We start from the raw sequence: 144179 nt of genomic DNA, 5'->3' as shown, positions 1-144179 counted from the left end.
AGTTTCTACTTGAAATCACCCATAATATATCACCCCTGCTATTTAAATTATTTTGCTATTTTCATAAATCATGTCCATAATTATTAAGAAAGCATCATTTCGTAACAATTATTTCCATGTGCCATTTCTTTCTTATTAGCATCTCGGCTTCTTTCCATTTGTACTGGGTTTTGAATGTGTATGCATATTGTATCAATTACATTCTGTTCTTTATTTATATAATATCTTTGGGTTTCAAATTAAAAAATAACAGGTTGAAATGTAATTTTCCTATCCTGGAAGCAGAGGTAATGGCAACTTAGGTAATATTTAGACAATTTTGACTGAATTAGTTAATTACTTTATTCATACATAGCATATATTTTATACGAGGCTTGACTTGAAGATGATTATTGTACTCACTTTCAGATAAGATTACTTACATTACTTCACAGCATTTATTAGAACATATAATAAGGCTAGTTAGATGGCTTAGCCTACAGAATGTGTTCCTGTACAAGACTGACGACTGAGGATCTTTGAGCTGAGACTTTAGCATGTAACTAAGAACGACTGATGAAGTTAGTGATGCCCACAGGTAATGCCAATATTTTTCATATTAACAGGAGAATCATAGACAAGAACATTTCCCAGGAGTCTGACTCACTACTGACCAGAACTATTTATCCATTCAAAGTAATAGAAAACTTCCACCTGAATCAGAAAGAAGGTGAGAATACACTAACAAAAGCCATAACACATCACATTCACAGAAACACACACACACACACACACACAAACACACACACACACACACTCACACACACACTCATTCACTTAATTTGTAAAGTTTTTAAAAGAGTATTCACTTACAAACAAATAATGTTAGAACATATTTTGTTTTAAATTTAACAGACATTTGTTAGGCAGATTTTTTAAAGAACCATGAGCTGCTAATGCAGTACAAATTTTATTTTAGAATGACCATCTTTAGGATTAGAAGTAAGGCACAGTGGTATGGTAATTATATAAAATGTGAGGTATTATATTCAGTTCTAGATCCATGCAAAACAAAAAAATTAATAAATGGCTCACTGCTATATTTAATTGAATATAAAATTGCACAATAACTTGCTACTCTAATTTTGATACATAACTTTTAGTTAATGCATAATTCATGAACATTAAATTTGTTTTCACTTACTGGGCACTATAATATGTGTTACTTCAGCAAGTACATAGAGATTTTATTTTTCTAAAGTCCAATTGACTTTTAATAAAATTTTTTGATGATTGTAGTTACTTTATCTTAGAAAGAATTTAATGGTAATGTTATTTTTAAAATAGTAAAAATATTTGAAAGTCTATTCCACCTTTTGGAAATGAGATTATAAGAATGAAAAGCAATGCACTAAAATGTTATTTTTTAATAATTCATAATTTTTTAAACATTCACATCGATCACATCAGTTTAAAAAACAGTCTTTCCCTAAAGCTCTACTGGAAACATGTTTATTGGTTTAGACAGATGGGCATGCCCCGCGGATCATTCTCAAGCTTAAATTCAAAATTGGCTTTATGCTTCTAAGAAACAGATGATGGTAAAGAATGGTCCACTCAACAGCTTGTTTCTGTTCTTCAACAATGGGAAATCAGGGGAACATGTCATTTAACAATCCTAACATTTCAAAATCAATTAAGTTCTAAGAACACATTATTTATGAACATTATGCAATTATAAGTAAAGTAACTTTTATCATCAATACCAAAACTCAAGTTTTGTCTGTCATGACAATAAATTACTTATACAACATCATCTATAACTAGAAGGTAATGATAAATTTTTCGGTCTAATATAATTGATATAATTGTTCATAACCATAGTAAATTATCTTATGCTAAGAATTTTTCTAATTACTTTGCCCATTTTTTAATGAAAAGTGTTATTGTCAAATTTAATTTTTGTATTTGAATGAATTTTATTATTAAAAAGTGATATATATTCTGGAAGTAAATAACACTAAAATTTAAAAGAGGTCTCTGGAACTGGTTTCTTTTAAAATATGTGAACATATTCTATATCTATTAGTTTATTAGTATATCAGAGGGAGCATTAAAAAAATCTCATATTTATACAAGTACTTTTAAAAGTGCTGGGTAAGACTCTACAAATATAAAACTTCCAAGGATGGGTAGTCTAATAACACAGAATATTTATATCTACACTAAAATTACTAAATTACCCTAAAGCCACCAATGGAAAGAGAAAACTTCTGTGAAAGACGCAACATTATGTACAAGGGAGACATAAATTCTTATCACAGATTAGTAAACATGAATACTTCTGCTGTGTACATTGCAAAACTAGTGGGTAGTGATTCAAGTTTCCTATATTCTTCAATACTAGGTTCTATTTTCATTTAAGCTTTCATTATTGTTTCTCATAGCAATCCTGATATCAACCTCCCAGTCCTTCTTTCATTCCTCTCTGTTTCTCCATTACCTCGTATCTTCCCCAGATTCTGTGCTTCTGTTTCCTTTTCTAATAGAACAGGACTCCTAGGCATAGCATCCAAACTCTGTACAACAGCACGCAGTAAGGATAAGCCCAAACCTCATATCAGGGCTGATGAGGAAAAGATCGCAAGAGCTGAGGAAGTGCCACCCCACTTTGACTTTTATAAGTGTTTTTTTATGGAAACCCTTTAATGACTGACTGACCATCCTGACTTAATCTTTGTTCTAATAACAATTTGAAAGGCAGATACCCAGGATGATTTAATCAGTACAGTCATACTATTATTTTATCAGTATTTTTCCTTTCCTTTCAATTTGACATTAAATACCAAATTTTAAATTGTATTTCTTTTCCTGTAAGTTTGATAAGGTTGAAGATATGAACTTCAAATTGTAACTCAACCAAATTGAAATGTTTTAAAGATATCAGAAAGCTATTCTGTCATCATCATCTTACCACTATTACTTTGGTCAGATTTCTATTCTAAAACTTCATTGAAAGAATACAGAATGAGTTGTAGTAAGGGTTATATGTTACAAAAGGACCATGTCTGACTTTTTGAAAATTCTGAAAGTAACTAAAATTTATATTTATTTGCATCATAATGTTAGGGAAATTCTTCATCATATTCTCATTTTCCTTAGAATTTCTGGTGATTTATTTTATACATTTAATACTCTAAAGCTTTATGCCAGTTATTTATCACACACAATTGATAATGCACAGAACTCCAGTACATTAAAATGGTTGACAATACAACATCTTCATCCCAGGTGAGTTTAACTCACTGTAGGCATTGTTATTATCTAAACTGTCATGGGGGAGGGGTGTGATCACCTTCAGAGTTTTTTCATTGTTATTGATATTAACTTTTCCATTCTTCAAAATTTCTGATTACTAATCTGACTTCTTACAGGAATGTAAGCAGGAAGGAATTCCATGAGGACAACCAGGAATATAGATTCACACAACTTTGGCTCTCTAATTAGAGGTATCCAAGGTCATTTGATAGTTTACAGCTCAAGCATAATGTAGCATATCATGATTCACATTTCATTTTATTGGCAGTAGTCATGTTTATCAAATTAAATAATAATTTCTTCCTTTTTTGGAACTTTATTGGACCTAGTATTTCTAGTTGTATAAAATTGCAAAACTTCTGTAAGGCAAAGGACAGTGTCAAAAATATAAAAGGGCAACCAATAGATTGGGAGAAGATCTTTACCAATCCTACATCTGATAAACAGTTAGTATCCAGTATATACAAAGAACTCAAGAAGTTAGACTCTAGAGAATCAAATAAATCTATTAAAAATGGGGTATAGAGCTAAACAAAGAATTCTCAATAGGAATATTGAATGTCTGAGAAGATCTTAAAGAAATGCTCAACATTCCTTGTCATCAGGGAAATGCAAATCACAACAACCCTGAGATTCCACCTTAAACCAGTCAGAATGGCAAAGATCAAAAACTCAGGTGACAGCAGATGCTGGTGAGGATGTGGAGAAAGGAACACTCCTCCACTGTTGTAAGCTGGTACATCCACTCAGGAAATCAGTCGGGCAGTTCTTCAGAAAATTGAACATAGTACTACCTGAAGACCCAGCTATACCACTCTTGGACATATACCCAAAAGAAGCTCCGACATCTAAAGAAACACAAGTGCCACCATGTTCATAGCAGACTTATTTATAACAGCCAGAAGCTGAAAAATCTCAGGTTTCCTTCAATAAATGAATGGATAAAGAAATTGTGGTACATTTACACAATGCAGTACTATTCAGTTATTAAAAACAATGACTTTATGGAATTCCTAGGCAAATGGACGGAACCTGAAGCTATCATCCTGAGTGAGGTAATCCAGTCAAAAAGAACACTCATGGTATATACTCGCTGATAAGTGGATACTAGCCCAAAGGGCTCAGAATACACAAAAAACCATTCACAGAAATTATGAAGCTCAAAAAAGAAGGAAGAGCAGAAGGTGGATGCCTTGGTTCTTCTTAGAAGGAGGAACAAGGATTGGAGAAAAATGATCCAAGTAACTGCCTCATCTGGGGATTTATCCCATATGCAACCACTAAACCCAGGCACTGTTGCTGATGCCAAGTAGTGCGAATTGGGAGAAATCAGATAAGATGCCTCCTCAGAGGCTTTGCCATAGTCATAATGATACAGAGGAGGATGCTTGCAACTAACATTCAGACTGAACAAGGGAATCCCAATGAAGAAGCTAGAGAAAGGACCGAAGGAGCTGAAAGAGTCTGCAGCCCCATGGGAAGTTGCAACCAAACCCACTAAAGCTCCCAGGGACTAAAATACCAACCAATGAGTTCACGTGGTGTCTCTTGTGGCTCCAGCTGCATATGCAACAGAGGATATCATACTCTGGCATCAATGGGAATAGAGTCCCTTGGTTCAGCAAAGGCTCTTTTTCCTTTTGTAGAGAATTATCGAGGTGCTGAGGAGGTAAAAAGTAGTTGAGAGAGGGAGCACCTGCATTGAGTCAATGAGAAGGGGCAGGTAACGGGATTATCAGAAAAGGGATAACATCTGAAATGTAAATAGAGTGAATATATATATATATATATATATATATATATATATATATATATGTACATATATATCGTACATAATGTATACATATAGCATATTTCATATATTGCATAGATTGTATATATGTATATGTGTGCATGTTATCTATAGTATATATACTGTGTATATACATCATCCTAGGACTAGAGTTGGAAATTTAAAGATCATCAGCTCTGTCTAACTAGTTGCCAAATTTTACAGCTCATGAACTTGATAACCATTATAATTCAAAGTTTCTTAGCAACAAAGTAATGCTAGACTTCTGCTTTGTCAAAACACTGGACTCCATTGCCACATAACTTCCGATTCTAAACTTGCCATTGTGGTAAGAACACTAATCTATGAGAAACCATGAACTGACTTACTTTCTATCACTCAGCCCTTGTGCTTGTGATCCATTGTTGCAGGTTTCCCAGAGCCGCTGATGCCGAGAGAATGGAGAGAAGGAGAGAAAGGTGATTTGAATGAAATTACATGTGACAAAGAAAGCATATGAACTAGCAAACAAGTATACTTTTGGTAATCTGTACTTGAAAATAGCTAATTAGAAATTACCTCAAATTCAAAGCTTTTAAAGTGTTTTATTAATCTAGTTCCATGTTTGATAAGTAAAATCTAGATGTGCTCATAGAGATAATGTATATAGTTAAAATAAACCATAAAAATGAAGTATTGCCTAGTAAGTTTTGAAAAACAACAAACAAGAAAGTCTACTTAGAGTCAAACTAACATTAACCAATCAGCAATTTAGCAAAGGAAAAGGGAAATGGTAAGACAAGTTTCAGGAGAAATACAATAGCTGAGCAACTTTCGAATATATATTCTTCTATGGTTATATATACGCTGAGTACAAAGCATCACGTTTTATTTTCATGCTAGTCTTCAAGAATGGTGTTTAATATTATCCGATTGTTCAAGTATCACAAGGAGATTTTGTGTCTATATCCTAAATAGGCCTTTATTGAAGAAATGGTTTCTATGTACAGCTAGATCTTAAGAAATAATAACTATCCCCAAATTACTTTCTTTTAAAAGAGTGACACATGTTAATGATAAAGTATTTAATTAATATTTCAGAAGAATCTACCATAACTAGATGCTTCTCTCATTAAGGATACAAAGGATTCAAGATGGTCCTCAGCTGTTAGATCACTCAGACTGGTAAGCAATTTCATAATATAAACATAAGGTTGCACACAGCAGTAAAAACCCAAAAATCAAGAGAATGAAGTAAACATTCAGGTGAGGTCTTCTCTTCTCACAGGTATGCTTAATTTATGAGCAAAATTTAGGTGATTTTCTTGTCTCCAAATGGTTAGGATTTTCTCATGTTTGAAAGTGAAGTCATCACATAGACACCAATGTGAAAGAAAATATATGCTAAAAGTGAAATAAATCAAATGCAGAAATATAAATACTACAAAAAATCAAAAGTTACAATTTAAATGAAACTTTCGATATTTCACTGAATACCAAGCACAAGAAACTTTTGATAGTCTTTATAATTCAACATATTTACTATCTGGCCTGGCCTTGCTGCAACATAAATAAAATGTTGTGGAACACCATTCTACAAAGTAATATCATATTCATGCATGAGCTTTTAAAGGTGAATTCATAGTATATTTTATTTAATGCTGTATTACAAAAAATATAAAAGACACAAATGAGATTTCTAAGTTTTTCTTATCCAATTAAATGAAGAAAAACCCTCATTCCAGCATTCCTACCAGAGAAATACATTGATTACAATCAATGAACATATATAATACATCCAGTATCAGATACCAACATTTCATTCATGTTTTTATTAATTTCGGAGGCCTGATACAAGTTATTGTTATATCTATTTCTCCTTTTGGTTGGAGGCAATATTTCATGTCTCAAAGAATCTGCTCTGCTCTAAAATTCTGTGGTTCTCCAGCCATAATTACTGACGTTAAATTTTTGCCCTTTATTGACAGTGTCTAACTTTTCAAGATTGGCATCTTTAACTCAGATGCATGAACTTATACCATCCTCTACTCTTTCAGCAGTTAACACATGATTTACTTTACCACTGCTATAATTTTATAGAGCTTAGATTTACTATGGCTTATTTACTTATTGCAAGACTGGTGGTAGCTTCCAGAATTTGGCAATTATGAATAAAGCTGCTTTAAACATGTGTCTAATATTTTATGTATATATAAGTTTTATTTATTTGGCAAAATGAGGAGGCATGGATGAGATGTTATAATAAAACTTTACTTTTATAACAAAAATAAGTCACTTATATGTATTGTTTCCCCAATACTAATTTAATTGCTGTTAACTTTATGCTTTTTTATTGATTTAGAAATAAAATATGCTACAAAATGCTCTTCATTTTCTATTGAACATATATAGTCTAAAGAACATTAGAACTGAATCATTTCTATTTTCTCTATTTTAAGATAATTTGAGTAGTGCAATTGCAGTCATACTTAAAGTTTCTATAAGCAAATTTTATCAAAACAATGAGATTCTTCTTTTATTACTATAATTATCTCTACGCAATCACCAGTTTTACAATTTAGAAATAGAATATCAAAGAAATCTCCTTTAAAACTGACACTAATTTTCAGTGTTTCACTGAATACCTTTGATACACTAGTATCATAGGTTAATCTCTGACTGCAGTTGAGTTGCTGGCTCTGCATTATAAACCATCACAAATGCAGAATCTTGATCTCCTTTATTCTAAATGATTTTACCAGATGATTAGAGCTATTGAGTGAGGTTTTGAAAATCAGTTTGAATGAATTGAATTTATCCTTCAAAACTTTCTTACAAGTATCATAGGCTTACATTTTTAAACAGCAATCAGTGTAAAGTTTGGTAAAAAATATTAAACATTGAATCTTTCAAACAGATATTAAAAATGGTGAATTCAAAACAAATGGAAGAATAAGTCAAGATTATATTACAATGGGATATTTGCTGACATCTTTGGACATGAGTCTTATGGCTTATAATAATGACAAATCTTCAAGAAACTGAAATCACATGTAGCTAGATATGACTTTTTATATAAGTTCTTCTGCTTAGTGTATCTAGGAAAGGAACTATGAGACCAAGATATGATAGCAAATTTTGTTAGAAATTAGGTTTAGAAACAATCTATCTGAAGTGCTTCATGGACTGAATAACAGAACATATTGAACCATGTGATTCAGGGTATCAGAAATCAATCAACATATTCCGAAGACTCCTTGTTGGAAGAGAAGTGGTCCCTGAGAGTTGGTGAGGATGTGCCAGAAGGCTAGTTATTTCGTTATCCAATTTAGCATTTTGGAGGATGTAACCAGATTCTCACAAAGAGAAAAGCACATAAAAACATCAAGAGTCATTAGCAGCCCACACTCTGTATATAGTCAAGCTAAGAAGGGGGAGAATATAACACAACTTACATTATAGTCCATTCCCTCATCTGTCACATGGTATTCCTTAAACAATGATTTCAACCTACTTGGAAACTTTGAAGTCTAGTGGTTTTGTTGTTGTTTCCCCAACAAGGAATGATAGGGTAGGAGATATATTCAAAACTACAGCTACGATTATCTATAGCACAGTATTTATTTTCTTCTGTTCCCACCGATGTTACTCGTGCCTTAAATGTGGTCAGAGTATTGGTAAATTTACAGTACTTACCTGGTGAGATGATATAGACTCTCATTACAGTGAGGTGAATACCATCATTCAATGTGGATCATTGTGATGGTAAGGAATCTAGCCCAGATGCTAACAAACTTCACTGATTTTCAGATTAGTGCTGGTCCTTGGATGTTCATCATTGGTGAGATTTTCAATATACTTGAGAGAAAAATCTCTAATAGACATGGTAAGTTTGAATGAGTTCCCAGTTATTTTTTAGGGAGACCAATTTTATATGTTTTATTGAGAAAAATACATTGCTGGTAAACTTCTGAGAATCTCTACCATTTTCTAAATGTAGAATTTAGTTGTATACATATACATACACATATATACACACATATATACACATATATACATATATCATAAAATAACATGTGCAGAAAATAAAACAACAAAACCTATGTGGAATAGAAAAAGAAGAAACATATTTGCTTGGCCCTTTTACTCTCTACAGGATAAAGTTGATTATTAATAGAAAGCAAATTCTTGTGCACTAAAAGTGTAAGCTATAAAGGAGATAAAATATTGGTCATCAGGTACAAATATTTATTACCAAGCCTGAGAACCTGAATTTAATCTTCAGTGTCTACGTGGTGGGAGGTCAGAAATAATCTCTGTGAGGTATATCCTATTACATCTATTTCTCTCTGTGTCTGTCTCTGTGTCTGTCTCTGTCTCTCTCTCTCTGTCTCTCTCTCTCTTACACACACACACACACACACACACACACACACACACACACAAACACACACAACACACACATACACACACATAAGTAAATGCATGTAATGAAATTTGAATAAAATCTATGCGTAATTCATAGGACACTGTGAAGCAAAATGAAACAGAAAAAACACATCAAAATTTGAATTTATACAAAAGTATGTATCAATTCTTAGAAATTTAGTTAGGTTCTAGAAGCCTTAAAATATCATCAGCCACACTGATTAACACTAAAATAGCACTATGGAGGCCAAATAATACGACACATTTTCTATTGTGCATGTAGCATTCATTGTTGGTGGAACATCTGAGAACATCACTTTTTTTGTACATTTCGAAGGATTCATATCTCTTCTCTTGGCAAATCTTTAAGTGGCTTTATGACAATTATGTCTCCATAGTATTCTTTACTTTAATCTCTGTTACAATCCCACAACAGTGGTAAAAATAAAGTAATAAGACAAAAGAATCAATATGGAGGGGAAACATAATTATGAGAAAAATGAGCCTAGTGCTGTGGATGTACTTGGTAGTTTCACCATTCCTGGAATCTGAAGAAGGAAATAATAGGTTTAAGACCTATATAGGGTAAAGAGTGACCTCACAGATAGCTGAACAACTTGGAAAGACTGGCTTTCAAAATCTAAAAACAAAGGACTGAGGATATAGATCAGTAGTAGAAAGTGGAAGACCTAGATTCAATATCCAGTACATTTCCTAACAAAAGATATAGGAAAATATGAAGATAATTGATTACTATATTATTTTTTTCATAGATACAAAATGATAACAATAGTCAATAGCTAAGAATTTCATCTCAAGGGTAATGTATGTCAATCAAGACCAATATAGATACTTCAGAAACGACTAGCACTGGAAATAAGATCTTTTGGCATCATTGTTTATCCTTATCTTATTAATCCTGGACTGTATACATTTAGTTTTTATAAAATAACTAAGATAAATCTTTAAACTTCTTGATAAAAAACTATCAAAATTACATTTTATTAGAAAACAATTGCAAATTGTTTGGTTTGTCTTATACATCATTCCAGACTTATTGAATGCATCACAAAATCATAATTTAATCATCTACTTCCAAACCCTTTATAAAGACATTGGAATATAAAGTCAATAATGTAGCAAGTACAAATTATTGAGAATGCTGTACTGGCAAAATGATTGGAAAACCATCAAAATTGCAATTCATCATATCTCTGGTACAAAACACACTTTAGAGAATAGAAACATTAAAGAGCTAAGAAAGTGTATTATTATAAGCCATTGCTGGTGAATAAGGGAAAAAACATACACTGAAACTTATAAATATGGATAGCTTAATTCCTAACCAGGCAAATGAATCATGCATTATAAATGAAAATACTTTAGAACAAAATGAAATCATAAACTAGGCTAATTATGAGTACTAAGAAAGGTAAGACTTGTTTTCAGTTTAGCTAACTGCTCTGTATTATATCAATTTTCTACTATATAAACCATGTGCTTGGAATCAAAATTCATGATTGAGAACTACTAGAGCATAGGCACATTTTACTGATAGACTTGAACATCCATATGGACATTTACTTACTGATGTCAGTTGCATAATTTCAACTTGTGTTGAACGTTTTTTTTGTTTTTTTTTTTTTTTTTTTTTTTTTTTTTGTAATAGTTTCTTAATATTTTACAACCCAAGTGCAGAAAACATATGTCAGCTATACTTAATATACAAAAATAATATTTTCCAGTGACTATAGATTTTTAAAATTGTGATGATATATCTGTGAAAGCCTTGCCAGTTTCCCAAAAATGGCCTGTTCAGGCTCAGTATCCTCCTTGACTAGGAGTCATCCTTACAATCACCATCATAGGTTTCCTGGAAAGAGTCCCAACGGTGGGACCAGGACACCAACACAACAGCAAATTATTCATCCAATAACTTCCCTGACCTCAAGGTATGCTTAGGTAATTGATAATCTCAGAGCTTGTGGGAATGGATAAGCAATGACTGTTCTGTGGAATCCCATCCACATACTGCCTGGATGTCCAGGAACAGGATGCCCAGTAAAAAAGGCTCAGACACCCTTCCCCTCCAAAACAAGTCAGAGAAACCATTAAATTATTTCTAATGATACTTTGCTCTTCTCAGATAAGTGCCTAGCACTACCATCATTAGAAAGGCTTCCTCTAGTTAGAAAAAAGACTGAAAGGGCTAAAGGGGTTTGCAATCCCATAGGAAGAACAACAATATCAATCAACCATATCCCTCAGAGTTCCCAGGGACTAAACCACCAACCAAAGAATACACATAGAGGGACCCATGACTCCAGCTGTATATATAGCAGAGGATGGCCTTATGAGGCATCAATGGGAAAAGAGGTCCTTGGTCCTGTGAAGGCTTGATGCTCCTGTGTAGGAGAACGCCAGGGTGGTGAGGTGGGAGTGGGCAGATAGGTGGTGAGCACCCTCAAAGAAACTGGGTCACAGAAGATAGGATACAGGATATGCTGTGGGGAAACCAGGAAGGGGTATAACATTTGAAATGTAAATAAATAAATTATCCAATAATAAAAGAAAGGACTGTAGACAGCATTGGCAGGAAGCCAGTAAACACATACACACACACACACACACACACACACACACACACACACACACACACGAGCTGACAGGAGCAGATGCAGAGATCCCAAAGATTAGGGAGAGCTCAGGAAACACTAAGGAAGAGAGGGGGAAGGGAGTTTGTGAGCCAGAATGGGTAAGGATACCGGAGAAACACAGCTGTTTTCTGAAGTGAAATGGAAGAGCAGTGGATCTAGGAAGAGTGCAGGCAGAGCCAAGGAGTTGGACAATTGGAAAGAAGAGGCAGGCATCAGGTTGTATTATATGAGAGACAGGAAAACAAAACAAAACAAAACAAAACAAAAAAAGCTAACAAAAACCAAAACACAAAAAACAAACAAAATCAAAACAAAAAACTAGAATGACCCAAATAGGTTTCTAGGTATGTTTTTTTAAGAAAATAATTAGCAGAGGTATCTCATCAGTCTATTTCATGGTTTAAAAATAAAATTTATAAAATTTTGTGAAAGATGTCACTGAAGTATAAATTTACTTTAGTCAAGAGATGGTTTTCTGTGGCACCAGATACAACTAATACTTGTGTGGCTCTGGCTTCTGGTTGTTTGTTATCTTAAAAGGTACTTCTACATCTTTTGGGTTATTGGTAGAATTAAATTGCAGAACAAAAACAAAAAAAAAGGCATTATGCTTATAAAATGTACATAGCTTTAAACAACTTTAAAGGAAATTAAGAGGCAACTTTATGGAAAAGTCAGAGCGAGATTTAGCCCTCAAAACTGGGTAATTCCATGTGATTAAGCTAGTCTTTTAACCTGCTATTGGGTAGAATCTTCACAGTAGTTTATTAGCCATCTAAATATGACTAGAGAAAGTTAAAGAGAAAACAGCTAATGGTGATAGGAGGTTTCTACAATAATGCTGTGAAGTTACTGTTACCATACTTTGGACAAAGAAATCACACCAAATATAATTTCATTTTGATCTCATAACTTCTTTTTAATACACATAGATACCATCCACAAAAGAGAAAATATCTCATCCTACAAATAATGGTTTGATTTATGCACCTTTGATCTATTCTTACTATACAACTTTGAGAAGAAATATTTGAAATTGTTTTACAAGATACACTCTCTCAGGGTGGTATTTGACTTAATAATGTAACTGAGGGTTATGTTTAAATTATCCTTGATATATTTGGAACATATCAAAATTTACTTCAAAGAGTTAGCACAAACGATTTATAGAATTTATTTTATGTTTTGAAAATAGAAACCGAAAGGTAAATTTATAGTAACTGATGATCAAAGACTGCACCAGCACCTCACTATGTGCTGTTTATAGAACAGAGGTTACATGCTCCCACTTTGAGTATGAGCCATCTTTCCAAGGTCTATTTATGAGAGGATTTGATCAATATAAAAGAAAGCTGACTTATGTTTAGTCACAAATGCAAGGACATCTCAGTTTTAGAGCTAAATAGATGTGAATTGTTCTATCTGTGAAAAGCTGTTTTTCAAATAAAATGGGAAAAGCCCGAATCAGACCACCTATGACCATTATCCATATGTAGCACAAATAGCCCTGGTGAGCAAACAAAATCAGTTCATTTCTCTTAAGAACATGCTGTATCTGACAAAGGTGTGTTGTTTTTGTTCACTCACTGTTTTACAGAAATAATAAGTGAGATTTTTCCCCAATTTTAAACTCACTCACCTGATAGTCAAGTTGGGTACCATAATAACGTGAGCCTGTTTTTCCATGAACTTACTTTATGAACATCCATACCCAAAGAAAGTCATAAAAACTCAGAAAAAATGATGAAATGTTCTTATTTTTAGTGGGTGTTTATATAGTTGTAATACATATTCATGTGTAGATCATATTTAGAATAGTTGTATATATAATATATGAAGATAAGATTTGTACATGTGTTTATTTGCTATTTAGCTATTTACACTCACATTTAACTGTGTAATTAATTTTTTTTTGCATTTGAGGGCAGGATAATGCCTCTGTCAATAAAGTGCTTCTTGCACAAGTTTAAGAAGATGAGTTTGGATCCCCTGAAACCGTATAGTTGCTGTGATATCTTTGATACCAACCCAAGTGGCATGGAGAAATGGGGACTCTGGAGGGTAGTGGACAGAATATTCCATTCATTAAGTTATTATTCCTCAATGAGCCACTATTGCAATATCAAAAGTGGAGAGAGATGAGAGCAGAGAATTCAAACAAAGACACACACACATTCACCTTTCACCTGCACATACAGATACATATATGAAAGTGGAGTTGTACTTCACTATCTATCTATCTATCTATCTATCTATCTATCTATCTATCTATCTATCATCTATCTATCTATTTATCTATCTATCTATCTATCTATGTATCTAGCTACCTCTCTATCTATCATCTATCTCTCTATCTATATCTATCTATCTATCCTATGTCTATGTATTTATCTATCTATCATCTATCTATCATTTATCTATCTATATCATCTATCTATCTATCATCTATCTATGCATTTATCTATCTATCATCTATCTATTTATCTATCATCTCTCTCTCTATCTATCTATCTATTTATCTATCTATCATCTATCTCCATCCATCCATTCACCAATCAATCTCTCTAATTTTTCATCCATGTTATTAACATAGGATAGTGAATTCTACTGTGATTTTTTATGGTTATACTTTTTATATTTAATATTTCTTTTAACACTCCAGATTTTGTTCCCCTCCAGGTCCACCATCTGATTATTCCCCATCCCATCTTCCTACCTACACCCATCTCCACAAGGATGTCCTCACCCTTGAACCTCTCACTCCACCAATCCTCTAAACACCCTGGGGCCTCCAGTCTCTTGAGGGATAGGTGCATCTTCTTTGACTGAACCCAAATCAGAGTCCTCTGCTGTATATGTGTTGGGAGCCTCATATACACTGGCACATGCTGCCTGGCTGGTGGTCCACTGTCTGGGAGATCTCAGGGATCCAGGTTAAATGAGACTTCTGGTCCTTTACAATGTCACCCTTCTGCTCAGCTTCTTCCAGCTTTTCCATAATTCAACCACAGGAGTCAGCAGCTTCTTTTCATTGGTTGGGTGCAAATATCTGTATCTGATTCTTTCATTTGCTTGTTGGTTCTCTAAAAGGACAGTCATGATAGGTCTCTTTTTGTGAGTGCTCCATAGCCTCAGTAGTAATGCCAAGCCTTGGGGCCACCCCTTGACCTGGATTTCATTTTATACCTGTTGCTGGACCTCCCTTTCCTCAGGCCCTTTTCCATTTCCATCCCTACAGTTCTTTCAGACAAGAGCAATTATGGGCCAGAATCTTGACTGTGGGGTCACCATTCCTCATTTTATATCCCGTCTTTTCTGTTGGAGGTAGGATCTACAAGTTCTTTCTACCCACTGTAGAGCATTTTATCTAAGGCCCCACCCTATGAGTCCTGAGAGTCTCTTAGCTCCAAGGTTTCTGGTACATTCTGAAGGGTCACAACAACCTCTTACCTCCTTAAGATGCAGTTTCCATTCTCTGTACTGGCCCTCAGGACTTAAGTCCTTTTATCCTGCCCAATACCTGATCATGTTGAAGTATCACAGGGTTCTTCCTTGTCAAATAGATATGGTATTCACTGAAAAATAGTTATTCTAAAATTTTAATTATTTGTTTTATTCACTACATCATTGAGTGTGAGCAACTAAATTTTAAAGCATACACCTGGATTGACAACTTGTGAAAGTGATTCTATTTTTCCAATATGTAGATTCCAGACATGGAACCTTAAGTCATTAACTTGAGCTGACAATGTCTTCCCTCTCTAAGACATATTATCTATCATCTATCTATCTATCTATCTATCTATCTATCTATCTATCTATCTATCTATCTATCATCTATCTATCTACCTATCTATATTTGTATGTGTATATATAGACATATGAAACTAATTAAAATTACAGAGTAAATTTATATACTATCAAATATTGTTATGAAGAATCTTATTCATGATCAAATTAATGTATCTGAATATTTCAAATAACTTTTATGCTCTAGGAGAATAGGTTCAAAACCATATTAGAAGACTACTTAAAAGCTTTGTTTGATATGACAATAATATATGTAAATACATTAAGTTATATACATATATGTGTGTGTAACTGTGATAATTATGGATGACATGTTTATGAAATATTCATAGGTGTTTGGGGTCAGAGTTGCAGAAAGAACTATGATGGGTAGAAGTTATATAATTAGTAGTTAGCATATATATATATATATATATATATATATATATATATATATATATATATATATTTAACACACCACACACACACACACACACACACACACACACACACACACACATATATATATATATATATATATATATATATGGCCTATCTATACATTATAATATACATTTAGATGCCATGCTATGTGATGTAGGAAACAAAATTAACTCTTTAAAATTTCAGAGTAAATATACATATGCAATATCAGACATTGTTATAAAGAATTTTTATTTATTATCAAATCAATTTATCTGGAATGTTTCAAATAAGTTTTATCCTCTAGGATAATAAGTTCACAGAAAATAAATTGGATGGCCACTCTAAAGCTTTATTTGATACGATACTAAAAAAAATATGAAAGCAGTTCTGAGTTTTTTTCTTAATAGAATCCTGTTTTTAAATAATTCCAGCTACAAAAATGTTGTTTAATCACTTGTAGAAAAATAGTACACATCAGTATTTTCCTCTCAGAAAGAGAACTTTCAGACTATCAAACTTGAAATTTGTTTTTATAAAAATTGAATAGTATTTATATATAATGTATAATCTTATTGGTTTCCTGCAATTTTATATCATCTCTAGCTTATATACATTAACTAATAGGGTGTAAATAATACAAAAATTATTTGCACAGTGTTTAAAGAATAAAACCTAGGAAAATAATTTTGAATGCAGCACAGAATTTTATTCATTAATTCTGATTATTCAATTTCATAACTTCCTTTTAGGATAAGATATTTTAAGATAAATAAAAAAAATCATGTTCAGAATTTATCACTGTGCTTAATATACTGATATTAATCCTGTTTTTGTTTATATATTATACTGAAATTACATACAATAACATTAAAAATATGCAAAGAAAAATTAAAGATTTAGCTCTAGAGGAGTACAGAAGTATGAGAGGATATCTAAAAAACTTAGATCCTTAGAAACACTGAAAAATGATATTATTAGTGTCAAATGTCCTTCTCTATATACTGAAACATATGCACTTCAAAGAAACTAAAAATGTCTCACAAAACATAATTTTCTACACACATTTATAGTGGTTAAATTTATTATGCAAATATGGCCATGAGATATAAAATAACTCAGTTTTTTTTTCTGAGACTTATCACTACCAATTAGTGACTAGAGTAATTAAATGTGAAATGAGAGTGATATACAACATTCTTTCATAAGTATTTTTGTGCCAAATGATGGGGTCTCAAGTTTCACATCATTGAATTTATACCATAACATAAATGTTGGTTGTTGTGTATCCAATCACCTTCAACCTTTACAAAACAGCCACTAAGACGCTGGAATAAAGTAGTTTTCAAAAATTGAACAATTTTTTGTCATAATAAACTAAATTTTATTGAGAATTGCATACAACCATATGTTTTTATATCAAGTCCTCCGATATTTTCTTCCCTTCAATAATGTACTTTTGCTCTTATTTTTTTTAATGTAATGAGACCATTTAGTGCCAACTATATATGAATGGATGTAAAATTTTATACTGGAACATGGGTAGCTTTTCAGGAGACAGATTCCTAGAGAAAACTACCTTACCTCTTCACACAGCCCTTAGTTGCCAGTATCTTTGACATAGAGCTGGATCTTTATGTCTGCATGCAGAGGGCATCTTTGACTACCTTGATCATGTGCAGGGTGTATGCATAAAGTAAGAGCCCTTATGGATTTCTGTGTACAATTTTTGCCACGTCTAATTAAGATTTATGGAAAATAACCTTTGTAATATTTTGTTTTTATTAGAAACTCCCTGCAATTACATTTAAAATGTTATCCCTTCCCCATCATGCTCTATTCCTGCCTCCCCTTCAACTTGTCTTCATGAAGGTGTACTTGAGCCTGAATACCCTCTTCAACTCAGTTCCTTGGCATTCCCCTACAACAGGAAAACATGCCCTATATGGACCAAGGGCCTCTTCTCACATTGATGCCAAACACTGATGTCTTTAGCTACATAGGCAACTATAGCCATAGGACTCTCAATGTGTGAGTAATGGTTGGTGTTTTAGTTCACAGAAGTTGTGGGGGGGTTGCTTGGTTGAAAATGTTGTTCTTCCCATGAAGTTGAAAACCCTTTAAACTCCTTCAGCCCTTTCTTTAGCACCTTCATTGGGGTCCCTGTCTTCAGTGGTTAGCTGCATGCAGCTCTGCTGTATCTGTATGACTCTGGCAGGACCCCTGAGGAGGAATCTCTATCTCGTTCCTGCCAGTAAGTACTTCTTGGCATCAGCAATAGTGCCTGAGTTGGAGGTAGTATATGGGGTGGATCCTCAGGTATGGCAGACTCTTAATGATCTTTTCTTCAACACCTGTTCCCCTATTTGACCTTGCATTTCCTTGCATGAGTGTTTTGTTCTCCCATTTAAAAAGGACAGAGCCATTCCCATTTTGGCTTTCCATCTTTTTGAGCTTCATAATGTCTGGCAATTGTTTCTTGGATATTCTGAGCTTTCTGAGGCTAGTATCTACTTATCTGTGAGTGCATACCATGTGTGTTCTTTTGTGACTGGGATACCTCACACAGAATGATATTCTCTAGTTTCTTTCATTTGTTTACGAATTTCATAAAGTCATTGTTTCAAATAGCTGAGTAGTACTCCATTGTGTAAATGTACCACATTTTATGTATCCATTTCTCAGTTGAAGTACATCTGGGTTCTTTCCAGCTTCTGGCTATTACAGATAAAGCTGCTATGAATACGGTGGATCATGTATCCTTGTTATATGTTGTAGCATCTTTAGGGTATATGCCCAGGAGTAAAATATCTGGATTTCCAGGTAGGACTATGTCCAGTTTTCTGAGGAACCACCAGACTGATTTGCAGAGTAGTTGTACCAGTTTACAAACCCACCAACAGTGGAGGAGTGTTCCTCTTTCTCTACATCCTCGCCAGCATCAGAGGGTTTTTTTATTTTAGCCACTCTGACTGCTGTGAGGGTTGTTTGGATTCGCATTTCCCTGATGACTAGGGATGTTGAGCATTTCTTTAGGTGCTTCTCAGCCATTCTATATTCCTCAATAGAGAATTTTTTGTTTAGCCCTGTACCTCATTTTAAAAATAGGATTGTTTGATTCTCTGGAGTCTAATTTCTTGAGTTCTTTGTATATACTGAATACTTGCCCAGTAAAAGATATAGGATTGGTAAAGTTATTTTTCCAATCTGTTGGCTGCCATTTTGTCCTCTTGACAGTGTTCTTAACCTTACAGAAACTTTGCAATTTCATGAGGTCGAATTTGTTGATTTTTGGTCTTAGACCATAAGCCACTGGCGTTCTGTTCAGGAAATTTTCTGCTGTGCCTATGTGTTCTAAGCTCTTTCCCACTTTCTGTTCTAGTAATTTCAGTGTACTGGGTTTTATGTGGAGGACCTTGATCCACTTGCACTTGAGCTTTGTACAAGGAGATAAGAATCAATTTGCATTCTTCTGCATGCTGACTGTCAGTTGGTTATATTTTTATAGAGAATTTTAGAATTAGCAAAGTAGTGTCCGAACTGTTCACAAGCATTGTTAATGGTCGATAGTTTGTTGTTTTGTAATGTAGAGTCTAGCCTCTAATTTTGAAAAAGCACCTACTTCCTGAAAGTAAAATTTCAAAATTAGGTTATTTACTGAATCCAATTTTACTGAATAAAAGTCCATCTAACACAGGTCTTGATTAGCATTTGCACAATTTCTAATCTGCAGTCTGATTACCTCAGGACAGACATCTGTTTGGATATCTTGGATGTGCTTTCATGCAGCCATCTGTCCTTGGAAGAGCAGAATCCTCTTCAGTATTGTTTGGAACCCTGGATGAGTGGTAGTCAGACTGCATTATTATTTTTTTTTTTTTTACTTTTACTGCATTCTCTTTTTATGTTGCAATGAAACAGCGGCATCATCTAAAAGGTCATTGACTCATTGATGAATAGCTAAAGTAGTTTAAGTAGTGTAAAAAAGCTTTCCTTTGGTACACATAAATGTTAAAATAAATACAGAAATATAACCTAATATTTAGAATTAGAATAACTATCTCAAAATAACACTAAAAATGTTAAGGAATTAAGAAAATTTCTGCATATAAAATCATGTCCATAATTTATTATATTTTTTAAATGGATAATGAAACCATTTCTAGAACAAATGTAGCACACTGATGCAGATTTATGTGTATGTGTTATTTTATATACAATATATCATGGACATATCATATATGTATATATGTATATATCATATAACAAATAATCATCAAATATCAAATACTCATCAAGTTGATTAAAATCATGAATAATTTAAGTTTCTTAAAAGCAATGAAGGTTCCTTTTCAAAGCAACCTGTATAATATCCTGGGTGGGTATTTGTATTCTCTTAGGGTCTGAATGACTTTAGTCCAGGCTCTTCTGGATTTTAGGGACTCTCTTGTGAAGTCTGGTGTGATTCTGATAGGTATGCTTTTATATGTTACTTGGCCATTTTCTCATACAGCTTTTAACATTCTTTCTTAGTTCTGTGCATTTAATGTTTTGATTATTATGCAACAATATGATTTTCTGTTCTGGTCCAACCTATTTGGTGTTCTGAAGGTCTCCTGGACATTTATGGCCATCTCCTTATGTAGGTAAAATTTTCTTTTTATGATTTTGTTGAACATTTTTCAAGCAACTTGTATATGCTGTGGCTGAGAGAAACAAAAGCTTGATTGTCAAGGTGATTAATTTTATGCAAACAATGCTTAAAATCTGTACATTTATCTTTGTTTTGTAAAATAAAGTTGTTAAAAAAGAAATCATGAATAGTTTATGATTTCTGGAGAGCCAGGATGATTATAATAGTTAACTAAATCTTGTAACTTGAGAATTATTTTTGTCACATATATTCTATTCTTTAAGTTCATGAATCTACAACATCATTGTGTAATGATGTAACAGAGATGTGGGTTTTCTTTTTGTTTCCTGCAATTTATTGCATTTAAGGGAGGATGAACACGAAAGTTCATTATAATTACATGTCTATCTGCATATAATATTTGCATCTTAACCTAAACAACCATACTGCAAAGTTTAGTTTTGTTTATTTGTCAGCATGTTGTTCATTTGTATTCATACTTTTGCAGTTTGCCTTTGCTGATGGAAAAATCACTTCTGGTCCAGGTTGTCAAGGAAGCATTTTCATGTTGTGGTTCCATAGACATGGAAGAACCATAAGCTTTAACAAGATCACCACAGGTGAAAACATTCTCTTAAATCACTGAATATGTCTTCCAATTGATTGCCTTGTATAATCTAGCTAAACAATGGCATAGAAGAGAATAAAAAATAGACCATATGTACGTATGAGTATATTCATTACCTTACAATTTACATAGACATTACACAGGAAACTCATTGCTGAACAAATTTGCTATACTCATACACATATATGTATATATGCATAATAATTATGTACATATATATACATGTAAGCATATATTAAATTTTATTCTTTTATATCTGCTATTGCCATTCCTTAAAAGTCATATAATGCCATGAAAACATTAAATCTAAATATTATTTATATCAGAACATTTCCCATATGTATTTTTCACTTTTAAAAGGAGCAGATAATTAAGACTAAATTCTTTTCTTTTTTTTTTTTTTTTGTAGAATTACATTTTTTAGACAGAGCCTTTATTTAAGGTGATTTAATTCTGTTGTTCCAAACAAAAAAAAAGTTATTACTTTGAATTGTATCAAAATATCATTCTTGAGACTTCCTAAGCTACAAGTCCCATATGCAAGGAAGAAGTTATAAGCATGCAGCTGTACTATGTTTAATGTCTTCCTCATCTTTGTGTATATAGATTGTGGTTTGTTAATATTCACATCATTGTTTTAGTAGAATGGAATTTTAAAAAATTAGGTTTTCATTAGCTTTACTCCCAGTATTTAAAGCTACATATTTTTGATAAAATCAGCTCAAAGCCAGAATATATATATCATGAACATGATAATAATACTAAAAATGCAATATACACATAAATAAAATTATTTAAAAAATAAAGATTCATGCATTCATTCTTTTTCTCATATAAATGGATACAATTTTATTCTTTAGTAATTATTAGAGTATAAATACAAAGTTTAGGTGCAATAATATATATCCTACAATATAATATAAATCAAAGTAATTGTTCTTTGGTATTTCAGTCAGAATATTTTTTACATTCTATTCTTAAGTGTGTAATTCTAGCAGAATTAATCTTTGGAAAAAATTCATGCAGCCTCTGCTTTGACTTTATTATTCAATAGGGTGAAAAAGAACAGTCCAAGCAACTCATGTTTATAGACTAGCCCTGGGTTTCAGCTTGATGGGGAAGGGCCGTTATTCAATGACACATGAATACCAACAACTGGATTAAAATCCATTCCTTATTCACATAGCCTCTCCCATTTCAAGTACCTTTTACAGGATTACTACTTGAAATAATCCTTTTGTCACTGGATTTACAAACAGAACTCTTTATCTGTTGCAGTCTCTGTCATTTATAATCACGGTTCATTTTTTAGTCCATGTTTATTTAAGTATTGGGTAAATAAGAGATAATACTGCTCTAGTTGCTTTAATGATAGTGGGAGAAATCTGTGCTTTTGTCTATACTTCAGATTTTTGACTTTCCTTTTTTGAATGATTCACTATCAGATTTCTCCAGTCTTCCTAGTGGGTAGGTAAAACTGTTGGAGAAAAATCACACGCTGAGAAGATTGTTAGCAATATAAATTCATAGTCACTGACCTCAGCTGGACCTCAATACTGCCTCAAAATTTTATTATTATATTTGTTTTGAACAGCGTCAAGACCCAAATGTTTTCATGTTTACTTTTCTACCTGAACAACTATTAGCATATAAACTTGCCTCCCAATTTGTAGAGCTAATACAGTGTGCTAGAAGGGTCCTTCCAAACCCTACCTCTGGGCTTTCTTACAGTTGCAGCTATTCATTAATTATGAATTTATGTACATCATATTATGTTTTAGAATTTTTTTTCTATATATAATCACAAAAGAACTATTTTTAAATCCTGATTAATGTTTGAATAAATGTATGCCTGCTGAATGTTGGTTATTTTAGGTTATATAGTAACAATAAGGATATCAACATAATTTTATAATTTTATTTCTCTAGTGATATATTTCTGAATGGCTGCAACATATATTTAACTAAATAATTATGTGATAAACCAATTCCAAGACAAAAATATTTGAAACAAAATTTGACTTTGATATGCATAAATGAAGTTGTATCTGTTCATTCTGATTTAGCAATTTAATTTGAATGGGTTAATGTCTAAAGTAAGAAGTCAAACTTATGCTAATAATTTCATTTAAAATTTTATTTGTTTCCTTAGACTCATATTTAATAGATGTTTTTAATCTGATTCAAAATAATTTCACCACATTGTAAATACAAAAATTTTTCATTTATTTTCAAGAGAATACATTTTGCAAAATAAGTTTACTTTGTGTAATTTTATAACTATAAGTGTAATATATTATGAATGATTTTTTCTTTTTAATTAAATATTCTCTGTATTTGCATTTCAGATGTTATCCTCATTCTCCCAATCCCATCCCCTGTCCTCCTCTCATTGATTCAATAAAGGTGCTCCCTCTCCCAACCAACTACTCCTACCTGAGCACATTGACATTACCCTACATTGGGAAAATGAGGCTTCGCTGGACCAAAGGCCTTTTCTCTCATTGATACCAGATATGCTGTCTTCTGCTGCATATGCTCCTGGAGCCATGGTTCTCTTTATGCAAACTCATTGGTTGGTAATTTAGTTCCTGGGAGCTGTGGTGGGTTTGGTTAGTCAAAAATTGTGTTCTTCCAATGGGGTAGAAGACCCTTTCAGCTCCTTCAAACCTTTCTCTAGCTCCTTCATTGGGGTCCCCTTATTCAGTTTGATGGTTAGCTGTGAGCATCCTCCTCTGTATCAGTATGGCTCTAGCAGAGCCTCTGAGGAGGCATCCATATCCAATTGCTGCAAATAAGAAGTACTTGTAATCAGCAATAGTGCTTAGGTTTGGTGACTGCATATGAGATGGATCCCCAGTTAAAGCCATCTGTGGATGATCATTTCTCCATTTCCTGCACCTTTATTTGTAGATTCTTGATCTTAGAGCATAAGCCATTGGTGTTCTGTTCAGAAAAATTTCCCTTGTTCATATATGTTCTACGCTCTTCCCCACTTTCTGTTCTATTAGTTTCAGTGTACTTGGTTTTTGCAAAGGTCTTTGATATACTTGGATTTGCATTTTCTGCATGCTGTTTGCCTGTTGAACAAAAACCATTTGTTGAAGAGGCTGTCCTTTTTCCATTGAATGTTTTTAGCTCCATTGTCAAAGATCAAATGACCATACATGTGTGGATTGATTTTTGTGTCTTCGATTCTATACCATTGAGCTACCTGCCCGCAACTGATCTGTAACACAGCTTGAGATCTGGGATGGTAATTTCCCCTGAATTGATTTTATTGTATAAAATAGTTTTTGCTATTCTGGCTTTTTTGTTATTCCAAATGAATTTGCTAACTGCCTTTTCTAACTCTGAAGAATTGAGTTGGAATTTTGATGGGGATTGCATTGAACCTGTAGATTGCTTTGGGCAAAATGCACATTTTTACTATGTTGATTCTTCCAATCCATGAGCATGGTAGATCTTTCCATTTTCTGAGATCTTCCTCGACTTTCTTCTTTAGAAGTTTGAAGTTCTTGTTATACAGGTCCTTCACTTGCTTAGTTAGAGTCACACCAAGGCATTTTATAGTTTTTGTGACTATTGTGAAGGGTATATTTTCCCTAATTTCTTTCTCCACATGTTTGTCCTTTGAGGAGAGAAAGGCTAATGATTTGTTTAAGTTAATTTTATATTCAAACACATTGCTGAAGTTGTTTATCAGCTGTAGAAGTTCCCTGGTAGAATTTTTGAGGTGACTTAACTATACTATCATATCACCTGCAAATAGTGTGTATGACTTTTTTTCTTTTAGATTTGTACTCTTTTGACATCGTTTTGCTGTCTGATTGCTCTGGCTAGTACTTCCAGGACTATATTGAATACATAGGTAGAGAGGACAGCCTAGTCTATTCCTTGATTTTAGTAGGATTGCTTCAAGTTTCTCAACATTTAGATTGATATTGGCCACTGGTTTGCTGTATATTGCTTTTACTGTGTCTAAGTATGAGCCTTGAATTCCTGATTTTTCAAAGACCTTTAACACAAAGGGGTATTGAATTTTATCAAATGGTTTCTCAGCATCTGTATAGATGTTCATTTTTGAGCTTGTGTGTATAGCGGCTTATGTTGATAGATTTCTGTATATTTAACAATCTTTAGATCCTCTGGAATTAAACCTGTTTAATCATGGTGGATGGTCGTTTTGATGTGTTCTTGGATTCAGTTTGCAAGAATTTTAATGCAACAAAATATTGGGTATTTTTGCATCAATGTTCTTGAGTCAAACTGGTCTGAAGTTCTTTTTTTGTAGGGTGTTTGTGTGGTTTAGGAATAAACATAATTGTGGCTTTGAAGAATGAGTTGGTTAGTATTCCATCTGACTCTATTTTGTGAAATAATTTAGAGAGAATTGGATTTAGATCTTCTAAGAAGTTCTGATAAAATTCAGAACTCAACCCATGTACTCCTGGGCTCTTTTTGATTGGAAGGCTTTTGATGATTGCTTCTATTGCTTAAGGCATTATGTGTATATTTAGATGATTTATCTGATCCTGATTTTACTTTGATAACAGTTATCAGTCTAAAAAATTGTTGATTTCGTCTATATTGTCCAGTTTTTTTAAGTATAGGCTTTTTGTAGGATCTGATGACTTCTTGGATTTCTTTAGTTTCTGTTTGTCTCCTCTTTCATTTCTGATTTTGCTAATTTGGATACTCTCTCTGTGACCTCTAGTTAATTTGTCTAGGGGTTTATAAATTTTGTTGATTTTCTCAAAGAATCAGCCCCTGGTTTTGTTGATTCTTTGTATAGTTCTTTATTATTTTATTTGATTGATTTCAGATATGAATTTGATTATGTTCTGTTGTTTATGCCTCTTGGTTGTATCAGCTTATTTGTGTTCTAGAACTTTCAAGTGTGCTATTAAGCTGTTAGTGTATGCTCTCTCCAGTTTCTTTTTGGAGGTGTCCAGAGCTGAGCTTTTCTCTTAACATTGTTTACATTGTAATCTATAAGTTTGGGTTTGTTGTGCTTTAATTATCGTTGAATTCTAAAAAGTTTTAAAATTATTTATTTATTTCTTCCTTGACCAAGCTATCATTGAGTACGGTATTGTTTGGCTTCCATGTGTATGTTGGGTTTTTGTTGCTTTTCTTGTTATTTAAGACAAGCCTTAGCCCTTGGTGATCTGATTGGATGCATGGGATTATTTTGATGTGCTTGTGTCTAGCCATCTTACCTTGATCTAGTAGAACTTATTGTCTCTGAATGGAGCTTGTCTTTCCTGAGGGTCTGTGGACTATAGGCTCCAGAGGGAGACTGGTCCTGCATGTTCAGCTCTCTATTGCCAGGCTGTGAGTTCTGCTGGCAATGGGCCTTGCTCTAGCTCTGTGTGCAGTTGGAGACCTGAAGGGCACAGACACAAGAAGTAATGTGATCCTGTGCCCTGAGAACTCTTGGAGGTCTCTTCCCCAGTGAATCTCTCCCCACTGAAGGGAGAGTGTGGGCTTTCCAGTGGGCTCAGTAAGAAGAGCACTCATGTCTATCCTCTGGGTGCTCAGTTCTCTAGGGGCAGGCCTTGAGACCTGATGGCAGTATGCTGGCTCTCTCTGTGCCTCTGGACACAGGTAATTATAAATGTTTTTACATGTATGTGTGCGTATTTAGGCACATGGGTGACACAGTGTGTGTGTGTGTGTGTGTGTGTGTGTGTGTGTGTGTGTGTGTGTGTAAAAAGGTCAAATAACACCATCTGGGTGTTGGATCTCATATTACAACAAGGTTTCCAGAATCAAATTTAGGTTTGCCATGTATATGCTTTTCCTATTTAGCCATCAGGTTGGCTCTTTTTCTTTGAATTTAATTATAATTTTTTAAATTTCATTTTGTTCTACATTTAAAGAGTCATTTTTGTAATGTAATTAGCATTATTTTTTATATATAATGTTACTCAAATTACATTTGTGATCCCCTTACCCACCTTTCCTCTCAGAGATTAAAATGGTGAAGACAACAAATATGTATGTGTATGTATATATTTTTATCTTTAAAATTCCATTGGCTTTACTATTTGATTGCTTTCATAATTCACACATTCATATCTCACACTATAAATGCACTTAGCAAAGTGTCTATCCAATATGAAATTAAACATTGCTTTCAGCTTTATTTGGTTTTGAATGCTTATTTTATAACATAATTCCAGGCACATATGCCTTCAGGTGTTTAATACTTGTGTAGAATATAGATAATATGTATATTTTTGCATACTTTTGTAGAGGACAATGAGAAAATTAAGTGTCTTTATTTATTACACTGACCATCATCTCTAGGGTGAGGATTTCTCACTGAAACTATTGGTTACCCTTTGGGATAGTTGGCTATGTATTGATCTGCCAAGATCAACCTGACCCAGTGCTGAGATTATAGCTAACTATATTCATCATCAGTTTTTCCAAGGTGGCTAAATATTCTGGTCACTTCTGATGCTTATAGAACAAATATTCATACCCATTCTCGGTACCTTTTTATTATTTTTATTTTTTATTTTTTCTGATATTATACTCATATGGGTTCTTGATTTTTCTGATGAAATTATGTGTTGTCAATATTATACATATGTCTTAAAAATATCTTTAAAAATTATAAATACATCTACATAGAAATAATTTAATGAAAACCTGCCAGGTAGACAGGAATGCTTGTAATTTCTCTCATAAATATTTTAGACTATTGAGGTATCTACTGGGAGTTGATTTATACTAGCAGTAATTTCATGAGTAGATTATCTTGGCATTTTTGAAACAGAGACTATCCTTTGTTCTACATGATTTTGGAGACATTTTAGGTGTTCATAACTATTTTATTATTCTATTACAAATTATACCTGGACTCTATCATGTTCAATTTTTAATTCTATGAACACTATTTCCTTATCAAGTTTTTATAAGCTGCAATTAGTCTGATTTCCATTACTCAACAAATGTCTAGTTTCTTTTTTTCTTTCTCTCGTTTTTCCTTAAAGACAAGTTTAAAATATTAGTTCAGTATCTTGGCTGTTAAAACTTCATCATTAATTTTACTCCCACCTTAATTTATAGCAGGCTATTACCCTTTCTGCCTCACTCCATTCTGCTATGCTCCTTGCCTGTAGTTTTCATTTTGTGTCCTCACTACCCTTGCTTTTCAAGTATCAATTAAATTAGTTTATGCATACATGCGACACATCCTTTAATTCTTTTTTTTTCTATTATTGACTTAGTAGGCTTTGACAATTTTATGATTAATACTTTTGTGCTGTATTTTTATTCTAGAGATGACTGTATCTCAAGGTTTGAAATATACACATTACAAAGAGTGAAAAAAAAAAGAATAAATCTTGAATCATGAGATACTAAAAACCAATCAGAAATATCTAGATTTTGTTTGTTCATTTGCTTCTGTCCTTTGCAAACAATATATTCTGCAACAATTTCTTATTCATTAATAAAAGCAACTTAATTTCAAAGATAATATAAATGTAATATAATGGCAGAAATAATGTAGAGAGAAAAATGTGGCAGTTACAAGACACATAGAAAACTTCCAAACTCTTAAATCCCTGCATAGGTAAAATAGACAATCTTTCACATAACACAAGAGACTTTTTTTTGTATGCCATTACCTAATCTTAACCATTAATTTAAAATTAATGTTAGTTGCTTTGTAATTCCTGTACAGAAGATAGAAAATTTATTCACATTTTGCCTGACCATTTTGATACTTGTTAGGTTTTTGCCTAAATTACAAACAAGTGAAAGGAATTGTAAAATGTTTGTTCTAATTGTTAGGAAGAGTGTTCTTTATATAAAAAAGGAAACTATCTATCAAATTTGTTTTATTTGAGATCACAATTTTTGAAATATCTTTAAAGAAAATTTTTCAAAACTCTATCAATATTATTGAATTGAATGAAATATTTTAGCAAATTAGACATTCAGATCCAGACTGAAGTTGAATATAATGTGATTATGTTAGTTGATAAGCAATGATAAATGTATTTCGCCCTGTCACTTTTTGATTTTGCAGAAAAGCACAAGCTTTTTTCGTATTAATTATGTATAATTTGCCCACAAAAAAAGATAGGTATTCAAACAGATGTCTGAAAATAGGAAAAAGCCTATTGGCTCTCCTGTGAAAGAGGTGAGAAGAATAGGGAAAATCATGGAAATATAAAAACACTTGAGTGCCACATTGACTTAAAATTGCCAAGCTGAAAGAGGTGATTAAAATCTGTGAAATCTTCCAATAAATATGTGGTGTTAATAAAAATTGTGTTTTCCAATTAGGAAATTATGCTGAGTTCAAGCGAACTTAGTTGTGTTTTGCTGCTATTCTCTTTGTACAGTGTTTCCATTACCTTGTTTAGCAACCCTAAAAACTTTCTTTTCTAAGATTTTTTTTTTCCAATCAAACACTGGAAACTGAAAATTCATCTAAAGCAAATATAAATCCCGTGGAATTGAGTGGTGGATATTCAGGAAGACACATCTGTTTAGCCAAGATCATATTTTGGAAACAAACTGACAACACAACTCTGCCCTTATGAAATCATTTCTCTGGCATAATATTCATGGCACACAGCTGCAAGTGTCAGGTCCAGATAAGCGGAAGGCAAGATGGCTGAAAGGCACATTTGCTCATCAACTTCCTGAATTACATTTGACTCCTGGTATGGCTTCACATATGACCCAATTATGAAGCATAACATGCCAATATTTTCATAACAAAAACCAAGAAAATGAGTCTTTTAATTCATTGGAATTGGTTGTTGATGTTATCCCTGCTGTGGTACTTCAGTGAATTTCAGATATAGTCTTCTTTAATACATCTCCTGCTTTGAAGGTGGCAGACACCAATTTTTGGTGACATCACTTTCATACAGTGCTCTCCTATGTATGTCTTGCAAATTCATTAAATTCTATATTAGAGTGAATTGTGTGATTTTTTTTTTCCTAAAGTGGGAGTTGACTAAAGTCTTTGTAAATGCATTTATCTGGAACTAGCCCAGTAGATTACTTCCTTAATAATGAAAGGCAAGGCATGAAAACAACTGAAAAATAACGTGCCGCATGCTTAGGTGTATTTAGTACAAATAAGACAGGAAAACGTGGCTTTTATTGTATTTGTTTGATACAAAAGACTGAAAAATTTTTACTTTAGCATTAATCTTTCTTTTGGGTCGTTTTTCTCTTGTTCAACCTTCAGATGCTTAAGTATATGTATCTACTTGTGGAAGATATAGTTATTAGTGAAAGAATGGCACATTTGGATCTAACATATTGGAAAGTAACAGACTTTGCTTCTGAAGCAGAAATTAGTTTGCTTCGCAACTTAATGACTATAAGATGAATGAAAATATGGAAGGCTTTGCATATTATTTTAAAAGGATAAAAATAACAATACTACACACACACACACACACACATACACACACACACACACACACACACACACACACACTAAAACTTCTATATGAAAGAAAGAGAGATAATCTTCCTGTTTTGAATTTTTTAGCATCAGGATACCAAAGATAGAACAATGACTAAGTAAGACAATATTGATTTAACTTCTTTATGCTTTGATCCTAAGCAGTAAATATTGTTTCTATCTGAGAAAGTTCTAGAGAAAGTATTCTTCACTGATCAATAGGCAACATGTCTTATTTTTCTTTTTTAATTGGGTATTTTATGTATTTATATTTCAAATGTTATCTCATTTCATCCACTTCCACGTCCCTTCATTTCCCCATGCTTCTATGATGGATACAATTCCACAACCCAGGGGATTTTCCAGAAACACACGTACAAAAGGATGTAAATCAGTGCAACCTTAACCTTGTTCTAACCATGATAGCTGTGGCTAAAACAAAACCAAACCAAGAAAGATTTAGTCCACATAAAGATACTGTTTTAAATTTGTATCAATATTGTTTTCTATTATTATATAAAATATTAAAACACTTAAATAAAAATGTGATAAGAAAAAGTAGATATCATGTGCATGGTTTGATTTCCTTTACAATCAAATTGCTTTTCTTTTTATCTAATTTGACAGGGCACTTCATTTGTGTGCAGTAGTGGTGTTGCTACAATTCTGCAGGAAGTTTTTTAATATTGCTTTATACATCTTGTATCATATAATCTGTATTATATATCCTTTATCACAAGTCCTATATCATTAATTGTATATTATAACTTATTAAATATAGCATATGTACTATATATCATATATAGCTATATACTATATATTGTATTTCATGTACTGTCACTTTTTCTTTCATTTTAACTTGCAATTAATTGATCTTTGTTACTTACAGTAAAGCCATGCTCTTGATAATCACTTTAAATAGAATTAATTCTAAAAGTTGACAGAGGACTAACATATAAGTAAGTGCCCTTATGCCTTTTCATCTGTGAACAAAGGATAAACAATAAATCTGCCTATTTTCCAAATTAATCCCTTGGTATTCCTTAAGGCCTTTTGTGTTTACACAGGAGACTTGTCCTTTCTTAAACAGAAATCCCTCTGCTCAAAATATCTGCTCAACCAAGTCACCAGTTTGTTTGTTTTAATATATTTATTAATTCTAAGGCACATTTATATTCTTTTATTTCTGCAAGCAAAAGTACTTAGTAGATTTAGGAGAAAATACAGAAACACGCAGTCAGACATACAGAGAGTGAGAGAGCATTTAACACCAGGTCTTAATGGAAATCCCTCTGCAAAGGACTCAGCAATCCAAGTAGAAGAGGAGGCAGAAAAAGTGTAAGGTAAGAAGATAACACAACACATATCCCTCTAAATTAACCTGATCTACACACATATGGATTTATAGAGAGTAAGGCAGCAGGCACAGACCTACATGGCTGTGCACCAGGTCCCACTTCAAGTCAGTGATTTTAAGGGATTCTGAAGTGTAGAAAAAAGTGAGTCTCTATTTCCTATGTTGTCTCTTGGGCTCTTTTTGTCTGTTTGTTTTGTCTACTTTGAGTGTGTAAGTTTTTCTTTATCTTATATTTTGTTATTATCACAAATAAATTTGCTTATTTTCTAGGATTCAGAAATTCAGTAGATATAATGTGTCTTAGTCAGGGTTTCTATTCCTGCACAAGGATCATGACCAAGAGGCAACTTGGAGAGGAAAAGGTGTATTCAGCTTATATTTCCACATTGTTGTTGATCATGAAAGAAAGTCAGGACTGGAACTCAAGCAGGTCAAGAAGCTGGAGCTGATGCAGAGGCCTTGGGAGGGATTTTGCTTACTGGCTTGCTTCCCCGAGGCTTACTCAGTGTGCTTTCTCATAGAACCCAGGTCTACCAGCCCAGGGATGGCACCACGCAAAATGGGCTGGGCCTCCCCCCTTGATCACTAGTTGAGAAAATGCTTCATAGCTGGATCTTATGGAGGCATTTCCTCAACTGAGGATCCTTCTCTGTGAAAACTCCAGCTTGTGTCAAGTTGACACACAACTAGCCAGTACATAAGGCAAAGTAGGAGGAACTGAGAGGAAGAGAATAAGATGAACTCATATTCAAGATATATTAAAAAAGTTTATTTTTAATAAACCAAAAAAAATTTTATAGTGGATATAAACTAAAGATGGCTTTTATTTGGCCCAGTCCTCATCATCACAACAAACTAGGAAGCAATATCAGGTTGTCTCTAAAATTAGAGATTTCTTCCATTTAAATACAAAGTAAGATACAGTCTTTAAGCAAGTAGTATTTTTAAATGTAGCTATGCTAGTGGAACATGCAGACAGAAAGATAAAAAATATTTTAGAGAGAGGCTTTTACTACAGGGGAAAATTCTTGCTTCCTGTCTGGGAAGAAGTACATGAACATGATTCGGGCACATTCTTTTAAGGAAGGAATACATACTTGTGGGAGAACCAGGAGCAGTACAGAACAGCCAGTCTCTGAGAGCCTGTAGGCATATACATGTCTGCTGTGCACTCCTAATCATTTGATATTTTAAAATTAATATATCTTTACTGGATGTCTTATTTATTTACATTTTGATCTTTATCCCCTTTTTTGGTTTCCCCTCTGGAAACCCCATATCCTATCCTCCATCCCCTGTTTTCTATGAGGATGCTCCCCCCAACTCAATCTTGCCTCCCCTTTCTGATAATTATCTACAGTGGGGTATCTAACCTTCACATGACCAATAGCCTCTCCTTCCATTGATATCCAACAAAGACATCTTGTACTACATATGCACCTGGAGCCATGGCTCCAGTTATTTGTACCCTACGGTTGCTTGTTTAGTCCCTGGGTGCTCTGGGATGTCTTGTTGGTTGATATTGTTGCTCTTCCTATGGGTTTACAAGCCCCTTCAGCTCATTCAGTCCTTTACTTCCTCCCTTAGGGATCCCATGCTTAATCCAATGATTGGCTTCAAGCATCTGCCTCTATATTTAAAAACAACAACAACAACAAACAACAGTACATTTTAAATAGATATATAAATTATGCTTCAGGTAAGATGATCTTTTTACAAGCAAAGTTTTGTTCTCAAGTCACTAAAGATTTTCTTTCTTTCTTTCTCTTTCTTTCTTTCCTTCTTTCTTTCATTTCTTCTTTTCTTTCTCTTTCTTTCTTTCTTTTCTTTTTTTCTTTCTCTTTCTTTCTTTCTTTCTTTCTTTCTTTCTTTCTTTCATTCTTTCTTTCTTTCTTTCTTGCTGTCTTTCCTTCTTTCTTTCTTTTTGTTAACGTCCTCAGTGGTTTAATTTACTGAGTATAAAGCCTCTGAGTTTCTCTCATATGGGAACTAATATGAGCACTTTTCATCTTTCATTACTAGATATTATTTGTGTATATACAATTGTTTCTTACGACCTTATTTTAAAAAACAGAGATACATGTACAGATTATCAAAAGCATTTTAGCATAAAAATGTATGCATATATTTTATCAGTACTTGATTTTTTAAAAATTTGGTAGTATGCATTGAAATCTCACTATTTACAATGATCATAAAGTATATATAAAACAAAACACAACATAGTAAAAGTTTTCTTGGTGTATAAAGGTTAATGACTGGGTTTTTTCCATGCGTTAGTTTAAAAAATATAAATAATCAATATATTAAATATATTAAATTATATATTATATATTTATATTAATAATTAAATCTATAGTATATTACAAATTATATAACATGTATATTGAAATATATATTTAATATATTTCTTTATAAGTATATATAAATATATAGTTTTATTGGATATTTTCTGTTTTTACATTTTAAATGTTATCCCCTTTCCTTTCTCCCCCATGGCCCCTCCCATTCACCCCTGCTTCTATGAAGATACTCCCAGTCCCTCCAACCCATTCCTACCTCATAGTTCCTGGCATTCCCCTATACTAGGTGAAAAAAGCAACATATGTGGCTGGAGTCAAGGGTCCTTCTATGTGTATTCATTGGCTTGTGGTTTAGCCCCTAGGAGCTCTAAGGTGGAGGCTGGTTGCTTGATAGTGTTTTTTCTATTGGGTTGCAAACCCCTTATGCCCCTTCAGTCCTTTCTATAGCTCCTCTATTTGGGTCTCTGTTATTTCTTTCATTATTTAAAAACTACTTAAAATATTTAATTAAAAAAGAATTGTATTACTTTCCCTTTTTTTTTCTCCACTCTGACCCTCTGAAGTATGAATCTACTCCCTTTTATGACATTCCTTTCAATATGATAGCCTCCTTTTTTATTATTGTTACCCCATACATACATTTCTGTATGTTCACAAAAGTATAATTATATCCTATTGAGTTTATTTTCATAGTATGTGTGCATATGGTTTCTTCCATGAGAGTTGGTATTACATAAGTTATAATGGGCATATATGTGGAAGAGTCTAATCCTCTAATCAATGGTCATAGTTGTCAAGCGTTCTCTCTTTATGTATATTTGATATGAAATCACCATTTTTCCATGTTAGCATGTCTATTGATATTACCATTGTGTAGTTTTGTTTATACAGGCATTTCTAGGATACATTATATCATAGCACTTAATTGTATTCTGGTTGCTACAATCAGTTTCTATAAAACATTACCTGAGACAAAGATGTTATATACATGTGTGGTCACTGGGATGGGCCTGTTCATAATCCTCTTTTCTCTGAATTGTATCGGGGTGTAGGTGTCTGAGATTCAGTAAATGAAGACACTTTGATGAGGAGTAGTGGCTACAATTGTTGGAAGACATAAGAATCAGATTTAAATGTAGTACAAAACTTTAATTATCTAACCAATTGTAAATACTACATTAGACTTAGATATTTAATTACTTTCTGAGGGCCATGACCATAATAGAGACAGAAAGGTTTTAAGACCATGAATGTTCCACATCCTTTTGTATATAACTCAAGTACAATTGCACAGCCTGTTTCCTCTAAACATATGGATGCTACCTTTCACACTTTTATGTATTTCTTGCCATGCTCATCATTGCTGTACTTCAGAGGTGTTAAAGCAAGGTGATTATATTAAATACTCACTTCTTTTGGCAAAGTATATTTGGAACTATGGAAGTAGGACCATAGGAAAGAAATAACCAGATTAGACCCATCTTGAAAAAGGCAAGTCCTCTGTCTTACATTTGTAGTATTTCAACCTCTGAGAAGAAAACAAAGAAAAATCCAATATTTCACATCATATTGGAAACTACTTGGTTAAGTCAGAACAGCCATTTCTAAGAGAGGTTTCTAGTTCCAAATGCTAGCATTAATGATCAAAATTAACACTACTCTCTCTCTCTCTCTCTCTCTCTCTCTCTCTCTCTCTTTCCCTCACATACTGTGTTGGTACATACATATAATTTATGAACCATGTATAATGTTTGTCAAATATAAAATGATATGATTCTTCAAAGCTTTACCAAGTAATACTTATGTTATTTCTTCTTCATCATTCTCCATATAATATTGACTTCTTTGCACTTCCTCTATTATTATTATTATTATTATTATTATTATTATTATTATTATTATTATTATTATTTAATCTTTTATTAAAGTCCACTCATTATACATGGGCCTCCTGGTCCACCCTCTGTCAGGTCCTCGCCCCATACCACCTACCCCATTTTTCAAGATGTTGCCCACCCCAAAACACCAGAGCTATCTACTCCTTGGGGCCTCAAGTTTCTTGAAGGTTGGGTGCATCTTCTCTCATAGAGGACAGACTAGGCAGTCCTCTGCTGCATATGTGTCGGGAGTCTCATGTCAGCTGGTGTATGCTGCCTAGTTGGTGACTCAGTGTTTAAGAAATATTGAGTGTCCAGGTCAGTTGAGACTGCTGGTCTTTCTATGGGGTTACCCTCCTTCACAGCTTCTTTCAGCTTTTCTCTAATTCAAAGTTAGGGGTTTCTCATTTCTGTACATTAGTTGGATGTTACTGCATCTGACTCTTTCAGCTGCTTGTTAGGCCTCTCAGAGAGCATCCATGCTAAGCTCCTGTCTGTAAGCACGCCACAGCATCAATAATAGTGCCTGGTCTTGGAGCCTCCCCTTGAGATGGATCTCAATTTGGGTCTGTCACTGGACCTCCTTTCCATTAGGCTCTTCTCCAGTTTTTCTCATAGTTTTCTCAGACAGGAACAATTTTGGGTTAATAAATGGTGCTGGTCTAACTGGCAGTTTGCATGTAGAAAAATAAAAATAGATCAAAATTTGTCACCTTGCACAAAGTGCAAGTCCTCGTGGATGAACACCTCACATAAAAGAAGATACACTGAATCAAATAGAAGAAAAAGTGGGAAAGAACCTTAAACTCATTAGCATGGGTGGAAATTTCCTAAATAGAACTCCAGTGCTTCTGGCTCTAACATCAAGAATGGATGAATGGGACCTTATAAAACTGAAAACATTTTGTATGGCAATGGGACAAATTGGTAACTTACAGGTTGGGTAAAAATCTTTACTAATCCCACATCCAATAGAAGGATTATCCAAAATATATAAATAACAGAAGATGTTAGCCACTCAAAATCCTAACAAAACAATCAAAAAATGAAGTATAGAAATAAACAGATAATTCATAAGAGTGGATTCTTGATTTTCAAAGTCCTTAGTGATCAAAAAAAAAAAATGTGAATCAAAACAACCTTGATATTCTACCTTACACCAATTAGAATGGCTAAGATAAAAAAAAAAAAAAAAAAAAAAAAAAAAACTCAGGTGACAGCAGGTGTTGTCAATAATGTGGCAAAAGAGAAACATCTCCATTGCTGGTGAGATTGCAAACGGGTACAACCATTCTGGAAATCAATCTGGAGGTTTCTCAGAAAATTGAAAATAGGTCTACCTGAAGACTGAGCTATACCACTCTTGCACATATAGCCACAAGATGCTCCACCATGCCACAAAGACACATGCTGCCCTATGTTCTTAGCAGTCTTATCTGTAATAGCCAGAAGCTGAAAATAACCCAGATTTCCCTCAATAGAAAATAGATACAAAACATGTGGTTCAGTTACACAGTGGATACTAATTAGCAATTAAGAATGAGGACAACTTGAGTTTTGCAGGCAGAAGGATAGAACTGTAGGATATTATCTTCACTGAGGTAACTTGAACCCAAAAGGACATTCATGGTATATGTTAACCAATAAGTGGATATTGGTCAAAAAAGTACTTAATACCCAGCATTACAATCTACAAAACTCAAGAAAGTAAACAAGCAAAGAGCCCAAGCAAGGATGTTTTGATCCTGCCTGTGAGAGAGAAGAAAGCAATCAGAGGAGGCAGAGGGAGGGAAGGACCTGTGTGGGAAAGGGGACAAGGCAGCAGGGAAGATGGGCACATGATTAGATATTGGGGAGTGGAGCAACAGTACTGAAGCAGTAAGGGCCATCAGAAAGACGAAACAGGAAACAGGCAACCTTAGAAGTTAAGAGGTGTGGGACCCCTCTGGAATGTGCCAGAGACCTTGGCAAACCTTCGATAAAATGCCCTACATTGGGAAGAGTGTACTTCTGAAGGCATTGCACCACTTTTCATTGTTGTTGTTGTTCTTTGTTTGTTTGTGTTTTTGTTTCAGCACACTCTGTATTTTTTTCCTTTCTCCTAAATAGCAAACATTCCTTTAATATGAATCTGTACACCAATATATGACAATAGTATGAGCTCTTCATACTTAAAATTATTTCAAAAGGTTTCAGATCTATTAGAATTTCCATTGGCTTTTCTTTCTCAGGTTAAAAACTATTAGTCTTTCAAAAATAATTTTAATAATTTTGGATAGCATTATATTGTTATAATCTCTTCAATATTTATTACGTACTTTAATCTTTTGGGAAATTTTGTTTCATGTATACAATAATAAGAAAGCAAAGTATAGCCCCTGTGGAATTCATCTAAAATAAAACCATTTTTCATTCAAAGTGCCATCTATATTTATGCATCCTATAGCCTTAGTCATTTTAGATAATACATTATTTAGTTTGCATTATGACTTGCACATACTGAATGTAATGATTTGTTTCTTATGGCTTGATTTTGGAGTTTCAGAGTAATGATACATACCAAGGCTCAGCTTTGGGAAGAGTAGTAGACAGTAATAGTAGAACATCATAAATGAACAAGATATAGGAGAAAAATGGTAACATCTGTATTCAAAATGAGAGATATATGACCAGTGTGTTTCCATTGTTAGTCTCCTTTAAAATTGTTCATTAGCCCCTCATTCCTATTTTTTTTATTAACTTTCAGAGAACCACCTTGGGTATCAAGTTTCTAAGATGTGAGCTTTTTGTGAGATATCATAGCTGGTGAGTAATCCAACTAAATCAATCTAATTATGGTCTTAAAGTTGTTTTATATTTGCTGTTAAGAAGGTGAATTCTGTAAAATAAGACCCCCTAAGAACCTTCATTTGTTAAGTAGTGATAACTCTGAACCAGTAATCATTTTTGATATGTCTGCTTAATATTTGTCAACAAGTGAGGATTTATTTGAAGTGATCTTGAATCTTATCTTTTCTTTGGTAATTTCAAAGGAATAGTTCTTCCACCTCCTCCTTAGTTTAAAATTAGACCATTTCATCTTTCTTTCATGTTTCATTTCCTTCCCTCTAATTCCTCTCATATAACCCTCTCTGCTCTTTCAAATTGAATGTTTTTAGCTGCTTTTTCAAAGATCAAGTGAGCATAGGTATGAGGGTTCGTTTTTTAGGTCTTCACTTCTATACCATTGATCTACATGCCTATCTCTGTACCAATACTATGCGGTTCTTTTTTTTTTTAATGACTTTATTTTAAAAAACAAAGATAAATGTACAGATTTTAAACATATTTGCTTAAAATTATACATTTTTGTCAGTACTGTTTTTTCAGATATTAAAATAATTTTTACATAAAACTCTGTGAATATATTTTTAGTCAGTACTTAATTTTTTCAAGGGCTTGACAGTATACATTGAAAACCTAATAGTTACAATGAGCATAAAGTACATGCAAAACAAAACGCAACATGGAAAAATTCAAAGTCTTCTTGTTTTGTAAATATATATATTTTTTTGTCTTCTTTATTTCTTGGAATTCATACAGTCTGTGAGTTGTTTTTGGGGGAGTGCCAGCCTCTGGGGTTAGCATCCCAATATCTGTGACTGCATATTATGTCTGTTCTTTTGTGACTGGGTTATCTAACTCAGGATGATATTCTCTAGATGCAGCCATTTTCTTAAGAATTTGGTTAAGTCATTGTTTCTGGTGGCTGAGTAGTATTTCATTGTGTAAATGTACCACAATTTTTGTATCCATTCATCTTCTGAAGGACATCTGGGTTCTTTCCAGCTTCTGGTTATTATAAATAGAGCTGCTATGAACATTGCGATGCATATATCTTTGTTGTGTATTAAAGTGTCTCTGGGCTATATGCCCAGAAGTGGAATAGCCGGGTTTTCAGGTAGTAGTATATCCAATTTTCTGAGGTATCGCCAGACTGATTTCCAGAGTGGTTGTATTAGCTTGCAACCCCACCAACAGTGGAGAAGTGTTCCTCTTTCTCCGCAGCCTTGCCAGCATCTGCTGTCATCTGAGATTTGGATCTTGGCCAATCTGATTGGTGTGAGGTGGAATCTCAGGGTTGTTTTGATTTGCATTTCTCTGATGGCTAAGGATGTCCAGCACCTCCTCAGACTTTTCTCGACCATTCCGGGTTCCTCACCTGAGAACGTTTTGTTTAGCACTGTACCCCATTTTTTTTAATAGGGTTATTTGATTCTCTGGTGTCTAGCTTTTTGAGTTTCTTGTATACCTTGGATATTAGGCCTCTATCTGATGTGGTGTTGGTAAAGATCTTTTCCCATTTTGTTGGTTGCCTTTTTGTTTTCTTGACAATTTCCTTAGTCTTACAGAAACTTTGCAATCTCATTAAGTCCCATTTGTTAATCTTTGACCTTACAGCTTGAGTCATTGGTGTTTTGTTCAGGAAATTTTCTCCTGTGCCTATGTGTTCTAAGGTTTTCCCTACTTTCTCATCTAATAATTTCAGTGTATCTAGTTTAATGTGGAGATCTTTGTTCCACTTACTCATGAGCTTTGTACAAGGAGATAAGAAAGGGTCTATTTCCATTCTTTTGCATGCTGAGTGCCAGTTGGACCAGCACCATTTGTTGAATAGGCTGTCCTTTTTCCATTGAATGTTTACTGCTTCTTTGTCAAAAATCAGGTGACCATATACATGAGGGCTCATTTCTGGATCTTCTATTCTATTCCATTGATCCACATGCCTATTTCTGTACCAGTACCATGCAGTTTTCAGCACAATTGCCTTGTAATATAGCTTGAGGTCAGAAATAGTGATTTCCACAGATGTTTTTTTGTTGTTGAGAATGGATTTAGCTATTCTAGGTCTTTTGTTATTCCATATGAAATTGCACATTGATCTTTCCAATTCCTTAAAGAACTGGGTTGGAATTTTGATGGGGATTGCATTGAATCTGTAGATTGCTTTTGGTAGGATGGCCATTTTTAAGATGTTGATATTTCCAATCCATGAGCATGGGAGATTGTTCCATTTTCTGAGATCCTTCTCAATTTCTTTCTTTAGCGGTTTGAAGTTCTTGTCATACAGGTCCTTCACTTGCTTAGTTAGAGTTACACCAAGGTATTTCATAGTTTTTGTGACGATTGTGAAGGATACCTTTTCCCTAATTTCTTTCTCCACATGTTTGTCCTTTGAGTATAGGAAGGCTACTGATTTTTTTGAGTTAATTTTGTATACAGCCACTAAGCTGAACTTGTTAATCAGCTGTAGGAGTTCTCTGGTGGAATTTTTGGGGTCACTCAAGTACACTATCATGTCATCGGCAAAGAGTGATATTTTTATCTCTTCCTTTCCTATTTGTATCCCCTTGATCTCCTTTTGCTGTCTAATTGATCCAGCCAGGATTTCCAGTACTATGTTGAATAGGTAGGGGGAGAGTGGGCAGCCTTTTTGAGTCCCTGATTTTAGTGGGATTGCTTCAAGTTTCTCGCCATTAAGTTTGATGTTGGCTGTTAGTTTGCTGTATATTGCTTTTATTATGTTTAGGTATGCACCTTTGATTCCTGTTCTTTCCAGGACTTTTAACATGAAGTGGTGTTGGATTTTGTCAAATGCTTTCTCAGCATCAAGTGAGATGACCATGTGATTTTGATCTTTGAGTTTTTTTATATGGTGGATTACATTGATGGATTTCCTTATATTAAACCATCCCTGCATCCCAGGGATGAAGCCTAATTGGTCATGATGAATGATCGTTTTAATGTGTTCTTGGCTTCAGTTTGCAAGGATTTTTTGAGTATTTTTGCATCAATGTTCATAAGTGAGATTGGTCTAAAGTTCTCTTTCCTTGTAGGGTCTTTGTGTGGTTTAGGTATGAGTTTTATTGTAGCCTCAAAAAAATGAGTTAGGTAGTATTCCATCTGATTCTATCTTTTGGAATAGTTTGGAGAGTATTGTCGTTATATCCCCAATAAATGTCTGGTAAAATTCTACACTGAACCCGTCTGGACCTGGGCTTTTTGTTTGGGAGACATTTGATGACTTCTTCTATTTTTTTAGGTGTTATAGGGTTATTTAGATGGTTTACTTGGTTCTGGTTTAACTTTGGGATCTTGTATCTGTCTAGGAATTCATCCATTTCCTCCAGATTTTCCCATTTTGTGGAGTATAAGTTTTTGTAGTAGGATCTGATGATTTCTTGAATTTCCTCAGTTTCAGTTGTTATGTCCCCACTTTCATTTCTGATTTTGTTAGTTTGTATACTCTCTTTGCCCTCTAGTTAATCTTGCTAGGGGTTTATCAATCTTGTTGATTTTCTCAAAGAACAAACTTTGTTTTGTTGATTTTTCAATGGTTCTTTTTGATTCTATTTGGTCTATTTCTGCCCTAAATTTGATTATTTCTTGCCGTCTACTCTTTTTCGGTATATCTGTTTCCTTCTGTTCTAGGGCTTTTAGCTGTGCTGTCAGGTTGCTGATGTAAGCTCTCTCCATTTTATTTTTGGAAGCACTTTGGGCTATGAGTTTTCCTCTCAGTACTGCTTTCATTGCATCCTATAGGTTTGGGTATGTTGTGTTTTCATTTTCATTGAATTCTAGAAAATCCTTAATTTCTTTTTTTATTTCTTCTTTGACCCTGCTATCGTTTCACAGAGCGTTGTTTACTTTCCATGTGTATGTGGGCTTATAGTTGTTTTAAGAATTTCTTAAAATCATTTCCAGGTCACAGTTGCTCAGCCTCTATGAGCCAGCCGCCGTTCCGGGTGGTAGATGGGCCAGGCTCCACTCTGAGTCCTGAAGTCGCCTCCGGGTGGGAACAGAAGTTCCAAAGTTCTATTACTGGTCACTGGATCAGACAAGGCAGGGCAGGTCAAGGCAGGGGGTGCTCTTTCCATGTGCACTCCACAGAGATCCCTCTGCTCTCCAGCAGCCTAGGTCTCCCACTCACCAGTTGCTCAGCCTGTTCGAGCCGGTGGCAGGTGGGCCAGGCTCCGCTCTGTGTCCTAATACTATGAGGTTCTTATCACAATGGCTTTGTAATACAGTTTGAGGTCAGGGATGATGATTTCCCTGGAATTTCTTTTATTGTTGAGAATAGATCTTACTACCCCAGGTTTTTTGTTATTCTAGATGAATTTGAAGATTGTTATTTCCAACTCTATGAAGAATTGTGTTGAGATTTTGATAGGGTTTGCATTGATTCTGTAGGTTGCTTTTGGCAAGATGACCATTATTACAATGTTTATCCTTCCAATACAGGAGCATGGGAGATTCCTTTGTGGCTCCACTAGAGGGCAGGGTGACTGCCATCAAGACTCAGGACCTGCCTGCACACAGATGGTCCCCAGAGAATTCTTGCAAGAGCTCTTCCACCAGAGCCCACAGAGACAGAACAGACCCACTGTGATTAGAACTCACTACCTGCCCTCAAAGAGACAAACATCTCGAAGCAATTTCCAGCCTGAGCCTATACACCTTCAGATTCACACAAGAGACAGGCTCTAGTCAGAGACAACAGTATGGCAGGAGGAAAGGGAAAAGACCTAAGCAATGGAAACAAAGAAAACTTGGTATTGTCAGAACCCAGCTCTCCCAACACAGCAAGTAGTGGATTGCCAAAATGCCAGATAAATACAACTTAAACTTGAAATCAAACCTCATGATGATTATGGAGATCTTGGAGAAGCACATAAATAACTCCCTTAAAAAATTACAGGAGAACCAGAAATAATCACTCAAATAACTACAGAAAAAATACAACAAAACTAAGAAATGAATTGAAAATGGAAATAGTAAAAATAAAGAAAATTAAAAAAGAGAGCCCAAGGAGATGGAAAACCAAATAAAGAAAAAAAATTCAGGAGTCACAGATGCAAGCATCACCAACAGTTTAAAAGAGATGGAAAAGAGGATCTCAGGGGACAAAGCAAAAAAAAAAAAAAAAAAAAAAAACATAGGCAAAACAGTCAGAGAAGATGCAAAACCCAAAAAGTTCCTAGCCCAAAATGTCCAAGAGATCCAGAAAAACAATAAGAAGACAAAACCTAAGGATAATAAGTGTAGAAGAAGGCTATTAATACCAACCAAAATGCACAGTAAATATCTTCAACAAAATCATAGAAGTAAAATTTCCTGCTCTTAAAAGTGAGTTGACTTTTGAACATACAAGAAGCATACAGAACTCCAAATTGCACCAGAAAAGAAACTCCTCTTGACACATCAATTATTTGAAACAAAGAAAGAATCCAAAAAATTATAAGGGAAAAAGGACAAGGAATATATAAAGGCAGAACAATCAGAGTTACATCAAACTTCTCAACAGAGACTATGAGAGCTACAAGATCCTGGAAAGACATCATACAAACCCTAAGAGAACAAAACTATCAGCCCATGTTAGTATATCTATCAAAAATCTCAATGACCATACATGGAGAAACCAAGATTTTCAAGAACAAAACTAAATTTACACAATATCTGTTCACAAATCAAGCACTACAAAAAATGATAAATGGAAAAATCCAACACAAGGAAGGAAGCTACAATCAAACAAAAGTAATAATAATAATAATAATAATAATAATAATAATAATAATAATAATAATAAATAATTATGCAAGAAAACCAAAATAAGAAAAGCACACAAACATAAGTCTACCTCCATAAACAAAAATAACAAGAAAGAAAAAACACTATTCCATTATTTTTATTAACATCAATAGACTCAATTCCCCAACAAAAGGACATAGTCTATTAGACTGGATATATAAACAGGATCCAGCATTTTGGTGCACACAGAAAACACATCTAAGAAACAAAGAAAGACACTACCTCAGAGTAAAAGGCTGGGAAAAAAACTTCTAAGCAAATGAGCCCGGGGGGGGGGAAACTTGAGTAGCTATTTTAATATCAAATAAAATAGATTTTGAACCAAAAGTTATCAAAAAATAATGAAGGATACTTTTTATTCATCACAGGAAAAATCTATCAAAATGAACTCTCAATCTTGAACATCTATGCTCTAAATACAAGGGTAACAACATTTAAATAAGAGATCCTACTAAAGTTCAAAACATATTACACTACACACAATAATAGTGGAAGGCTTCAACTCCTGTTTTCTCATCAATGGACAGATCATGGAGACAAAAAAAATGAACTGAGACACAGAAAAACTAGCAGAGTTTATGAACGAACTAAAATTAACAGACATCTAAGGACATTTTATCCAAACACAAAAGAATACACTTTCTTCTCAGCACATCATAGTACCTTCTCCATAACTGAGCATATAGTCATTGACAAAACAGTCCTCAACAATACAAGGAGATTGAAATAATACTATGTATCCTATCAAATCACCATGGACTAAGGCTTGTCTCTAACAACAACAAAAAGAATAAAAAGCCTACATCCACATGGAAGCTAAACAATGCTCTGATCAATGATGACATGGTCAAGGAAAAAATAGAGAAAGAAATCAAGAATTTTTTTTTTTTTAGAATTTAATGAAAATTACACCACTGCATGCTCAAACTTATGGGATGCATTGAAATGAGTACTGAGAGGAAAAGTCATAGCTCTGAGTGCCTCCAGAAAGAAACCAGAGAGAGCATACAGTAGCATCTTGACAGCACAGCTGAAAGCTCTAGAACAAAAAGAAGCAGATACACCCACGAGGAGTAGATGGCAAGAAATAATCAAACTCAAATCAGAAACTGACCAAATAAAATAAATAAATATATATATATATATATATATATATATATATATAATATTATATATTAATAAATAAAAAATATATATATATAAAGAATCAACAAAATCAAGAGCTGGGTTTTTTTTTGAGAATATCAATAATATCAATAAACCCTTAGCCAGACTAACTAGAGAACAAAGAGAGAGTATCCAAATTAACAAAATTAGAAACGAAAGTGGAGACATGACGACAGAAACTGAGGAAATTCAAAAAAATCATCAGATCCTATTACAAGACTATACTCAACAAAACTGAAAAAATTGGAGGAAATAGATGAATTTCTAGACAGATACCAGATACTAATGTTAAATAAGGATAATACAAACCATCTAAACAATCCCATAACACTTAAAGAAATAGAAGCAGTTATCAAAAAGCTCCCAAACCAAAAAAAAAAAAAAAAAAAAAAAAAAAGGACCAGATGGGTTTAGTGGAAAATTCTGTCAGACTATTATAGAATACCTAATACCTATGCTATCCAAACTATTCTACAAATTAGAAATAGAAGAAATACTTTCCAACTTGTTCTTCAAAGCCACAACTACACTCTTAACTAAACCACAGAAAGACACTATAAAGAAAAAGAACTTCAGACCATTTTCTCTCATGAACATCGATGCAAAAATGCTCAATAAAAGTCTTGCAAACAGAATCCAAGAACACATCAAAACGATCATCCCCAATGACCAAATAGGCTTTATCTAATGGATGCATATATTGTTCAATATATAGAAATGCATCAATGTAATCCACCATATAAACAAACTCAAAGAAAAAAATCCACATGATCTCACTAGATGCTGAGAAAGCATTTGAAAATATTCAACACCCCTCATGATGAAAAAACTTAAATAGATCAGAAATGCAAGGCCTATAATTTCACTTAGTAAAAGCAATATACAGCAAACCAGTAGCCAACATCAGATTAAATCTAGAGAAATTTTAAGCTATCCCATTAAAATCAGAAACTCGACAAGGCTGCCAACTCTCCCCCTATCTATTCAATATAGTACTGGATTTTCTGGCTATAGAATTAGACAACAACAACAACAACAAAAACAACAACAACAGCAACAAAATTTAAAAGGATTCACATTGGAAAGGAAGAAATCAAAATATCACTATTTGCAGATGATATGACATTATACTTAAATGACCCTAAATATTGTACCAGAGAACTTTTACAATTAATAAACAACTTCAGCAATGTGGCTTGATATAAAATTAACTCAAAACAAATCAACCACATTCATCTACACAATATATAAACAGGATGAGAAAGAAAATAGGGAAACAACACCCTTCACAATAGTAACAAAGACTATAAAATACTTTTTGGTGACCCTAACCAAGCAAGTGAAGGATCTGTATGACAAGACCTTCAAGACTAAGACAGATCTCCCATACTCATTGATTGGTTGGATCAACATCATAAAAATGGCCAGCTTGCCAAAACCAATCTACAGATTCAGTGTGATACCCATCAAAATTTCAACTCAATTCTTCATAGAATTGGAAAAAGCAATTTCAAATTTATCTGGATAAACATTAACCTAGAAGAATGTAAGATATTCTCAATAATCAAAATCCTTCTGCAGGAATCATCATCCTTGATCTCAAGGTATATTATAAAGCAACTGTGATAAAAACTGCATGGTATTGTTACAGAGATGGGCAGGTAGATCAATGGAACAGAATTTAGAATCCAGAAATGAACTTATTCACATATTGTCACTTGGTCTTAGAAATAGGTGCTAAAAACATTCAATAGAAAAGTGACAGCCTCTTCAACCAATGGTTTTCAGCCTCTTCAACCAACTGGCAGTCAGCATGTAGAAGAATCCAAATTGTTCTTTTCCTATCATTTTGTAAAAGCTCAAGTCCAAGTGGATCAAAGATCTCCACATACAATAAGGTACACTGAAACTTTTAGAACAGAAATTGGGGAAGAGCTTAGAAGACATAGGCATAGGAGAAAAAATTACTGTCAGAACACCAATAGCTTATGCTCTAAGATCAAGAATCAACAAATGGGACCTCATGAATTTGTAAAGCTTCTGTAAGGCTAAGGACACTGTTGAGAAGACAAAACAATTCTACCAATTCTACATGTGATAGAAAGCTAGTATCTAATATATAAAAAGAACTCAGGAAGCTAGGCAATAGAGAATCAAATAAGCCTATTTAAATGGGGAACAGAGGTAAACAAAGAATTCTCACCTCAGTAACATCAAATGACTCAGAAGCACCTAAAGAACTGCTCACCATCCCTAGTCATCAGAGAAATGCAAAACAAAACAACTCTCAGATTAAACCTCACACCAGTCAGAATGGCTAAGATAAAAAAGTCAGGTGACAGCAGATGCTTGTGAGGATGTGGAGAAAGAGGAGCACTCCTCCACTGTTGGTGAAGTTGTAAGCTGGTACTACCACTCTGAAAATTATCCTTTTGGTACCTCAGATAATTGGACATAGTATTATGGGAAAAACCAGATATATCATTCCTGGGCATATACCCCAAGTATGGTCCAACATATAACAAGAACACATGCTCCGCCATGTTAGCCTTATTTATAATAGCCAGAAGGTGGAAATAACCCAGATGTCCTTCAACAGAGGAACGGATACAGAAAGTGTGGTACATTTACACAATGGAGTGCTATTCAGTTATTAGAAATAATGACTTCATGAAGTTTGTAGGTAAATGGATAGAACTAGAGATTATCATCCTGAGTGAGGTAACCCAGTTACAAAAGAACACACATGTTATGCTCTCACTGATAAGAGGATACTAGCCCCCAAAAAGCTCTGAATACCAAATACCCAAGATATAATCTACAGACAATATGAAGCTCAAAAAGAGGGAGGGCCAATTAGGAATGCCTCAATCCTTTTTTTAGAAAAGAGAACAAAACTCTCCTGGGAGGAAATTTAAGGTCAAATAGAGTAACAGAAATTTAAGAAAAAATCACTCAGAAACCACCTTACCTAAAGATCCAACCCATATGCAATCACCAAATCCAAGCACTATAGCTGATCCCAAAAAGTACTTTCTGGCAGGAAACAGACAGAGATGCCCCCTCAGGGACTATATTAGGTTAATATTGATAGAACTGAGCATGCTTGCAGGTAAACACTGGTCTGAACTCGGGGATCCCAATGAGATTGTTAAAGAAAGGACCTTAGAAGCTGCAAAGGGTTGCAACCTCATTGGAAGATAACAACATTATCAACCAACCACACCCTCCAATAACCAAATTGAGTAAAACACCAACTGTTGTGTACACTTTGAAAGACCTACTAATCCAATTGCATATATAGCTTAAGATAGCAGTGTCTGGCATCAATGTGAGAACAGATTTTTTTTTTTCCAGAGAGGGCATGTTTTCCCAATATAGGGAAATGGCCTTGGGGTTGGGAGGGGGATTATAAATGAGTGCATCTATATGAAGGCAAATGGAGGGAGAGGGGGATGAAAGCAGGGTTGGGTAAAGAGAAAACATCTCAAATGTAAATACAGATTATCTAATAAAAAAGTATACAAAAGGAAAAAAAAGCTTTGAGCCAAAAGTTATGAAAACACTTCCTACTTGTAAAAGGATTAATAAACTTTTGTTTAAGCTATGATAATATCTAACAAAATTTGTTATAAAAGAATGAATCCTTGTATAAGTGACAATATAATTCAAAGGCATTTGCGATTGATTTATATAAGTAACTTGGAAAAAATTGAAGTTTCAGGGAAGATAAGCCTTCAAAATGTATAATACAGCAAAATGATAAAACATGTTGGGTTCTCAAGGATTCTCATTGCTCATAGAAATATCAGTAGAAATTATTATATTTGTAGGATTCTATGAGCTAACAGTGATTCTTGGTCATTGAAATTGAAAACATTCATGTAACACTTTTGTTAGGACTTGTGTGCATATGTTCATGATGACTTTGCGGGAAGCCAATATTCAAGCTGATATACAGCTGTGTATGTGTGTAATAACATGGTTTTGTGTTACTAGCATGTATTACTTCACTTTGCGATCTATGGTCTGCCTCAATGAGTTAACGTACTTTTGTGTTATTTTTATAGATTTTTATTTTAAATGTATTGCAAAATGTAGCAAATATAAAAATCACATACCAAAATTAGCCATACTAAGGGATTATACAAGTCAATGAAATTCTATATATTTATAGTAGCCATTCAAATGGAAGTTATGAAACTTCACATTGGAATTTATATTTTAACTATTGCATGTATATTTCAAATACTTGTTCACCCTTGAAAATGAAAAATCTGTGATTGTCAGAACTATAAGAGGACTTTATTTTATATGCTTTTTATAACTCTTGCTCTTTAAACTTGAAAAAGAAATAAATGTATGATTCTGCTATGTCACTTCTAGGCATATACCTAGAGAACTTAAATCATATCATAGAGATATCTGCAAACCCAATACTGCTGGCTATATTTACTGGAGCAAATGATTTCAATCAACCTCCTTTCATCAACAAATGGATGTGTAATGAAAATTTAGTATATATATACTTTTATCTATTATCTCTATCTATCTATCTCTCTCTCTATCTATCATCTATCTATCTCTATCTATATATCCATCCATCCATCTATCATTTATCTATTTATCATCTATATTTATTTTTCTACCTATCCTTTTTCTGTATATTCATAGATATATACACCTATAGAGACATACAATTATACATATTAATACTATTCAACTAAGTAAGAAGACCTAAAAGCAGGCAATGAACAAGAGTTAAAATATATTTTTAAAGTAACTGTTTCTAGCATTCTGTCAAGACACAGACACATTTGTGTACTACAGTTTCATATTTTATCTAATAGTAATAAATTCACAAGAAAAAAACTTTTTATTTAGCTTTATTTTGCCAGATACTATTTGTGAAAACTCAAGCATTGTTTTAGGCTTAGAAGTGTTAGTCTCTTCAAGATCTTTGTGTTTATTATAAACTACACAATTGATATCTAGCTCTGTAAAGAATGGTATTGAAATCTTACAGGTTTTGATGAATCTCAAGATTCCTTTTTTTTTCAATATAATTTTCTATAATGTTAATTTTGCTAAATCTCAAGTATCGGATCTTTCCATCTTCTATTGTTTTGTTCACTTACTTTCTTCAAATTGATGTTTTGATTAAAAAGGCCTTTTAATTGTCTGCGTAGGCAGATATTATTTGAAGCTATTATAAATAGTAGTTTCTTTTTGATACTTTTCTTTTCTGGAAGTTAAATATTAGTTTATAGAAAGACTATAAAGATTTGCATGTTGTTTGTGTGTTGATTTTGTATCTTGCTGTAATTGTAAGATGTTGTAGACTGGAGACAAGAAATTTGAATAATTCCTTTCTACTTGTTTTCCTTTTATTTTGTCAAAATGGCCTTGTTCAGAAATTGAGCAGTATTTTAAATAGCAGTCTGTGTAGGAAGCCGTTGGCGCCAATACATTGCGCCAGCTTCCCACCCATTGTTCAGCCTACAAAAACCTCGTGTTGCTTGGCAACCACATAAGTCACAGCCCAATCTCGGGGCACGTGAATGGGCTACTGGAGGATGCACCAATCAGGTAGCAACACAAGTCTCTTAGGCATATATAAGCAGTGCATTTCTCTCCCACAAGAGAGATAGTGCTGAGATTGCGGGAGACCCCACGTGGAGAGATGGCAGAGAGATACCACGTGGAGAGAGACCCGATAGGAGAGATTGCGGGAGATCCCACGTGGAGAGAGCCTGGGCAGAGAGATCGCACATGGGAGACTGCACGTTAGAGGTCACCTATACAGTAAACCCCAGTTGGGAGTCCCCGGCTCAGAGAGAAGTTTCCTGCTCAAGAAGTCCCCTGCTCAGAGTGCTGTACAATAAAGGTTGTCCGTAGAAGAATCTTGTTGTTTGATGCACGCCTGTTCCTATCAGTGGGAAGCGTGGGCGCGTGTGACAAGTCTGTTTCTCCACATTTACAGTACAGTTGTATGCATCATTAGATCTTTATCAAAAAGTGTTGCTGACATTTGCCAAACAAATTTCTGCCTCTTTTAAGAATATCATGTTATTTCTAGATGTAAGTAATTTATAATTGGTTTATTAAATTTATGATTATGAATTTTAAATTAATTTTGTGTTCTTGCCATGAAACACATGTGACTTTTAAAAATAACATTAAAAGTTAATTTTGCAACAATGGTGTCAAAAGATTTTGTGTGGGTATTTATCATGGTAATTCACATTAATTTTATATTCAATATAATTCTGGAATTATGAAATTCATTATACAACATACTTTTATTTGCTGCTTATTGAACAGTTTGAAAATATGTCTAACCTTTTCATTAAATGATACTTTTTTAAAGTAAAATTATATTTCAAATGCATTTTAGGCACCCTCAATAATTTTTTAAGTGCTTACAAACTACTGTTTAAAAAAAAAAAAAACACAAAAAATTAATAGGATTTTAAAATGGAAACCACAACTGGCATCTAAGATCACAATCATTGATATAATTCTTCATGGTTATATATAGAACAGGTATGGTTTATAAAATTTATTTAATTGATAACTGGATCCTTAAGGACAATGTGGAAATTTTATAACTCTAAAGTAGGCAGCCAATCATAAAATATAGAAGTCCTGTTTTTCAACTATGATTTAGACCTTCAATTATTTGTATTTCTCCTGAGAATACAGACATGTATTTTAAATTTGTACTAAAATATATAGGCACATGCAATATTCTTGTTATATTAGGATTTAATGAAGCAAAGTGAAATTATAGTTTTGCCTGCTCACTGGATTTAAAGGCTAATAAGAGGAGGAAAAACAGAAATATATGAGTGAGTATATTTTGTTACTATAACATTCACAGTGTATCAAAATTCTGGTTTTGTTTATTTTTTTGTGTGTTTTCTTTTTTTTAAATTGAACAACTTTATTTTAAAAGACAAAAATAAATTTACAGATTTTAAGCATTTTTGCATAAATTATACGAATACATTTTTGTCAGTACTTGATTTTTTAAAGGTTTGATTGTGTGCATTAAAATCTTACTAGTTACAAGGAGCATAAAGTACATGTAAAACAAGATGTAACCTGGAAATAGTCAATGTTTTCTTGGTGTGTAAAGATTAAGCATAATGGTTTTTCATTTTCTCTTTTTTTTTGTCCTTTGTTTTTTCATGAATTTCATTTAGTCTCTCAGTTGTTTCTGGGGTGTTCAGAGCATTCTGTAGTTAGTATCCAATTATCAGTGACTGAATATTATGTCTGTTCTTTTGTGACTGGGTTATCTCCCTCAGGATGATATTCTGTAGATGCATCCATTTTCTTAAGAATTTCATTAAGTCATTGTTTCTGATAGCTGAGTAGTACTCTATTGTATAAATATACCACAATTTTTATATCCATTTATCTACTGAAGGACGTCTGGGTTCTTTCGAGCTTCTGGCTATTATATATTATGAACAACTAAACTATATGCTTTTACTTGCCTCCTCAATATGTCTGTGTTCACGTTCTAAGAGTAGTTGTAAAATAATCTCATTGAGTCTGCAATACATCCCTTTCAATAACGTGGATCAACATTATGAAAACATTATAAAAGGAAATACATTAACATTTTAGAAAGAGAAGATGTTCCATTTACTGTAAAGGGTGTTATAAAAACGGTAGAATGTCAGAGTGTCTTGCTTATGTGTGTGTGTGTGTGTGTGTGTGTGTGTGTGTGTGTGTGTGTATTCTTTTAGGCTAACAAATGTATACAATAAAAATTAGATATATAAGTGCAATTCCGTAATAAATTTCTTTGATTATAATAAATAGTATTATTCTACAATCTATCTCTAATGCTAATAGCCTCAAAATATCTGAGGCTTTTGGTTTGTCCCTTTTCTCTTTAGTGATATGGCAAAAACAACAAATATTAATAGTTTAAATTATTTAGCCATTTACAAATTATCCATGATTGTCTTTTTAGTAAAAACAACATTCATATAGTCTGTTTCTTGAATCTAATACAACATAAGTAGCATACTTAATTGGCACAATGTATTATAAGTCTCCAAAATTTATTTGTACTCTACTATTGTTGACTTTGTACTACTTTGAAAAAATACCCTAACTGTTAAGTAAAACAAGACACACTCTCTCTCTCTCTCTCTCTCTCTCTCTCTCTCTCTCTCTCTCTCTCTCTCTCTCTCTCTCTCTGAACTACTTCCATGAAAGAAATATATAATCATAATTAGCCTTAACGAATTTTGTATACTTTTTGAGACAATGATATTACTACATCACCCCCCAGATATTTTATCTACACTTTATATCCCTTTTTTCATTTTTACAACATTATTTTAAAAACAGAGATACATGTACAGATTTTTTAAACATTCTTGTATAAAATATATGAATATATTTTGTCAATACTTAATTTTTTAAAGTTTTAATAGCATGCATTGAAATCTTATTATTTACAATAAGCATAAAGTACCTGTAAAACAAAACATAACATGGAAATAGTCAAAGTTTTTTACAGTGTAAAGATTAAACATAATGATTTTTAAAAAACAAGAATTGTGACAAGGCTATATTCTTAGCTCTTGAATGATTAATGATCAAGGTCTAGGTGTACCCCACTCTGAGATGGTTCCATGCACTATATTTTTTTTCTAAGATGGACTAAGGTCTCCACTTTGTGGTCTTTCTTTCTTTTGATCTTCATAAGGTCTGTATGTTGTTTGTTTGGTATTGAGAGCTTTCAAGGGCTAGTATCCAATTATCAATGTCTGCATAATATGTCTGTTCTTTTGCGACTGGGTTACCTAACTTAAAATGATATTCGCTAGATCCATTCATTTATCTAGGAATGTCATGAAGTCACTCTTATCAATAGCTGAGTAGTACTCCGTTGTGTAAATATACCACAATTTCTGTATCCATTCATCTACTGAAAGACATCTGGGTTCTTTCCAGCTTCTGGCTATTATAAGGCTGTTATGAACATTGTAGTGCATGTGTATGTTGGAGCATCTTTGGGATATATATATGCCCAGAAGTGAAATAACTGGGTTTTCGGGTAGTAAAATGTCCAATTTTGTGAGGAACAGCTAGACTGATTTCCAGAGTGGTTGAACCAGCTTACAACCCAAGCAACTCTAGAGGAGTGTTCATTTTTCTCCCCATCTTCAAAAGCACCTGCTGTTATCTGAGATTTTTAATCTTAGCCACTCTGACTGATGTGAGGTGGAAACTCAGGGTTGTTTTAATTTGTATTTCCCTGATGACTACGGATATTGAGCACTTCCTTAGATGCTTCTCAGACATTCAATATTCCTCAACTGACAATTCTTTGTTTAGCTCTGTATGCCATTTGTTAATAGGATTGTTTGATTCTCTGGAGGCTAACTTCTTGAGTTTTTTTATATATATTGGATATTTGGCATCTATCAGATGTGGGATTGGTAAAGATCCTTTCCCAATTTGTTGGCTGCTGTTGTGTTTTCTTGACAATGTTATTAGCCTTACAGAAACTTTGCAATTACATGAGGTTCCATTTATCGATTCTTGATCTTGCCCACAATTTGTTGTAATTCCGTTCAGGATTTTTTTCCCTGTGCCTAAGAGTTCTAATGTTTTCCACATTTTCTTGAATAATAGTTTCAAGATACCTGATTTTATTTGGAGATCTTAGTTCCACTTGGACTTGAGCTTTGTACAAGAAGATTGGAAAGGCTCAATTTGCACTCTTCTGCATGCTGACTGCCAGTTTAGACAACACCATTTGTTGAAGAGTCTGTCCTGTTTTCATTGAATGTATTCAGCTTTTTTGTCAAAGATCAAGTGGCAATATGTGTCAAAATTCATTTCTGGATCTTCTATTCGGATCCATTGATCTACATGCCTAACTCTGTACCAGTAAATTGTGGTTTTTAACACAATTGGTTTGTAATTTTGCTTGAGGTCAGGGATGATGATTTCTGAGTAGTACTCAATTGTGTAAATGTACCACAATTTTTGTATCCATTCATCTACTGAAGGACATCTGAGTTCTTTCCAGCCTCTGGCTATTATAAATAGAGCTGCAATAAACATTGTGGTGCATGTGTCTTCGTTGTATGTTGGAGCTTCTCTGGGGCATATGCCCAGAAGTGGAATAACTGGGTCTTCAGGTAGTACTATGTCCAATTTTCTGAGGAATCGCCAGATTGATTTCCAGAGTGGTTTTACCAGTTTACAACCCCACCAACAGAGGAGAAGTATTCCTCTTTCTCCACATCCTCACCAGCATCTGCTGTCATCTGAGTTTCAGATCTTGGCCAATCTGACTGGTGTGAAGTGGAATCTCAGGGTTGTCTTAATTTGCATTTCCCTGTTGGCTAATGATGTTGAGCACTTCCTTAGATGCTTCTCAGCCATTTGATATTCCTCAATTGAGAACTTTTTTAAAGCTCTGTACCCCATGTTTTAATAGGGTTGTTTGATTCTCTGGTGTCTAGCTTCTTGAGTTGTTTGTATACCTTGGATGTTAGGCCTCTATCTGATGTGGAATTGGTAAAGACCTTTTCCCCCTTTGTTGGCTGCCATTTTGTTTTCTTGACAGTGTCCTTAGCCTTACAGAAACTTTGCAATCTCATTAAGTCCCATTTGTCAATCTTTGACCTTAGAGCATGAGCCATTGAAGTTATGTTCAGGAAATTTTCTCCTGTGCCTATGTGTTCCAAGGTTTTCCCTATTTTCACATCTAATAGTTCCAGTTTACCTGGTTTAATGTGGAGATCTTTGATGCACTTGCACTTGAGCTTTTTACAAGGAGATAAGAAAGGGTCTTTTCCCATTCTTCTGCATTTTGAATGCCAGTTGGACCAACACCATTTTTTGAATAGGCTGTCCTTTTTCTATTGAATGTTTACAGCTCTTTTGAAATGACAAATTCTTTAATGGTTAGTTTAATCAATTCTGTGTCATAACACACTTTTAATAACACACATATACACATATATATGGAACTGTGATACAATCAGAATATGATACTTAAAGTAGAAGAAAATTTATATTTTATTTAATGATATATGTGCTCTTTTAGAAATTGCATTTGTGCTAGATGAAAATTTTCATAAAGCTAATCTGAAATACTATTTGTGATGGTTTGCATATGTTTGGCCCAGGGAGTGGCACATGGTTTTCTCAGCATATTTACATTCCATAAGTCCATTAAAATTTTAAACTAATTGTTCATGTGACAGGTCAATGAGATTTAAGGAGATTTAAGGAGTTGCTGCAGATTAGCTTACAAGTGTTTTCATTAAGACTAGTACCTGACTAAATATTTATTTAACTATTTTCTGTCTCCAGAACTTTATTTATGTTTAAAGCAATATTTATTATTTTATAAATCAGCAAGATTATTTTTAGAGAGAGAAAGTATCATTTCCTTTCTGGCTTATTATTATACACTTCTTTATCATTTATTTTCTGTTCTTACACCTTCACTAAATTGGCATTTCCCAGGCTATGACCCTTAATTGTCAGATAATAGCCTCATTCCTAACTAAAAGGAATGTTTTCCTTGACTGTAAATTTGTTCTAAGCCTGTTTTAGTTCTATTTGCAGCTTATTTTCAAAAAAACAAACAAGCAAAACAAAAATTAAAAAAAAAAGGTTTTTGAAATTACATCTATCAATTTAGGAATTCTATAAAATAATTATTAAAATTAAGAAATCAATTAATCTCCACAGCTTTACTACTTAAAAGTACATCATACTGATGCTCAAGAATTGTTAGGCTATGTGGTAGTGGCAGAAAAGACATATCATGAGTGAGAAGCAATGCCGAGATGAAGTCTCTAGAAACTTTCCCTTTAGAATGCACCCATTGTAGCCATGCAGGACATTGTGTTCCAGGCAGAACAGAGTACTGAAAAGTTCCTTGAGGAATCTCTATTTTGTGGAAGTCTCAATGTTTAAAATTCATTGAACACACACACATATAGTATCTTTAAATGTGCATCTGATTCATAAATACCTCAATTTATATAATATTGTAGAAGGAGAATTTCAGATGTATTTTTGAAATATTTTATTGTACTCTATTCAATGTTGACTAACAACTTATTTTCTATATGTTATGTTTTGTACATTATGTTTCTATAAGTTTTTATATGTTATGTTCTCTGAACAGTACAGCAAGTTTTGAGAAAGAAAAGAAAGAGGAGAAGGAGAGAGAAAAAGAAAATAGAAAGTTATAATATAGATTTCTGATTAGCTGCATGTGTATTTGCATATTACCCATCAGGAAGGAGCATTGGAAGTTATAACTACAGATTTTTTAACACTGCATTTGAAGAGAAATCTGGCTCCAGAGGTTATTTTAATAAGTCATAGTTTTAAATTTAGTCAACTCAATCAAATGTCAAAATGTTTATCGAAGCTTTTCTCTTCAAAATTGTAATATACGCCTGGGTAAGAGCTCATGATAATGCAAACAGTGAAAATGTCACTGCCAAACAGTTTTTACTAGTAAGTTCTGTAGGCGTAGAAGGATATTACCGAGATCTGCGACATAAGCACTGAAGCTGGTATCAACACTGAAAGTGCATTTCTTGTTTTAAACACTAATTCTCAAGTCATGGAAACTTAACTTTCCTGGTGTCCTAAGTAAAGAAAAAAGAATAAAGACTTGCTGCTTTGAGTTGAGGTGATAAAGCTCATTACCAAAATTGAAGGTTCCTCATAATGATCATTACTCATGACCAATGTAGGACTTCCAACTTAGAACAACTGTTTCTTTAGAACAGCTTTACGTATATTTGAGCTGCGGTCTGATTATAACATCAATATTAAATTCTCATGTTCCTTAAGGACCAGCACTTTCCTTGATTATTACTTATCTTTTGAGGTTGTATCATCATCATATTTATCTCTCTTTAATTTTCTTATTCCCAAACCTTTCATACACTCCTCCCTTGTTCCTTTTCTAAGTCACAACATCCTTTTTCACTAATTGTTATCATTCTCTCTCTTTTACACACACACACACACACACACACACACACACGTAAGTTCCTGAAAATATGAATACAACAAATACATGTATATTCCTAAATATATAAATACAATCTACAAAGTTTGTGTAATATCACTGGTATTATATCTAAGTCTTAACTCTCTGGCCACTATCATGAAATTACTCACATTTATTCTCTTATTAGTGTTTATATTCTCTGTTTACTTTCCTCCATTTCCCAGGAATGTTGTTGATATTCCAGATTTTTATTTAATAACAAGAGACAAACAAGTGTGCAAACCATGTTCTTTGCACTATAAGATGTTATTTTTCTAGTTATTTCGTGATTATTTTACAAAACCACAATAGATTTATTGAAGGATGTAGACATATAAAAGCAATTTATCTTCTTATTAAATAGTGAAGAATTGTGTTGTGCTCTGTGAACCACAGTTTTAGATTCTCTTGTGTGTTTCTTGCATTATTAACTATGCTTCCAGTTGGTAGGTTATAGAAGTGCAGAGATTGACTCAGGGTAAGCACGGGTGTTATTATTTAATGAGGATGAGATATAGTCAACTGGAGCTCACAGCAGAAGGAAGCATAGCACAGTTGCTCTCGGTTAATGTCAACCTTGGAATTTAGATATAAAAGGGGGCATCAGTTTTACTTCTCTGTGTCTTCAAATATGCCTCTGTCCATTTCAGTGGAATTGTGCACCATTTTATCTCTTTAACTAAGTTCAATATCTTTTCCCTTTATTATGATCTTCATAGTTTTTAAGATGAACTCTAAATGTAACCCACTTTCAAAGTTGAACACACAAAGACACATTTTGCAAGTGTGGAAACCTTTACCAGTATATAAAATAAGAATTTCATATATCCTTTTGTAAGGTGAAGTTCAGCTCTATTATCATCTTCTTTTTATTTAATTATGATTTATTTAATCCTACATATATAAATTTTAAAATGCAATGTATTTACACTTAACAAGAAAAAGATAATACATTGTAATTAAAGCATATATATATATATATATATATATATATATACATATATACATATATATATTATAATATGACTGAGGGTGAATAAACTGGGGATGATTAATGATATAATCAAATACATTGTATCTTATATACAATTTTATGAAGCCATCAGTTACAGTGTAGATGCTCTAGTAAATATGAAGCAATGTATTTATCAGTGTTATCAATTTCATATTGAATTGATTTGAGAACAAAGTTTTCTGAATAAAGTAAACACAATATTTCTTCTGTACTTTGTATTATATTTTGAATTAAAATATATTACAATTATGCTGAATTAATGAGTTAAGATATTTATTTTTATGGTTAGAGAATAGAAAATATTTTCTGTTATATAAAGAAATGTGCAACATAGTAAATAAATATATGATGCCATGATACTTTCTTATTGTGATCTTCCCATGACAACCAGAGCAACATGAAACTGTGTCCTCATCCATGAAATAATTTAATCTTCTTATTTTATTGAAACATATACCTCAAAATAAATTTCATTAATAAAAACATATATTTTCATAACATTGAAATTCCCAAATTTCTAATTTTATAGTTATCACTGAGCAATAAACAAAGTCATAGTGTTTGATCTATTTGGTATACAGGAGAATAGAGCAAATGTAAAAACAATCCAATAAATAATTCATTTTTCATCAAAGAAGCTTCATTTTTTTGTGGTGGAGTTACTTCAGAACTTATCAAAGTATCTAGTAGAGGCAAGTATAAGTCTTCTGTTATAACTGGGCCATGTATATAAATTCTTCCTTCCCAAGATCTAGACATCCTTGTTGAAGTGATGGAACATAGATGTGACAGATGTCTTCTGGACATAAAAGGATAGTAGTAGACAGTTGAACATAGTTGAGTTGAATAGCAGTAGCTGTTGTTAGCTGTATAGGACATCTATAAACTAAAACCGGGATAAAAACCAGCACAGATACAAATGTAGAGCTTCCCTAATTCTCCATCTCCAAGAGTAGAACTGGAAGAAGATGATGGCTGCTGAGAAAAGAGGACTCACTAATGTTGGTTATGTTTTTATGACCCAGTTACTGGTTCCACATCAAATTGCATATGATAACAACAATTAAATAAGAGATTATTAATAATATAATTAAAACTGGATTTGGAGTTGCAGATAAATAAAGTAGATAGTCCTATAAACATTTAGAGAAAGGTAAGGGCAGAGGAGTAAGATTAAACTATATTGCATATTTGTAAAATTTAAACATCAAAACTCATTAAAAAGTTACATAAAATTTAATTTATCTAACTCCTTCATTGGTGACTCCATTCTTTGTCCAAAGGACTGAAGCAGCTGAAGGGTTTTCAATCCCATTGAAAGAACAACAATATCAGCAAAGCACACCCACCCACATAAGATCCCAGAGACTAAATTACCGACCAAAGAGTATACATAGAGGGACCCATTGCTCCAGTTGAATATGTAGTAGATGATAGATTTATGTGGTATCAACAAAAGTAGAGGCCCTCGGCCATGTGAATGTCCAGTGTCCAAATGTAGATGAATGCCAGGGCATCAAGCTGGAAGGAAGTGGATGGGTTGGTATAGAAACACTGTCATAGAGACAGGGGGTGGGGGCATGGGATAGGGTATTCCAGTGGGGAAACTGGGAAAGGAGATAACATTGTAAATGTAAATGAAGAAAATATCCTATAACAAAATTTTAAAAAATGTTTATTTTATCAACTGAGTAGTAACCAAGCTCAACAGTATTGGTGTGGGCATTTTCAGAGTGTCTAAGCCAGTCCTCACGAACTGTCTAAGAGTTTTTCATGTCTTGATTTAGGATTTTTATTAGGTTAATCTTTGGCTCTTGAAGGGAGCACAATAAACCCAGATTATAAAGTTTATTGGAACAGGAAATGTACATGTATACATGGAGTTATGGAATTTTATGTAAACAGTTCAGAATGATTTCTCTTGGCTTTTTAGTCCTCCTTAATTTTTCTATCTCCCTGCTGCTCTTTCAAAACACTGAATTTTTTAATTTTGACTATCATATCACTCTGTATCCTATTATCTTTTTTAACTTTCTCTCATCTTCTTCTGTGCTTATATACCCCCCCCAACACACATAAAGGTCAAGGAAGAATGTAGAAGAGGAGGAAAGAGATGTTAAGTCAGAGGACTGGAGTATTTGTTGCCTTGGGCCCAACCCCAGTTCAGAGAGGACTTGCACTACTCTGATGTAAGCCACACCATTCAGAACATTTCCTGTTTGAAATGTAATGCCCCACTCCATAGATTTTCGTCGTACAAACCAATTCCATTAGCCCTGTCCACTGTGTGACCTGATTCTTGACACTTGGCCTCCAACTGAAGCAAACCTCTACTGCTTAGGTGCAGGTCATACCATTTAAAAGGACCGTTGAGTTACCTGCCTGCCAACTTAATGTTCTCCTAGAAGATTCGGTGTCTAAGACCAATTCCACTATCACCTCTACCCCCACCACTGTCCAATCCTGCTGCTGTGTCCAAGTTCACACTTCATGTAGATTTACACTTCTTAGGAGTAGGCCATGCCATGTGGGGTGAGTAGAACTGTGTCACTGGACATAAAAACTGGAAAGGTCAAGCAGATTAAGAAACCCTGGCAAATCGCAGATTTGAGAACAGTAGGTTTGAATCTGCTACAGTTCCTGTCCTGGAGCATGCGATCCGAACACCACACTAAGAAGATGTGGAAACAGGTAATATAACACAGAACCCAGTATTTTCCATGCTAATGAGGTATCTAAATGAGTCACCCCAAGAGTTTGGTCAATAAGATACATATATCTTATTGTTTCATATATATATATATATGAAACTATAAAGAGCTCAAGTCTAAGAATAATAGGAATAAAAAAAAAATCCCAGTTCAAAACCCTGAAAATTTTTATTTAACAAACTTGAGAAAAGAAATTTTCTTAATCTATAGAAGGACATGCCTGTAAAGTTCAAAAAGCTTATAGAACACTCTGGGACTAGAAAAGAAAAGAAAGTCCCGACAGCACGTAATAATCTAAACACTAAACATACATAACAACAACAAAAAATATTAAAACGTCAAGGTAAAATGTCTAAGTAATTTATAAAAGTAGACCTAGTAGAATTATATCTGACTTCCAACAGGCAATCTAAATCCAGAAAGGCACAACAGATTAATATTCTAAGGAACCACAGATGAATATTATACCAGCATATTATACCAACAAAATGTTTAATCGCCATAGATAAGGAATAAAAGGTATTTCATGACAAAGTCAAATTTAGACAATATCTATCTATAAATCAAGTCCTAGAAAAGGTAATAGAAGGAAAATTCCAACCCAAGGAGGTTAAGTACACTCACAAAAACAGGGAATAAATAATCTTACACCAGCAAAATCCAAAGAAGAAAAATACAAATACACACAAATAAACACATCTACATCCACAAATACACATGCAAACACACATAACCACTAACTAGAGCAAAATGATAAGAATAAGCAATCATTGGTCATTAATATCATTCAATATCTATAGACTCAATTCCATAATAAAAAAATTAAAGGCTTAAAAATTAATGTGAAACCAGGATACACCATATTGCTTCATTCAAGATAATTACCTCAACATCAATGAGATTATCTCATAGTAAAAGTTTGGAAAAAGTTGTTTGGTTGGTTTTCTTTCTTTTTTTTTTTCTTCAAGAAAATGGATCTAAGAAGCAAGCTGGTGTTGCTATTCTAATATCTAGCAAAATAAACTTCAAATCAAAATTAATTTAAAGAGATCGAAAAGAACATTTCATACTCATCAAAGAAAAAATTCACCAAGATGACATCTAAATTCAGAATATTTATGCACAAAATCCAAGTACACCTACATTAGTAAAGGAAACATTACTAAAGCATCAGACAGTACACATTAATTGTGGGAGATTTAAACACCTCACAATATACTGGTTGTTGGGCTGAAAGTAATCAGAGAAATAATAAACATTATGACTCAAATGTACCTAAGAGATATCTACAAAACATTTCAAAGAAACAAAAAAGCTATAGATCTTGTAAGCAACTCATGAGCCTTTCTCCAAAATTAGTCATATACTCAGTCACAAAGCAAGCTTCAACAGAAACAAGCAAACTGAAATAATCTTTCGATTCAACCATGGATTAAAGTTGGATTTCAATAACAACAGAAACAACAGAAAACCTACAAACTCATGGAAACTTAATAAATCTTTACTCAGTTATGTCTAGGTCAATGTGGGGAAACCCTGCTAATTACAGTCATAATCTACTATGTCTGGATAGCAAAGTGGAGAACTTCCTTTAGCAACAGTGCTTCCCCTTTCTCAATCTTGTCTGGGGAATCCAAAGCCCACAGCCTTCTACCTGAGAAAGGGTATGTAGTCCTTGTCAACCATACAAGAACAACTTCTTCTTTCCCAGTAAGAATCCACACAGCAATATACTCTACAATGTCTCTCTATGCCAAAGAGGCATTAAAAGTAGTTTAAACTCTGACCAATGATTCATTCACCCTGAAAACTCCTTTCCATGTTTCAACATCAATATATAGCCTTTTCCAAATCAAATAAATTAAATGTGTACAAACCCATACCTAATAAAGGTACGGGCACAAGCTATGATCTGCACTTGCACCAAGCTGGACCAGGATCCTGCAAACTCCACCCACTCTGGACTCTGTTTCATAATTAGAACCTGATGTCCAGTGGAGTCTTGACACCGTAAGGGAGGAAACAGAGGAAGTGGAACCAGAGATGGACCTGAACACGTAGCGCAGTTCAAGGGTGAATTAACAAAAGAAAGACTTCATACAATTTAATGAAAATTAATGCCCAACATACCAAAACTTATGGCACATGATGGAAACAGTGTTATTAGTTACACTAAGTGCCATGTAAACATTTTAGTCAGATCTCCTGTTAGTAATTTAACAGCACACCTGAAAGCTCTCAGACAAAAGGAAGCAAAAACATCCAAAAGGACTAGATGGCAGGAAATAAACTCAGGGCAGAAATTAATGCACACATCCTTGAACACTGCAAAATCTCAAGTCTAACTGGATCAAACGTCAACATAAAAACAGATCCATGGAGACTGATAGAAGTGAAAGTGAGGAATAGTCCTGAACAGAACACTAATAGCTCGGGCACTAAGATCAACAAATAATAAATGGAACCCCATGAAACTGAAAAGTTTCCATAAGGTAAAAAGATACCTTTATAAAGGAAAAAAAGAGTAATCTACAGAATGGGAAAAGATTTTCATCAACCCCATATCTGACCCAACAATGACATCTAAAATATGTAAGTAGACTCAAAAAACTGAATAATCCAATTAATAAATAAAACATAGATCAAAACAGAATTTTCAACAGAAGATTGTCCACTCACTGAGAAATACATAAAGGACTTTTGTATTTCATTTTTCCCCTGTCAGAAAGGCATAATCAAAAAAGTGAGATCAGTTCAACTTCATCCAGTGACTGAGAGGTTCAGAATCAGAAAGTCTATTGCCCATTAGGACATGCTCAGTTAATCCTGAGGAGGAAAGGGAGGAAGGATTGGAGGAAAACGTGCCAGGTTTTATTTTAGCTTTTTATGTCATGCTTGGTTGATACTTCTGTGATGCCTTCTCTTCTCTGAAAAGAGGTTGGGAATATCTCTTCTGGGGGATTGGGGGTGGCAATATCGTGGGGGAGAGAGGAAGAGTGTGAATATGAAGCTGGGGGAAGAGAAGGGAAACTAAAGTTGCATGTAATGTATGAAGAAAGAATTGCAAAAAAGTGATCTAGAAAAAACTTAAATTCTCAATGATAATAGATGTAAACCATGCTTATATGTCACTTTTGTTATTAATGTTATTTCTTACCCAGCATTTAAAGGAATAAGCATGTAATCAAATTAATAACCATAGCTCCATTTATTTTATATCTATCATTATAGTTAGCTTATTATTCCATCATTTAAATTATATCATTTTGCACTCAATTTACTATTGAGAAGTCTGAACTGTGTAAAAATTAATTGAGTATTTCTGCTATATTTTTAGGTATTGATAGAAAAATTTAAAATGGTTGGAGAATTCTTCAGTATGTGTTACATCTAATGGCCACTAGACTTCTGATCCATTTTTAAAACAGCTATTCTTCATGACATAACAAATAGCTAAGGATATGCATTGTTTGAATCCACTTGAAGACGTAAAATCTCTACTCAAATTCTCTGGAAAGGCCAGTATTTGAAGCTTTGCTGTTGTGGACAGGTGTCATTATGCACAAGGAGAAGAATGAGAACATGCTTTCTGCATAAAACATAGAAGCTTAAGGGCTTTTAGTAGGTCAGAGTAGAAATATCACTGAGAAAAGTTTCACTAAGGTAAAGTGAGATTTCCATTAATCAATCTATTAATTCCCGTAAACCACCTTCCCTTCAGACTTGTCTAACTCTAATATCTTTGGGGAAAACTGAAAATATTCATACACTATGACTGACCTGACATCATTTTACAAATTGTCTCTTAGACAGGTCTAACTTCATAGCCATAAAATATATGAACTTATTCCTGAGACACTGGAACTTTTCTAATGCTTTATATAAATTGGTGTTGCTTTGTTGAAGTTCTCACACAGCTATATATATATATAGAATTGATGAAAGTATATTTCAATGATTATTCCATTTTTAAAGTCATACAGAGAAAATATTTAAATTATTATTGAAATCTTTTTTATCTCAAGAAAAGTATTATATATAAGGAAGAAGAAAATGTCTTTCACATACAGCTTTTAGAATTTTTGTTTGGCATTGACAAACAGAGGAATAGAGATTTCATTCTCAATGATGAGCAACCCTTAAAAAGAAGTAATCATGGCCCTCAAGGAGGTTAGACAAAGGATGGCATCAGATCCTCTGAGACTAAAGTTATAGATGCTTAGAAGCATTAATATGGAGCCTGGAATCGAACTCAGGTCCTCTACTAAGGAGCAAGAGCTCTTAACTGCTGAGTCATCACTCTAACACAGGAAAAACTTTGGTACCAACTTCTCAGGGTGTTTTTTATTTAAGAAGAGATTCTTCATTTAATAAGTGGTTTTGTGTGCATGGTTTAACGGGGTTTGTTTTCTAGGTTAAGCTCATTACAGAGTATGCTATTAATATTTTTAAAACAAAAGCAAAATTTCAACAAGTTTTCAGGTTATTCCATATTACTGTCAAATATTTAAAGACCTTTAAATAACCCTAAGTGTGGTTATTCATTAGTTCAGAGCTCTGGTTAAACAGAATATTTTAAGTGGAAACAAGTACATTATATCTGATAATGAAAAAGTCTGTAAGGCAAAGCTCTCAGGGTAGCAGATAATTAAGAATTGCAGAAGAGTTAAGGGAGTTCTCTGTGTGGCATAAGGAAACTAATAATTGAGTGTAAACTTTGAGAAAGGGAGCATGGGGGATGGTACAAGTAGGTTGCACAGAATTATCGAAGACTATCATAACCAGTTCGTACTATATTACCTAACAAAGATGTGACCTGTGTTGATTACCTCCAATTTCCATCTGTTTTCTCTCATCTGAGAAAAGAAAGCAACCACAAGATCACAGAGCAGATAAACACAGAAGAACTTAAAATACAGAAGTAGATATTCCAACAGCTTAATTTAATAATGTTATAGTTTCTTAATGTATCCATAACATAAACATCTCTATGGTAGGTGGTTCAGAACTACAAGTTAGACTACAGATAACCCAACACACACACTCACACACTTACATACACACACAGACACACACACGCATACACACAGACACACACTCACATACAGACAAACACACACGTACACTCACAAACTCTCTTAACACATACACACACAGACACACATACTTACACACACACTCACACACAGACACACACACACAGACAGAGACACACACATACATACAGACACACACACTCAAACACTCACACACACATAGACAAACACATGTGCATGTGTGTGTGTGTGTGTGAGAGAGAGAGAGAGAGAGAGAGAGAGAGAGAGAGAGAGAGAGAGAGAGAGAGAGAGAGAGAGAGAGAGAGAGAAAGCACAGATGGGGGGACATGAGGGGAGAAAGAACTTTTCCAGCCTCTGTATATATTTTTTGCCTGCATGTCTTCCTTTCTCTCTTTTCTCCTTTAGTGGCAGATAGCTATACAAACAGTAATTTGCAGTGAAAGAGTACAGTCCTAAGCAGAGTGTAATAGATTCAGAAATATCTATTGGACTTTCTTTCTACGTATATTGCTTGAACCTGGGAAAGTGTGAATGCCTACCTTAATATCATTGCATGATGTTTTGATATGTGAGTCCATAAAAATGAAATGATCTTGAATACTCTAAGCTCCAGTACCAGATCACTCTGCAGGAAGGACAAAGTGTAAGTGGATGGATTTGTGACTGGCTTTGTGTCCCAGTCCTTTACTTTAAGGCCTTGTATGATTAAAAAAGATGTCCAATTCAGGCTTTCTCTCCCCCATTCCTAGGAGCTTTTGCTAAGGTTGCTCTCAAAATTCCATGGAGTTTCCATTACAGTGGGTTTTGACCTCACTTCCAGAATGACAGCAAATGTCATCATGACCCCCAGGATTGTTCCTGGTTCACTTCATGGACCACTTCTTATATCTACCCCACCATCTTCTAGTCCAACAGTGAAACCTCCTATATTTCTCTTCCCCAGGGATATCTTGATTACATAAGTGCTCCTTGTGACTAAGACTCTCTTAGTCTGAGGATTGTAGCATAAGTATTCTTTAATTCACCATGAATATCCAATTGTATGTTACTACATACTATGATTATTTTTCTAGGCCTGAGTTTCCTCACTCGGGATTATTATTTTTTCTAGATCCATGCATTTGCCAGTAAATTTCATGATGGCATTATTTTTAACATCCAAGCAATACTCCATTGTGTAAAGGTACCACACCTTCCTTTTCCACTTTGTAGTTGAGGAATACCTGGGTTGTGTTTTCTAAACAACCCAGTGTATTTATATGACCTTTGTAATTATAGAAACATGCACAAGACCTGTGGAAACTCCAACAGATGGAATGAAAACATAGACTGGGTTGTGGGACTGGGACATGACAAGTAGCTCTAGATCTAATAGTATTAAGTAGCTGCTGAGAGATGGAGAGACAATTTTCTCCAGTTACATGGAACCTGGGAAACTGGCCACAGACTAGGTTACACTATATTCTCAAGACTTGCTGGACAATACAAACTGAGCTCTAATGACAATGAAAAATAAAAAGGAAAAAAATCTCATTATTGCCTGGGAAGTGGCGATAGGGTGAAAATGGTGGTAAAAAGAAGTGTTGGAGTGGAACACAAATATTTTTAAATAGATCATATGAAAATTTCAAAGGGAGTGGGGTGTCTGGTGGGGTGAGAGTGGAGTTTGGGAACATCTTCTTGGAGATGGGAGGAGGCATGGGATCGAGAGTGGTCAGTGGACAGATTAGAAGGGGGATGATTGGACTGTAAAAGTGATTAAAAAATAAAAATATAATATAATAAAATTACTGTTTAAAATCAAGAGTAGATAGCTAGATGTAGTCCTGGGAATTACAATCAGGCCCTCCTGTTAGCAAGGTAAACATTCTACTTACTGAGATCTTTCTTAATCCAAAGGTATGGTTTCAAACAAAAGCCCTTAACATTTGGGTTATAAATGCCATATTCAACCTAGATCATACTTCTGCTTATTAATAAATAACACTCCATTCTCACAGAACAAAATTTATGAGTAGTTTAAAATTAATTATGGTTAACTTAAATATTCAACATACATCTATTTTTGGAAGACAAGTACATAGTAATCTTCATAAAGGATACTTTCACATATTTGGTAACTACATACATACTACTTCAAGAGAAATAAATGTTGAAAGATAAATAACAACTGAGACATACTACCTAAGTATTTTTATATTTCTATTATTGATATCTATTCCAGGATTTCAGGGATTAGAACTAAAGAGTAAACCTGTAGAAGAAACAGAATTAATTAACATGCAAGTGAAAATGCAATGAGAAAGATAAATGAGTCAGACACTGGGTAAATACTTGTAGTTATAAATCACTCATTATGTAGACAGTGTCGTTTTACTCCCAAGAGCTAAATAACAGCAATGCAGTCAGCAGACTGGATCCCAGTCTTGCTGTGCGAAGTCAGTCATAGAAATCCAGAGAACACAGACATCTGTGTTGTCACTGACTACCTTATATGTGGTGATGTGCAATTATTATGATGGAGGAACTTAGCTAACCACAGGGTTGCCTCAAGTAAGGTGGGTGAGTATTATGTGAAGAAAGGGTAGCAAGAATTTTCTACTAATGTAATTTTCTAGTTAATGTGGAACTTTTTGGTATATAACATGCCACACCATGGGGAATGAAAAAAATCACAAAGATATAGTGTTACATAAATTTATTAATGTTTTAAACAAGTAAAGTAACCTGTATTATTTCAAAATTTACAAAATTTTACTTTGTGTTATTTAATATGTAAGTTCAATTAATAAAATAGAATGTAGATTTTTATTTATATATTTTATGAAATATTATTATAGCTCATGTTCAACTTCATGATTTTTCTTTTGTAGAAATTAATTAATCAGCCTTATAAACCTATATTAATTCATACATTTAAAATATTGTACTAATATTTTATTTTAAATTACTATATTTTATATAATACAAAATTTATTAAAATAAGATAATGGTTTAAACTAAGTTTTTTTTTAAACGTTATTTTAAAAAACAAAGATAGGCTCAGACCATCCGCCACCTGAACCAGAAGAACCCCAGAGATAAAGGCCTGGTAAGAAGGTGATCCAAGTATCCAGGGGGAAGAGAGATCTCTGCCAAGCACACATGGAAAGCACTCACATGCCCTGCCTGATCCAGGGACCAGGACCCCAACATTGGGACCTCTGTTTCCATCCAGAGGTTTTGGGACACAAAACAGGGCTCGGACCGTCTGCCACCTGGACCAGCAGAGATCCAGGGAAACAGGCCAGGTACAAAGGAAAGGCAAGAACCTATCACTGACAACAATATGGCCAGAGGAAAGCTAAAGAGCATATCCCAGAGAAACCATGACAACATGGCAACACTAGGACCCAGCTCTCCCATCACAGCAAACAGCAGAATGCAAAACACTCCAGAAAAAGAAGACTCAGACATGAAATCTCACCTCAAGATAATAATGGAGATCCTTATACAAGTACAGGAGGAAAAGAATGAAACATTAGAAGCGTTTAAAGAAGAAACAAGAAAAACACTCAAAGAACTCAAAGAACTAGAAGAAAACAGAACCAAAGAGATAAAGGAATGGATGAAGGAATTTAAAACAGAAATGGACACAATAAAGAAAACACTAAAATAAACAACTCAAGAAGTAGAAATCCTGAAAAAGAAATCAGGAGTCACAGATGCTAGCATTTCCAACAGACTACAAGAGATGGAAGAGAGAATCTAGGGAGCCGAAGACAACATTGAAAACATAGACAAAACAGTCAAAGAAGTTGCAAAAACCAAAAAGCTCCTAACCCTAAATGTCCAGGAGACCCAGGACACAATGAGAAGACTAAAGCTAAGGATAATAAGAATAGAAGAGGGAGAAGAATATCAACTAAGAGGCACAGTAAATATCTTCAACAATATTGAAGAAGAAAAATTCCCTACCCTTAAGAATGAGATGACCACGAGTATAAAGAAGATTTCAGAACTCCAAATAGGTTGGACCAGAAAAGAAATTCTTCCTGACACATAATAGTAAAAACACCAAGTGCCCAAGGCAAAGAAAGAATACTAAAAGCAGTAGGAGAAAAAGGTCAGGTAACATATAAAGGAAGACCAATCAGAATCACACTGAATTCTCAACAAAGACTATGAAAGATAGAAGGGCCTGGACAGACATCATGCAGAGCCTAAGAGAGCACAAGTGCCAGCCCAAGTTGCTATAACCAGCAAAACTATCAATCACTCTATATGGAGAGATTAAGATATTCCAAAACAAAGCTAAATTTACACAATATCTGACCACAAACCCAACATTACAACGAATTATAGGTGGAAAACCCAATTCAATGAGGGGAACTACATCCTACTAAAAAATAGAAATCTCCTAGGCAATAAAACCAAAAGAGGAAAGAGACACAGACACAACTCAACCAAAAAAAGCAATAATAACAGGACACAGCAACCACTATTCCTCCATATCTATTAACATAAATGGATTCAACTCCCCAATAAAAAGACATAGCCTATCAGACTGGATCCATAAACAAAATCCAGCATTTTGCTGCATACAGGAAACTCATCTCAGAGACAAAGACAAACACTATCTCTGAGTAAAAGGTTGGGAAAGAAAACTTCCACGCAAACAGCCCCAAGTAGCAAGCTGGAGTGGCTATTCGAATATTGAAAAAAGTAAATTTCCAACCAAAAGTTATCAAAAAAAGATAAGGAAGGACACTTTTTTCTCATTACAGGGGAAATCTGTCCAGAGGAACTCTCAATCCTTAACATATATGCTCCAAATATACAAGCACACACATTCATAAAAGAAACTCTACTAAAGCTCAAAACATACATTTCACCCCACACAATAATAGTGGGAGACTTTAATACCCCACTCTCACCAATGGACAGATCATGGAAACAGAAATTGAACAAGGGCACTGTAAAACTAGCAGAGACTGTGAAGCAACTGGAATTAATAGATATCTACAGAACATATCATCCTAAAGTAAAAGAATACACCTTCTTCTCACCTCCCCATGGCACCTTCTCGAAAATTGACCACATAATTGGACACAGAATGAGCCTCAATTGATATAAGAATATTGAAATACTCCCATGCATCCTCTCAGATCACCATGGTCTAAGGCTAGTCTTTAACAAGAACAAAGACAAAAAAAGCCCACATACACATGGAAACTAAGCAATGCTCTGTTAAATGATAGCAGGGTCAAAAAAGGAATTAAGGATTTTCTAGAATCAATGAAAATGAAAACACAACATACCCAAACCTATGGGATGCAATGAAAGCAGTACTGAGAGGAAAACTCAAGGCTCAGAGCACTTCCAAAAAGAAACTGGAGAGAGCATCCATCAGCAACTTGACAGTACAACTGAAAGCTCTAGAACAAAAATAAGCAGATACAACCAAAAGATGTAGATGGCAAGAAATAATCAAAATTAGGGCACAAATAGACCAAATAGAAACAAAAAGAACCATTGAAAGAATCAACAAAACCATGAGTTAGTTCTTTGAGAAAATCAACAAGATTGATAAACTCTTAGCCAGACTAACTAGACGGCAAAGGGAGAGTATCCAAATTTAAAAAATCAGAAAGGAAAGTGAAGACATGACTACTGAAACTGAGGAAATTCAAGAAATCATCAGATCCTACTACAAAAGCCTATACTCCAGAAAGTTGAAAAATTTGGAGAAAATGGATGAATTCCTAGACAGATACAAAATCCTAAAGTTAAACTGGGACCAGATAAACCATCTAAATAATCCCATAACACCTACAGAAATAGAAGAAGTCATCAAAAGCCTCCCAACCAAAAAAAAAAAAAAAAAAAAAAAAAAAAAAAAAAAAAAAAAAGCCCAGGTCCAGGCAAGTTAGTGCAGAATTTTATCAGACATTTATTGCTGACATAATACCAATACTCTCCAAAGTATTCCACAAGATAGAATCAGATAAAGTACTACCTAAATCATTTTTGAGACTACAATAAGCCTCGTTCCTAAACCCCACAAAGACTCTACAAGGAAAGAAAACTTCAGACCAATCACAGTTATGAACATTGATGCCAAAATACTCAACAAATTTTGCAAGCTGAATCCAAGAACACATCAAAACGATCATTCATCATGACCAAGTAGGCTTCATCCCTGGGATACAGGGATGGTTTAATGTATGGAAATCCATCAATGTAATCCACCATATAAACAAACACAAAGAACAAAATTACATGGTCATCTCACTAGATGCTCAGAAAGCATTTGACAAAATTCAACACCCCTTCATTTAAAAAGTCTTGGAAAGTACAGGAATCTAAGGTCCATACCTAAATACAATAAAAGCAATATACAGCAACATCAAACTTAATGGTGGAAAACTTGAAGCAATCCCACTAAAATGAGGAACTGGACAAAGCTGCCCACAATCCCTCTACCTATTCAACATAGTAATGGAAGTCCTGGCTGAAACAATTAGACAGCAAAAGGAAATCAAAGGGATTCAATTTGGAAAAGAAGTAAAAACATCACTTTTTGCATATGACATGATAGTGTACTTAAGCGACCCCACAAATTCCACCAGAGAAATTGTACAGCTGATAAACAAGCTCAGCAAAGTGGCTGGATACAAAATTAACTCAAACAAATCAGTAACATTCCTTTAATTAAAGGACAAACATGTGGAGATAGAAATTAGTGAAAAGATACCCTTAACAATAGTCACAAAAACTATGAAATACCTTGGTGTGACTGTAACTAAGCAAGTGAAGGACTCATATGATAAGAACTTCAAACCTCTAAAGAAGGAAATTGAGGATGATCTCAGAAAATGGAAAGATCTCCCATGCTCATAGATTGGAAAGATCAACATTTTAAAGATGGCCATCTTAACAAAAGCAATCTACAGATTCAATGCAATCCCCATCAAAATTTTAACCTAGTTCTTCATTGGGTTAGAAAGATCAATGTGCAATTTCATCTGGAATAACACAAGACCTAGAATAGCGAAATCCATCCAAATAACAAGAAAACATCTGAGGGAATCATTATCCCTGACCTCAAGCTATATTACAAGGCAATAGTGCTAAAAATTACATGGTTCTGGTACAGAAATAGGCACATGGATCAATGGAATAGAATAGAAGATCCAGAAATGAGCCCTCAAGTATATGGTCACCTGATTTTTGACAAAGGAAATGTAACTTTCAATTGAAAAAGGACAGCCTATTCAACAAACGGTGTTGGTTCAACTGGCACTCAGTATGCAGAAGAATGAAAATAGACCCTTTCTTATCTCCTTTTACAAAGATCAAAGTGGATCAAAGATCTCCACATTAAACCAGATACACTGAAACTATTAGATGAGACAGTAGGGAAAACCTTAGAACATATCAGCACAAAAGAAAATTTTCTGAACAAAATGCCAATGGCTCAATCTCTAAGGTTAGAGATTAACAAATGGGAATTAATGAGATTACAAAGTTTCTGTAAGGCTAAGGACATTGTCAAGAAATCAAAATGGCAGCCAAAAGAACAGGAAAAGATATTTACCAAATCCACATCTGATAGAGCTCTAATATCCAAAGTATACAAAGATCTCAAAAAGCTAGACACCAGAGAATCAAACAACCTTATTAAAAAATGGAGTACAGAGCTAAACAAAAGGTTCTCACTTGAGGAATATGGAATCACTGCGAAACATCTAAGGAAGTACTCAACATCCTTAGCCATCAGGGAAATGCAAATCAAAACAACCCTGAGATTCCACCTCACACCAGTCAGATTGGCCAAGATCTGAAACTCAGATTACAGCAGACCCTGCCGAAGTTGTGGAGAAAGCAACACTTCTGCACTGTTGGTGGGTTTGTAAACTGATACAACCACTCTGGAAATTAGTCTGGCGATTCCTCAGAAAATTAGACATAGTACTAACTGAAGATCCAGCTATTCCACTTCTGGGCATATACCTCAGTGACACTCCAATATACAACAAAGATACCTGTACCACAATGTTCATTGCACCTCTATTTATAATAGCCAGAAGCTGGAAAGAACCCAGATGGTCTTCAGTAGAGGAATGGATACAAAAATTGTGGTACATTTATACAATGGCGTACTTCTCAGCTATTAGAAACAATGACTTAAGGAAATTCTTAAGACAATGGTTGCATCTACAGAATATCATCTTGTGTGAGATAACCCAGTCACAAAGAACAGACATGATATGCAGTCACTGATAGTGGGATGCTAACCTCAGAGGCTTGGACTGCTCCAGAAACAACTCACAAACTGTGTGAAGTTCAAGAAAAAAAAAAACATTATGCTCAATCCTTACACACTAAGAAAATGTTGACTAGTTTTGGGTTACATCCTCTTTTACATGTACTTTTTGCTCATTGTAACTAGTAAGATATTAATGCAGAGTATCACACCTTAAAAATGCTTAAGAAATTGTACAGTTATCTTTTTTTAATAAAATTCTTTAATTAAAAAAAGATAAGTTACTGCTTGCCCAAAAGGTAAATTTACTATTTTTGAAATTATTCTAAACATAAATATTTATAACAGTCATCATATTCTTTCTTTCTACTACATTTGAGGATTTGTGGTTCATTTTTCCTAATTCTGAGATAGACATATATCTGTACATTTATGTTTTCATATAAATATGTATATACTAGAAAAAATAACTCAATTTAAAACAACTTGAAACTCAATAAAAGTAAGAAAAATAACTATGACTATCCTTCCTATAAAATCTAGTAATATAACATTGTTATTTGATTAATATTTTAACAAGTTGAAGAATATATGTTGACCATTTTAGCTTGAGCTAAATATTCTACAAATATTTTACAACATAAATATAATAAAAATCATTGAAATAAAAGCAGGGTGAAGAGAAAAGTTCATAGCACTAGGTGCACTTATAAATAAAATGAATTTATCTCATTTTAGCCGACATTCTTCAGTATCCAATGAGTTAGACAAGGTGGTGCATTTCTGTTGACCAAACACTAAAAAGGTTGCTTTTTGTGGATCCCAAAATCCATGTTCATCCTAATTCATATAATAAATTCAAGAGTTTATGGTGAGATTAGGCTACGTGAAACGCTGTCTTAAAAAAATCAATATGCAAACAAGTAGGAAAGACATAAATTAAAAAGAAAGCGAAGAGTAAGAAATTAGAATACATAAAATCCTTTTTTTAATAAAGTACTGAAATGCTGAGCCTCAAGCATTTCTTCTTAATTTAAATGTGCACAAAAATGTTTATGAGTTAAATTCTAGACAATACAAAATCAAATTTAATATACACAAACCTGTCATTGCTTGTTTTTTAATTAATTGGACCTCTTTTGCACAATTTAATACATGTGTATGATGAATTCTGACTACTCCCATTATCTTATATATTCCTCAAAATCCTCTTTAAAACCCTTCTGTCAAAGATGCCTTTCCCATGTTAATTCATTTTGTTTTTATATGTAATCTAAGCTAAAGTGGGACACTCTGAGTGATCGTGAATGTGTAACAATTCAAAGGAATATGATAGATTCAAGGCTGGTTGGACATCTAAATAATGATTTATTTTCTTCTAGAATAGATTTCTTCTGGAATCCGTCAGATGTCCATAACTCATGAGAGACAGACATGGCCTTTTATTTTCATTACATAACTGAAAATGACTCATGGAATAACTATTATAATTTGGGTCATGGTCAAGAGATATAAGACTCTACAATGGCAAAGAGGCATGGTAACATGCTGCCTGCATGGTGGCAGGTGTGAAAATTAGGAAAATGTTATCCTCAAATATAGTCATCAAGCAGAGACAGTAATGAAACAAAGGTGAGACTGTAAGTTCTCAGATGGGCCCCTAGTGACATACTTCCCCCAAAAAGACTGAACAACGGTCATAGTTTGAATATGCTTGGTCCAGGGAGTGACACTATTTGGAGGTGTAGCCTTGTTGGAGTAGGTATTTCACTGTGAGCAGGGGCTTTAATATTCTAGTCCTACCTGACTGGCAGCACTATTCTGATAGCTACCTTCAGATAAGTATATAGAACTCACAGTTCTTCCTGCACCATGCCTGCCTAGATGCTGCCATGGTCCTGCCTTGAGGTTAATGGATTGAGCCTCTGAGCCTGTAAGCCAACCCCAATTAAGTGTTGTCCTACACATAGAGGGACCCATGGCTCCAGCCACATATATGACAAAGAAGGGCCTTGTTGGACATCAGTGGGAGGAAAAGCCCTTGGTCCTGTCAAGGCTCAATGCCCCAATGTAGAGAAATTCCAGTATGGGGAGGAGGTAAGGAGTGGGTGGGAAGGTGGGGAAACATCCTCATAGATCAGGGGCGGGGACATAAGAGAGGGGGAACCCAGAAGGGGGATAATATTTAAAATGTAAATAAATAAAACTCCAATAAAAAATATAACAAAGAAAGTAAGAAAGAAGAAGCAGGATAAGGGGGGATGGGAAAGAATATTTACAGAGGGGAAACCTAAAATCCGAAAAGAAAATAACATTTGAGTAAATCTATAAAATATCCAATTAAAAAAAGATAAATTAGTGGTGATTAAATGGAGACCAGCATCATTGAGGTGAAATCTTTGAGGGAAGTGTTTATTTGAGAGCACAAAAAGAGATGTCTACCTTGTGCTGCAGCCAGACTTGGCAGTGTGTAAAAATTACCCAGGTGGTACTGGTATGGGAAATATTAAGGTGTCATGGAGAGCAGCTGAGGCTTGGCACTGTGAGAGGCCAGTAAAGGCCATTGGAGAAGGTGCAGCCCTAGTTGCTGTTTCTGGCCCAGGACTGAAGGGGTCATGCAAAGCCGTTCACGTTTGGCACCATTGAAAGAGCCTTTAAGTTGCTATTGGTGAGGCCTAGTTGCAGCAGAAGACCCCAGCTTATTAGAGATGCCAGTACCATGGGATGACAACCAAAAATAACAGCAGAAATTGAGTGGAGTAGACCAGAGTCTAGAAATCTACTCAATGCAATGCTGGGGATTTGACTGAATCCCTTGAGTGGAACTCAGAAGATCATGTGCAGATCCTAGACATTGGGACAAAAAGCTTTTAAGTTTAAGTTGCCTTGGAGACCCAAAGATGGTGAAAATGCCAGAGTTGTGAGATGCCTGGCAAAGAAAGATGCTAACAGGGAGGGGACCCAGCCCAGGAGAAAGAAGTTTGTTGCAGTCAACAAAGATGAAAAAGGCATAGAAATCTGAAAACAACTTTGACATCAGATATGGAGATGTCTGGAGTCTAGCCAGCTGTTTCCTGTCTTACCCTGGGGGTTACAATTAAGTGATTAAATGAATGTCAGTAGAGATTTGGATCTTTGGACTTTGGACATTATTGAGACTGCTATAGACTATGGAGACTTTGGATGTTGGACTAAATGTAACTTAATATTATACTATGTCTATATATGGTCCCTGTAGACTCATGTGCTTGAATAAACCTATGGAGGCAAGAGACTGGAATGTAATGGTTTGCATATGCTTGACCCAGGGAGTGGCAGTAATTGGAGGCATGTCCTTGTTGGAGTAGGTGTGTTCTTGTTGTAGTAGGTGTTTCCCTGTGGGCATGGGCTTTAATATCCTAGTCCTAGCTGCCTGGAAGCAGTATTCCTATAACAGCCTTCAGAGGAAAATGTAGAACTCTAAGCTCATCCTGTACTATGTCTGCCTCCATGGATTCTGCCATGTTCATGCCTTGAGGTTAATGGACTAAACCTTTGAACTTGTAAGCCACCCCCAATTAAATATCATGCTTATAAGTGTTGCCTTTGTCATGGTATTGGTTAACAGCAGTAAAACCCTAACTAAAAAATAATAATAATAATAAAATAAACCCAAAAAACAAACAAACAAACAAAAAAACAAAACAAAAACAAAACACAACAAAACAAAAAAACACTTTTCCAAACTAGCAAAAACTTGGGACAATATGTTCAAAGATTTATGTCTATTGAGGAAATTTCTCAGATACCTCAGTAGCTACCTGTTCATCTACAACTGTCTATACAGATAGACAGTATTGGGAAAACCCAATACCAGCACTAATTTCAAAGGCTTCTTCTGTCCTTCAGGTAACATTTAACAGACATTCCTTTATTGTTTGACTCTGCATTTCTTCCAACAGTTCTTACCTGATAATCCTTGAGCCTTAAGGAACTAGAGTAATTTAAGGCTGAACATTAACTCAACTATTGATTATTTTTAGTTCCTTCATTGGAGAGAGTCTCTTCATTGACCACCTTTAATTTGGAAATTAATCATGAGAGTAGTATTTATATATGACTATGGGTATAAATGTTTAAAAGTAGCACGATAAACATGATAGTTATACTTAGTTATGTATCTCAGTTCTGAAACACAGAAAAAATAAGTAAGAAATGAGGTTTAAAGGAAAGAACGTTACACAATGGGCAAGAATACATGTGAAAGGATTTCCCTATTAGGTACTGTGGTTGTTTGAAAGAAAACCCTCATAGGCTCATAAAAAGTAGAATCAATAGTCAAAATTATATAGGCTCCTCTGATGCTGAATTCTGTGAAAAAGATAAAGTGGAGGTAGGTGGTACAAAGGAAATTTGTATAAGCTTTGATTAACCATGATTGGTAGATTTGAAAATGGATTCCACAGTGGGAATCATATTGCTGCCCCAAATTCATAAATGGCTCCTGCATACTTTTTGATCTACCTTTATATCAGAGAATCTCCAAATAGCTATCTGAGAAGCTTTATCTTGCAGTTAGTGTAATTTTTCATGGGGAATTCAAACTGGATTACATGTGGAGAATAAAACAGTGTTCATCTATATGTAGAACACATGCATTACATTCTCCCATTCAAAGTTTATAAATATTTGTATAATTGAGACAGAAAGATTTTAAGATCCAGAGGTGTTCAATAACATCAAAGAAACAATGTGCTGATCTAACAAGATATCTGCACATATGAACTCACAGCCAATGTGGCATAATGAATAAGAACTGTTTAAACAAATTCAGATTAAATTGTAGTATAATAGTGGGAAGATAGACATGAACCACAATGTTCATAGCAGCTCTATTTATAATAGTCAGAAGCAGGAAAGAACCCAGATGTCCTTCACAAGATAAATGGATACAAAAATTGTGGTACATTTACACAATGGAGTACTACTCAGCTATCAGAAACAATGACTTAATGAAATTCTTAAGAAAATGGAAGCATCCAGAGAATATCATCCTGAGTGAGATAACCCAATCACAAAAAACAGACATAATATGCAGTCACTGATAATGGGATACTAACCCCAGAAAGCTCTGAACACCCCAGGAAAAACTCACAGACTGTGTGAAGTTCAAGAAAAAAAGAAAAGAAAAGAAAAGAAAAAAACCATTATGCTCAATACTTACACACCAAGAAACTTTGACTAATTCCGGGTTACATCCTGTTTTACATGTACTTTATGCTTATTGTAACTAGTAAGACCTTAATGCACACTATCAAACCTTTGAAAAAAAAAAAAAAAGCCAAGCACTGACAAAAATGTATTCGTATACTTTTATGCAAAAATGCTTAAAAATCTGTTCATTTATATTTGTTTTTTAAAATAAAGTTGTCAAAAAAACAACTATACAAAGAATCAACAAAAAAATAGTGGAAAGACAGACATGAAATCTCTCTACTAGACAGAGGTATTGGCATTTGTTTGCTAGTGGCTGGAGGGGAGTAAGGTTTCCTTAATAATAGAGCCCTTAGTAGCTAAAGAAATGTCAGGGCTGGTCCCATACCTGTGACTCTCTGAGCAACATAAAATTAACTCCATGGGAAAAGAAAGTGAGAAAAATGAGAAGAATAGAAAATAATAGAGTTTAAAAGAGGAGTCCAGAAAGAGAGGGCAAATAAATTCTCAGAAATTAGAAGGAAATGTGGATATGGCCTTTTATTCCTAATATAAAGGTATCTCCAAATGCTTCCAGTTACAAAGAAAAACAATGTTTTTGCCATTGGTGTCTCATTGGTTATATTAACCATGCTTCATGATTGGGCCCATGCGCAATTGGCCAACGGTAGATGGCCAATACAAAACAAACTGAAAAGTTATTTTTGTGTATATATTTACCTTATTCCTATACTTAGGCAATTTGTCTTGGTGAGATTTTGCTCGTTTTTTAAGGCTTACAATTTTGTCTTTCCTGGATTTTGTGTGTATGTTTCTTGTGTTTTATCTTTTAAAAATATGGTTTCATTTTGTTTGCATGTGTGTGCATATGAGAAAGAGAGAGAGTGACAGACAGACAGAGAGAGACAGAGACAGAGACTAAGAGACTGGAGTTTTGTTGATGGGAATGTGTTGAATATCTAAGGAATTGGCAAAGGGGAAACCAGGATCAGAACATAAAATATAATTTTTAAATAAAAACTTCCAAATAAGAAAACAGTAATCTCGTTGCTCAATGGTATTCTGCTTTATTTCTTTTGTGTTTCAGCTTAAACTAATGTAAGCTATTGACAATTTAAAATATTATTATATAAAGAGAAAAATTATAAATAATGCAAATATGCCTAAAAGGGGTGATCTGAAAAATAATGAGGACACAAATAAACCAAAGTCAATATTGCTGAGAGAATCCGTAAGTATAATTGCTAATTTTAGAATTAATTTATGAAAAAAATAAGTTTTCTAGTACATAATACCATTTAGTAAAAATTAGGAAGTATCTGAGTTTCTATTCATCCAAATAATTAGCTTTTAATACTGGACTCACTTTTTTGATGTGAAGTACTCTGTCAGTCACTGTGAATTTTTGTTTGTTCAAGTTGCTGTAGTTTAACTGAAGTACTAAACTATCGGTATCTACAAATATTTTTAAATATAATTTACTCATTTAATCTATTTTTCCATATAATAAGCCTGAATTTTTTGTTTAAAATGTCCCACTGCCTATCATTTCTTATAAATAATTATTTAAGTATGAATTATAACCTTTTGCAATCTCATGTACATTAGAATCTCAAGCTCAATCTCTAATGGTACCTACTCTAGTATCCAGTTCTTCAGCAGCATTTACTGTTTCAAGTATAACAAAAATGACACATTCCCTTGCAAAGTCCATATATAAATCCTTCCATTTTTCTCAAAAATGTACATGAACCCCTAGAAATCTTAACCTTAACTGATCTCTGAATGGTCCCTTTTAAACTTATTTTTCCAGGATCATTTATGTTTCAAAGAGATCTTGTTTCCAGTAATTGAACCAACTTACTTTTTTGATGGGATTTCTTGCAATTACTTTGTTACATACATTTTTGCACGTAGAGATTAATTCTGAGCCTGAAGAATAAAGTACAATTTTCTTGAACTTTCTCTACTGTTGAACTGCCAGTGCATGAAAGATATGTGATAAATGCTCTTCAATTCACAAAAAATAATTTAATGGAATAAAAAACATTATGAATTATTACATTAATAAGGGAATGACAGGATGACTGTAGAGTATGGGAGACTGTAATGAATATTTGCATTTTTAATTTTCATCGTTGAATGTTTCATTTGCTCTTGGCGAATCAGCAACACTAAAGACTCACAACTGGCAAAATATAAGCATCAAAAGTCAAGAATAAAACAGCAATTTTCACAGAGCTTAGTCTATAAAAGCAGAAGTAAGCAGATACTGTAAATCAGTCATAGAATTCACAAAGTTTCTCAGAGAGCAACATAAACATGCTGAGAAGTGCTGCCAGTGGAACATGCAGCAAATCTCTTACAGGAAACTCTATTAATCTTAATTTTTCTCTTGCATTTATCAGAATTAACGGATGGAGGATTATATATGCAAGCTATTTATATGATAATGAAATTTTGTAAAATCTGTGGTATTCACAAATCAAACGTTTATATTTGTTTTCTTTTTTGCTTTGCCTATTTTGTTGTTTTTGTGATTTGTAATTTATTTTCATATGCTGTATTTATGAATACAGAATTGTAATCTATATAGACCATATTCTTGTAAGATACTGTATTATAAAGACTCTGTCAGGTTCTTGTTGATGCATTTTTCACATTTTCTAATATATTACAAATGCATACTATAAATAGTTGTATGTTTGCTTGCATTCTCAGAAGACAAAGCTTACATTTGTTATTCTGCAAAAGCGAATTTAGGGCCAATTTTGTTGTGAAATATATTTAACACCCTCTTTGAGTTCATGACAACTAAATGAAATAAGAGAATGACCTTTTCTTTCAGATTAGAGGAGATAATCACAAAGAAATTACTTCTCGAGTTGAAAAGAAAATTTCTGCTATCTATACCCAACACAGAGATTTTAATATATTAAAAATCCAAGATAAGTTAATTCTATAGTATTAGTTTTAGAGTTCTACAATTTATTTCAATTATACATATTTTCTTGACTTTCTATAGAACTTTAATGTTCAACAATTTTCAAGGAGTACAATATCCTGAAGGATATCATGATAATAATTGATCTTCAGAAATATTTCAAAGGCATTATTTTTCTTTCTAAATTATATATTTATATAGTCCATATAATAACATAAATAAAATTAATCTGTTATTCTTTCTTCCATTTCTATTCTCTACAACTTTTATTTATGTAGAACATTATGGACACAGAACATAAGGAGCAGAGCAGAAGACCATGGTGTGGATTCTTCAGTCCAGCATTGAGGGGGGAACAGGACGGATGTGGGAGGAGGGGACAAAGGAGGAACGAGTAGGGAGCAAGAAGAAGGAAATAAGGGTGGAAGCATCAGGAGCTGGAGATCTGAGATAGGTTCAGAGGGTCATGTGGACAAACAAGAATATGTAGAAGGGTGTTTGAGGAACTAGGAATATCTACTAGAGGATTCTGACACCAAAGAACCATGGACCACAGGACCCAACAGGGATGCCTTTTTCCAACATGTGCAGAGAAGGGGCAGACTCTGTAAAGACCTCCTCCAGCAGATAGGCACGGCCTAGGTCTAGGGATGGGTTTATGGCCCCGGTTGAAGAATGGGGACTCCCACCCATCTCCAAGATTTTAACCCAGAAATGTTCCTGTTCAAATGAAAAACGAGGACCAAAAAAAAAAAAAAAAAAAAAAAAAAAATACTGACAGAACGAAGATTCAACCAGGGACTGCTCCACCTTGGGATCCATCCTGTCTGTAGACACCAAACCCAAAAACTGTTGCCTTGGTCAAGAGGTGCTTGCTGAGAGGAACCCTGGACAGCAACCGATGCAGATTTGGATGCTTGAAGCCAACCATCAGATGTACCTGAGGGAACCTAGTGGGCCAGCTTGCAGAAGGACTGGAGGAGCAGAAGGGGATTGCAACCCCATTAGAAGAATAACAGGCTGGCCTGACCACCCAGTTCTCCCTGACTCTAGACCACCAATCAAGGAGTGTACCTGGGGGGCTCAAGGGTTCAGATATGTCTGTAGCAGAGGATGGACATGACTGACAAAACCGGAAGTGGAGGCCCTTAGTCCAAGGAAGGCCTGATACCCTAGCCTAGGGGGTTCTGGAGAGGTGGGGTGGAAGAGTATGGATGGGTGACTGAGCATTCTCATACAGGCAAATTGTAGAAGGGAGGGGTGGATGGAGGATGAAGGGGCTGAGGGGGAGGGGTAACCAGAAAATGGCATATTATTTGGGATGTAAGAAAAGGAAATAATTAAAAATAAATAAAATAAAAAATTCAATGGCATTATTTTTCCTTTCTAAATTATGTTTAAATAATGCAATTTCATAAATAATACTAATCTTCTATCCTTTCTTCCAATTCTTTTTTGTACAACTTTTACTAAGGTAGATATTCAAGTTTTTGAAAATAGTACTTTACTGCAATATGTAGTTATTTAACTTTATTCTGGTGTCTTGATTATTTTATATTCTTTAAATTATAATTGACCTAGACTTTTATTCTATTGACTGTCGTAGAGAATTTCTAATAAGGCAACATGGCTGCTGTATTAAGAGATCTTATCCAAAGTCCTTCTTGGTCTTTGTGATATGACTAGAATACAGATACAACTTTAGTATATACCTTTAATCCCTCAGACTATAGTATAAACAAATCCTTAGTGCATGCCTTTAATTCAAAACCATGTGCATAAAATTATCTGGTAAAAGGAAACAGCCAAGTTTGTAAATGACATGCAATTGTGAAGCAAAGTAATACCAACAAAATATATTGCAGAATGAGTCAGAGACAGGATATGCCCAAATCTCCAGAGAAATGACAGGAAAGAATAGTGACTTAGGAGAGCAGTGAGCAGACAGAGAAAAAGGGAGAGGAGGTGAGTTTTACCCAGGCAGGTCACAGATGAACACAGAATGAGCCAGAGAATGAGATGGAGCCAAAAGTTTAGCAAGGATTGTCTGAGTTAATTTGAGGCCAAGCAGAACAACTCAGTCCAAAGACAATACAAGGCAGTTTGAATCAGTCAGTCTGAAGAGGAGTGCTGAGCCAGAAGAGTTTACAGAACCAGCCTGCTAGAGTTCAGAAACAGCTACAAAGCGTGAGCTTACTCCCCAGTAAGCCTCTGAGGTGGAAATTACATATGAGAAATAAAAGTTACACCCTCAGATCATTCAGTATTCTTTGACATTTGATTCTCATTTAATCTCAGACTCCAATGAACCACGTCTTTTCCCCTTTGAACCACACGTTAGTTATGTTTTGAAACTGGGCCGAAGACAGTCACCAAATAAACTCTTATATTTACAGGATACACTCTCACCCTATACTTAGTTTGCTCTCTTGTATTATGAATGCTATCACCTGGACTAAGTTAAATCACTTGAATTTCAAATACATAATATTATAGAGTTTTAAATTTTGCTTTTAATATTTAAAATGTATTCTCTTTAGAAGTTAAGCCCATTTAGTAAATAAAAACCTCAGGGAATTTTATTCAGTGATCAAAGTTCTCAACTCAAAGGCATCATGGAAAATTTGAGTCCAGCATAGTGATTTGCAGAAGAGTATTGAGTGTTTGTAATTGTTTAGAAGCCAGTGTGTGTGTGTGTGTGTGTGTGTGTGTGTGTGTGTGTGTGTGTGTGTTATAAGCATGTGTGTATATATGTGTATATAGATGCATATGTGTGTTTTTTGCATGTGTGTATCCAAATCTGCAATTTTAAATGAAATAAGACTATTGGCATCTGCTATTGTTTCTGGTCTTGTCCTTTGAACAGGCCTTCTCTTTTTTAATTAATTAATTAATTTTATGTATTTCCTTTATACCCCACTCACGACCCACTTCCCAGTCACCCCCTTCCACAATCATCTTCCCCCTTATTCTCCTTCAAAAAGGTGGGTCCTCATGGCTATTCCCTCACCCTGGTAAAACAAGTCTCTGCAGGACTAGGCATATCCTCTCCCACTGAGGCCAGACAAGGGACCACAGCAAGAAGAACATATCCTGCAGACAGACTAGCTTTTGGGGTAACTGGTGCTCTGGTTGCTAAGGCCCATATGAAGACCAATCTGTACACTTGCTACATATGTGCAGTGAAGCCTACATCCAGCCTCATATACACTCATATTTCTCTCCCACTCCCATTCTTAGAGCCTCGCCTGTGTTTTATGTGGTACGTGAGATTCAAGCTGACATCATTCATCAATAGGCTGAGTTAATGTGTTTAGTCTCAAACTACTGCAGCAATCTGTTCGAATCTTCTGCCTCCTCATTTTCTGGGTCACTCTGTCTTCGCCAGCAACCTGTCTCTGCAAACCAGTCTTAGTGAAACTGACTCCTCTTTTTGTCTCGATTTGTGCTGTTTATTCTCCAAAACTAAGATTTAAAGATTAAGAGTGCATTTTCAGGTTTTGTCTGCATCACACTGTAATTGATAGTATTGTAAACCAGGACAAATCCACCTTCCAAGGAGATCATATGCACTTAGACCATCTTTCAATGTGATCCCTTGCCAGAGCAGCCACAGTACTGAATGAAAATTCCTTTTCACAACTCCCTAATTTGTGAAGCAGGTTTTAACGTGTGTTTCCTGTAAGTCTTTAAATATGGCATGCTGGCCTTGAACTCATGGCAAATATTTTTTTCCTCAGCCTTTATAATTCTGTGTTTATAAACATGCACTAGCACATCTGAATAAGAAAGTCATTTCTTTGCTCACCACCAATTTGGAATTTCACAACCAGCTGCTACACAAAATGAGTTTGTAGTCTTATGATTAATGCTGTTTTCATTATTCTTACTAATAAGTATTGTTAACAGAAGGTTTGGTATAATTGCATTTCTCTTTGCTTATATATCTGATCTTTATTTTAATTTATTTCCAAAGATCTATTGATTCACGGTCTCTCATTAGCACTGAATTGCATTTTAAAACTGAAAATGTGGTACAGAACTCAAGTTCATACAAAAAATGTCTTACTGAATAGTGAGTCCGAACATCTTATTTTGAATAGGCTCAAAGATAAGACTGCATTAATGCTTAAAGTATTAATGATTTTTCATGATGCCTTGTTAGATTCCTGGATTTGTCCTTTAATTATAAGGATCTGAGGATGTTTTCAGAGAATAAGTCTAGTGGAATAGGAGAAATAGTCATATTAACACATAGCATGAAAATTTGAATTCAATCTCTTGTTCTTTAGAAATGTCAGACTCCCTGGCTCATTCTACTCCTATGTTTCAAGGATTTGAACTGAATACCTGCTATGGTCCATGCTCACCTCACATGTAATCAATTTTCATTCCCTTCACTTGACTATTCATGTAGAGCTATGGTGGAATCTACTGTACAACTGTGTATCTGAAAGACTTTTACCTCCACTATTTCATACCAAAACCTATCATCTAATTTGTATTTTCCCACAATATGATTAACTATAGTTCATAATCATGTAACAATCTGTCCACAATATTTTATATAGTTTACTTTGGAGTCAATCAAATACCAACCTCCTCTTCCTCTGCCTACTCAACTTTATGTAGGCTTCTATTGTGACTTTTCTAATGTTAAACACAAATTTGATACATTAGTATATTTAGAAAATATCAGTGCAAACTTTTTTAGATATACCATATATCTTTTTATACCATATATCTTTTTAGTCTTTGTTTATTTTTGTTTTTTCTACTATGATTTTTGTGAGGTATTACGCATTTATTTATTTAGGAATTTTATTCATTTTCTTATGCTGAGGACCAAATACAGAGTATAGTCAATCTAGGAAACCTATTCACTGCTAGATGATATTCTCAGGTTCCTTTTTAAATTTATTTTTATTCGTTTAAAATTATCTTTCAGAGACTATGTTTTAATTATGTTTCACATACTCTAAATTCACCCTAAAGTCCTGCCCGTCCAAATTTGTGTTTTTCTTTATCTCTTAAAAGGCAATTAACATTTTATTTAACTTTGTTTTTTACATTTTTATTTTCAGTATCACGTTTTACTGTAGGTTCAGTTTGTCCTTGCTTGAGCAGAGAATGACATTATGACTACTTGTATTCTCCTTGTTGCTAGATTACATTTTAATATACTACCATTATATAATGGGTTTCGAAGCAACACCTTTTATAGTACTTCTGAAGGTAAATCTATATAATCTATGCATTGATTGGATCTTGTTCCTTCAGAAAAATTATAAAAATGTTTTATCTAAATTCTCTTAAATGCTTCAAGATAACCAGTAGCCTTTGACATATCTCTTCCAGTAGTTGTTGAACTAAATCTTGGTTTTCCTTGCTGTGATCTTTCTCCATGATGAACATCTCTGTCTGTCTTCTAATGGAATTCCTTACAGTACCGTGGTCATCAAATATACTATGATAATTTCTGGTCTTAAAAATTACATTTTCCAAAACCAAATTTGTATATAAGCCAAAGGGTAACTTTCAATTCAGCCTGAATATTAGCATATTTTAATCCAACATTTTACACTACCCAATTTATTTATTTTCAACCTAAGGATAATTGTATAGAAAAATCTTGTTCTTCTAGTGTATGTGATTTAACCATTTTCTTCTCTGTATCTAATCTGCAGGATTTAAATCAGTCATGAACTAAACCATCTACTATGTAGTTGAACCTAAATTAGTCATAAGAGATTTTAGATGGCTTATAGGCATGTAACCAATTCTTTTAAATTATTGTGGCATGCAGTGACTTTCAGATTAATAATTCTGATAAAATGTAAAATAAAAAGGAGGTAAAACAATTTAGAATTTACCAATACAATTTTCTATCTTCTCTTTATGGGAGGTGCATAGCTTGCTGTGTGACAAAAATCTGTGAGCTCTGTCATTTGTGACCTTTCCATCTTAATTATGCAGCAAATGCTAAAAGCGTATGACAAATTGAAATCAAATAACAAGTTCAGCTCTTTTTTTCTAATTCAGAGAGACAACAAAGTGTGCATGTGATAGGACATGATGATCCTAGCATATGCTCATTCAATCTGCATGAATAATCATCAAGCTACAGTTTGTACTAACATGGAAAAGCTTTCCTAATATTCAATATCTTAATAAATCGGTGGCTTAATCCATATCTAAAAAGTATTATGTATATTATACATGACTTTATGTAAATATTTATGCATTTATTAATACATAAAATATAGTATTTCTGAAAAGCACTTTAAATTAAGGACTGGTGAACAATTACAAAATATATCAAGAAGATTTCTATTAAATTTTTGAATCATTGCTTTTTTATAATCTGTTTGGACAATTATAACATACTAGAAACCAAGCAGTTACTCCTGAGAGTGTGTTATGTAATACTTTCCCTGGGCAAACCTGACACAAATATCTAATGGTCTCAAATGAGAATGAGTGACTGAAATTAAACAAGCTTTTGTTTTTGTTTTTCTTTTTTATTAAGTTCATATTGCCATTGCTGTTCTGTTCAGGAAAACTTCCTCTGTGCCTATGTGTTCTCAGCTCTTTCCCACTTTCTCCTCTATAAGTTTCCGTGTTCCTGGTTTTCTTTAAAGGTCTTTGATCCTCTTGCACTTGAACTTTGTACAAGGAAATAAGAATGGATTGATTTGTGTGTTTCTGCATGCTGACTGCCAGTTAAACCAGCAACTTTTGTTGAAGATGTTGTCCTTTTTTCATTGAATGTTTTTAGATCCTTTGTCAAAAATCAAGTGTCCATAGGTGTGTGGTTTTATTTCTGGTATTTAATTCTGTTCCATTGATCAACCTGCCTATGTCTGTCTCAATACCATGCAGTTTTTATCACTATACCTGTGAAGTACAGCTTGAGGTCAGGGATGATAATTCCCCTAGAAGTACTTTTATTGCTGAGAACAGTTTTTGCTATTGTGGGCTTTTTGTTATTCCAGATGAATTGAAAAATTGCTCTCTCTAGTTCTATAAAGAATTGAGTTGGAATTTTGAAGGGGATTGCATTGAATCTATAGGTTGCCTTTGTTTTGAATATTTGGTGTTTTGAGTATTGTGTGTCAGGAAGAATTTCATTTCTGGTTTAATCTATGTTAAGGCTTTGTTTATGTTCATGGTCAGCTCATTCTTAAAGACATGGTAGTTTTTTTCTAAGATTTTGTTGAAGATATTTACTGTGTCTTTTAATTGGTATTCATTGTCCTCTTCTATACCTATTATCTTTAAATTTGGTTTTTTCATTGTGTTGTGCATTTCCTGAGTATTTAGGCTTAGGAGCTTTTTAATTTTTGCATCTTCCCCGACTGTTTTGTCTATGTTTTCTATGTTTTCTTCTGCCCCTGAGATCCCTTTTTTCATCTCTTGTAGTCTGTTGGTCATGTTTGCATCTATGACTCTTGATGTCTTTCTTAGGTTTTCTATCTTGTCTATTTTTGTGATTTCTTTATTGATTCTATTGTTATTTTCAAATCTTTCATCTGTTTGGGTGTGGTTTTTTTTTTTTTTTTTTGTAGTTTTTTAATGATTTCTCCTGGTCTCCTGTAATTCTCCAGGATCTCCATCACCATCACTAAGTATGATGTTAAGTCTAAATTCTGTTTTATTGCAGTGTTATGAAATCTACTACTTGCTGTGGTGGGAAAACTGGGTTCTGATGTTGCCAGCTGTCCTGGTTTCTATTACTTACTTTCTTGTCCTTTCCTCTTGCTATTTTGTTATTTGTGGTTATAGGTGATCTCTTGTCTCTGACTGGAGCCTGTCTCTCCTGTGTTTCTGAAAGTCTGTTGGCTTAGGAAGGAAATGGCTCCTGGGTGTTTTGCTCTTTGCAGGCAGGCAGTGAGTTATGATGACGGTAATTAGGGTTTGTCACTGTTAGCTCAGGTCTTAGAGCAATTGTCAGGATGTTCCGGGAGCTCAGCCATCTTTACTCAGGTCCTAAGACCTCTTGGTGGTCACCTAGCCCCCTCTGTGTGTCGAAAAGGACCCACTCCAGAGTGCAACATGCTATCGTCTCTTGAGAGATTCCGGGAGATCCCTCCCTAGATAGCTTGTGCAGATGAGAGGCTGACTCATTGTTCCTCGGGTCTTAGAGCAATTGCCACACTGTTCTTGGAGCTCAGCTGTCTATGCTCAGGTTCTAGGTCCTGCTGGGGGTCACCTTGCTCTCTATCTAAATTGTCTTTATTAATATTGAAACAGTATCTAGATCCTTCTATCAGGGAAAAAGTAACACATCTGAGTAATGTGTTGTGATTAAATTAATTTAATATGATCTGTTGTCTCCTTACAGGCAGACCACTTTTGTGTAATGGGAACTTTTTGCCTACCTGTTATCTAAAAAACAATAGCATGAGATGTTTAACTTTGAAATAATGGTCATATGTTACATGTGAAGGTGAAAGTACAGAGGTAAGACATAGAGAACACTTCATGCCAATAGGAATAATAAGGAAGGTGGTATGGTATGAGACTTTGACTGCTAAATTGATATATTTTGATCTAATTAGATCTCAAAGCTTAATAAATATATTTTTACTTCATTATCTTTATTAAAATATTCAAATAAGAAGCAAACTTAGCAAGAGAATCTAGTTATGAAATCTATTAACTATTGTTCACCCTATATTTGCATTTAGAAAGTTTTAAAATTTAGAATAGCATTTATCTACAGTATATAATATCATAATGAAAATTGGAACTAGTAATCAAAATTAAATTTTGTAATATACTTAAAAATATGAGTTGATAAAAAATACTACAAATATTTACTAAGATATATAATTTTTCCATACAACTTTATTTAAAGAAGAGAGATACATGTACAGATTTTTAAAACATTTTTGCAATTCTTTTACAGGTTTGATAGCATGCATTGAAATCCCACTAGTTACCATAAGCATAAAGTACATGTAGAACAGAATGTAACATGGAAACAGTCAGAGTTTTCATGGTGTGTATAGATTAAACATAATAATCTTTGAATACCAAAAATTGCCTAATTATTTGTACAAAAATTTTAGATATATTTACAACATACATTTTAATTGTTTTATGTCAAAAACTTCAAATTATAATTAATTATAAACGTGATATACAAAATATAAATGTGACATATTTCTTGAGACAATTTAGCAATTTAACTATATGGATTATTATTAACAATTAAAGCTAAAAGAAATGTTAAATTAAAATAAAAGTAATAAGAAAGAGCAGCTGAATCAACATTTGACTTGAAACTACTTTTAACTGAAAACAAATATGCTGAATTCACCGTGGTTTGGAAGCAAACAAATGCAAGGTCTAGGAAGATAGTTCAGTTGATATTGTGCCCGCTATACAAGTCTGGGGGCTTATATTTTGTTCACCCAACAAAGTAAAACCTTCAAAGAGAAAGGTCATGTTTATAACCCTAACAGTGTGGTACACAGGAAGAGTTTTAGAGAAAATTGGCAAACGGCTTACACAAACTAATGAGCTCAGGGTTTAGCAGAGAATCCTGTCTCAAAGATTCATCAATGATGACTTCCAACATCAATATCAGACCTTTGTTTCTATACATTACCATATTGTAGGCTTAATTTTTTTATCCTACTTTACTAGTTGTTCAACCTGTCCCTTAGCACACCACCAACAGAGGATGTAGAAGAGAAAAGTTATCTGGACACAGGGTAAGCACTCCGATTTGAGAAATAGTTTTCCTAGGAGCAGTACAATCTTTCTTGTCAAGATATTAGCAGGTCATTCTGATAGCAAACACCAAATACAAGTCCACAGCAGTTGTAGTCCAGTCTTCTCTACAGGCAGACACTATGCACAAACCAGCAACTACAGTTCAATCCTGAAGAAACTGCAACCAAGGACCAGAAGAACCAGAGGAATCCCAGGAGAATTTCTTCCATGAGTTTACGTCAATAGTGCAACGACAAGTGGAAGTTAACAAAGAGATATAAGGAGAAAAATATTTTTATGTCATTAGAAAAGAATAGTGTGGTGGAATAAAGCCACCCAATGCTTGAACTCTCACTATCTGTGGGGTCTTATTTATATCTGGACATTGCACATCCTTTCATGTTTCTGCTATAGCAAAATATCCTTTAACCTGTGTGTGCATCGGGAAAACATGCTTTCCCCCTGACTTCCCAAGCAACACATCATGAGACATAACTGATGTTCCAAGGAAAGCAAAGATTTAACTTCACCACATACTTGTAAAAACATACACACACACACACACACACACACACACACACACACACACACACACGCAAACACAAAAACACATAAACCCATAACTTACTGGGTTCACTTACTGTTGCACACGTATCTCAGATTAACCTCTTGGGAGAGAATAAACTATCTGGGATTTCAGACCCGTAGAAAACATCAGAAGCAATTGATTATATGTTCTTCTTTATCTAAAAGAGAAATCTTACAAATATTGCATTATTCAGTTTGTCCTGTGCACTGGTTTTCTCATTATGTAGGTCTCATGTAGGCAATCATACTGTTAAGGATTCATTTGAAAAATTTCACTGGAAATTGTAGAAAACACACAGGATAGCAGAAGAAATCCTGGATTTCTGGTTTTTACATATTTTCTCATCTTCTTCCATAACTTCACTTATGAACCACATGTACAGGTATAGTTATATGTTTATTCACTGGGGATGTGCTACCCAGGATGACCTATATTCTAAGTTTTGACTAATTGCGGTTCTCTGTAGTAATCAGTCTTCATTACAACAAGAAGTTTCTTTGATGTATAATAAGAGCTATAGTTAGTTATAAGCCATAGATAGAAGTAGGTATAGGATAAATATTTAGAATGCCATTAGAAGTTATATTCGTTTAAGAGAATGGGAGTAATGGGCTCTCAAGCATGTGTTACCTCTCCAAGCACAGGGATGTGGGTAGATTTTCAGCACCTGGAGTAAATACTTTCTAATGACAAAACCTTAGGTCTCATTAGACAGTTCTTAGTTATCCCCAGAAGAAAAGCACTATATTGCATGATTAGTCAGTGTAAGTTTCACAGTGGAAACACACTATTAATAAAGGATTGCTAATCTTTCCAATGCTGCAAACTTTTAATACAGTTTTGTATGTTGTGGTGATCTCCAGACACAAATTATTTTTGTTGCTATTTCATAACTGAAATTGTGCTAATGTTCAAAATATAGTGAAAATATCTGTGTTTTCAGATGGTTTTAGAGAACCCCTGTAAAAGGGTCATTTATTTCTTTAGAAGGTTTGTGACTAGCAGGTTTAGAACAAAGATTAAAAATCGTGGAATAAATCAAAGTACATGTATTAATAAACATTGAATTTCTTATAATATGATTATCAGAGGAATTAGTTTGTAAGGTTAACCTGTTTTCAGAAGACAATGCAGATGAATAGTGTGCCATAAAGCAGTATGTTACTATCTTTTCAACAAGATAACTTTGTGATATAAGATAATAAATTACTTAATATAAATAATTGGTAAGAAGTGAAAGTCAGCATAAAAATGTTAAATTTTGAATGAATCTAGTTAAATATGTTTATAAAACAAGATTTCTATACAATGACATAGGGTTTAAACTTTGTTTTATTTTTCTACATACAAACCTGTGTATATTAATCATAGAATTATTAACAATTCTGATTGATACCAACACTTAGATTGTTTCAGTTCTTCAGAAGGTATTAGTTGCTCAAAAGATCATGTATTTTATTTACTTTTCTTCCTTAATAAATGGAAACATAATTCATCTTTTTTAGTACAGAATAGAAGCCAAAATAAAGAGGGTATCATATGACTTTAAAATTTATGTTTAAATTGAATTTAAATGAATATATTTTATAATATTATTGCATTGCTCACTTTAGTTACATTTATAAGCTAGTTTTAATTCATAGTGCATTATTTGAGGATTGTATTCCTTATCCTAAATTTAAGTTTGGCTTTGAATTTGTTTGTCATTGTTTTTTTGAAACAGACACTGTTAGGAACACATAGTCCCAGTGACCAGGCAAGAACAACAATGAGTATAAGAATGATCTGGTCATTCTCTTACATTTTAGCTCTGGCCTGGGAACAATGATGACTCTGGTCATATTGCTTCAAGCTGACTATAGTTGAATATGTGATCTGGAAGTTTGTTCCATGGACATGCAGAATTATGATGAAATTTTTTTCTTTGGCAAGGAATACTGATTATAAGTAATATTGATAATAAGTAATATCGATGATAAGTAATATTGATGATAACAATAATAAAGTCAATTCATAGATGAATTTCTAATTTATTTTACTTATTTATGTATGAGACAGTGAATAAAAGAAAGATTTTTCAATAATTGTAATGCCAACATTTAAAAGTCACAGATATTTACAAATTTTTAAGTTAAAAAATTTAGGATTCTATGAAACAATTACAAAGTTTGTCTTTGATTAATTGTGACAGTATTTTTGCTTCTTCTGTCTTTCACTTGATACTGAATATAAGAAAAACTTTTAAAAAGAAGCAGGAGAGTAAAAACGAAAATAAAACAAAGAACTAGTCTGTATGGTATACTCTAGGGAAACTTTTAATATTTGTAAACTATGTAAGCCTGTGTGTTTCCACTGATACATGTAATACACTCTCTGTAGACTAGGAAGATGGAATTCGTAAGGATACAGCTTCTAATAGATCTAAAAGCCTGAGCCAAGAGAGACATCACAAGGGTAAAATCTAGAATTCATAGTGACCACATTTGATAACAAATAAGTAATTTGGATTCACAGTGGGAATTCAAAGACTATTAAAATGTCACTTACCTCAACTATGGCCATAAATTAGTCCTATTAATTATCATATTATAGAATAATGTACACAAAGAATTTTCCAGGCTTTGTACAAAGTGAATCTTAAAATGTTTTTGATGTCACAGAATATATGAATTTGTGAAAATATCTTTCGTTCACATAGAAAACATTCGGAAAACAAAACAAAACAAACAAAAACCAACCAACCACCAGCAACAACAACAACAAAACCCCATGTTATACCTCCTAACTGTTAGGGATTTTGACTAGGTCACCCTCATGGAGTCCTGGAGCCTCTCACATCCTGGGTATCTGGGACGTTTTGGAACTTTCTTCTGCCCCTCACCCCTTCTCAGCAACTACATTTGTCTATTCCTTCTCCTGGTCCTCTGGACTTTGTCCACCCCCATACCTAATCATGCCCATCTTTTTCTCTCCTCCTCTTCTCTTTTCCCTAGGTCCCTCCATCACTTTGCCTCGCATGATTATTTTGTTCCTTCTTATAAGTAGAATTGATGCATCCTTATTTGGGCCTTCCTTCTTGCCTAACTTCTTATAGTCCTTGGGTTGTACCATGGTCTTTCAGTATTTTTAGAATCTTTCTTCACAATTCTCCTGAGTATCCTGGCCACGAGAGTTGCCTAGATGTCATTGTATTTCAAATGGGTGGGTTTGACGGGACCTAAATCTAAATTAGAGACACAAGAATGGTGAGAATAGAACAGACATAATATGCAGTCACTGATAATGGGATACTAACCCCAGAAAGCACTGAACACTCCAGAAACAACTCACAGACTGTGTGAAGCTCAAGAAAAAAAAAAGAAAGAAAAGAAAGAAAAGAAAAAAATCATTATGCTCAATCCTTACACAGAAAGAAAACGTTGACTAATTCCGGGTTACATCCTGTTTTACATGTAATTTATGCTCATTGTAACTAGTAAGACCTTAATGCACACTATCAAAACCTTTGAAAAAAAGCCAAACATTGACAAAAATGTATTCGTATACTTTTATGCAAAAATTCTTAAAATTTGTACATTTATCTTTGTTTTTTAAAATAAAGTTGTTCAAAAAATAAAAAAAAAGAAGTCAGAAAAAACAGAACTCAAAAAGCTAGACACCAGAGAATCAAACAGCCCTATAAAAAATGGGGTACAGAGCTTAACAAAACGTTCTAAATTGAGGAATAAGGAATGACTGAGAAACATCTAAGGAAGTGCTGGACATCCTTAGCCATCAGGGAAATGCAAATCCAAACAACCCTGAGATTCCACCTCACACCAGTCAGATTGGCCAAGATCCAAAACTCAGATGACAACAGATGCTGGCAAGGTTGTGGAGAAAGAGGAACACTTCTCCACTGTTGCTGGTGTTGTAAACTGATACAACCACTCTGGAAATCAGTCTGATGATTCCTCAGAAAATTGGACATAGTACTACCTGAAGACCCAGCTATTCCACTTCTGGGCATATACCCCAGAGACACTCCAATATACAACAAAGATACATGCACCACAATGTTCATAGCAGCTCTATTTATAGTAGCCAGAAGCTGGAAAGAACCCAGATGTCCTTCAGAAGATGAATGGATACAAAAATCTTGGTACATATACACAATAAAATACTACTCAGCCTTCAGAAACAATGACTTAACCAAATTCTTAAGAAAATGTTTGCATCTAGAGAATATCATCCTGAGTGAGATAACCCAGTCACAAAAGAACAGACATAATATGCAGTCACTGATAGTGGGATGCTAACCACAGAGGCTCGGACTGCTCCATAAACAACTCACAGACTGTGTGAAGTTCAAGAAAAAAAGAAAACAAAACAAACAAATAAACAAACAAATAACCATCATGCTCAATCCTTACACACCAAGAAAACGTTGACTAATTCTGGTTTACATCCTGTTTTACATGTACTTTTTGCTCATTGTAACTATTAAGACCTTAATGCAGAGTATCAAACCTTAAAAAAAAGAAAAAAAAAGCCAAGCACTGACACAATTGTATCTGTATACGTTTATGCAAAAATGTTTAAAATTTATTTTTTTATCTTTGTTTCTTAAAATAAAGTTTAAAAAAACAGAAAAAAAAGAATGGTGAGAATATTATACTACACTTATTTTTGGTTCATTTCCTTGTTAACTACTTCTGCAAATGTGTTTTTCATTCTATAAATTATCTTTTGTTTGATATAGAGAAAAAGAAAGAAACTGCTGCTACAGTTTCCAAAGGCAAAATGTTGCAAACCGCTAACTGCATTTTTACTGTCCTATGCTGTGTTAGCATTGTTAAGAACACTTAATGGTTTTCTAACAAATCACACACACTCAGTGGTCCTGAGAAAAACATAAATATGCAGTGACCATCCTCAAAAAAACAGCTCTTAAACACAACAACAAATACTTAGTTGCATATGAGCCAGTCATCTGGAGAAGATTGCATACACCACCTACCTTCTCAGTTGTTCAATATGTTTACAGGACTCATCCCATCACTAACTGAAGGATGTATTCAAAAAAATCTGCACTCTTCATTATGTGTATGGCCCTTTATATATAAAATGGAGATTAGAAGTAAAACAAAAAGCCTGAAATGTGTAATTGACTAATCTCATCCTATCAGACATGTGCAGCCTGCAGACCTATGGGCTGTATGGGTTCCAGATCTCTGAATGGGACACAATATTAAATTATAGTGTCATGGCATAATATCAAGGGGTTGGACAATTCTAAAGCCTGAGCCATTGGGATAATAACTAATTATAATGGAACTCAAAGTATAAAATTACTCATTCATAGCCCATATTCAGAAATTAGCAAAATCACATTTTGGCTGCACAGTGTAAAGAAATTTAAAGTATGCAATGCAAAACCTTTCCTCTCTGACATTGGGACAGTTGCTATAATACTCCTCTTAGTGAATGTAGAGAAATTTTCATCCAGCAACAGGGTGTTCTGACAATGGATCATATCCAACAACCTTCAAGGTATGTGCGATCTGGCTGTATTATAGATAGATCTTTTATCCCAGGAGACAAAGAGGAACAAATCTCTACCCTCAAACAGAGCAAATTTCAGGTAAAGAGCAACTTAAGCTTATTCTTTGGTTATTGGATATTTTCTGTATTTATAATTCAGGTGTTATCCCCTTTCCACCAATCCCATCCCACCTCAACCTACCATTGCCTCCATAAAGGTGCTCCCTCTCCCAACCTCCCTCTCCTACCTCAGCATTCCCTTATAATGGGAAAGCAAGCCTTTACTGGCTCAAAGTTCTTTACTCTCATTGATGCCAGAGAATGAGATTCTCTACTGCGTATGCACCTGGAGCCATTGGTTTCTCCATAACAACTCATTCATTGTCTGGTGTTTTAGTCCCTGGCAGCTGTGGTGGTTTTGGTTAGTTGATAATTTTGTTCTTCCCATGGGGTTGCAGACCATTTCTGTATGTTCAGCCCATTTTTTAGCTCCTTCATTAGAGTTCACATGTTCAGTTTGATGGTTAGCTGCAAGCGTCCTCCTCTGTATCACTATGGTGATGGCAGAACCTCTGAGGAGGCATCCATATCAGATTCCTGCCAGGAAGCACTACTTGTCATCATCAATAGTGTGTAGGTTTAGTGGTTGCATGTGGGATGGATCGCCAAGTGAGGCAATCTCTGGATGATCTTTCCTCCAATCCCTGATCCTCTATTTGTCCCATTATTTCCTCCCATGACTGTTTTGTTCTCTCTTCTAAGAAGGACTGGGGCATCCACATACTGGTCTTCATTCTCTTTGAGCTTCTTAAGTTTGGTAATTGTTTCTTGGGTATTCTGAGCTTTTTGGGATGGTATCCATTTAGTAGTTCATGATATTAATCTTTTTTCCTCTTTTTAAAAATATTTTCTTTACTTATATTTCAAATGTTATCTCATTTCCTGGTTTCCCCCTTTGAATCCCTCTAGCCCATCCCCATTCCACCTGACTATGAGAGTGCTATCTAACACACCAACGTATAACCTCATGCCTCTCTACTCTGGCATTACTTTACACTTGGGCATTCAGCCTTCACAGAACAAACGGACACTCCTGCCATTAATGCCCAATAAGGCCATCCTCTGTTACATATAGGTCTGGAGCTATGGTCCCTTTATGTTTGCTCTTTAGCCTCTGGGAGCTCTGAAAGTTCTGGATGGTTGACTTTGTTGTTCTTTCTGAGAGGTTGCAATCCCCTTCAGCTCCTTAAGTACTTTCTGTAACTTCTCCATTGAGGACTTCTTTAGTTTTATTGAACAATTTTATTTTAAAAAACAGATAAATGTACAGATTTCAATAGCATTTTTGCATAAAACTATATGAATACATTTTTGTCAGTACTTGATTTATTTAAAGGTTTGAGAGTATACCTTAAAATTTTACTAGTTACAATAAGAATAAATTCTATGTAAAACAAGTGGTAACTTGGAAATAAAGTTTTATTGGTGTATAAATATTAATTATAGTGATTTTTTGGACTTTATTTTTCTTAAACTTCATATAGTCTGTAAATTGATTCTAGGGTGTGCAGAGCTTTCTTGGCTTAGTATCCAATTATCAGTGACTGCATATTAGGTCTGTTCTTTTGTGACTGGGTTACCTCACTCAATATGATATTCCATTTTCTTAAGAATTTCATAAAGTCATTGTTTCTGATTATTGAGTAGTACTCCATTGTGTAAGTATACTACAATTTTTGTATCCATTCATCTACTGAAGGACATCTGGGTTCTTTCCAGCTTCTAAATACTATAAATAGGGCTGCTATGAATATTGTGGTGCATATGTCATTGTTGTATGTTGGAGCATCTCGGAGTGTATGCTCAGAAGTGGAATAACTGGGACTTCAGGTAGTACAATGTCCATATTTCTGAGGATCCGCCAGAATGATTTCCACAGTAGTTGTACCAGTTTACAACACGACCAACAGTGGAGATGTTGCATCTTAAGATGCTGCATCTTAACCAGCATCTGCTGTCATCTGAATACTTGATCTTAGTCATTCTAGCTGGTGTGAGGTGGAATATCAGTGTTGTTTTGATTTCCATTTCCCTGATGTCTAAGGATGTCCAGCACTTCCGCAGATGCTTCACTGCAATTCGACATTCCTTATTTGAGATCTTTTTGTTAAGCTCTGTACCCCATTTTTAATAGGGTTGTTTGATTCTCTGGTGTCTAACTTCTTGAGTTCTTTGCATACCTTGGATATCTCTATCAGATGTGAGGTTGATTAAGATCTTTTCCCACTATGTTGGGTGCCATTTTGTTTTCTTGACAGTGTCCTTAGGATTACAGAAACTTTGCATTCTCATTAAGTCCCATTTGTCAATCCTTGACCTTAGAGCCCAAGCCATTGGCTTTTCTCTTCAGGAAATTTTCTCCTGTGCCTATGTGTTCTGAGGTTTTCCCTATTTTCTCATCTAATGGTTTCAGATTACCTGTTTTAATGTGGAGGTCTTTGATCCACTTGCACTTGAGCTTTGTACAAGGAGATAAGAAAAGGTCTATTTTCATTCTTCTGCATGCTGACTGCCAGGTGGACCAACACAATTTGTTGAAGAGGCTGTCTTTTCTATTGAATGTTTACAACTCCTTGTTCAAAAATCAAGTGACAATATATGTGAGAGCTCATTTCTGGATCTTCTATTCTATTCCATTGATCCACATGCCAATCTCTGTACCAGTACCATGCAGTTTTTAACACAATTGCCTTGTAATATAGCTTGAGGTCAGGAAGGGTGTTTCCTGCAAATATATTTTTGTTGGTGAGGATGGATTTTGATATTCTAGTTCTTTTGTTATTCCAGATGAAATTGCACATTGCTCTTTCCAACTCTATAAATAACTGGGTTGGAATTTGATGGGGATTGCATTGAATCTGTAGATTGCTTTTAGTAAGATGACCATTTTTACAATGTTCATCCTACCAATCCATGAGCATGGGAAATCTTTCCATTTTCTGAGATCTCCCTCAATTTTCTTCATTAGAGATTTGAAGTTCTTGTCATACAGGTCCTTCACTTGGTTAGTTAGAGTCACATCAAGGTATTTCATATTGTTTGTGACTATTGTGAAGGGTATCTTTTCCCTAATTTCTTTCTTTACATGTTGGTTCTTTGAGTAGAGGAAAGCTACTGAATTGTGTGAGTTAATTTTATATCCAGCAACTTTGCTGAACTTGTTTATCAGTGTAGAAGTTCTCTTGTGGAATTTTTGGTGTGACTTACATACACTATCATGTCATTTGCAAGCAGTGATGTTTTTACTTTTTCCTTTCCAATTTGTATCCCTTTGATTTTCTTTTGCTGTCTAATTGTTCCAGCCAGGACTTCCATTATTATGTAGAATAGGTACAAGGAGAGTGGGCAGCCTTGTCAAGTCCCTGATTTTACTGGAATTGCTTCAAGATTCTCACCCTTAACATTTTTGTTTTCTCTTGGTTTGATGTATATTGCTTTTATTATGTTTAGGTATGGGCTTTGGATTCCCGTTCTTTCCAAGACTTTTTACATGAATGGGTGTTGAATTTTGTCAAATGCTATCTCAGTACCTAGTGAGATGACCATGTTGTTTTTTTCTTTGAGTTTGTTTATATGGGGAATAACATTGTTGGATTTCCATATATTAAACCATCCCTGCATCCCAGGGATGAAGCCTACTTGATAATGCTGAATGATCATTTTGATGTGTTCTTGGATTCTGTTTGCAAGGATTTTGTTCAGTATTTTTGCATCAATATTCATGAGTGATATTGCTCTGAAGTTCTCTTTACTTGTAGGGTCTTTGTGTGGTTTAGGACCAAGGGTTATTGTAGCCTCAAAAAAAATGAGTTAGGTAGTATTCCATCTGACTCTATTTTTTGGAATAGATTGGAGAGTGTTGGTATTAGGTCATCAACAAATGTCTAATAGAATTCTGCACTGGCTCCATCTTGACCTGGGCCTTTTTTGGTTGGGAAGCTTTTGATGACTGTTTCTATTTCTTTGGGTGTTATGAGATAATTTAGATGGTTTACCTGGTCCTGGTTTAACTTTAGTATCTTGTATCTGTCTAGGAATTCATCCATTTCCTTGAGATTTTCCAGCTTTCTTGAGAATAGGCATTGCAGTAGTATCTGATGATTTCTTGAATTTGCTCTGTTTCAGTTTTTATGTCTCCACTTTTCTTTCAGGTTTTGTTAATTTGGATACTTTCTCTTGCCCTCTAGTTAGTCTGGATATGGGTTTATCAATCTTGTTAATTTTCTCAGAGACCCAGCTCTTGGTTTTATTAATTCTTCAAAAAGTTATTTTTGTTTCTATTAGGTCAAAGTCTGCTCTCAGTTTGATTATTTCTTGTTGTCTACTCCTCTTGGGTGTATCTGCTTCCTTTTGTTCTAAAGCTTTCAACAGTGTTTTCAAGTTGCTGGTGTATGCTCTCTTCAGTTTATTTTTGGAAACATTCAGAGTTATAAGTTTTCTTCTCAGTGCTGCTTTTACTGCATCCCATAGGTTTGCATTTAATAGAGCATTGGTTAATTTCCATGTGTATAGGTGCATTTTTTTGTCTTTGTTGTTATTAAAGACCTGCCTTAGACCATGGTAATCTGATAGGTTGCCTGGGATTATTTCAGTTTACTTATACATATTGAGGCTTGTTCTTTGACCAATTAAATATCAATTTTGGAGAAGTTGCCATGAGGTGCTGAGAAGAAGGTATATTATTTTGTTTTAGGATGAAATGTTCTGAAGATGTTCATTAATTCCAATTCATTCATAACCTCTCCTAGTTTCACTGTGTCCTTGTTTAGTTTCTGTTTTCATGATCTCTCCATTGATGAGAGTTTAGTGTTCAGGTCTCCCACTATTATTGTGTATGGTGAAATGTATGTATTGAGCTTTAGTAGGGTTCCATTTATGAATATAGGTGCTCTTGTATTTGGAGCATATATGTTAAGGATTGAGAGTTTCTCCTGACATTTTCCCTGTAATGAGTAAAAATTGTCCTTCCTTGTTTCTTTTGATAACTTTTGGTTGAAAATCTACATTATTCGATATTAGAATAGCCACCCCAGCTTGCTTCTTGGGCTTGTTTTCTTGGTAGGTTTTTTTCCCAACCTTTTACTCTGAGATAGTGTCTGTCTTTGTCTCTGAGATGAGTTTCCTTTATGCAGCCAAATGCTGGATTCTGTGTATATGTCCCGTCTGATAGCATATATATTTTTATTTGGGAATTGGGTCCACATGTTAACAGATATTAAGGAATAGTGTTTGCTGTTTATTGCTATTTTTGCTTTAGAGGGAGAATTGTGCCTGTGTGTCTTTCTTATTCTGGTTTCTTGCTTAGGTATTTTCTTTTTTTTTTTAATAGGATGTAGTTTCCCTCTTTGTATTGAGCTTTCCACCTATAATTCCTTATATTGCTGTGTTTGCGGTCAGATATTGTGTAAATTTAGATGTGTCCTGGAATATTTTGGTCTCTCCCTCTATGGTGATTGAGAGTTTTGCTGGGTATAACAGAGTGTCCTGACACTTGTGTTGCCTTAGGTTCTGCATGATATCTTTCCAGGCTCTTCTAGCTTTCATAGTCTCTGTTGACAAGTCAGGTGTGATTCTTATTGGTCTGCCTTATATGTTACAGGGGATGCCCATTCTTTATCTACTGCTTGGCTGACAGCATCTATTTCTCTATTTGCCAGGTTCTTGCAGAGCTTCTCAGGGGACAAATATGTCAGGCTGTTGTCAGCATGTACTTCTTGGCATCTGCCATATTTTCTGGGCTTGAAGACAATATAAGGGATAAGTCCCAAGCTGGGCCAGTCTTTGGATGTCCTTTCCATCCATATCTGCTCAATTCTATGCCTCTGTATATCTTCCTGTGAGTTTTTTTGTTCCCTCCTCAAAAAAGGACTAAAGTAAGCACACTTTGGTCTTACTTCTTCTTAAGTTTCATTTTGTCTGTGAACTATATCTTTGGTTTTCTGAGTTTTTGGGCTAATATCCACTTATTAGTGAGTACATACCAAGTGCTTTCTTTTATGATTAGGTTAATTCACTCAGGGTATTTTCTAATTCCATTCATTTGTATAAGAATTTCATAAAGTCATTGTTTTTAATAGCTGAGTACTACTCCCTTGTATAAATGGGCAGCATTTTCTTTAATCATTTCTTTGTTGATGGACATCTGGGTTACTTCCAACTTCTGGATATTATAAATAAGGCTACTATGAACATAGGGAATATGTGTCCTTGTTAGCTGTTGGATCATCGTATGTGCATATGGCCAGAGATGGTATAGGTGGGTCCTCTGGTAAAAAAAAAGATATCCCATGCTCATTGAAAACCATTGTTTCAATTTATTTTTATCTAATTAATTTTAATATAAATTAAAATACAGTTACATTATTTATTTTCTTTCATCTATACAATCACTCTCATATAGCCAAATGGTAGCATCTTTTCCTTTCATTATTATTGTTACATACACACACATGTGTATACATACATACATACATATATATATATATATATATATATATATATATATATATATATATACAAATAATAGAGAAAAACAACTTTCTGAATCAGTTATATGTGTGTGTGTGTGTGCGCGGGTGTGTGTGTGTGTGTGTGTGCACGTGTGTGTGTGTGTGTGTGTGTGTGTGTGTGTGTGTGTATGACTACTTGGTATTTCAAAATCTATTTTGATGTTCTTCTCTGGGAACTCTAATTCTTTTATCTCTGTTTATTTGTGAATAGCTCTTTCCCTAGTGATGGACTTAATGAATGAGAGTTTTCCCCTTTCATGCCAGCATCTGTATGAGCATTAATATTCTTTAGGTCTTCAAAGCTTTTACTGAAGATTTTTTTGTTGAGATAATCTTAATTAACTATAAACAAATGTAGGTATTTGGGAATGTTTAATGAATGGCTGACCAATTTATTCATTGAGTATATTTAGATCATTAAAACATTTTAATATGATGCATTTTATCACTTTTTCTGGATATATTTGCTTCATTGCTGTGCCACCAGGCCTGGCTGAACTTTCACATTTTTATACATTAAAATTTAATGAGAATCTTTGAGTATTTTATATATGAGTATAGTATTTCTATTTTCAACCTCTCTGACTCTGTAAAACCTTACATATACAATTTTAAATTCCCCTTTCTTTTTAATTACTGGTATAAACACACACACACACACACACACACACACACACACACACACACACACACACACCACTGAATTAAAATAGTGTGTCTATCTGTATATATTTAGTGCTGACATTTTGTCTTGAGATTAGATAAAGTACTGAGGAATGTTAAGAACAAAATCAACTGATTCTGCTTCTTAGCACCCATTAATTTCCCATAACCACTCTTCTATGTTTGTTTCCCTACAAAATTTCCCCTTACACACTAATATATCAATTAGTATTAACATTTTGCAGGTCTTATGTGACAACCATGTTGACAAGAATTCATCTGTGCAACTCTCAGTAATATATTAAAAACATTATTTTGAAGCACATTTCTTAGCTATTTGGTGTGAACAAAGTCTCTGCTAAGTACCTTTAAAGGCAGTAGAAAATATATTAAAGACTTTTTTGTAGCAAAAAGAGAATTTCATTTTTCAGAGATCCAAATTTTTATTTGATGGTGGATTTCTCTGTTGTTCATCTTTTTCTCCCTTTTTTCCCTAAAAGTAATTGGAAACTCATAGTGTCCACTTGCAGTAGAAAGGGCATTAGTGGAGGGATGAGGTTGTCCCCCCCCCAGTGGAAAATTTTGAACCAATATCATTCCTTCCTAAAAGAACTGCAGGGATAAAAATGGAGAGGGAATTGAGGGAATAGTGGTCCAGTGACCAGCCCAAATTGAGATCCAGCTTAAGGGGAGACCTCAAGGCTTGACTACATTACTGATTTTATAGTGTGCTTCCAAACCAGAGCCTAGCATGGCTGTCCTCTGAGAGGCCCAACAAGGACATCTCTCAGATACTGAGCCACCAAACAGACCATATACATGAGCTGGTCTGAAACTCCCTGGTCTGGCCTCAGCTAGATAAGATGCACCTAACCCTTGGGTAATGTGAAGTCACAGGGAGAGTAAAGGCCTAGCAGGAATAGGGAATATCATCTTGAATACAGAGGAGAAGACTAGGATGAGGAATTGTGGGAAGGCAGACTGGGAAAGGAGGAAACAACTTGACTGTAAAAAATACAGGTACTTATAACAAAGTAACTGTAAACTTATGAAAATATATTCTAACTCTTGTAATACTAAATAAAAATTCCTACTCATAAGTTTTAGATGTATATTGAGATGGATTTTTAAATGAGCAGCAAGACATGAAAATAAACTTTTGCTTATGTGTTGATTTTATTTTGTCTTCATACATTTTGTGATTGCTAAATATGGAGTTATTGTTAAAGCAATAGTTGGGAATGTGGATAAACTAACATTTACATGAGAATGACTCTGGTAGTTATTGTTGGTGAATAACTTATGACAATAGTAACATACAATGTGTGTATTTATGTTGCTTTAGAAGACTTCTATTTAAATATTCTACCTAATCAACACATTAATTTCGAATTACAGTCTTGCTTTAAGTTTAGGTTGAAGACTATAAAAGGTACCTTTAATTACTCTTGGTATGTATCATTTCTGATCGTATTAAAGACTGGGATGAGACAGAGGGACAGTTATTGTATTTTGTAGCATGGCATCCTGCTAAAATTTAGGAATCCAATGGCCCTCATTTTTATTCATTGTGTTACTAATTCAATTGGTCATAAAATTTTATTTTGAATAGAAAATTGTATCTATCTTGTCTGTTATAGGAGAGAACAGGATTTGGGAATTTTTTTGACTTTCAGTGGGGTTCAGTTAATATATGTAATTACATAGAAGAAAGAAACATTTAAAAATATCAATACACATTTTCCTCATACTCTACTTTGCTTCTAATGTAGGGTTGACTGAGGAGTGTGGCAGAAAGCCAACCTGCCCTTCTTCCAAAAATCAGCTACAATAGAATCTGCTGGATGGAAATAGAACATTTGGAGTTTAGTTTGGCACTCTGTACAGCCAACCAGTACTCTATTTGTGTCATGATTAAATGGGCCAACTGCCCAGAGGAATGCTGTGTCTGGCTTTCCAGTTTTGAAATACGGAGAAGAGTTCATGACCACTGTGCTTTGTAAACCCACATTTTAGAAAATTATATTTCTCTATTTAAAAAGGCTTTGCGAGAGCCAGATGTGTGGATTGAGAAAAACCAACCATTTTGTGAAAAGGCTTTTGTGAACCATTTCTAAAACTTGTTGGTATCACGTGAATTGGTTATACATTATTTTTCTGGCAGAGTAATTTCTGTGTATCTATAGTGGACTGAAAATTATCAGCATCCAAGTTCCCTTCAAAGTTTCTACAAAGACATCCTCTTTGATACTTTGTTTTATTAAATATATTGCTGGGAAAATATATGTTATAGTATGAAGAATATAATTTTTTTCCAGAGAAACATAGATAGAAACTCAAATTTATTCAAATATTTATTAAAACATGCAGAAAGCTATTGAGTAGATTTTTCTAGATTTAGTTTTTAACAAAATAAAAACTTGAATTATCAGGAGCTAGTATATATCACATTGGAAATTCAGTGAAGTCTTCATAGCCACCAGTGAAACACAGGAATTGGTGTTTTATTCATTTTCTAATACAGAAAAGCAATATTTTTATACTGTTTACATTGCTAAACTTGAAGCAAATGACCAAGATCAATCATATTTAAAAGTAAGAATATAATCTGAATACACTCTCTCTCATATATATATATATATATATATATATATATATATATATATATATATATATATATATATATATATATATATATATATTGGATAGCATATTTCTCCCCTCTGTGTTCAGTTTTTCTTTATTTTTTACAAAATTTAATGTCACTGACATAATTTCCTCATATTTTGTGCATTCATGGATAGTTTTATAATATAATTTTAAATGCTTACTCCAAAATCTGAGACCCAGTTTACACTGCAGCCTTCCGTCATCCTTGTGGTTTAAAATTGTTAAGATGTATGATAAACAAATAAAATATTTAAATACAATTTAAAAATCAAAGTACAATAACAGGTCAACGTATGTACACTCGTTAGCATTTCTAATTCTGTGATGAAATGCTATGACTAAAAGCAAGATGGGACAAAGGGGTTTATTTTACTTACATTTCTTTGATGGTGCAACATTAAGGAATTTAGGACAGGAAATCAAACATGGCAGAAATCTGGAGGCAGCAGCTAATGCAGAGGCACTGGAGGAGTGCTGCTGGCTGGCTTCCTTCTCAGGGGTTTGCAGCCTGCTGCTTTCCTATAGATCCCAGACCCACTAGCCAATGAGTGGCCCTACCCATAGTGGAATGGAACCTCTCCCATCAATCACTAATAAAGCAAATCTTTTACAGTTGGATCTTGTGGAGGCATTTTCTCAATTGAGTCTCCCCCTTTTACATTATCTCTAGCTTGTGTCAAATTACCATAAAACTAGCCGTCACACACATACTGGCCAATTTAGTGTAATTGTCGCATATTGACAATGCTGAAAAATTTATGAATGAAATAGAAACTAAACACATGGTATGGTTAAAATTAAAATTTTCTCTCCAAATAAATCATGTATATTTTTATAATTCTACAAGTAATATATAATTAATAATTATAACATTAAAGTAATTCTGATTTTGACAAAAATATTGCACTATAGCAAACTCTTGCTTAATCATAGCTTAAGAAGCCAGAAGATTTTCAAATCTTGGTTTTTGGTATAAAATTATAGCCAACATTTTCATCTTCATTATATTATTTAAAAGTTTGTTCTTTTTTGGTATAATTCTTTTTTTAGAGAACATTACAATTTTTAAGATCTATGCATCAAACACAAGAGCAAACAAGTTCATAAAAGAAACATGACTACAATTTACATCACATGTTGGCTCTCACATAAAAAGTAAGAAAACCTACCCTCACCAATAGACATATCATGCAGACAAAAACTAGTCTGATATGTTAGAGCTAACTGTTACTATGAACTAAATGGACCTTTTTAGTTTACATACCATTTAGACTTTTACATACCATTTCACTAAAAAAATACATATAGCTTATTTTTATTACTTATTTTTCTTTCTTTATTTTTTTTTTTTATTTTAAAAGTTTGATAGTGTTCATTAAGATCTTGCTAGTTACGATGAGAATAAAGTACATGTAAAACAGGATGTAACCTGGAATTAGTCAAAGTTTTCTTGGTGTGTAAAGATTAAACATAATGGTTTATTTATTTATTTTTCTTTTCTTGAACTTCATATAATCTGTGAGTATTTTCTGGAGTGTTCAGAGCTTTCTGGGGTCAGTATCCAATTATCAGTGACTGCATATTATGTCTGTTCTTTTGTGACTGTGTTATCTCACTCAGGATGATATTCTCTAGATGCATCCATTTTTTAAAGAATTTCATAAAGTCATTGTTTCTGATAGCTAAGTAGTACTTCATTTTGTAAATGTATCACAATTTTTGTACTCATTCATCTACTGAAGGACATCTGGGTTCTTTCCAGCTTCTGGCTATTATAAATAGAGCTGCTATGAACATTCTTTTGTAGCTTTATATATGAAGATGTGTTTAAATAATCTTTACCCAGCTCTATTTTAACAATTTCATAGCAATTATTTTGCACATACAATCCTCCCAAGTTCATATCTTTCTTTCCCATTACTTGCTCTATAAGTTGTTGTGTCTAGTTGCTGGTCCTCATATTTAAATGGATATAGAGCCATCTGCTGTGTCTTGAGAATTCTCTATTTGTAGACACACCACTGGAGAAGATTAATGCTCCCTCATTCATTCCATACCTAAAGTGTTTCAGATAGGTGACTTCAAGATCACCTCCTCTGTACATGCTTGAATGTTGACTGTTTTGACATGGGCAGGTCATAAAGGCAAATCTAGTTACTCTGAATTTATTAGTACAAAGACTCTGTGATGTTCTGAATACACTTTTTTAAAGAAATCATCCATGACCTTTCTCACATTATTTTTAGCCTTTCTTTGTGATGTTCCCTGAGCTTTTGTGGAATGTAATGGAATAGAGAAAGATATTCAAGTTAAGATTACACACTTAATATTTGTGGATTCTCTGCTTTTTGCTCAGTTATAAATCTTTTTATTTACCATGTACCTTTATTCTCATGTTTAAGTAGTATTAAAGAGAATGTCTAGACTGATTAATGTAGATGAATATGAATGTTATCTATAAAATATAAATGAATACTTTAAATAAGAGATTATTCATAAAATTTCTTTCTTTGTGGTATTTGGTTCTAGTGGTTGTTATTAAAACTTCTGATAGATGTGGCTTTTACCATAACCTAGTGTCTGTCAAGTTGCAAACAGTGTTGTAAGTTAATGAACTAAACTTGCAGTCAAATTTAGTTTAAATTGAGATTTGAACATTGACACTGATGAATCACAAGATCAGGAATAAGACATTCTAATAACAATTCTCACAAAACTCTTCAAAGTATCAAAGAAAAATTCTGTTCTTTTTTTCAGCAATAGAGAAAAGTATGTGGCATATTGTTAAAACTGAAATCGCAGGGAAATGGCCTTGAGAGACTTGAGGCTCCAGGCAGTGAAGAGGTCTGGTGGGGTGGAGGTGGACAGTGGGGACATCTTCTTGGAGACTGGGGAAGAGAAATGGAATGAGGGGCAGTCGGAGGGCAGACTGCGAGAAGGATAATGACTGAACAACTGGACTGTAAAATAAATAAGGAATAAAAAACAAAACACAACAAAACTGAAATTGAAAAATATTTGTAAGTCAATAATATTGGTCATTAACACATTGCAGTAATTTCCTTCTTCTTTGAGTTATTATTGGAGTATGAAAGAAATTCGCCTCGTCTTTTAATAAAACAGTTGATTAAGAAATACAATTTATCTAAATAAAGTATATTAATTCAGTGCTTTAAAATCTGCAAATGTTAGGAGGCTATAAATTGTACCATAACTATTAGAACTATTAAAATTCAATGCCACACTTATGAATGAAACCTAGGAAAAACATCAGTACTTTCCTCTTAAAAAAATGAGTGAGTGAACTGTTCTTAAGCTCATAATCAGAATTCATTAGGCACCACAGGTTACTGAATTGGATAATCACACTTCTTTTACACTACAATGCATTTAGTGTTCACTTATTCAAATGATCCTAATGAGGACAGTGCTGATTGAGTATTTTGACCCTTTGTATGACACCTTTTTTCCCAGGCCAAATTTTACTTGTTCTCTTCCTCATTAAGCTTCTCTTTGAAATTGATTCAAATTCAGCAGTGAAAGTGAAGAAAACTGGGCATTCGTTCAGTTGATTAATTAAAAAGAAATAAAAAATGATTTAGTCTGAAAATTTTGAAACGCAGCTACTCACCAATGGCCGAAGATGAGATGTGATTTTCAGAAGCATTTCCCTCTCCCGGAGGACAATGAAATTACTATCATAATTAGGCACCACCCACTGAGCTGATTTTGGCACAGAATCAGAATTCTGAGCATACTGGTGACATTCACTTATCTGATCCTACTTCAACAACAAATGTAAAATGAAACCGATTTAATCACATTCTCCACACTTATGTGGACAAATAGAATAAAATTTTTTTAAGATGAATGTAGATTCAAAACTGGTTTGATTAAGCATGATTATTTTGCTAAGCCTTAAAATATGTAATAAGTAACACTATAAAAACTGAACAGGTTATGCAAAAAATAGAATTAGTGACAAGAAGAAGACATTTACTAAAAAGATAAGTAAAAACAGTATACAGGAAGGTTTGGTGAGAGGAAATGGAAGAGAAAATGTTTTAATATTTTAATCTCAGACATAGATCTTTAAATTATAGCAGAAGTTAATATGTCTAGTGTTGTCATTCTTGTTCAGGTGGTGTTTAGAGAGCCATGTTTGTGACTTTCATAAATGTATATTCTAACATTTCTAGGAGACACAATCTCACAGGAAACTCTGAGTTACTCTATCTCTTATAACCTTCTGCCTCACTTTATGAAAGAGAAACATATGTTCTTTCCATATAATATGTCATTTGATAAAGTTTTACACTTATGAATTTTTTTACACAATGTTTAATATCTGATAACCAAAGTATTTATGAAGTGTGTTCATGCAGCCTTATGTTTACTGGTTCTTTTATTCATTTATAACTGACCAAGCCCACTCAGTCAACCAGGTCTCAAGGGAGGGAGTGAGAATTAGAGAAAGAAAGCACAATTAGATAACATTACAGTATGACTCCAGCAAGTGTTTTAACTTTTCCCAATCTACTTTTTACCATTTTAGGTACAGGAAAAGAATATGGCCATCTCTAAGTCACAAACAAAGTAGTCAAGTAACCAACAAGGCATATACATATGTCCAATGGTATTTAGAGCTTTATCAAGAATATCAAGATCTTGAGCCTACTTTCTTATCCCAGCCCAATGTCAAATCTTGCCCTGAAGTAGTACCAAGAGTTCTCTACATATAATTTATAAATGAGAAATTGAAATAGAGTTAATAGAGGCAGAAGTGGTTCAGGGATTCAGAGCACTTGTTACTCTTCCTTTGTGTACAAATCCTGTCACTCACACTAGGGCACAGCTGCCTGAGATCTCAAGTAATCCATTGCCCATGTTGGACTTCTAAAGGCATTATCACTGTACTCATACTACATACACACACACACACACACACACACACACACACACACACACATAAAGATACACACATGAATAACAATGAAGTAATCTTTAAAATAAATATATTGACTAAATAAGTGGCATTAATGGTTCCACAAACTTGATTAATTTGAAATTTTGTGTCCAACCATGTAATCTCTAACATAAATAAGAATATAAATCTTTGTGGAAAAAATAAGTTAAAAGTTTCATTAAATGTCTAAAGAATCACCCTCTAAATACAAATGTATTTTGCTATAATGTTAAAGAGAAAATTAGATAAAATTGTTTACTATGCCAAAGAATTAGCAGGTATGTAGCTCTGAAACCTAAAAAGGGTTAGAAAAATTATATATTTCCAACATGTTACTTATGAATATTAAAAATTGATCTCAATCATTGTCTTAGGAGTATAAAAATTAAATATTTTAAATGTCTTACTTATGGATATTATAAATTTATCACAATCATCACATTAGTTAGGAGTAGAAAAATTAAATATTTTAAATGGCTTACTTATGAATATTATAATGTGATCTCAATCATTGTCTTACATCTTTATTTCTGTGAGCAGACAGCATGACCAAGTCAAGTCTCATAAAAAACAACATTTAATTGAAGCTGGAATACAGGTTCAGAGGTTCAGTCTATTATCATCAAAGTGAGAGCATATTAGAATTTAGGCAGACACTGTGTAGGCAAAACCGAGAGTTCTAGATCTTCATCTGAAGGTTGCTAATAAAAGACTGCTTCTGGGCAGCTAGGATGAGAGTCTTAAAGTCCACGCCCACAGTGACACGCTTACTCTATCAAGGCTACACCTCCTAATAGTGTCACTCCCTGGGACAAGCATATACAAACCATGAGAAATATTTAAGTGTTTTAGTACTAGTGAACAGATCCAGTTCAGCAGTTTCTTCATCAAATATATAATGTCATGTTTTTGTATCACTGTCTAATTTAGGTCTGCTAATAATGGTGGTTACATATATTCAGAATTTTTCAATTTCCAACAATTTTTAAACAGCAAGGTATGTGTTCATGTTGTGTGTGGGTCTACATGCATATGTGCATGCATGCATATGCATGTGTGCTCAAGAGTGTCTGTGTGTTTCAGTTCAGGTGTATATTTTTTATGTGTTGGTGTCAAAGAATAACATTGGATATCATTCGTCTTATTTTACCTTAGTTGAAACAGTTCTTTTATGACCATATTATCTGTTGAAGGTGGGCCATGTGCTTGTACTTTTTCTCCAGCCCGAACAACCCTAGTTGATATGGATGTATTAGGTTCACAGATATGCTCTATGAAATCTGAATTAATGTGAGTTCTGGGATCTGAACTCCAGTGATTCTGCTTGCATTTCAAGAATTTTAGCATTTTGGTTCATGAGAGATCCTACCAGCCAATATTTTTCTATTCCAATACTTTCACATATACAATATACAGACATATCCAATTTTTTAAGCAATGAGTATACCATAAAATTTTTCTTTAGTTCTAAAAATTAGCATTTCAAAACAATAACTTTTTCTTCGCAGTCAAAAGTGAATAAAAATGCCTAACTTGAATAATCATGTGTTTGAAAATGATTATGAAAATATTAATACAGGGTTGAAAGGTTATTTGTGTCACCTACATCTTAAAAATATTTTCTTGGGTTTAACACAGAATACTTAGTCTTGAACATTTTAAGGGTCTTCTTGTTTTTCTCTCACAGTTACCATTTCTATAGATATCAGATCTCCTTACTCCTGTTTTGCAATTGGCCGAGAATATGGAACAACCTAGTTCAGTATCTCCTTTGTTTGTAAATATAAATATATATTGCAAAACTCTTAGAGGCAGGAAGAACAATTAATAGCTGGCAGTAAATTAAGCTATTTTGTAATTTTTTTCCAAAACATCCCCCTGAATCTTTTTAATTACAAAAAAAACCCAAAACAAACAAACAAACAAACAAACAAAAAAACTCAGACCATTTGAGTATTCAGAAGTAAACTAAATAAATGCTTATAAAGGTTCCAGTGATTCATGAATCTCTCTTTTTTTTTTTTTTGGTCCAGTTTTGACATTTATTTAATAGGTTCACTTATTAACTCAGGATTTCAGATGTGATTAATAAACTATTTTTAGATGTGGCCCACTAACCTTTAGTTCATTTAGCAACTTGATATGGTTTAATTGTGCTTTCCCAAATATTTGTGCCACTGTGTTCAGTGAAACATTGTGTCTGTGATATAAAATCAAACAAACAAAAAAAAAGGAACACAAGTGATGAATGCTTAAAGAATGTGCTATATATCCAATGATGGAAAGACATTCCACCACAAAGAAAATAGTCTAGTTTGAAAGAAAATGAATGAAAATAGAGAACAAAATATTCATAGAAATAAGTCAAATACAGAAAGGCAAATAGCAAATAATCTCAACTTATATAATTTATAAATGTTAAAAATAGAGGTATTTAGCAAAGGCTGGGAACATCTACTGTTTGATTTAACTATTTAATATGTATATGTATATATATATATATATATATATATATATACATATATAAAACATTATGTCGTGATATATAGTAAGTACATTGTTTATGTTTCTTTTTAAATTACCTTTAAAATTTTTTAAATGATAAATATAGTTAAAGCACATTTATACAAAGACTGCAACATAGAAAAACCCTGGAGTTAAAATTATTTCACAAATGTACTTAGCTGGGTCCCAGTCATATATTGTTTCACTGTGATCTCTATGAGGGAAGAAAGTCAAAGTGTCTCATAAAACTGTTCTTGCATTTTCAAGACAATTTGAAATCACTGGCATTCAGCAAAGAGTATTTGCTTCCCTAATGTCATGTTTATGCCCTGCGGTTCTGCTTCTGTGCCTCTGCATACACAATAATACTTTGTGTTCCAACTCTAAAACACAGTGGAACACTTTAAAAGACATTTTAAATGGTAATCAAACTTGACATGTGTAGTTCTGATAATGTGCATGATTCAATTGAAGTAATTACAGCATAAATAGCTAAAACCAAGGTCATGCCTGCCAGGTAATGACAGCTCTGTCAGAACTTTTAACAGCCTGCAAGCATTGCACACAACAAGAATAGTCAAATGCATTCTACTATTAAACATTATAAAACGTGCAACATATGATTCCTAATACCACAGTGATATTGGCTTAGAATCAATGATGCAATATTTATGAATTGCAAGTACATATTTAATAATAACGTATAAACATCACCATCTTTGTCTTTATTATTATTCTTAAAAACAATGTATTACATATTATACACTTACTCAGGATAAATTTTTCTACTTCCATCCAATTGCCTACAAATTTCATAACACCATTGTTTTGAATAGCTGTGCAATATTCTATTGTGTAATTGCACCACCTTTCTAAACATTCTTTAGTGAGTGATGTCTACATTGTTTCTAGTTTCTAGCTATTTCTAATAAGGCTGTCCTGAACGTAGTTGAGCAAGTGTCCTTGTGGTGTACTAAAGCATGTTTTGCGTACGTGCCCAGAAGATCTTAGTCATTTTGACAGATGAAAGACTGAATTTCAGAGTCACTTTAATTTACATTTCCCTGATACCTATGGATTCTGAGCATGTTCTTAAGAATTATTTGTTTAGACCTGTACCCCCATTTTTCTTGTTAATTACTTCATTTATTCACTGTACATTCAGAACAAGTCCCTCCTCCTTTTTTTCTCAGTCCTACCACTAGAAATACCTCTCCATCATCTCTTCCCCTCCTCCTTAGGGAACTGAAGCTGCCTTTGGGTTCAAGGTGACATCCATTCTTAGATGGACTCTTTCCAACTGATGCCACAAAAAGCAGTCCATTTAAGGGAAGTCTGACTTTTTTGCCTGTATCCAGTTTTAAAACCGGGTTATTTGGCTTGATGATGGTCTAGTTTCTGAGGGATGTAACCAAGATTCATATAGACAAACATGGTATGTTATTTACACACACATATGTGTGTGTAAATAACATATATAAATCTCCAATCAGCATTACTGTACATATATATATTCAATAGCTTCATATCCTCAGTCTTCTTGAGACTTAAGGAATTTCTAATATTAATGCATATATTAATCATGTTCATATTTTTTATAAAATTTCTGTAAATAAATTTTACATATTTATTTTGAATGATTTATGTGCTGATAATTAATGTGATGAGAGGCAATTAATACCTTAGTGAGATATAATTGACTTAATTGTTAAATATAAATTTTATAACTTTTCAATAAAGTAAAATATTCAAATAAAATCCATCCATGTCAACCATTCTTATATCAAACAAAATTTGTAGTGATATCTATGGTACATGATATTGTATGAACACAAATAAATATAATACTTAGATAACTCCATACAGTATCTTATTTGATGCAATATTATCCCTTTTACAGTAAAAGAAATCATTAACAAATAATTTGGCATAACTAATCCATAGAGGATCATAGTATAATATTTTGACCACTATTTCTTATATATTTTGAATTAAGGATCATCCATCAACCTATTTTAACTGATTAACTTATTTTATTGAAACATTAACCTCTAACTTTGGAAAACACAATTATTCTTCATTGCTCTGTCTATATAGGATTAATTTTCTCTACATATGTATAATCACAAAATCCTTTACATTATGTGTTGTTTATTGAAGATAACATAATATCATTCTACACCCTATATGTTAAAGATAGCTGAATTTCTTCCTCTTTATAACAGAAAAATAATTCTATATAAACTTGAAATTGATAATGAAATTCTCAAAAACTTTTAAAACCATGAAACATCTTGATCCGTTGTATGTGTTTTATAATATTTATACGACGGTTATTTGTAATATTGATAATTCACATATTTATTATTAAAATGAATAAAGTGAATATATAGAAATGTACTTCCAGCAAAGAAAGAAATAAACTCTTTGATGAATGGAATGACATGGAAAATAACATCTCAAAAGAGAGTTTTCACATAATTTTGTTTCGCTTGATAACAATTCAACATGCTGATCAAAGAATGAAATTAAACATTCAGTGATACCAAACAAAATCCATGAAGTAACATTTGAAATCTATGTTAATTACTATCTTGATGTTGAACTCATTGTTACATAAAAACTGATATGCATATGACATTAAAGCTTTCACGTTTTAAGACTCATGTATCATGAAAATAACTCAGAAGTACAGAAATATATTTTTAAATTAATTTACTTTAGAATGTCACTGGTTTATATTTGTTGCTCCCAACTCTGAAATTTAAAATAAACTTTGTGTCCGGGTGCATAATGGACTTTGCACATCTTCACTTCCCTTATCATTTCCTATCCCTACACTTTTATCTTACTAGTTCTCCTCCCCATTCGAGGCTGTGCAGCCTTTCATTTCATGCAATAATGTTATTTAGGCATTTCCTCCATATGGATATATTCTATCCTATATTGAGTAGAAAAACTTTTAAAAAATAAGAGAGTAAATGAAACTTACAGACTCAAGATGCTCAGAATCTTTCAAGATTCACAAGATGGCCTCCACAGATATTTTATGTATTTATATTTCAAATATTATCTTCTTTTCCTGCCCCCCCACCCACTCCCATTCTTTCCCTGCTTTTATGATATTTCCCTTTCAAATCACCCAATCCCATCTGAACACCCTGGCTATTCCCTACACTAGAGAAACAAGCCTTCACAGGACCAAAGCCTTCTTCTCTTATTGATGGCAGACAATGTCATCCTCTGCTAAATATGTGACTGGAGCCCTGGAGCCCTCCTTGTGTACTCTTTCCTTGGTGGTTTAGGCCCTGGGAGCCCTTGGGGGAGTCTGGTTGCTTGGATATTGTTATTCTTCCTGTGGGGTTGCAAAGATTTTAAAAGCCCAAAATAATTGCTATTGTCAATAGATTCCTTAGTTCAGTGGAATTTAGTTGTTTTGAGTTTTTAACATATACTAGGGAAGGTATTTTTTAAAATTATTTTATTGGGTATTCTCTGTACTTACATTTCAAATGTTATTGTTTCCTCTGTTCCCATTCCCCCTTCCCCTCCACTTGTTTCCATGAATGTGCTCTCTCTCCCAGTCATCCTCTCCACCTCAGTGCTTTGGCATTCCCTTACACTGGAAAAACATGCCTTTACTAGACCAAATGCCTTTTCTCCCATTGATGCTAGGCAATGCTGTCCTCTGATTCATATGCAACTAGAGCCATGGGTTTCACCAGGTGGGCTCAATGGCTGGTGTTTTAGTCCCTGGGAGCTCTGGAGGGCTTGAATGATTGATAATTTTGTTCTTCCCATGAGGTTGAGGACCCTTTCAGCCCCTTCATGAGGGGTCCCCGTGTTCAGTCAGATGGCTAGCTGCAAGTATCCTCAGCTGTATCTGTTTGACTCTGGCAGAGCGTCTGAGGAGGCATTCATATCTGGTTCCTGCTAGTAAGCACTTATTAGCAATAGTGCTTAGGGTTTGGTGGCTGCATATAGGGTGGAGCCCCAGGTGAGGCAGTCTCTGATTGATCTTTTCTGCAGTACTGGCCATCTTGATGAAAGCAATCTACAGATTCAATGCAATCCCTATCAAGATTCCAACTCAATTCCTTATAGAGTTAGAAAGAGCAACTTGGAAATTCGTTTGAAATAACAAAAAAACCTAGAATAGCAAAAACTATCTAAACAATAAAAAAAAAAAACCTTAGAATAGAATCAACATGCCTAAACTATATTAGAGACTAATCATGATAAAAATACCACATGGTATTGGTACAGAGATATGAATGTCGACAATGGAACAGAAGTCCCAAAAATGAACCTGTTCACCAATGGTCACTTGATCTTCAACAAAGGAGCTCATAATATTCAATGGAAAAAGGACAGCATCTTCAACAAATGGTGCTTGTTCAACTGGCAGTCAGCCTACAGAAGAATTCAAATTGTACAAAGCTCAAGTTCAAGTGGATCAAAAACTTCCACATAAAACCAGGTATACTGAAACTATTAAACGAGAAAGTGATGGAAAGCATAGAACACATAGGTACAGGGGAAAATGACCTGAACAGAACACCAATGGCATACGCTTCAAGAAGAAGAATGGAGAAATAAAACTTCATGAAATTACAAATCTTCTGTAAGGTTAAGGACACTGTCAAGAAGACAAAATGGAAGACAACAGATTGGGAAAGGATCTTTACCAATCCTACTTCTGATAGAATGCTAGTATCCAATATATACAAAGAACTTAAGAAGTTAGACTCCAGATAATCAAATAATCCTATTACAAAATGAGGTAAAGAGCTAAACAAAGAATTCTCAACTGAGGACTACTGAATGACAGAGAAGTACCTAGGAAAGGCTTTTAATAACTTGGGTTTCTATAATTAAAATTAAACATCTTCCATGATTCTATAAGAGTATGATGTTCACTAAGCAAGATTTGTGTTCTTTCCAATTCTTGCTGATGAGGTCACACTTATGTGAGCAATAGATGCTATTCACATTTTATGGGAAGACTCACATTAAAACACATGGTTTTGAGCATGGTATGATATTTTACACCAGTCCCCTAGTACTACAGAGTCTGACAAAAGAGGATTATGCATTTGAGTCTAAGTTATGCTACATAGTGATTCTAGGTTTCCTGTACTACTTGGTGAGTTCTTGCCTCATTTGATTATAATTCAGTTTATTCCTTATTAAAATATGAGTAAGCTATGTAGATGTATTCTATCATTCTAATATAGGAGCACAATAATATTTATATTATCCTTCGGTCACAAAGTACTTGACAAGCAAAATAAATAACAAAAAATATTTGCAGTGAATCAACCATTATTTTAGTAGTTACATGAAAGTTTAGCATGTTAGCTTAGCCGTTAATTCTTTACTCAAGCACATTTGCATAACATTTACTTTAAAACACCCTGAATATATAAAACTGCTTATTAATCACTGCTATGAAGTACTGTAGTTGCAAAATGCAGCTTGGCTGTTTTGACACCACTGCAAAGTTTGCATGATTATGTAAAACGTAGTACTATGAATCTATGTGGTACAGAGTTGTTAATAAATATCTACCATGTGCGCATATCACTTATTCCCCCTGTGAAGTATTCCTCAGTTTGCTCAGTTGTTTTGTAAAGGTTTAGAGAAATCTGTAGCTTACCTGTGCCAAAGTCTATTATATATTGCTTCACTCAATTTCTTCTCATTCTAAATGATGTCACGCTTTGTAATGAGCGTTTGAAGAAAAAAAAATATAGACAGCTTTTATCTGCATTATTTTTGTGTATTTAAAAGCAATTTGGAAATTGTGGCATTTTCTGTCATGTTCTAAAGCAATGCAGCCAATAAGTAGTAGGCCATATCCAAATCAATGAAAAGGAGGTACTTTGATGAGTAAAACACAAGAATTGATGCAAAATAATCTTTTACCTTCAAATGTGGCTAATCCTAAGAACAACATTAATCAGGAATTGGATTTGCAGTTAGTGATAACACCCGTTCTACACCACTGAGACATGTATATGGTTAGGCATAATCAAACACTGACGATTTCCTGTAAATAAGTTACTTAATATTCCACATTAGACAACACACACACAAACACACAGACACACAGACACAGAGAGAGAGAGAAACTGAGAGACAGAGAGACAGAGACAGAGACAGAGAGAAAGAGAGACAGAGAGAGAAACACACACAGAGAAAATTATAATTTGAAACCTGACATTGAAAATTGATTAGAAAATGGAACCAATTTTCTCCTTTTGATTGCAAACATTATGAAAAGGTTCTATCAATTCTGTCAATTGACAATAAAATTTTATGTTATATACAATTGTTTCAGTTATATCAAGACACAGACAAGCACAGCAGGGGTTTTGACCTAAAACACAGGAGACAGGCAGCTCTCCATGAATTCTAGACCAGTGTGGTCAACACAACCAAGTCAGCACAATACACTCCACTGATAGATTAAAAACACTTTCAAATGACAGTCTGAAATTTAAATTACCCTTTCTCCTTTTTGTCCTAAAAAGTACTATGTAGATTTTTGCTTAATAAAACTTAGGAATGATCTTAGTAATTTAAAAAAATAAATACACATACATTCCAATTTTTTATACAAAAGAAAGGGAAATACATGCACATTTGTTCACATAATTACTTTTTTAAAAGATTTATTTATTTGCTATGTATACATAGTTATTAGAGCCTAGCTATATGGGTATGTTATTTGTAAAACTTTTGAGTCTGAGTCATATTTCTGGGGTCATGAGGCTGGAAGGCAGAACACTTACAATTAAAACTTAAACACTATATATTCATGATAAGATTAAAACTCCAGGGAATTCAATTCTTTCTAGTTAAATTTCATAGTGCTGGATATTCCCAAGACTCTGTGATCATTAAGGCATGATGAAATGGAAATATTTCAGAGGTAGTGGGGAACTATGAAGGATTAGTGTCTTCTGGATAGAGCAGGGCTGCAGTACATATAAGCTGACATTGGTTGTGGCTACATGTCATAATTAAGTTAGTGGTGTCTACCAATGTGATTTTTTTTTGTTTTGTATGAACAGGGATTTGTGTTGACAATGAAGAGAAACTGAGTAATACACTACTCAATTTGTTATGAAAACATAGCCAAAAAACTGTAGAAATTTATAATCTAAAAATTAAAATATAATCCATGAACTATACTAATAATTCAGATATAAGACCACTCTATTAATACAGATTCAATGAATAAAATAGAACAGAGTAACTGAAAATTTTAAGAAAAATACTACCCAAAGGAAGTATGATGTCTAACTGTGATTATCCTGCTTTTCCAACCACTGAAGGATTATGCTAAAGAGAAACACTTATTGGATTTTGGCAGAAGTGCAAACTGGAACTAATCTTTTGGAATTTATTCTGAAAATGTGAAAAAATAGATGCAAGCCAGATCTAATTATTAAAGTACTATCAAAGATATAATGGCAAAAGTCTGGAAAGATGTTATAAACTATTTATTATAGAGCTTTTCACATTGGATAAATACAGATTTTCCTGTTTAATTTTTTATTATTTTATTGAATATTCTCTGTATTTTCATTTGAAATGCTATCTCCTTTCCTCTACTCTCTTATTCCTCCTGTCACCTCGCCTTGCTTCCATGATGATGCTCCAAATCCCAACCACCCACTCCCACCTCAGCACCTTGGCATTAACCTACACTGGGAAAATTCAAATTTCCTGGACCAAAGGGCTCTCCTCCCATCGATGTTAGACAATGCTATCCTCTGGTACATATGCTACTGGGGACATGGGTCTGTCCATGTGTACACATGCTGTAGGATTTCGCTGGTGGAATTTTTGAGGTCACTTAAGTATACTACCATATCATTTGCAAATAGTGATATTTTGACTTCTTCCTTTAAAATGTGTATTTCTACAACTTTTGTTGTTGTTTTGTTGTTGTCTAATTGTTCTGGCTAGGATTTCCAGTAATATATTGAATACGTGGGATGAGAATGGGTAGCATTTCCTGTCCCTGATTTTTGTGAAATTACTTCAAGGTTTTCTTCAATTGGTTTGATGTTGGCTATTAGTTTATTCAATATTGCTTTTACTATGACTAGGTATGGTCCTTGAATTCCTGATCTTTCTAATACTTTTACTAGGAAGGGGTGTTGAATTTTGTCAAATGCTTCCTCAGAATCTAATGAGATGATCATGTGGTTTTTTTTTGTTTTTGTTGTTGATGATTGTTTGGGTTTTTGTTTGTTTGTGGATTATGTTGATGGCTTTCCCTAACTGCATCTCTGAGGTAAAGCCTACTTGATCATGGTGAGTGGTCATTTTGATATGTTCTTGGATTCAGTTGGAATTTCATTGAGTATTTTTGCATTGATATTTATGAAGGAAATCGGTCTTAAATTCACTTTCTTTATAGGGTCTTTGTGTGGTTTATGTCTGAGCATAATAGTGTCTTCAAAGAACAAATTGAGTAGCATTTCTTTGGTTTCTATTTTATGATAGTTAGGAGAATATTGGTATTAGGTCTTCTATGAATGTCTAATAGAATTCTGCACTATACCCATTTATCTGTTTCTGAGATTTTTTTTTTTTTTTAGTTAGGAGACTCTTGGTGATTACTTCTATTTCTTTAGGGGTTATCTATTTATTGTTAGATGGTTTATCTGACCCTGTTTTATTTAGATCCTGTTATCTGTCTAGAAAAGTTATCCATTTCCCTAGATTTTCCAGTTTTTTGAGTATATGCTTTTGTATTAGGATCTGAAAAATATTTAAATTTCCTCAGTTTCTGTTTGTTCTTCTTTACATTTCAGTTTTTGTTTATTTGAATACTGTCATTGTGCCCTACAGTTAGTCTAGCTAATGGTATATCTATCTTGTTGATTTTCTCAAAGAACCAGTTCCTGGTTTTGTTGGTACTTTGTATAGTTCTTTTTGTTTCTACTTGTTTGATATCAGCTCTGAGTTCAATTATTTCTTGCTGTCCACTCCTCTTTGGTATATCTGCTTTTTCTTCTTCTTTTTTTTTCTAGAACATTCAGGTGTGCCATAAATCTGTCAGTGTGTGCTCTCTCCATTTTCTGTTGGGAGGTGCTCAGTGCTTTGAGTTTTCCTCTTAGCTCTGCTTTTACTGTATCCCATAAGTTTGTTTATGTTGTACAAACATTTTCTTAAATTCTAAAAAGTCATTAATTTCTTTATTTATTTCTTCCTGGACCATGTTATCACTGAGTAGAACATTGTTTAGCTTTCATGTTTATGTTGGCTTCTTGTTGTCTTTGTTATTATTGAAGGCCAGACTTAGTTCATTGTTATCTGATTGAATGTGTGGGATTATTTCAAATTAATGTGTCCCTTGAGGACGGTTTTGTGACAGACTCTATGATCAATTTTTGAGAAGGTACCATAAGGTTCTTAGAAGAAGGTGAATTTTTTGTTTTAGGATAAAATGTTATTTAGATGTCTCTTAAATCCCTTTGGATCATAACTTCGGTTAATTTCACCCCTTCTCTCTTCATTTTCTGCTTCCTTGATTATCCATTGATGAGAGTGAAGTCTTGAATTCTCCTACTATTATTGTGTGTAGTAAAGTATATGCTTTGAGCTTTAATAAAGTTTATTTATGAATGTGGGTGCCCTTGCATTTGATGCATAGGCTTTCAGGATTGAGAGTTCATCTTGATAGATTTCTCTTCTGATGATTCAAAGTGTCCTTTTTTTATATAACTTTTAGTTGAAAATGTATTTTATTTGATATTTTAATGGCTAATCAAGTCTAAGTTTTTGTAATTGAGTTGAATTTTTTCAGCAGCAAAAGGTTCGGTTCTGTTTATGCATTCATTCTGTTTGTCTGTTTTTTTTTAAATTGGGGGAATTGACTTTATTGATGTTAAAGATATTAAGGAATAGTGATTATTGTTTTCTGTTACTTTTGTTGTTAGATGTAGTATTATATCTCTGTGTTCTTTTTGGTTTATTACAAGAAGATTACATTTTTGCTTTTCCCAGGATGTAGTTTCTCTGCTTGTGTTTGGGTGTTCCATCTATTATCTTTTGTAGGGCTGGATTTGCAGACAGATAATGTGTAAGTTTGTTTTTGTCATGGAATATCTTGGCTTTTCCTTCTATGGTAATGGAGAGTTTTGATAGATACAGGCTCCTCATTTGTGTACTTTAAGGATCTGAATGACATCTATCCAGAACCTTCCAGTTTCCATACTTTCTGTTGTGAAGTCTTCTGTAATTCTTATAGGTCTGCTTTTATGTGTTACTTGATCTTTTTACCTTACAGATTTTAATATTCTTTGTTTTGTACATTTAGTGCTTTGCCTATCATGTGTCAGGAGAAATTTCTTTTCTGCTCCAATCTATTTGGAGTTCTGTAGGCTTTTTGTATGTTCATAGACATCTCTTCCTTTAGGTTATATAAGATTTCTTCTATAATTTTGTTGAAGATATTTACTGGGCATTTAAGACAAGAATCTTTGCTCCTTTTTACCTATTATACTTAGGTTTGGTCTTCTCATTGTGTCCTGGATTTCTTGGATATTTTTGGATAGGAGCTTTTTGTGTTTTGTATTTTCTTTATTTTGTCGGTGTGTTCTATGGTGTCTTCTGCATCATTTTTTCTCTCTTCTATCTTTTATATTTTGTGGTGATGCATGCATCTATGATCACTGATCTCTTTCCTAGGTATTCTATCTATATTGTTTTATCTTTTTGTGATTTCTTTATTTTTTCTATTTCCTTTTTTAGATCCTGGATGTTTTTGTTCAATACCTTCTCCTGTTTGGTTGTGTTTTTTTAAGCTCTTTATGTGATTTTTATGTTTCCCATTCAAAGGCTTCAGCTTGTTTACCTGTGTTCTCCTGTATTTCCTTAAGAAAGTTATTTATGTGATTCTTGATGCCCTCTACCATCATTATGAAGTATTATTTTATGTACAAATCTTGTTTTATTTGTGGGTTGGAATATTCACTATTTGCTGTGCAGTGAGAACTGGGCTTTAATGTTGCCAAGTTGTCCTAATTTATTTTACTTAGATACTTGAGCTTGCTTCTTGCCATCTTGTTATGAATGGTGTTAATTGTTCTTGTTGTCTCTGACTTGAGCTTGACTCTCCTATGGGACTGTGGGATGGTAGGACTGTGAGAGTGTGGGATTGGGAGTAAGCATGCTCATGGATGATCATCTCTCTACCATCAGTTTTTTGGTCCCGATGACAGTGGGATAGCCCTAGCTCTAGGCACATATGGAAACTGGAGGTGTCCAGTTCCAGGCAGCACTGATATCCCTGTGCCCTGTGAGTTTGCTGGTCTCTCTTTGGACAATTAGTGAAAAAAATGGGGTAATACCTGTGGACTTAGGAGTTAGAGAAGCCCTGGGTGCCAGCCTTTTTCTTGCAGGTTGTGGGTCATGACGAACTTCGGACAGCTCTGACTCTTGGCACAGATGGAGATTGAATGAGCCCAGTGTCAGGTACAACTGCGATTCCTGTACCCTGTGTGTTTTTTGAGATCTCTCTTTAGACAATCACTGAAGAGAGAGTGGGATCTCACCTGTGGGCTTATGAGTGAGAGCACTCCTGGGTACTCTGCTCTCTGCAGGCAGCTTGTATGTTCCCATCTATTTTATACTTATTGCATGAAGATCAATAATATTTTTAAATATATAATAAGAAGAAATTAAATTTTTCCAATCATGTATTTTTATGTAATGTGTTTTAATTTTCTATTCTGTTTTCATGCTCCACCAGATCCTTACCACTATACTACTCACTATACTACCATTTTATTATCTCTCCTTTTTTTCTCTCTCTCTTTCTTTCTCCCCCCCCAAGCTACAAAATAGAACTGAAAGAGGCCTTCTCTGTGAAATACTTGTAAAACATCCTGTTTCTACATATCTATGGGAACCAAAATACATGATAATAAGGACAAAGTAGCAGATATATGAATTTAAACATCTAAAAACTCTATTTAAAATAAATACTTCTGCTTTTTAAACTTACAGATTTAGTTTTCTGTTATAGGACTCTAACTAAAATATTGATAGATATTGATATTAGAAGATGTATTGATAGTTTAGTATATCTTAGTACATTGAGAATAGAAACTAAGGATTTGTTTATTGTTTTCCAGTTCTATTTTACTCCTTTAGAGTTTTACATTCTTTTTTGTGGTCCTGGTTATCCTCAAAGCCATGACCATAACCGTGTTTCAGGGTCTTAAGCGCTGTATTGAAGTTTAGTACTCTCATACCTCCCTGGAAAATTTGAGCTTTTAATATTTTTGGTTCAATTATTTTCTGATATATTCTTGAAAACATATAAAACTTACATTAATTTTAAAAATTCAGCTTTAGAAAAATACTAATATTCCACAATAGTCAATATTTAAGTAATATGCTGTATGGATAACACATATCTTTCTCTTCTCTTTCTTTTCTTCTGGTTTGCCTTCTCTTCCCTCTCCTACTTACTTCCTTCTCTTCTTTCTTTTTTTCATATTTTCAATATTTAGTTGCCAATATATCGAACAAGTAAACTATCTATACTCATGGACAATAAATAAAAGCATCTAATTTTTCTTACTAAGTTAACAGAATTTATAGCAAATGTTGGGGTAGGAATTTTTTTTTTATTTTTTTTTTATTTTATTTTATTTTTTTTTTTGCTTTTAAGTATTTAGAATTTTAAATGTCTTGCAATACTTGATAATTTCTGTGAACAATTCAGTTTTGTTCAGGTCACTGTCATATGAAATTTGACCTAGTTCGTATGCATGGCTCCTACCCATGTGCACAGGGCAGAACTAATTGAACCTAGCAGGTTACTATCAATCAATTTTCCAAAATTCAGTAGTGTCAGACTTTGAGATCTCCCCATGAGCTGGATACCAAGTTGGGCCTGTCACTGGACCTCCTTTCTATCAATCACTTCTTGAGCTTTGTTTCTGCAGTTCTTTCAGATAGGAACAATTCTGGGTCAGTTTTTGACAGTGGAATGGCAACCCCATCCTTCCACTTTCAACTGGAGGTAGACTCTACAAGTTCTCACTGTAGAAGATTTCATCGAAGGTCCCTTCTTTTGATTTCTGAGAGTCTCTCACCTTCTATGTGTCTGGTATATTCTAGAGCCCCACCACCCACCTCCTCCCTCCAGAAGTTACCTGTTTCCATTCTTTCTTCTAGCCCTCAGGACTTCATAACAAGTAGAGACATTTGTTTCCCCCTTTTCTTCTTCTCTCCTCTTAGTTCTCTCAGACTTCCCAAGATTAGGAACTCTACAACCTGGCTATGTCTCTGATGCTCAGCTTTTGGCTATTTGGCATGCTTCTTTACCAATCAGAAATAAGTTGGTTTCAAGATCACATAGTGTCACTTGAGTCTCAATACAGACTATAAAGGTCTCTGGGACAACCAGATCTTGGGGGCCCAAAATTAGCATTACAATACACAGCAAAAAATCAAACCACAACATTTTGGTCCATAAAAAATCAGTCTCATTTTATTTAATGTGGAAAAAAATTGTTATTTTTTTCTCTTATTCAAATCTAATTTTCATTCACATAATGTCTTAATTATGAAGTTACCGCCCTCTACTTCTCCCAGTTTCTCCCTAATAGTTCTCCAGTTCAGAAAGATTTATTTATCTCTCATTAGATAGCAAATAGCATTCTATGGAATAATAAGAAAATATAATAAATATAACACAAAAACTAACACAATTGGACAAATGGAATTGGACCACTGGAACTTAACAAAATAAATGGAGAGAAGACTCAAAAGAAGGCAAGAAAATCATTTGCACACTAAGAAATCCTGAAAAGTACAATACTGGCAGGCAAAGTGTATATGTGAAGGACCCAGTACACAACATGTTGACCCTTGCAAGCTACCTCAGTTTCTATAGGTTGTATATCACTTGATACCATTGATTTAGAGAGCCCCGTCACCTTATCCCCTAATTCTTCTGGCTCTTGTCCTCTTTCTGCATCTTAGTCTGTGGTTTCCAAGGCATGTGGTGATGATTTTGATACATAAATCTCATTTAGGGCTGAGTGTTTCCAGCTCTCTCATGTTCTGCATAATATCTTGCTTTGGGTCTTTGTTTTTGCTTCCATCTATTGTGGGAAGATGCTTCTCTCTTCATGGCTAAATAAGGTATCTATACATATTGAATATAGCAGAATATCAATAGAACTCAAAGAGATTTTTGAGCAGTTGAGGTTGATTTTACTCTGTTTCTGGGACATCTGGTGTCAGGTTCTTGGGTAGCCAAACAGTGTTGGATATGGTTTCTATATCCTGTGGTTAGGTGTTATATCAGATCAGATGTTAGTTTGTTACTCCAACAAGCTTTGTATTGCCCTAGCATTTCTTGAAGGAAAGAGATCAATGAAGGTCAAAGAGTTTTTAGTTGTGTTAGTGTTTATGTTTTCTCTGTCTTTTTTTGCAGAGTATTTTCATATATAAATCTGCTATGATGTAGGAGTAAATAGTCTATGTAGGCACCAGCTCATCACATTCATGTTCAGTAAGCTGTGTGGGTGTTGTGTTCAGCATGTTTGACTTGCCTTTAGTTTATGGAAAGCAATCTTGTTTCTTGTCAACAGTCAAGGTTGTGATCAACTTTTTGAGAAGCTCCATATTGATCTCCATAGTGGCTATAAATGTTTGCAGTCCCATCAGCAATGAATGAGAGTTCTTTTAACTCAATATCTTAGTTTGTTGATCTTAGCTATTGTGATAGGTCTAAAATGTAATATCAAGGTAGCTTTGATTTGTGTTGTCCTGATGCTTAAGAAAATTGAACGCTTTTTTAAAATTGTTTTTCAGTCATTTGGGTTTCTTCTTTTGATTATTACTTGTTTAGATTTGTAGCCCAAATTTAAAGTAGATTATTTGGTTTAATTGTTATCTAAGTATTTAGTGCTTACATATTTTGGATATTCTCTCCCTATGAGATATGTCATTGCCAGAATATAGTTCAGGAATGGAGTCATGTGAGGAAAACTGTAAGTGCTTGTCTTAAAACTCCAAGAAAACAAGACAAGTATCTTAGTTCTTTACTTATTTGAAATCATGGAATTGTTCTTGAAATGTGCCTTTAAACTCCTCCCAGTAGAGCAAATGGTCATGGATTTATTTCAGACTATTCATTACAACTGACTATTGGTGCTTGTGTGTATGCCTCTGGAAACAAACAAACATGTTTTTGTCAGATACAGCTTGCTTGCCTTGAAGGACTTGCCCACTACATATGCTTTCCCCTGTGACTGTCCACTTTAGTCATAGTTAACACCTGTTAACCTCAAAGTATAAATTATCTGATGCTTTGAATAAAGTAGGCTATTTTAAAGGCATTCAACTTGTTTCATTTATAAGATCCATTATCTCAAGTCTCACAATCTTTAGAGTGTGAAATGATGAAGATATGCCTGCATTTGAGTAAAATATTTTGTTAGGTCCATTTTGCTCATAGTACCAGTCAGCTCCAGAATTTCTACTTTTAGTTTTTGTCTGAATTATCTGTCCATTTATGAGACTAGCATCATGAAGTTTCACACTATCAGTGTATGAGCACCCATATGGACTTTATGATGTAGTAATGTGTCTTTTAGAAAAAAATAGCTCAAGAATTGTAATGTGTCCTTGGTCAAGTTTTCCATAAATAGTTGTAATGTTCTTCCCTACTTCTTGTGATGAATTTTGGTTTAATGTCTCTTTTGTCACAGATTAAATTAAATCAACTTGTTTCTTGGTTTATTTGCTTGGAATATATTTGTCTTTTCTTTTACAAATTGGATTATTTCTGTTCTTTATGATAACAATTGTGTCTTAAGTCAAAATGATTCTCTCTTGGTATCCATTCTGTAAACCTGTGTTTCTGTTGTGCAATTGAGGCCATTAATATTAAGAAGTATTAATTGGTAGAGTTTGTAGATTTCTTTCATTTAGCTAATGTGTGTGCGTGCGTGTGTGTGTGTGTGTGTGTGTGTGTGTGTGTGTGTGTGTGTATGTGTGTGTGTGTGTTTGTGTCAGTCTGTCTTATGATTTTCTGGTCGGGGAATATTCTTTTTCTGTGTTTACTTTGATGCTGATCTTTCATGAACTTGTCTGAGATGATAGTGGTGCTGTAGGATATAACATAAAACAGCCATGTCTGGGCTACATAATTAGCACAAGAAGAGTTTGGGCCTCATATTAAAATCCTGATTCAAACTAAGCATCTTTAGAAACATAATAAAGTAGCTTAGTGGATGAATTTAGCTAGCAAGTCCAAAGTTCTAGGGTTAATCCTCAGTACAAAAAAAAAAAAAAAAAAATGAACAAGTATATGCATGAAAGGGAGAGATAAAGGAGCAGATTAAAGAATCGTTGCATAGAGAATCATCATGTTGATGTCCCAAATTTAAACCAGTAAACAAGCCTAGATAAATGGAATTGAATTAGTAGTAAGGTGCAGGTATATTTTCTTCTAAAAAAATGTGCACTTGTGCACATACTATACATGTATTCTTGCATAAGTCAAATTTACTATTATATATCAAACATCCAGTGAACACTTTTAGCTTATTTTATTACATTTCTATTCTGATAGAAATAAGTTAATTCAAAAATTAAATGGTTATTTGACAAAAATTACTTAAAAATTACCAACTTTTACTTTTCTCTGACCAATAAGGAAATAAAAACATAGCTAGTGAACTAATTCCTCTTCTTCTTTAGCTTTGGGATTTAGGTTTCCTCTTTTTGTCTTTTTGAATAACTTTAATGAGATGTTTAACATCCTTGTTTAACATTCTTATCAATAACACTATTTAACTTCAACATTAATTAGGTCAAAAGACAAACACTGCGGTGACTTCATGGTATTGAAAAATGAAGAATTCTATTCTAGTTTTCCCAACAGGATGAGATTAATCTGTTCATCTGTAGAACACAGGAGGACTCCAGAGAGGATCAGAGAAAACAGGTTTGTTGACTATGTATCACTGAATTGAGAGACTATTAATTAAACCTCTTATATTAGATTACCATTATAGCTCTGTTTGTTGTTTCACTGCAACAAGCTGCCATTTATGTGCAAAGAAGTACACCCATAATGTCTTATATACAGATTTTAGAGTTTTATTTTTAATTAAAAATAACACATTAATGAACTTAAAAACTCTAACTTCAATTGAATTTTTACCTCATTATTTATTGTTTTTAAGATAATTCATTCATAGAAACCAATAATTTATATGCATATTAGTATTTAATAGTTTTTGTGTTGGAGAAATGCATATGCAATATTTTAAGTAATTCTTTTTGGACAGTTAAAAACAGTTCAGTCATGGCATTGTGAGAACACAGAAATTATTGGAATCAGAATGATTCATGTCAATTATTGCCATGTTATACCTCATAAGAAATTTGTTAAGAAGTTATTTCCCAAGCACAGGAGGGGGAGAGAGGGAGGGACATGGGTAGAAAATGAAACAGGGTGGAGATGAGGAGAACATTATTAGACACTGGGTTAGAAGAACAGGAATAAAGCTCTGAGGGCCATCAGAAAGAATGGAAACAGGCAATCTCAGGAGGTAGAAGGTGCAGGGACTTCCAGAATGTACCAGATATCTGGGAGGTATTAGACACTCAGAACTCAGAGAAAGACCTTAGATGAAATGTCCTACAGTGGAGAGAGGAAACTTATAGAGCCCACCTCTGGCATCAAGTATAGGATGTAGTTGCCAGCCCAAGGTCAAAAACTCTGATCCACAATTGTTCCAGTCTGAGAGAACTGCAGGGACAAAAATTTAGAAGAATCTGAGGAAAAGGAGGTCCAGTGACAGACCCAGCTTGGGAACCAGCTCAAGGAGAAGCTCCAAAGCTTGACACAATTACTGAAGCTATGGTGTGCTCATACAAAGGGGTCTATCATGGCTATCCTCTGAAAGACCCAACAAGTAGCTAAGTCAGATGCAGAAAGTTACACCCAGCCCGTGGACATAAGCCAGAAACCCTGTGGTTGAATTAGGAAAAAGCTGGAATAAGGAGAAGGATCATCCCATAAAAAGATTAACAGTGTCAACTATCTTTGATCCCCAAAGTCTCTTAGGTACTGACCTCTAACCAGGCTGCACACATCAGCTGATATGAGACCCCCAACATGTATGCATGACTGCTAGGTCTAGACAGTGTCAGAGAAGATGAACCTAACCTTCAAGAGACTGGAATTCACAGGGAGTAGGGAAGTCTGGTGGTATGGAAATGGGAGGGTATGGACATCCTTGTAGAGACGGGGTATGTTGTGTGGGGGGTAAGAGTATTGGATGTAGAACAGTCAGAGGGTATACCAGAAGAGGGATAAAATCTGGATTGTAAAAGAGATTAAATAAAAATTTAAAAAGTTATTTCTCCTATGTATACATAAAGTCATACTCACATATTGACCACAAACAGCAGCTGAAAGGAAAATATTTTATAAGTAAATCTTTTCTTGATTTCTATTTAAATTTTACTTTGATTCCACATTTAGGGAAAGGTGTGAGGATTGTTTTAAATATAAAACATAATTATAACTGTAGGATTCAGTGACTTATTCAAAACAATTTGAAGGCATAAGTACATGCTTTATCTGAGCTATTGATGCTATAGCTTGAAAAGAAAGAATCCTTCTAACATACTTGAAATCAATCATATTTTCTGGTTTTGATTCAATAGCTTTTAGAACTGGTTACTTTAAAATAGAAATATTAAGCATTTCTATGGTACTGAAGAAAGAACAGTAAAAATTGTTCCTAACATTGATAACATGACATGTGTAAAAATTTTTTATTTTCTGTATCATTCTTAAAACATGTTATTCTTTCCTAAGTAGACACATATGCACAAACAAATTGTATGGAACATGCTGAAATCTTTAAGAATAAAGTGAATAAAAATCCTTGACTAGAATAGGATATATCTTATTGTAAATTGAATCCTTACTTTTCAATCAAGTGATACTTATTAAATGTAAGCATTATTGAGTATATTGTCTATAGTTAAAAGTTGCTTCTTTATTTTCAAGAAAATGAATGATTTAGTAATATGACATTGTTAACTTATGCTAAATATTTTGAAGTAATTTATATTGTCGTGAAGTTGGCCTTTAAAATTTTAATTATTTTAAAGCTTTGCTTTATTATAATTGTTGAATGAGTAGCCAAAGACACAATGGAAAATTGTTATAGTAAAACTATTCCTGCTCTTTCTGCAGAAAATTTTATTTATGAAAGATAACATTACCATTGCTTTCATTTTTTCTCGTCATTCGGAACATTAAATTTTCTGTTGAAGTAAAAAAATGCTTCCGAGCATGGTTTTCTTGGAAATGATAATAAAGTGACTACAGATAGACCATTTGAATTGAATGTAGTAGTCACCAGGGAAAGACCATTGTTCTATACCTCATTGATATTATAGGAGTTAGTTACTTACTATAAAGTCTTCCATTTCAAGCTGTCTCACAGTATTTTGGGTCTGCACAGAATTAGCTCAGTGAAAAACCAATGAGTGGACTGAAGCATCCACACTTTGCTTTTCTCTATACTTGAATTTCAAATGGTCTTTGAAGTGTTTCTTGGATATTCTGAGCTTTTGGTCTAGTATCCCCATATGAGTGACTGCATACCATGTGTGTTTCTTTGTGACTGGAATACCTCACACAGGATGATAATTTTTTTTAGTATCATTCATTTGCCTAAAGATACATGTGAGGCAGGGAATGAAGAAAATGTCATCCAGAGACAGAACTACCTGAAGATCCATTCCATATACAGCCACCTGACAGGAGCCTGATATCAATGTCTCCTGAGAGACTCTGCCAGAGCCTTACTGATACAAATAAGAAGATGTGCAGCCAACAGTTTGGGAAAAGATCTTTACCAACCCTACATCTGAGAGAGGTCTAATATCCAATATGTATATATTAAACTCAAAAAGGTAGACTCCAGAGAATCAAAAAATCCTATTAAAAAGTGTGGTACAGAGCTAAACAGAGAATTCTCAATTGAGGAATATCGAATGTCTGAGAACCACCTAAAGAAATTCTCATCATCTCTAGTCACAAGGAAATGCAAATCAAAACAACGCTGGGATTCCACCTCACAGCAGTCAGAATGGCTAAGATAAAAAACTCAGATGACAACAGATGCTGGCTAGGATGTTGAGAAAGAGAAACACTCCTCCACTGTTTGTGTGGATGTAACCTATACAACCACTCTGGAAATCAGTCTGGTGGTTCCTCAGAAAAGTGGACATAGTACTACCTGAAGACCAAGTTATTCCACTTCTGGGCATATATGTACTTTATGCTCATTGTAACTATTAAGATTTCAATGGATACTATCAAACCTTTCAAAAGTTAAGTACTGACAAAAATGTATTCATATAGTTTTATGAAAAAAATGCTTTTTAAAATCTGTATATTTGTCTCTATTTTTAAATAAAGTTGTTAAGAAGAGATATAGACCTAGTTATCTTAAATGTATTAGTGTCACGTTGGTAGTCCTGTCTCCGAATCTGGTTTGCAGTGCTGCAACACAGAGAAAATTGCTGTCGATTGATTCCAAAAAAAATAATGTAGCAAAGCTCTATTATACTATCAACAGGGGGTATAGTCCTGTTCTTGAACAGTGTAACAAATTTCTAGCTATTTTGTTCTTTTATTTATCCCTCCCTTTTTGCTTCCATGAAGGTGCTCCCTCTCCCAATCACCCTCTCCACCTCAGTGCCTTGGCTGTTGATGGTGTTGTTCTTCCCAGAAGGGTGCAAACCCTTTAGCTATTTCAGCCCTTTCTCTAGGTCTTCTATTGTGGTCCCTGTGTTCAGTCTGGTCTTTAGCTGCCAGCATCCTCATCTGTATCTATATGACTCTGGGAGAGTCTCTGAGGAGACATATATGTCTGGTTTCTGCCAGTAAACACTTCTCAGCCTCAGCAAAAGTGCTTGTATTTGTAGGCTGCATATGGGGTGGTTCTCCAGGTGAGGCAGTCTCCATAGATCTTTTCTTCAATCCCTACTCCTCTATTTGACCTTGTATTTCCTCCCCTATTTTGTTCTCCCTTCTGACTGAGGCATCCACATTCTTTTAAGGTACTGTAAATGTCTTTTCTTTAATAAATTTGTATCTTTCTTCATGGTCACTGGATCAGAATGTGAAAACTACACACACACACACACACACTCACACACACACACACACACACACACACACACACACACACACACAACAACAACAACAACAACACACAACACTTAAAAGGAATATTACAAAAATTTTAAAGTACCCAAAAACCTAATGAGAAAATATGATTGAGAATCCCATGAACCATTTTATTTCTAAATATGAAATTGTGTAATTTTTTAATAAAACTGTCTCTTCATGTACCTACTGGTGAATTAGAATTTCTAATACATTTTACCATATTTTATTCATTATGTTTCTCCATATGCTTCTCATTTATAGACCATGAATTTATATTCTATGTACTTCATCTGGCAACCATATTTCAAAATCACATTAATGAAAATGATGAAGTTTTGTGATTTCATTTCACATAGAGATTAGGAATGTGTACAAAATCTTTTGTTTCTTATATCTTTAGTTTTTATTAAACTTTTAGATAACAGAATTTACTTAAAAATTTTGTTTCCAAAACTTTATGAGCAAAATATAGACAAAATGGAATATTGCTTACAAAGGTATGTGATAGAAGTGAGAACTTTAAAATAAGAAAAACATAAAAAAATTCTTACAAATATGTAAAACAAATGTTGATAAAACTTAGAAATCTGTCTTTTCATAGAATAATATGATATGGAAATGATAGAATTATCTTAACATTAATACCTCTTAAACTTTTCTTGTATTCATTAATATAATTTTCTAGTTTATTTCTTTTTATTCATGTGCATCTGTGTGTTTTGTGAAAGTATGGTGCACATATATCTGGCTGTGTCAAACCAAACAGGTTTCAGAACCTCTACTATTGGAATTATGCATGGGTGTGAGAAATCAGGTATGGTTTTGGAAATAAAAGTCTTCTAAAAGAACAGTAATCATTTTTAACTGCCAAGAACACCTCAACCCTTTAAATATTGAAACATCTTCAGTGCTTTGCAAAAAACTACTCTAACATGAATACCGGTTAAGTTGTTTATTCAGATTAAAGTAAAAGCCACCTTAGAACTTAAGATTTTAATTTCGACAGCACATTATTGAAGGCAAATTTGCAGTAAGCATGTATACACTTTGTCTTGATGATGTATAGATTGAATTGTTATATGTGATGTTATTTGCAGAAATAAACAACTGTGAAGATATCACTAAATACAAATTCATTTTAGATACCATAAATATTCAATCATCTTATTGAGAGTGAATGAATAGTAAGGATGATATAATTCGATGCTGACAAATGCTCCCACTTCTCCAAAACATAATTACTTATGATGATTTTAGTTTCATTTTTGGAATTGTTTCTACCGGGGTATTTTACTTTTTGGCAGCAACATTTTAAGCGTGTCAGAAAACACTTGACTAAGGTGTGATCTGCAGAAAATGGTCTTACTGGAGACTGTTCTTCAATGAATAATTCAGAATACATACTTATTTCTAGCAGGGCCAAACGTTAAGCAATTATATTCCAACAGGCTTCATATGTAGTTAGGTTTCAAGGACAAAGATCAAATGTAATTGTGAAACTATTTCTGTCCATTTACAATTCAGTAGTTAAATTAATGAAGTAGTATGTGTCCTAGCTCATTTATTGATAATACCATGTCAACAGAGAAAATTCTCTTTCCTTCTTTCCATAAATTAAAAGCACATTGAAAAATTTAATGGTTGTAAATGTCAAGACATTTTTCTTATTCTGAGAAATACTGTGACATATGAGGACATGTAGAGAAAATGTGTTCTACTTTGTTTTGGAGAATTGTATGGTGACATACTATAGTATGAGGACAACTTGAAAAGAAAAGCTACAAGGTAGGAAATTGGGTAGCACTCGACATAAAAGGTCAAATCATAGGCTTCCTTAGGAGGACTTGACAAAAGGAAAACATGAAAATTGATAGCACTGTAGTATTTTTTTTTACTAAGGTACAACAGAAAATATTTATACCCTGCAGTAGTGTCAGCATCCTCTAAGATTATAAAGAAAAATAATATCTAATACCTCAAGATAGATGGCTTCCTATTATGGGCTCATCCTTCCCCACAAGTGAAACAGTAAGGTCAGGTATCAAAATTCTGGTCAAACAGATAAAAAGTAAGTACTACTAGATGCTTTCTGAAAGTCGCATTCTCTTAAAAAAAAAAAAAAAAAACACCTAAGGCAAAGTATTAATTTTTTTCTTAGTTCACTATGCTTTTGTGAAGTGGTCTTATGAACATTACACGTGCCAGATAGAGTAGATCATCTGCATCTGTTCACTAATTAACTAAAATTTTAGAATTATTTTATAAGATGATATATATATATATATATATATATATACATATATATATCATAATTGTTCCTAATTTACAATTTCTTTTAAATGCTATTCACTATCAGTAATAATTCAAATTTTAAATAATGTTCCTATAACAATTTTTAATGGATTTTTTTTTTTTGTTTTCACATGGTTCTGGATTTTGAAAATATAAAAGAGAGCCATGGAGGTATATTGATATATTCAATGGAATTTTGTCATTCAGTTATGATGTTAAAAAAATAAAATTACCTTCCAGTTCTTAAGCTGTGCCCTGAGGCAGACCTTCCAATTCCCACAACACACACAGAGGAGGCCCATCTCTCAGGTGCTCCATCTTGCCCAGAGGAAGAGGTCGCAACAACTGCTGTAACACCCAGAGTATGTGGGAATACAGGATCCAGGGATGCCAGAACACTTGCCCAGCCAGTGCCGCATATTTCTTCACATTTGAACCTGCACCCAGAGAAGACCTGGGGCAAGGGCTCCGCACCCACTCTTACAGCACTCAGAGGGAGCCTAACTCCCAGTTAAGCTGAAACGCCCAGCCTCAAGGTAGAGGCAACAGCATCTGCACAGTCACCAATTGTAACTGGGTCTCCCCAGGGACTCAGGAACCCCCAACCCAGCCAGTGGCACGGCTGAACCTGTGCTCTGAGCAGACCTTGGACACTGGTTCCACACTCATTCCCACTACATCCAGAGGGAGCCCAACTCCAAAGTGCTGTACCACAACCAAGATCATGGGTAAGGAGGCCACAACATCTGCTCAAACACCCAGAGTAATCTGGACCCTGGGATCCAAGGATTCAGAAACCCCCACTGGCCAGAGGCAAAAGTTCTGTCCAGTTTGAACCTGCACCTGGAGCAGCCATGGGGCACTGGCTCTGCACACACACCTACAACACTCAGAAAGAGCCCAATTCCCAGAAAGCCCAAATTTCCTGCATAATGAATTATTTTATGTCTTTTTCTTAGAAAATTTATGTTAGACTTCTTTTTATTGGTTATTTTATTTATTTACATTTTTAATGTTATCCCCCTTCCCAGTGTCCCCTCCACAAACCACTCATCCCACCCCCTCTCCTTTGTCTCTAAGAGTGTATTCATCCACCCAAACACCCACTGTAGAGAGCAGGTGTGGCGTGGCGGCAGTCCCAAGATGATGCTTGGGACTCAGGCCTGGTCTTGTGACTAGCACCTGACTTCCTCCTGCCCCCGAGATTAGCCACTCCCACCGTGCAAGCTGCACAGGTGTACCCATGACGTGAGATCAGGACAATAGGACTGAGCTTGGAGGCGGGGAAAATGAAAAAGAGAAACCAAAAGGGCAACAAAAGGAGAAACAGAAAGAGAGACTAGGAGGGAGATGGAAACAGAGACAGAGAGGGGACAGAAAGATTTTCATGAGCATGCTGTAAGGTCCTGAATAAACCACCTTGAGAAGAACGCTGTGTTGTCACTCTTTTTCTGCTGGGGAGACAGAAGAGACAACCCACTCTTGCTTCACCACTCTAACATCTTCCAACACTGGGTGGGGCATCAAGCCTCCACAGGACCAAGGGCCCCCATTTCATTGATGCCAGACAGGGCTATTCTCTTCTACATGTGTAACTGGAGCCAAGGAAGCATCCATGTACACTCTTCGATTGGTTTAATCCTTAGGATCTCTGGTAGGTCTAGTTAGTTGATATTGTTGTTCTTCCTGTGAGGTTGCAATCAGCTTCTTTAGTCCTTCCTCAAACTCTTCCATTGGCTTCCCCATGCTCAGTCTGATTGGTGACTGAGAGAATCTGCATCTGTATTAGTCAGGCTCTGGCAGAGCTTCTCAAGGGACAATTATAGGCTGCTGCCAGCAAGTACTCATAGAATCATAAACAGTTTCAAGGTTTGGTGTCTAGAGATAGGATAGATCACTAGGTATTGGCAGTTTCTGGATGGCCTCTCCTTCAATCTCTGGCCACATTTTTGTCCCTATGTTTACTTTACAAAGGAACAATTCTGGGTTAAAAAATTTGTGATGCATAGGTGCACCATTCCTCTACTTGAGGCCATGACTTTCTTCTGGATGTAGTCTCTACAGGTTCTATCACCCCTTTCTTGGGTATTTCTGCTAATGTCATCCCTGTTGGGTTCTGAAAACCTCTTCCCTCCCTGGTGTTCTTGACTTTCTTGTGGCTATCCTAGTTCCCCACCTCATACTGCTGCACATTACTATTAATTTTCCACACACTCTTGACTTCTTTTCTGACTCTACCCATACTTTCCCCTGCCCCTGTTTTTTTCTCCCTCTCCTCTATCCTTCCAAGATTCCTCTCTCCCTCTATCTCCCATCATTATTCTGTTGTCTTTTCTAAGTAGGAATGAAGCAAACCAACTTTGGTCTTTCTTCTTCTTAAGCTTCATGTGATATGTGCCTTATATCATGGGTTTTCTGAGCTTTGGAAATAATACCAACATATCAGTAAGAGAATGAATGCCATGTGCGTTCTTTTCTGTGAATCAGTATGATATTTTCTAATTCTAATCATTTGCCTGCAAATTTAATGAAGTAATTGTTTTTAATAGCTGAGTAGTACTCCATTGTGTAAATATACTACATTTTCTGTATCCATTCCTCTGTTGAAAGACATGAGTTGTTTTTAGCATCTGGCTATTACAAATATGAACACAGTGGAGCTTGTGTCTTTGTTATAGATTAGAGCATCTTTTGGCTCTGTGCCCTGTGTGGTCTAGCTGGGTCTTCAGGTAGAACTTTGTCCAATATTCTGAGGAGTCTCCTGATTGATTTCT

The sequence above is a fragment of the Micromys minutus genome (genome assembly GCF_963924665.1).
Source record: "Micromys minutus genome assembly, chromosome: 5".
In the NCBI taxonomy this organism is placed as follows: domain Eukaryota; kingdom Metazoa; phylum Chordata; class Mammalia; order Rodentia; family Muridae; genus Micromys; species Micromys minutus.
This window is presented reverse-complemented; position numbering follows the sequence as displayed.